General features: G+C 41.6%; 3 protein-coding genes and 5 non-coding genes across 10 annotated transcripts; 7 read left to right on the top strand and 1 right to left on the bottom strand.

Moving 5' to 3' along the window:
- Positions 1-3266: 3266 nt before the first annotated feature.
- Positions 3267-14293, bottom strand: tmem41b (transmembrane protein 41B). 2 transcript variants are annotated; one of them, XM_057840417.1, is made up of 7 exons: positions 14210-14293; positions 9001-9118; positions 8763-8891; positions 8517-8610; positions 5300-5404; positions 5069-5207; positions 3267-5006 (listed from the first exon to the last, which is right to left on the bottom strand). In XM_057840417.1, exons 2-7 carry the CDS (start codon positions 9084-9086, stop codon positions 4837-4839), a joined length of 723 nt encoding a protein of 240 aa, XP_057696400.1. In that variant the 5' UTR covers positions 9087-9118; positions 14210-14293; the 3' UTR covers positions 3267-4836. The 2 variants fall into 2 exon arrangements, with proteins under 2 accessions (XP_057696400.1, XP_057696392.1); XM_057840409.1 differs by lacking the exon at positions 14210-14293 and adding an exon at positions 10455-10683 and having other exon boundaries at positions 3279-5006.
- Positions 14294-14417: 124 nt separating this feature from the next.
- On the top strand, positions 14418-34877 carry ipo7 (importin 7). 2 transcript variants are annotated; one of them, XM_057851345.1, is made up of 25 exons: positions 14420-14923; positions 17337-17418; positions 18378-18531; positions 18621-18779; positions 18846-19002; positions 19553-19642; positions 19733-19818; positions 19898-19982; positions 20075-20209; positions 22924-23023; positions 23113-23189; positions 23300-23416; positions 27488-27577; positions 27715-27880; positions 27970-28130; positions 30583-30711; positions 31971-32037; positions 32145-32270; positions 32379-32476; positions 32557-32652; positions 32763-32983; positions 33081-33289; positions 33381-33587; positions 33660-33776; positions 33862-34877. In XM_057851345.1, exons 1-25 carry the CDS (start codon positions 14834-14836, stop codon positions 33957-33959), a joined length of 3117 nt encoding a protein of 1038 aa, XP_057707328.1. In that variant the 5' UTR covers positions 14420-14833; the 3' UTR covers positions 33960-34877. The 2 variants fall into 2 exon arrangements, with proteins under 2 accessions (XP_057707327.1, XP_057707328.1); XM_057851344.1 differs by having other exon boundaries at positions 14418-14923; positions 19553-19818.
- A 2371-nt stretch (positions 34878-37248) lies between these two features.
- Positions 37249-98296, top strand: swap70a (switching B cell complex subunit SWAP70a). The gene is made up of 12 exons (XM_057847139.1): positions 37249-37470; positions 39574-39714; positions 45904-46077; positions 46153-46377; positions 46544-46690; positions 50021-50129; positions 50202-50383; positions 89995-90102; positions 90237-90403; positions 96984-97164; positions 97241-97337; positions 97418-98296. Exons 1-12 carry the CDS (start codon positions 37375-37377, stop codon positions 97537-97539), a joined length of 1749 nt encoding a protein of 582 aa, XP_057703122.1. The 5' UTR covers positions 37249-37374; the 3' UTR covers positions 97540-98296.
- Positions 61242-61435, top strand: LOC130928356 (U2 spliceosomal RNA). The gene has a single exon (XR_009066664.1). It is a non-coding gene; the product is annotated as a U2 spliceosomal RNA (small nuclear RNA).
- On the top strand, positions 62041-62205 carry LOC130928403 (U1 spliceosomal RNA). Its single transcript, XR_009066682.1, has one exon. It is a non-coding gene; the product is annotated as a U1 spliceosomal RNA (small nuclear RNA).
- Positions 75076-75240, top strand: LOC130928344 (U1 spliceosomal RNA). Its single transcript, XR_009066658.1, has one exon. It is a non-coding gene; the product is annotated as a U1 spliceosomal RNA (small nuclear RNA).
- Positions 80384-80548, top strand: LOC130928399 (U1 spliceosomal RNA). The gene has a single exon (XR_009066681.1). It is a non-coding gene; the product is annotated as a U1 spliceosomal RNA (small nuclear RNA).
- Positions 98297-99380: 1084 nt separating the features above from the next.
- On the top strand, positions 99381-99545 carry LOC130928351 (U1 spliceosomal RNA). The gene has a single exon (XR_009066663.1). It is a non-coding gene; the product is annotated as a U1 spliceosomal RNA (small nuclear RNA).
- The last annotated feature ends 3758 nt before the right edge of the window (positions 99546-103303 follow it).

Here is a 103303-nt window from a genome sequence, read left to right as displayed (position 1 = left end):
GTTTTCTCCCACATGGCAAAAACATGTATGGTAGACTGATTGAACACTTCATATGTCCATAGATATCATTGTGTGCGGGAATGGTTGTTTTTGTCTCATTGCAGAGGTGGGTAGTAACACGTTACATTTACTCAGTTACATTTACTTGAGTAACTTTTTGAGAACAATGTATTTCTTAGAGTACTTTTACCATGTAATACTTTTTACTTTCACTTGAGTAGATTTGTGAACAGACTCTACTCTTATTCCACTACTTTGGGCTACACTAGGGTTGTTAAATTTTTCATCTTTATTCTACATATTGACTTTATTTTTGCCAGAGATGCCGACAGTGGCTGTCTTAGTTTCACCAATGAGACGTGGCAACTATAACCACATGACTCAGTTATACCAATTGGCGGCAACAATGTTTTTTTCTCCACTAGAAGGCACTTGTGCTCTTTGGATGGGAGATATTTCATAGATTTGTTCTGGTCTGAGTTAGATGATTTTTGTGTCATCTTTTTGGCCTAATAGGTCAATTAATAGGTTATTGTACATTATAATAATAACAACAGTTCATATATATGAGGTTGTGCTGGGAAAAAAAACTATTTTTAAAAAATCAGACATTGTAGGTAATTACTCAGAATGTTACTCATTACTTGTGTATTCTTTTCAACTAGTACTTTTTAACTTGTACGTGAATAGATTTTGGATGTCTAATTTTACTCTTACTTGAGTAATATTATTTAGAAGTAACGCTGCCAATGGCTAGCAACCAATTCAGGTTGTCTCATGCCCACTGCCCATAGTTAGCTGTGATAGACTCCAACACTACTTGGTAAGCCGCCCCACAAAATTTACAGGAAAAAAATAATTGTTCATATGTAAGTCGCGCTGCACTATATGCCGCAGGTGTCCACATTATATTATGGGATGTTTATATCAAAACTCATGCAGTTAATTAACCTGTAAAAATCCACAGATAAGCCGCGCTAGACAAAAGGGTAGCGGTTCATAGTCCAAAAGTTACGGTTTATATGTTGGCCTTACTCCAATCGAAAGTTTCAGAAAAATATAGTGCATAAAAGGTATATAAATAAAAACCCTGCTGTATTAAGAGTTTTGTTCAATTAAACAGTCTATGTACAAAGCAATTAACTTTATTCAAATAGGTTGTATTTGCATGTTTGGAATATTGTGCATCTAATAGTATTTAAATCAGTCCTTCTTTTCGCATACCAACAGCAGGAATGTAAGGAATTCAGAAAAAAACAATGTAAGTGAAGAAAGGAGAAATAAACAAAGAAAACTGTAAGTTGTGAACGAAGAAACGAATCAAGATAAAAAAAAATAAGGATAATCAGCAGAACAACTTCTGACAAATGGGCCAATCTCTTCAAAAAGTAAATCCACATACAGTACTGTAATTATGTTTGGTCGTTATGCCTCTGAAAAGCAACATACTGTGTTGATAATGAGGACAAGAGATTCCAAAGGCTTGCAACTAAAGTCTTCCAATAAATAGACCTGTTCCAAAAACAGCTCACAGGCCAAAGGATATTGTGATTTCATTAGAAAATTGCTGGTGTGTAGTTAACGATGATGATTAATGGTAAATTGAGCAAATGATGATTAATTGTAAATTGAGCAAATTTGTGTTATTAGAACTATGCACTGGTAAAGTTTCGCACTATCCGGTAGCCAAGAACTAGCTTGCAGTTTCAAAAAAGGTTGGTGACCCCAAGTATTGCAATTTCGATCATTACTGTTAGAGGGTGGCCATCTAGTGGTGGGGTTAGTGTCAGGTTAAAGTGGGTTAAGCAAGAATTGTGTGCTATTTGTGTACCCACTCCCAGGATAAACTAAGCTGTTTTTTCACTAAAGTTGGACAAATACTCATTCAACTTATTTTCTGTGTATCATCAATTGCTGTTTATTATAAATTCAAGGGTACAGGTTCCTAAATCCATCCATCCATCATCTACCGCTTGCTCCGGGGTCGAGTCCCGGGGGCTGCAGCTTTAACAGGGAAGCCCAGACTTCCCTCTCCCCAGCCACTTCAACCAGCTCCTCCGGTGGGATCCCACGGCGTTCCCAGGCCAGCCGAGAGACATGGTCTCTCCAGCGTGTCCTGGGTCATCCCCGGGGCCTCCCGCCGGTGGGACATGCCCGGAACACCTGTCCAGGGAGGCGTACAGGAAGCATCCGAACCAGATGCCCGAGCCTCCTCAGCTGGCTCCTTTCAACGCGGAGTAGTGGCTTGACACCGGGTCCCTCCTAGATGACCCAGCTTCTCACCCTATCTCCAAGGGAGAGCCCGGACACCCTGCGGAGGAAACATTTCGGCCACTTGTATCCGGGATCTTGTTCTTTCGGTCACGACCCACAGCTTGTGACCATAGGTCATTTAGTCGATCTACTGGTAAATCGAGAGCCTTGCCTTTCGGCTCAGCTCCTCCACCACTACGGACCGGTGCAGAGTGCACATTACTGCAGACACTGCACCGATCCACTTGTCAATCTCCCGCTCCCTCCTACCCTCACTTGTGAACAAGACCCCAAGATACTTGAACTCCTCCACTTGGGGCTGGATCTCATCCCCGACCCGGAGAAGGCACTCCACCCTTTTCCAACTGAGGACCATGGTCTCGGATTTGGAGGTGCTGATCTTAAACTGCTTCACACTCAACTGCTAAAATCTCCAGTGAGAGTTGGAGGTCACGGCTTGATGAAGCCAACAGGACCACATAATCTGCAAAAACCAGAGATGCAATGCTGAGGTCACCAAGCCGGACCCCCTCAACGCTTCGGCTGCAGCTAGAAATTCTGTATTTTTAAAATTTACTGCTGGTAAAAGGTTGCTATGGAATTTTTCTAGCGTATGTCCCTAATCCTAGTGTGTTACCTTCAAATTGTCTATAAAATAACTAAAATTAGTAGAAAAAAATCCACAATAATTGTTAGAATTATATTGTCCTGTTCATCCGCAGTATAACTGTCCACTAGGTTAAATTGTGTTAGTGTAGTGTCCCTTTCAGAAAATCCATTAATCCATGACATCACTCTTTGCGATAACATCACACCAGTTGCAGAAAAATTCAGCTGTGGTGAGCAATTTTATTTTTTACAAAATAAAAATATAATTAAAAATCAGATTTTGCAGTTCCATAAATTATGTTCAGTGTGGTTAATCATAACGTGTCCACTCTGTTATGGCAATGTTTATTTGTAATATAGATTTCTCATCAAGTATCCAAAGTCATGTTAGCTATTATGCTAGCAAAGCTAGGCTGATTTTAGCACAAAATGTCCCTTCTGGTAGTGTCCACTGCTATGTCCAAATGGCACTCTATTAAAAAATAATAATCCTTGTACTGCTGGCAATACACACTTTGAAATAGATAAGACTAAAAAAATGACAGGAAAATATGCCAATGTTACCAGATTGAGGCATAATTTATTTAAGACATTTATCACTTGGATACCCTGTATAAAATAGTTTCCTTGGCCATTAAGAAACAAATCACAAAATTGTACTGATAAGAACGTGCATGAGCACATTTACACACAACAGGTGGTTTATTTACTTGTCTTTGACAAATCATTCAAAATCCAGTTTCGGGAAGGTTATACATACAGTAGTTAGCAGAAATCAATATTGTATTAAGACATTTCATTGGCCAAAAGGAATCAAATAAAAATTTTATCAATGCTATAAAGTCGGAAGAAAAAACTTTTGTTATAAGATAAAACTGTTCTCTGCATGTATTTACTTCATTGATGTCACTTTTTACAATTCATAAGGGAAAAAAAAAAAAAAAAACACCTCTTAAAAAATGAATTTTAATTCCAAGCCTTCCCAAAACACTAGTCTTTTTGCACCAAGGCCTGGATAATCAGATTGGCACTAGGCTGGAGCATTGCAATTAATTCACAGTACATACAATCTTCCAGATTCAAATTGCTCAAGATGTTTTTCCCGTATTGACAGTGTGTCCAAAAAGCAGAGGAAGGGGTGGGGGTTAAAATAAATACATGGTAGAGGATCCGAAAACATTTAGAGGTAGAACTCATAAACAAAAAAATGCAGTTTTCTATTGTATCATGCTCACGTTTTTACTGTACTGTCCCGTACTTTTGAATCCCCCCCCCCCCCCCCCCCCCGCCTTGTACTTTTCATTGATAAGGCAAGCACTTGATATGACCCTTAAAAACTAAACTTCCTTTTCAAGACAGAGGTGACACTGTGGGAGTTATTGCTCTTTTAGAGACAGAAAGGGGGAGAAAATACCGGGACATGACACAGAGTGACCGTTTTGCTGCTACAAATAGAATGTTGATGTCATTCACAAGGGGGGGGAGATTCCACTGTGGTGGATTTTGCAGTGAAGTGGTTATTTTTAGCAAGCAGAACACTATCACCAATTAAAACGGGGCCAATTGGAGTCATATTAAAAATCATTAAGAAAAAGTTGAACATTAGAATCCAGTCATAACATCCTACCAAGTAGTGTCTTTAGGTCACTCTTAAATAAAATAATACATTATCTTAAGTAGCGACATGGAGGGAGAGAAAAGTTTCTTGTAGAACATAGTTCATCATGCTCCCTCCACTCATGTCCCTTAAGTTCACTATCAATAAGGAACAACAGAAACAAGTCACTTTTGTGCAAACCGTTCGGTCGAGGCTTGTTTGTGGTGTCACTGGCGGGAGAGAACCTACCCACCAGGACTTCAAGCAACTGTGACCGTGACAGAAATCTTGAGCGACAGCCGCACGTTCCTGAGGTGAAAATACGGCAGGTGCGGTGGATGGGGGGGTGGGTTGCAGGTGTTTAGGTCTTTTGTGGTCTACTCTAGTTTCTGCTGCAACTTTTTCTGGAAGCAGACAGGAACTATGGAGAGCACAGCTAGGACGGCGAGCACAGCAAGCGAGTTCCAGGACACTGCCTCACCGGCGGTGGTCAGTTTGTACAGTGTGGTACCCGCATTGATAGCTACAAAAGATGGTGGTGCCACACCTGTGAAAAACAAGGGCGCATGAATGAAAAAAAACTCAAGTGCTAAACCAGAAAATTATTACCCAAAAAGGTTCCAATGAAGAAAACTCCCAGGGGCACGTTGATGACAGGTGAGGTAATGTTGATGAACCAGTTAGGAAGAAAGGGAGTTATTCTCAGGAAAATGATATAATTGATCAAATGATCTCTGTGTTTGTCCACCTGGCAGTCAAACACAGAATGTAAAAAATATTAATAATGGCTTATATGTGATAAAACACATAAAGCTCACGGTAGATTTTGATCATTCTAACCTGCTGTGACCACTTTTGGGCTTTTTCTGTGAGGTATTTGTAGACCACAGGTCGACCCACCAAGTATGACAGCATGTAGCAACAGGAAGCACCCAAACCAGAACACTGCAGAGACACGAACACATTAAGACAGCTGCATATTTCACCTTGTTACAGTATAGTGACTTCTTTTGCCACATTTAAAAAGTATCATTCACAACTATTGACCATGCACAGTGGTGTGCACAGACAATTTGGGGGGCAGGTGCTCAGAGGCAAAACAAAAGGGCACCTTTTACAGCACATGTAACTGTCAGACCAGCTGCGTTGTTAGAACAATGTGAATTCAGAAAATGGATTACTTAATTTTATATATGTAATTAAAAGAAACTTATTCCAAACTGGCAAGGGTCAACAAAACATTGTAACAGTCAAAATAAAATACAGACAGCGCAAATGAGAATAATTCCAGCTTTAAAGGAGCAATCTCCATAGTGCCATGTTTTGAAGGTCCCGATAATCTCACCATAGTTTATCTCGACAATATAACCAACAACAATATGAATGGGTCTGTTTGGTGACATTCTTACACGGCACACACAATAAACAACTATTTTTATGTTATGCATTTAGCAAATAAATGATGGTCATAGCCTGCTTTAAACCTGCATTATTGTTCTATTTGTATCTGTGTGCCCATACTCAAACGAGGAACCCTACAGTTTTCTTGGAGCATATTATTCACTTTACTACACACATTCAGTCTCACTTTCTCCAGGTGACTTTCAAACATATATATGGCGAAAAACATAGACAAGACTGAATTAGCAGTTTCTGCTCTTGCACTCCTCTTTAAAAGAAACTGCTGTATTTTAAGCCAAAGGAACTGTTGTGTTTGATAGAACAATATCTCTACATGCTGCAATAGCAGATTCATCCCGCATTAAGCCTCTGAACTATTTTTTAATTTGTCCGTTTTACCCTGGAAACCCCCGTTTACAGACGTCGCGCAACCGCTTGTTTCAACCCAGCCATAAAACGAAGGTAATTAATTATATTTATTATTCAAAATGTCTGTCATTTTTAGCTTAGAATCATTAATTGATGTCTAATATTTCGTAAAAAAAAAAAAAAAAAAAACGACTGAAAAATTATTCTCTCATATTTTAAACTTAAACAAATTGCGTCACAATGAAAAAAATGGTGTCTGTAAAAAAGTCACGGATATCTACCTCATAACTATCGCTAAATTGTATTTTTTTTTGTTACTGTCGCATTTTCTCAGATATGTTAGATAAAATAATACAAATTCTTTTTTTTTTTTTTTTTAATTGCCCTTCTGTTCAAAAATTTTCTTCCTCAAAAAAATTTAGATTTTAAGCTTTCCGATGATGTATCACACATGCATATCGGACAATTTTAAAATTTGGCCAAAGTGGGGGTCTCAGAGCGGAACTTCAAGTCACCTGAGTGTTTTCCGCCATATATATTTTTTGCATGTGTTCATTTGGATTCTTATTAGTTTTTGTTCAACAGAAACATTCTCCTGAAGTAGCAGTACTAGTATTAAACAGGCAAACACATTACTAAACATGGATTTTTCCTACCGACACTGGTTATGTGCTGGTCGCCACGTTAAATCTGTTTATTGAATTATGGCTAGCGGCTAGCCTAGCTTGTTTAACAGGTGGGACTGGGCAGAAGACTAATTTATAGAGATTTACATAGAGACAAAGGCTACATCAGGTTTAGGGTGCCACACACATACTCGAGATCCGACTCATTCTGTGTTACCTCTGCCTAGTAGGGGCTGCAGGCGGGGGCGAGGAGAGGGCATGATGGTAGCTATTAATTGATTCTGCTTCAATTAATGTGCCACCTTCGTGTCCGAGCTGCGTGTGTTTGCGCGTTTGGAGGCAAGAGGGTGCTCTCACAGTGATTCTAGCTGCGGGCTTGGGAGGGCACACACACATTACTAACAATAATGATCATGACTTAATGACCTTGATAAGGGCACTTGCTCAGTTAAGAGGGCAAGGGCCAGGGCCTGAGCACCACCTGGCGTCTATGTGTGCACGCGTATGACTGTGCATCATAAAAACAGTACTGCTTGATATAAATGCTACTTCAGTCTATATAACATGAGCAGGCTCAAAACAAATTAGTTCTAAATTAAATATCCTACTCATAAGATAAATAAATCTTTACATGAACACAAATCTATATTATTAGCCTAATATCATAACTGTACAAATAATTTTGCCTAAGGCCATGTCTACACGTAGCAGGGTATTTGGCAAAAACAACTTTTTCAACGGTTTAGCGAATCATCTACACGCACATTTTGGGCATTGAAAACGAGGGTTCTTAAAAACTCTGTCCTCAGGGAAGATGTGCGAATTCTGCGTTTGTAGTGCCATTATGTGGACACTAATAACCTGATGATATAACTGTGGAAACGTCACTGACTGCGACAAACTTTGTTCCTATGTCACACATGAGACCAATGTTTACATTGCGAGTAAACATGGATACCTTTGCAGTGGGTTTAGATCTAATTATTAGACAGGTGCTTTTTGCTTCCATTTATTTACAAACTCTTGCAGTGCTGGATACCTTCGCAGTGGGTTTAGATCTAATTATTAGACAGGTGCTTTTTGCTTCCATTTATTTACAAACTCTTGCAGTGCTTCATATTGAAGAACACATGCGAAGGACGGGGGTGTTATGGACAACAATTTTTCACGCATTGCACAGACGAGAGTATTTCAGTGCATCATTTCTGTAAATAAATATAGCAAGTCAGCAATACTATATTTTTGCAACATTCTTGTAAACAAATGACTTATTAATTCACTGCCTGTCATTGAAGACAATAGACGTCCGTTCCGTTTGAACTGGGAGGAGTGCCATTAACTGTGCAAGATGCCCGCTCTAAGTCAAAATGAATTGGAAGTCTAGTGCCATCAATGGCAGCCAATGAGTTAACAAACACTAGTAGAAAATTTTGGTCTAGTGGAAAATTTTGGTAGGACCCATTTGGTTCCTTTATTAAATAGTGACATATTTTTTAAAACAATATATTGATTGTTGGCGAGTGCATTTGTTCAACGTATTGGGATACAAAATTAATTGTGATATATCACCATATAGACATATTCTCATACCCCTATTCATCAAACAAGGCTTTAATAATGAAGCTTTTGTAAGTCAAATATGATTTCTTATCAGTACTCACCAAGCAGACTAAGAAAAGAGCCAGGGGGAAAGGGTAGAGATATCCAGACAGAATGCTGAGGAAAATGGATCCGGGGATCGCAAAGGTCTGAAGGCTAATGATAGGTGTCAAGGTATTGTTATTCAAAAAACAAACATCACATTGACTAACACACGCTAAATAGATGGCTAACGTTAGAATGTACATAGGTAAAACCTGAAACCCAGGCTATAGCAATTAGTGTATGTTTATTACCCCTAAGGATACAAAACATAGGTTGCAAAGTAGGCCACCAAAACCTGGCTGTAGTAGATGTCTTTGTATTTAGACAACACAGTTCCCAAAGCTTTGGCATCCTCCATGTCTTTAGGGATTTTAATTTTCTCCATTTCATCACTGGAAGAGAAATGAACAATTAGCACAAGAACAAAAAACAACACCTCAGCCAAAAATTCATTGAACTACGGGACAAAAGTGCTTTACTTTGCTAAACAAAGCTACGTACTCTGAAAGCTCTGGGAAGTTCCTGTAGACCAGGTACATGACTGAGGCTGAACAGGTGAAGATAGTAAGGAGGAGGAGGATAGACATGCGTGTTGAGCCCAGTGTGTCATTATGTCTATCTGTGAGGAAATGACAAGAACATTTGAATCATTGTGATACCATTGAATTACATCGACATTAAATTTTCAAGGTACTTGTATAGACATTTTGATACCCAGATTGTGGAATTCACCTCCCATACAAAGATCATGAAGCAATGATGTCACCATGCAGACCAAATTTAAATTTTATACCACAGTACCGGTGTACTGCCAAAAAGTCCTACGCCCACAGTACTACTGTGCACTTACAGCTTCTTCTGTTTAGATGCATACAGGAAGAACGTACAAAAAATGTCATAAGAAAATACATATTCACAGCAATATCAAATAAGGGTGGTTAAATACACGTGACCAATGTGGTTAACAGATCAATACTCTACCACAAAAACCACAATGCTGAAGAGCAATGACGGGAAAAGACAGCAAACATTTTGAGGCAATGAATAGTTTAAAAAATGACTCAATGAAAACAAAAATACTAAATTTTTGCCACTTTCAAAAGATGGGGGTTGGTAGGACGTCACACAGGTTATGAAAGAATTCCAGAACCGGGCTGTAAACTGGATTATTTGAAACGGGGTTCCATGGGCGATTGCTGTTTTTAAACCAGCCTCCTGGGGCAATCTCTGGTACTACAGAGTTGTAAAACACTTCCAGAGGACTCACTTTCCCACAATGAATCCTGCCTGTTGATCGGCACCGATAACGATGCCAATGTACATCCTGTTTTAATAAAATATTCAAGTTAGAATTTTCTATTTTCAAAATTCTCACTTTAAAGTCTGAAACGTCAGAGTAAAAAGAGAATTCTGACTCTACTCTCATAATTCTAACTTAAGTCATAATTATGGATTTATTCTCAAAATTATGACTGAACGTCAGAATTGTGAATTTTTTCTCAGAAGCACTTTAAAGTCAGAATTGAGATTTCTGACCAACCGTTTTCTTCATGTTTCATCCGTACTAGACGTTTATTTCATTGATACTTTTTCATGTTTATTGTTCCTTTCTTCTTTAACTCCAACCCCGTTTGTATGATCAATTTTTGAATATTTAACTTAACTGAGTTGCTTTGCCATAGGCCTAAAACACAACAGAATTTCGCAATGGTCTTGGGACCGACGAATTGTCACGTGACAGTGACAAGCCACTCCAACATGACGGCGACTGGTTTTGTTCTGATGCTAAGCTAACGGAACATTTACATTGTCCTAAACCACATTCAGTTAGCTTGACAAAGCCGAATGTAAATGCTCTGCTCCAGCATTGATTTGGGCAAAGTATAAATTCCACTTGCTTTGATATCTGGCCCTTTGAACCCAGTTGTGATATAATTTCGCCCCTACAAACCTACCGGTCAATGCTATGGGATCCGTAGCCTTAGCGTTCACTTCCTCATGTGGCAAAACCAAGTCATTTGTCTCTCGCCTATCGCTCCGCTTTTTGGCCATTTTCTGAGTAAGACCAGGCCTTCTTTGAGTGTCAGTTGTTGTAAGAGCCGAATGAAAAATAGTGTTACGCTGCCGGTAGAAAGACACGTTCACTAGACGACTTGGCTTTTCCTTCTATTCCAGCGCACAGGTACAAACAATCTAAACAGCGCCTCCGCCTGGAGTGCATTGTTATTACAGTCATTACCGCGCACGCAAACTGGTTGTTGTTGACCATTTCGATTTTTTTAAATGACCAGTTTAACGTACTTGTTCGCGTTGACTTTTCTAGGCTTGTTGAACAGTCTTATCCCTACTATAATATTTTTTCCCGCGCAGTTGCAGTGGTGGAATGTCATTGTACTTAAGTACATTTTTATGTATCTGTACTTCAATTGAAGTGGTACTTTTTACTTGATTTCATTTTAGAGCGCGTATCTGTACTTTTTACTCCACTACCTTTCAAATTGTTGCCTGTGTGACACGTTACTTGTTTGTTTGTTTTTTTCTCATTGTGAATTGGTAGTTTCGTTTTTATGCCTCCGGCGTAATCGATAACCCCCTGCAACTATACTGTAATTGAGCACAAGAAGCAGCAACACGAGTACACGCAAGATTAGGCAGGTGAACAAGATATTGAACAATAAGAACCAACAGTGAGAACAACGCGCCTTCAGAAGTGTGCTGCAAACTCTAGTGCAGTAGGTGGCGGTAAGCACCTGATAGTTGCTTGCAATCCGCCATTAAGCTTAGTTTTGGAGTTTTTGAGCTTTAAGCTTCTGTTTACAGTTTAGCCAATTTTATTGCTTGTTTTTTTCCATTCTGCACAGTTTCAAATAAAACTGAGCAGTCAATGAATTTTCCGGTTCTTAGTTTGAATATTGATTCAAATCTCTGTATGTACACAGTGTAATGCGTGGCAAGGCAGTACGTGTCCATTTAAAGTAAAAAGAGAGCAGACTTCCACTTATGCACTTTTATTACACAAAATAATAAATAAAGCCAGCTCGGCCACTCTTCACTCAGGAGTACAATGCGCCACGCGGTCACAATTGACTCCTGCAAAAAGCGAGTAGCAACAGAAGAAGAACATGAACATAAATAAGGAGGCGCCACTGTGTGGTGGATGTCGTAAGCAACACAGAGGTGTATATTACATTTTTGCATCGGGAGAAAATACTTTTACTTTTTTTACTTGTAAAGTAAATTTTAAACCTAGTACTTTAAATTCTTTCTGAGATACTTGTACTTTTACTTAAGTATTTTTTGCATCCGTATCTGTAATTTTACTTAAAAAAAAAAAAGTGAGTACTTCATCCACCACTACACAGTTGTTGGTGATGGAAGGAAACTTTTCCCATGTGATTTGGGGTGAATGGCCAATTTTAACAAGTTGCAGACGAGAAATTGAGGACTTGGGAAGACCAACATAAAGTGCATTGCCGTAGTCCAGCCTTGAGCTTATAAAAGCGTGAATTGCTTTTTCAAGGTCGTGGCGACTAAGAAAAGGCTTCACTTTGGCCAAGAGGCGGAGCTGGAAAAAACTTGCTCTTACAACGGAACTAATCTGTTTTTCAAACTTGAGCCTGCTATTGAATATCACTCCGAGATGTTTAACATGTGTCTTAAAAATAGGAGCTAGAGTGCCAGATTTGGGCTCAAGGGCATTCATCATAGAAGTTGTGCGAAAAGTAATATATTCAGTTTTGCTCTCATTAAGTCCTAAGAAGTTTTGTGCAAGCCACTGCTTCACATTGGATATACACTCCATCATTTAGTGAGAGCAGTTTGTTCGTTGGGTCTCATGGGCAGATAAAGCTGTAGGTCACCAGCATAAAAATGAAAATAAATATTACGGTTGTTTTATAATTGATCCTAAAGGTAGGATATAAAGTGCAAAAAGAACAGGCCCTAAAATAGAGCCTTTTGTGAATTGGAAATCTGTCGTTGTCAATGGCTGACAATGAATTAAAACAATAACAACATTAGCCTTATTGAGGGCCATAACCAGAGTGTATTTCTGTTTTTATTAATTTAATTTTTTAATTAACTTTTGTTTAATTTCTGATGTTACTCATTCATAAAAAGTACATTAAAAATAATTATCAATAATTTAAAAAGATACTACAATTATGATTTGGACCTGTCATCCACATATTCAGAGATGACATTTATTCATTGATGTTTCTAGCTGCTTAAGCTCACGAGCGTCGCAGCGGTGCTGGAGCCTATCCAGCCAATTATGGCTAATAGGTGGGTTACACCTTGAAGCAGGGCCGGCCCAGCCTATACTCAGACTGTGCAGCTGCTTAGGGCCCCTGACCACTAGGGGGCCCCCAATCTGGCAATTGTTTAATTTATATTCTATTTTGTTTACTACAGTTTGCTTTATTTGACTGTTGTGAGTTTTGATACTTGATTACAAGCTTAAAAAATATAAGTTCGTCCTTAACTTCTTTCTTTCCTCTTTTAGAAAAAGGTTTGACGCTATCTACTGTAAGTACTGACAATCATTTGGGGTGAGAAGTTTGAAGTATGCAGTGCAACACAATCTGATTAATATACAAAATATGGACGTATGGCTTGGATTGCATGTATGGATTTCACAGTACACTGTGACGAAATGGTGGGCCAAAAATATGGGCCCCTTTGAATTATTTTGCTTAGGGCCCCCAAATGGCCTGGGCCGGCCCTGCCTTGAAGTGTTGCCAACCAGTCAGAGGGCACATATAGGCAAACAACCTTTCATAATACCAATGATAAAGTATTTGGAATGTCACATATGCCCACCATGCAAACTCTGCCAAGGCTGGAGTCCGGGATTGAACCCATGATCTTAGCACTATGAGGCAGACGTTCTAACCACTCATCGCAGTGCTGCTGCCACACTTGTGTAAGTTAAAATTGTGGCCTACAAGAATCAAAATATGATGTCCACTTATGTTCTGTATGTGGACTCCAGATCTTTATAAGAGTCTGAAAGACGTTTTTCTAAATTACCAAGTAATACTCATAGGTTAAGCATATCAAATCAATAATTCATTTTCAGTATCTGTTATTCTCACAGAGGTTATGGCAAACCTTGCTAACTGGGCAGGAGGCGGGGTTCACCTTCAATTGTTGCCAGCCAATCACAGGGCACAATATAGACAAACATCCTTTCACGTTCATAATCACACCTATAAGTATTTGGAGGTTCAAATTAGCTTACCATGGCATGCATTATTTTGGGATGTGGGACGAAGCCGGAGTACACAGAGACAAAACAAGCAGGCACTGGGAGAACATGCAAACTCCACACAAAAATGGCCGCAGCACGGGTTTTAACCCTTGATCGCAGAACAATGAGGCAGACTGCTGTGACCATGCCGCCCGAAATTAAAAAAAAAAAAAAAAATCACAAATGCAAAATACACTAACTTTAAATGTAAGAGCTTGTGCAGTTGTTATATTGGAAAACGTGAGGGACTTGGGGTTGAGAATAATTAACAAGTTATATCAAATATTACGATATATATCATCAGTTTTTCCTGATATGACAACACTAGGTTGCCTCCATAAAATAAGGTGTTTTGGGGCTATAATTTAGGATTTCTGGGGAAATTAACAGAAATTCACTGAAAGGAGTTAAATGTGAAGGAATAGGATAGGATCCCATGATAGGGTATTAATGAATTACCTTCAATTCTCGATATGATACCCTACGATAAAGTGCCACCACGCCCTCTGAGACTCCACTGTTCTTTGCGTCAAGGTCTCATCTTGTGTTTGCACAAGACACTTTACAGTAGCATCATGAAGGACATTACATCACATGCTTTGAAATGTCATTTGTCACCTCTTTTTATGTTATTGCGCATTTTCCAACAGCAGCCGACTACCCGTGATCAACAGCCGGTGGAGAAAAGCTACATTTCTTCGATTATGGGTAGCTAGCATACACAGATAAAATGTCTGCAGCTAGCCAAAAAGTAACTTTAGGTTCAGTCGCATTATTGGGGGGTTTAATTGGGAGGTTTAATCGTGGGGAAAACATGTAGAAGTTCGGTTATTTGAATATTTGGTTCGAATACCACTAAAAACTAACTAAAAACTACAAGTCCCAAAGTCGTGCAGGCCCAGCCGGAAATTGCTTGCACAGATTTGGCGCTGATCTATCCGGGTACTTCATTCGCTTCTTCCTTTCGCGCCGGGTAACCGGAGAGCCGTGCGTCCATGTGCGCAGCGCCTGGGAGCTGATAAGACATCAGAAATAGCCTCAATCCGAGCCAAGCAAGCAATCTTTGTTTCCTCCCCGCCAGCGATGGATCCCGATGTTTTGGTTTTGGTCGAGGCCCTTCGGGGCACGATGGACCCCAACCTGCGAGAGGCGGCGGAGATACAACTTAGCGAGGTAACGCTTTCCAACTTGGGCTTTTCCGTTGCTGATGATGGCGCGGTCTCACGTCGGGCCTCGGCTCACTACGTCAAGATGGTGCCATCGCGCATGTTGGACTCTTTTTGGCACCGCCGCCTTCACGATGTTAAATCTCACTTTTGAGCGATACATCACAAGTTGAAAGGTTGAAATCCAACTTGTGTCGTTGTCATCGTTCTTCTCGAGCTCGACGAACCAGCTGTGTGGCTAGCAATGCTAAGCTACCTACCTCGTCGTACTATACCACCCATCCCCAAAAGAGTCATAGCTTCAGACGCACACGTTAATTCACAGTTAACTGCGTAGTTGAAGTGTAAATATTAGAAGGAACGGTCGCCGTTTTTCGGTAGAAAGCAAAATGAGGCTAATTTAAAGAATAGTAGTTGTTGTTGGATGAGCTCTGCTACATTACATAGCTGCCGTCGCTGCCGCTGCTCACGTGTCACTGACAAGCCTAGGAGCAATGACATGTCGAATTAGCGACAAAATACTTTTTAAATGCACAAAATACAGCCGCTAGTCGCACTAATCATTGTGTTAGACGATGTATTTTCGTAACGAATTCTTTTAATGTGTTTAAAAACACGAGATTGGCCGAAGTATGGTTAACGCCAAGATGGCAACAATCCTCGGTTTGGGCAGTACTTATGCTGGGTCCTTGTTTCAAATCATGCGTTTGCTCCATACACTGTCAGTTTGTGATATAAATGTCCTTATTTAGATTTTTCCCATGTGATTGTTGGATTTTTATAACGACATTGTATTCAAACTCATTGAAATTTATGGCAAATACATTTGTTGAACTTTGTGTTAAAATAGTTTAGTATACTACTATATAACTATAATATATTGCTGACAAATGGTTTGTGTGTGGGAAGATATTTCTCTTTGGCTGCCATTGACAACGATAGATGGAAGGACAGGGATGGATAGGACGTCCATCACAGTCAATTGCGCTTGAACATGATCATTCACTGCCATCCATTCCACTACAAATGGATTGTTTTTTGACCTCACTGGCAGTCAATGAGTTAAAAGTGAGAAAAGGTTACAATATTGGTACATATTTTTTGCCATATATAAAGAAATGTAAAATACGCACATAATTTGCTTTAGTGAGCCACAAAAATTATTTGGTGGTCTGGATCTGAGCCCCAGTCTTTTGACACCTGTGATGTATGGACTTGCCTACTTCAGGTTGATGTTTGTCTCAACCTGTGAAAACCAGCACAGCTTCATTTCCTCTCTTAAGTATGACAAGTGTGGTCAATGTAAGAAAATTTTGACATAAAAACTGAAACAATACCATCTAAAAGTTAAAGGGGTGGAATTATAGGTGGTAAAATACTTGTTTATCCATCCAAAATATAATATAGGGAGTTATATTTCATATAGGTACTCCCTCTCCAGGGACGGTTATAAAGTTATTCAGGTATTAATGAATATTTAGAGTATAAAAATGACGTTATAGAGGATATTCGTTACAAAATGTAAGTGTGGAAACAAGCACACATCGCTTCTACCCTTGGATTTTTTTCAATTTTTGTCACAAGCAAAATTCAGATTTCTATACAGAAATGATAAGATTTAGAAAATACCGTTACTAAAAAATATTGTACAGTGCAATTTTTAATGTCAGATTATTTTGGCCATTATGTAATTCTGGTACACTGCAACCCTATGCTGTCCTGCTTGTGACGACAGCGAAATGTAACCTTCATTGAACTGTAAGATGTCCTAATGTAGCTTAGTTCCTTCCGTCAACTACAAGGCTCTTATGCCTTGATAATGAAATATAAATATATGGTTTCCATTCAGTATATAGTTGTGATTATTTATATGGTGTAGCCCGCAGCAGAAAATTGTCATTGTGCTGGTAGATATTCTATACTTGTCATCAAGTTGTGCAACTGGTAAAAAGCATGTTGTCTGGGGGAGGATTGGAGTCCTGCTCAAGTGCTGTTTCTAAATACAGACCTGTGCTTAGTCATAGGATGTTTTTTTTTTTTCTCTATCATGGATGGTGGCCAGGTTTGATTGAACGAGCATAATGATATGTTTGGAATGTACTACATGGGCTTCATTATGTTGGAGCATACTTTACCCGGAAGAGAAATTTAGACTGTAGCTTGGACTCATGAAATTTACCTGGCTTGTGCTACTTGCATCAGGTTAATTTATCAGTGGCTGGATGTTTTTTTGTGATTTGTGATTGGCTGGAACCTATCCAGTATGTACCCTGCCTTTGGGCGAAGTCAGCTAAATTATGGCTCTGCACACCTGGCAAACTAGTGAGGATAAGTGATAACAGAAGGCTAGATGGATGCTGTTGATAATGTTTGTCTCTTTTTGTCCCAGCGCATGACTTATTTTTATTTCTGATCTACAGGGCCACACCCGGCAGCATTTTTTATCCACTCTGCTGCGCATTACCATGACTGAACAGCTGGATTTGCCAGTCAGGCAAGCAGGTGAGTCTCGGGTGCTTTAATAGTTATTCTTTATCAACATTTTTTTATAGGGTGTAAAAGACTTACTGTGGACGATACCTAAAAAGAAACATTTGAGATGTTGAGGTTTTCATATCACCACCTGTTCAAGTGCTACTATTTAATGTGCCATGATTTTAAAAGCAAAAGCATTCTCTGGGCAAATTCTCTGCAGTCATTATATAATGCAGTGTAAAGAGTTAAAATGTGTATGAAATTGGGAATTTAGTTTAGCAAAGTAATATAAAGTGGAGCTTCTCTACACAAAATGAAGTCTGTTAGCACTTACTGGCCTCAGATTTGGTTGAAACTAAATCTTGTGTTCTATATATATATATATATATATATATATTGTCCTCCAGGAACACAATCGATCAAGTAGTTGTAAAAGATTATAGTCTTATTTGTGAGATATTTATTTTTCATGCTGAAACCAATAAAAGCATGGAAACAGCCATTCAGAGAGTAATTTTGAAGTAGTCTGCATAGCACTGCACTTCCCAGGCCATGATGTTTTCAGTAATAAATGATGTAAAATGTGGATGCAACCAATGGGAGCTGTGTTTTTTTTTTTATCCAACACTGAAGAAAAAAGCAGAAACAATATCACTGCAGTCAGTTTGAATTGTGTTGTTGTTTTAGTTTTCTTTCAGTCAGCATTATTAGGCTGAATTTTGATTGCCTTGCCAACGATGTAGACATTTATGTCAGCAGTCTGATGCCAGCCTCCCATACGACACTCCCCTTGTACCTCCCTCTCTACCACAGAGAACACACTGTATACCTAGATTGCAACCTTGCACTAGATTCAAAATGATAGCGAATGCATTTTCTTTCCATGCAGAAAATTGTGCTGTAGAAAGTATTATTTATTTTTTGACATTTGAATAAAATTAGTCATTTAGCCTCTCCTAACTTGTTAACTGTTCATTTCAACGTAGGTGTCATCTATCTTAAGAACATGATAACCCAGCACTGGGCTGGTGGAGATGATTCTTCCACAGAAACGCCTGTCAATAAAATCCCCTTTGAAGACCGACAGTTTATTCGAGACAGCATCGTGGAGGCTATCATCCACTCACCTGAGCGGATCAGGTGACTACACACATCTGCTTTTTCAGTATTCTTCATTCATAAGTTTGAATGCAGCATAAATTATTTCCGATTAAACTTTCTATATACAGAGTCCAGTTGACAACATGCATCCACCACATGATCAAGCACGACTACCCCGCCAAGTGGACGACCATCGTGGATAAGATCGGCTTCTACCTTCAGTCTGACAACCCCACAGGATGGCTTGGCATCTTGCTCTGCCTTTACCAGCTGGTGAAAAACTACGAGTGAGTCAGTGTGACGTCAGAGAAGTCCCGGTATTGAATCAGGCTGACTTGTTCATGTTAAAACAGATATAAGAAGCCTGAGGAGCGTCAGCCTCTGGTGGCTGCAATGCACATCTTCATGCCTATGTTGAAAGACCGTTTCATCCAGCTTCTCCCGGACAACTCCTCCCAATCTGTACTCATACAGAAACAGATCTTCAAAATCCTCTATGCTCTTTTCCAGGTATTTCATTTTTAAGTTGAAGAATCTAGTGGGGATACATTTTATTGTAATTAATGTATGTTACAAACCTTAAGTCACACCAGCTAAAAAATATGATGAAGATGGCAAAAAAAACGGTAGTCAGAGTAAAAATTGCATTTTTGGGTGAAAGAGGGCACACCTTGAGCCCTTTTCTCACGGCTGTCTGTGTAGGGGGGTAAAAAAGATGAGTCGTGCTTAGTCTCAAGCCCAGCCTAAGTGTAAGAGGGAAAAAAGTGTGACTTACACGCCCTGTAAATACAGTAAATAATAGCAATAGCATAGTTGTGTAAAAATCATCAGCTTGTTGGTTTCGCATCGACAAAATCTTTAGACTGATGATCGTAAACCTCTCCATGAAATACAATTTTTGTCTTCTATGATGACTATTTTTATGACCGTGGTGTAATTATTAAGATCTGCAAAAGCTCAATATAAGAGTTAAATGGTTTTGTGAGTGCTTTAAAACCATTTTCTTTGTGAGTAAAATCAGTGAGAATTTTGAAGTAACTTTTCTCTTGTGCTTACACAGTATAACCTACCCCTGGAACTCATCAACAAACAGATCCTAACTGAATGGATGGAGATTCTCAAGACAGTTGTGGATAGAGACGTACCAACGGTGAGAACTGAGACGATCATAAATTCTCTGCTACGTTATACTGTAGCATTATCCACTGACTTGATATGTCCGGTGCACGAAACAATGCAGGTTGATGACGATGAGGACCCTCCTGAGCTTCCTTGGTGGAAGTGTAAGAAATGGGCTCTTCACATTCTAGCTCGACTATTTGAGAGGTACAGATCTCATTATTTGAGGGGTAAAGATCTCATTGTAATGTTCACTTCAAACATTAAAAGTTAATTTTATTAATAGATACGGAAGCCCAGGCAACACAACCAAAGAGTACACAGAGTTTGCTGAACTTTTCCTCAAGGAATATGCCGTGGCAGCACAGCAGGTAAGGACTAGATAGCTGTGACGAATACTGCGAATCCCTGGCTAAAGGTTGGACTGCAATTTATTTTAAAGACATTTTTTATGAACCGTTAGGTGCTGTTGAAAGTCTTACATCAGTACAAGGAAAAGGAATATGTGGCTCCAAGAGTACTCCAACAGACACTCAACTACATCAACCAGGGGATAGCTCATGCTCTCACATGGAAAAACCTTAAACCACACATTCAGGTAAGCCATCAGAGGCTACAGTGGTTAAGATGATCACATTTACCCGGTTAAACGGCCTGATTGGAATGAAAATGCTTGATGTCCAGTTGTCCACACACCTATTCGGAATACTTATTTGATTCTGATTCCGAAGAAGAGGTGGTTTAAGTTGATTTATGATCCGATCGGCGTACATCAAATCACTAATTTCAAAATTCAGAACAAGCTATCATAACCGTCATTCCCTCTTATGTCTGTGACGTGTTTGCGTTATTCATGGAAGCTAGTAGAAGACAGTGCGGGTGGAAGACTAAATTCATCTGTAGCCGAGATGGGCACATTGCTGGAAACATCAAAAGATATTACGGTGGAAAAACTGTAAAAATATATGAAATAACTCCACAGAATCTTTTAATACTGTGTCCGGTATACAGTGGTAGCTCTACATACGGATATAAATCGTTCCAGGACCTGGTTTGTTGGTCAAAATGGTCAATTAATTCGTTCCACAGCCCAAAAAACTACGCTAGGTCCTTAATAAAAACAGCTGGTAGAATTACAAATGGCAATTGCACATACCAAAACAAATGAATTATACAGACAAATCCGAATAATGATGATGATAATGTGAGGAATCTGGTTCTAATGTGGTGGTTGTGTTTTGCATACTGTTCCTGAACGCACCGTGTGACTGATGAGAGAGAGAGAGGTGCGGTACAGTGGGATCTTTTTAACTCTTTTCATGTAGTTGTTGTTGGCCTCGGCTACGGTGGATATTAGCCGTGTTGCGTTGCAAAAGTTCTGAAATAAATGATTAAAAACCTGAAGAGGCTGGTGACTTCCTTGCCGATGTTACAATAACATTAAGTCGGAAATAAAAAAGCGTTTTTGTCACCTTAACTCAGGGGTGTCCAAACCGGTCCTCGAGGGCTGCTGTGGGTCCTGGTTTTTGTTCATACCGATCAAGCACAGACCTTTGTACTAAAACAAGCAGCACCTGACTGCAATCAACTGTTTACACTTGTAAAATACTAGATTGGTGAAAAGGTGAGGTCTTGTTTTGTTTGTTTGTTGGAATAGTTTGGAGACCACTGCCTTAATTTAAGAGACTGGCGAACAGATGTTGGAGGAGACCGGCCATATTGTCGAGCTATTTCACTCACACCATGCTATTATTTTTCTATCATTTCCTTCTTAATTTCAGTGGTAAGCATCACCTCTTCCCCCTTTTCATCACCTGCATTAACCTTCTTGGGACCCATGTTGATTTCTCTCACAAGAAAATCCGCCGTGCGTCTGTCTTGCGGAAAAACAATGAAATTGCAATGCTGCCATAAATCGGCGTATTTTGGGCATGTCGTCATACGTTGAGACAAATGACGTGTCAAATTTTACGTCAAAAGTGTGATGTCTCTGAGTGTCCATAAAAAAGGTGCATCCAATCCTAATTTTAATCTGAACTCTGATTGGATTAAAGAAATGTTGCCCATTTAAACATAGCTAGTGTGAAGCATTTGAATTAGTTTGGAAAATCTTTGTTAGAATCACGAAATGTGAATGTCAGTTCAGCAACAAAAAGATAAAGGATTTTGGCATGATTGTAATAGGTGCGGGAACATCTGGGTAGGATTTATGATAAAAGGCTCACAATAACGATTATTTCAAAATATGGCAATTACTTTTTGCAATGTCGCATATAATCCGTCAAAAAGTTGTCTTCCTCACTGTTTCAGTGCAACATTTATGTAAATAATTGAGTGTCTTTACTCATTGGCTGTCATTGACAACTATAGACATCCACATTTATTTAAACGGGGAGGATTGCTTTGAGTGCTCATGTTTGGAGTGCCATTGACGTGGCCAGACTTCCAATTCATTTTGAACATATAGCACCACCAATGGCAGCCAATGAGTTGACACACTATTCTATCAGAAAAATTTGGTCTATTGGAAATTTTTGGTAGAAACCTATTGGTTCATTTACTAAACAGTGACATCTTTTTAAAACGACATCACTTCTTGGTGGGAGCATATTTATAAACTATTGGGATTCAAAGTATCGCAATATATACATATCAATGCATTGTGAAACACCTAGATTATGGAAGATTTGCTTGATAATTACCGTATTGGCCCGAATATGACTGTTTTTTGCATTGAAATAAGACTGAAAAAGAGGGGGTCGTCTTAAATTCGCGGTCTAGACATTATACCCATTCACACACGCTAGATGGCGCAATGTTCGGTCATGACAGATCACAGCTACTCTCAAGTTTAACCAGTTTGCATTATTTTATTGCAATGTTTTTCCTTATTCAGATTTGTTTCAAGACTACAGTTACAGTTAGACTTTGATGGTTAATGCAGTTATTGCAATTTTGTTGTTTTATCACAATAGATTGGTTTATTTACATTTCAAAAACCAGAAGCCATTTATTTACATTTCAAAAACCAGAAGCCATTCATTTACGAATGTGATTGCACTTTAGTTTACTATTTAAATGTTCAGATATTATGATTTGACTGAGGCAAAATAACATGCGTTTTCTCTCAAATATATTGTTATAATTATTTGTTTCGAATGTACTGTAATTATTTTCTGTACAAAAATTGATTTAGTGTTCAAAAATTTTTTCAAACTTGAGCCTTGAAAAAGAGGGGGTCGTCTTATAATCAGGGCAGTCCTGTATTCAGGCCAATACGGTAATACTCAGACGTTGTTCTTTGTCCTACAGGGCATCATTCAGGATGTGGTTTTCCCCCTCATGTGCTACACAGACGCCGATGAGGAGCGTTGGAAAGAGGACCCCTATGAGTACATTCGCATGAAATTTGGTGAGCAAAGGAAACTTTAGTCTACGTCGATTCTGAAAGGATTGAGTGACTCGCCAATGAGTAATTTGTTCAATCACTGTCCACTTCAGATGTATTCGAGGACTTTATTTCTCCTACAACAGCTGCCCAGACGCTCCTCTTTACTGCCTGCAATAAACGAAAGGAGGTCCGTTTATCTGCCTTTTCATTGATCATTTAATTTCTGCCGATAGCAAAATGAAACTCTTTATAAAGCCTATTTGGCAGTCATATTGTAATATTTGTGTAACTGTGTAGGTGCTGCAAAGGACAATGGGCTTCTGCCACCAGATTCTCACTAATGAAGCCAATGATCCCAGGAAAAAAGATGGTGCCCTACACATGATAGGCTCTCTGGCGGAGATCCTGCTCAAGGTAAACTGCATTGGAAACTGCATTTTAAGTGGCTTGAATTCTAGTCATGACAACGGAAATGTAGGTGTTAAGCAAAGTATCTGCTACGTGATGCTAAAGGCATGTGCTGAAGGAAAGGTCTCATTTCCATCATTTTTTAAAAAAACTTGTTTAATGCTTAACCCTTTTTAGGGCAAGTGTGTGTCTTTGGTACTTATTAAAAAAATAAAAAAAAAACTGATGCAGACATCACATTTCGGGTCAATTAGGTCACAATAATTAACATTTGTCAGCCTACATGGCCCAAAATATGATGTCCAAATGTGGTTGCTGGGTTTTGCTTTTAATTCTGAACAATTATTAATAACTGTTGTATTTTTCCAAACATTGTTAAATATTTTTTATGAATAAATAAAAATTTAAATTAATAAAACTAAATTAAAAAAGTTTAAATGGGTAAAAAAAAAAAGTACTCTGGTTATGGCTCCCCAATAACACTGTAAAGTTTATTTTTAAGAATTAATTTTTTTCCCATATTATTGAACTCATTGCCTTCCATTGACCCAATTCATTTAAATTGGGAGAATCGGCTGGCTGTAAATGCTTGTGTGTGTGTGTTTTTTTTTTTTTTTTTTTTTTTTTAATTTAAAAAAATAATTAAATTGAAATATTAGAAATTAAAAAATAAATAACACATTGCTGGGGTATAAACACGTCTTTACTTCATGATTGCCAACAAGAGCATGACTCTCAAAACATCCCACACACACACATACTCACACAAAATGAAAGACATTATGGGCAATTGTCATGCCATCAGTTTCCACCTTCATGGTCCTAGTCTCCGCCCAATGGTGTGCACTCGTGTGGTGAATGAGGAAGTGTTGGCTTGATACAGCCACTCCAACTTACTGTGAAGAGCAGCCACGACACTGTTGAAATGTCAGTACTAAAATAAATACCATCAAATAATTTTGTAATTCTAAGCATTACAATTCATATTTCTTTAAAAAACCATGAAATAAAAATCTGAATAATTGGTATATATGCTACATATACAGTGGGGCAAATAAGTATTTAGTCAACCACTAATTATGCAAGTTCTGCAAGAGACAGAATGTGGATAAAAAAACCATAGAAAATCACATTGTTTGATTTCTAAAGAATTTATTTGGAAATCATGGTGGAAAATAAGTATTTGGTCAATACCAAAAGTTCATCTCAATACTTTGTTATGTACCCTTTGTTGGCAATAACTGAGGCCAACTGTTTTCTGTAACTCTTCACAACCTTTTCACACACTGTTGCTGGTATCTTGGCCCATTCCTCCATGCAGATCTCCTCTAGAGCAGTGATGTTTTGGGGCTGTTGTTGGGCAACACAGACTTTCAACTCCCTCCACAGATTTTCTATGGGGTTGAGATCTGGAGACTGGCTAGGCCACTCCAGGACCTTGAAGTGCTTCTTACGAAGCCACTCCTTTGTTGCCCTGGCTGTGTGTTTGGGATCATTGTCATGCTGAAAGACCCAGCCACATCTCATCTTTAATGCCCTTGCTGATGGAAGGAGATTTTCACTCAAAATCTCTCGATACATGGCCCCATTCATTCTTTCCTTTACACAGATCAGTCGTCCTGGTCCCTTTGCAGAAAAACAGCCCCAAAGCATGATGTTTCCACCCCTATGCTTGACAGTGGGTATGGTGTTCTTCGGATGCAATTCAGTATTCTTTCTCCTCCAAACACGAGAACCTGTGTTTCTACCAAAAAGTTGTATTTTGGTTTCATCTGACCATAACACACTCCCAGTCATCTTCTGGATCATCCAAATGCTCTCTAGCGAACCACAGACAGGCCGGGACGTGTACTTTCTTCAGCAGGGGGACAAGTCTGGCAGTGCAGGATTTGAGTCCCTGGCGGCGCATTGTCAGTGATAGTAGCCTTTGTTACTGTGGTTCCAGCTCTCTGTAGGTCATTCACTAGGTCCCCCCGTCTGGGATTTTTGCTCACCGTTCTTATCATTTTGACACCACGGGATGAGATCCTGCATGGAGCCCCAGATCGAGGGAGATTATCAGTGGTCTTGTATGTCTTCCATTTTCTAATAATTGTTCCCACAGTTGATTTCTATACACCAAGCATTTTACCTATTGCAGATTGTCTTCCCAGCCTGGTGCAGGTCTACAATTTTGTCTCTGGTGTCCTTCGACAGCTCTGATCTTGGCCATAGTGGAGTTTGGAGTAGGACTGACTGATGTTGTGGACAGGTGTCTTTTATACCGATAATGAGTTAACCCTTTAACACCGAACGTATCGGCAGCAACGCGTTTACGCATATCGTCTTTGAAGCTTCGTCACGCTGTAATTACGTCACCCACGTGCCACTGGTTGGTCTCATTTGAAAGTGCGGAAGTTGATGGCCACACCAGTTTTTATTTTAAGTCAATCGATCAAGAAAAACGGGAGATAACGTCATTTGAGTTTTATAGTTTTATTGCACTCATAAATATGCATTCAGACGCTGCATGGACCATGTATCTATCTCCATATTTCCATCATTTCTTGTCCTTTTTCAAAACCGAAAGCAGCACAAAAGACTACATATCCCAAGAGCCGTTCTGATGTCAAGAAGGACGAACTGAATGTGATCATTTTTAATAAATTTCCGAACGAGGCGCCAACTAATGAAAGGGAGGCATGCGACGCAAGCAAAGGCCGGTTGGTTTGAGCGAGCGACTTTGAAACGTGCAGAATGAATATAAAACTACATTTAGCGCTAGCTAATGCATTATTTCATTAACTCAAGGAGGAAGATGAGCCGTATGTCGTCTTTTTCTTTGCATGAATCGGCGTCTCAGCGAATAGAAGTGACGGCAGTGCGCAAACGGCGAAAGAGTAGGCTGTGTGACGTTGTGTGTGACGCAGCTCCGTGACCTGTTCAAGCTTTCAGTGTGCAAAAAAAAAAACAAACTAACAAAAAAAAAACTTTATTGGGTAGCATGCCTGCACATTTTGAATTGAACTACTCGTCAATATTTTTTAATATACTTTTTTTCAATGTTATATATATTTTTTCTTTACTATAATCTTTTCAATGTTTATGTAGATGTGTGTTCGAGAAACTTGATTGCATGTAGGTATATACTTTTGATAAGGTGATGGGTACAACACCTAACTTCACAAAGAGATATCCTCCAAAACCGTTTTGTGTTAGATGATATATATATTTTTTTTCTTACTATTTTGCAATGTATATAACCTGTTTTGACCATAGTATGTGTAAAGGCCAAAAACGCCTATGACCATACCTGCTGTTTGTGTTGAATTGTCAAACATAAAACTATTCAATCTTATTTTTTTTATTTTTTTTTTGAACGTTTATCCTAACAAGTGGAATAAATATGATCAACCTTCAAAACGGTTGGTCGAGCATGTTTGGTTGTCAGTGGGACGTCAACATTACAAATTTTGAAAAAAGATTTTGGGATTTTTTTGTCTTTTTGGGTCCAAAATGTGGTTTAAAATTGGTCAGTGAAGAAAACAACAGTTTGGACATGAAGTTCAAGGTGTCCTGAAAAAAGGGACCCAATTTGGCCATTGTAAACAATTTTTTCTTTGAAATATAAAGGCAACATCAAATGCATGCAAATTCGGCCAAAATAGGCTTAGGTGTTAAAGGTTTAAAGTAGGTGCCGTTAATACAGGTAACGATTAGACCTCGTTAGAAGAATTTAGACCTCTTTGACAGCCAGAAATCTTGCTTGTTTGTAAGTGACCAAATACTTATTTTCCACTCTAATTTAATTCCTTTCCTGTTTTTTTTTTTTTTTTAAATGTGATTTTTCAAAACATTTACTGTAAATATTCAAATGGACTAATATTTACCATTTAACCCTTTAGAAGCCATTGACTGTCCAAATCATTCATTTTGACTGGGAAATGGATTTGATGTCTCGTGAGGTCAATGGCAGCCAATGAGTTTAAATGATTGCCTTATAAAGCGTTTTAAGCATTGACCCAGGAAGTTGTAAATTGGAAACATGAAGTGTTTTGCTTTGGTTAACAGGATTTTTCCTTCTTCATTTTGCCATAGAAAAAGGTTTATAAGGACCAGATGGAGTTCATGCTGTACACTCACGTCTTCCCCCTGTTCAGCAGTGTACTGGGCTACATGAGAGCCAGAGTAAGCGAATGTGAACTGTGTGTTTTGTGTATTAATGGCTTTGAATGAAATCAACACAATTTTGCTCAATTTTATATGTAATGACATCTTAATGTCCCTTTTAAAACAAATTTTCTACATCCCAAACCTTATTGTAGGCCTGCTGGGTGATTCAGTATTTCTGTGAAGTGAGATTCAAAAGTGAGAAGAACCTGCAAACAGCTTTGGATATGACCCGCCTCTGTCTAATCAATGATAATGAGATGCCAGTGAAGGTTGAGGCTGCCATTGCCCTGCAAGTTCTCATCAGCAACCAGGACAAAGGTGATCTAAGACACCACTTCGACAGCTCTTGAAATATCATTTCTTCATTTCCATCCTCCTGACCTGTGTGGTATGATTCCTTCCTTCAGCCAAAGAACACATCACCCCATACATTAGGCCAGTAATGCAGGCATTGCTGCATATTGTCAGGGAGACGGAAAACGATGATCTCACCAACGTCATACAGAAGATGATCTGTGAATACAGTGAGGAGGTCACACCTATTGCAGTAGAGATGACTCAGCACCTGGTAAGCATCTTTTTCCCCCATTTATTTCATTTTTTTTTTTTGGGGGGGGGGACTATGTACAACACTTGAGTATTATGAACATATGTAGACAATCTGCTACGGCCACAATTGATGCCCAGGCACAAGAAAGTATGTGCACTGGCTAAAGCTAAGCCAGTTAGCAGCTAGCTGCTAACCTGAGCTCAAAACATTCAACTCTACAATCTTGTTTGTTGATTCCCACATCACTCACTGGGGCACATTTATAAAGCTATATTTACTCAGTCACAGATTATTTTATCAAACAGTGAAGTGTCGACTGTGGTGCAGACATTTTCAAAGCAGACAGGTTTTGTTTTTGACAAATTTTGGCTTCTACATGAGCAATTTACTAAATTCAAAGGTTTTTGCAAATTTTGTGAACAAATTGTTTTTGCTGCTCTCAGAAACCGACATTAAACAGTATTGGGTTTCATTCAAATTTAAAAGCAAAATCAAACTATTACGAAATTCATTGATTTCACAAGTGTTTAATATGTGCGCAACCTGTGACACAACACACGTCGAGTCGGTACTTAATTTCCTGGCAAACACGCACTTTTTAAATTGTTGGGACCAGATTAAGCCTGAACGATATATCGTTTAAACATCGCCATCGCGATGTGTGCGTGCGCGATAGTCCCATCGCAAGGACGTGCGATAGTTTTTTTTTTTTAAATCCACATATGCCCTGCTTTCTGCTCTGCGCAGAGCCTCAGACCCTCCCTCTCCCAGCTCTTTGAACCTCACAGTCACTGCAGCACTTGCTTATTAAAGTTAACGATGCTGGTATCGTTGATCTTGCCAAAGAAGCGGACATCACAGCGCAGCATCTTTCAATCATCGTTTAACTTGTTAAACAGTGTCTGCAAGGAAGCTGCTTTGGAATGATTGTGTGTGGAGACGTTTGAGACATATAAATTAAATGCCAGAAGTGATCATGAGGAGTTTGTAATTTCTACGTTCGGCTTCGTTCAGGCCTAGACCAGATCCAAATTTGTTTGCTAGTTGGTGAAATGTTCCCAAATTATAGATTGAAGGCAAGCTGCACTGTATTGGGTGATGTACAGCTATTTGTTCCCATATGTTTGTTCATTGTACTTGGTACATTCATTTCTATATCATTTTGTACCGGATAAGATTTGCACAGCTGTCAGCTTCTTCTCTGAAGCAAGCTCATAAACAGTTGGCACAACTGCCTAGTAAAATTCCACTTTCTTGTGAGGCATTTCATGAGTTAACATGGGGGGGCTACCTATTCGCATTGGAAATGACAAAAGTGTATGCGTTCAGCCTTTGGGGCAGTTATTCTCAAAGGCTCCTGGGTGGGGCTCTCGGGGACATTTGTCCTGGCCGGACAGCTTTTAATTATTCTTTAGGGAGGTCCCAATCACATATCTCCCCCCCGATTTTGAGAATCTGCTGATACCAAGTCCCAATCTGATACTGAAGTTTTTTTTGTTTGTTTGTTTTTCAAAAAGTTTTAAATGTGTTACTTCCCATCGTGCAGTCTTTATAATGTGAAATATTTTTAAACAATAACGTAGAAAAATGCTTGTCTTTATTAAATGCTTAATTCAGTGAGCCCACTCAAATTTGCTCATGGTGCTGAGAACAACCTCTCACTTACACAGTGAGTTGCCAAATCACACTGCCGCTAGTGTGTAAAGAGCTAAACGATGATTGACACATCTCTGCCTTTGATCGTAGCGCTACCAAGCTTTTCTGGCAAGATCAAAGCTGCAAACTTGTCAAACATCGTTAACTTTAGCTAGCAAACTTCAGTGCACTGATGACCAAGAAAAGCAGCAGGAGGGAGAGTGAGAGGCTGTACGACCATGAAGCAGAAAAAATATATATTTTTTAAATTAAAAACATGATCCTTTTCGCCCGATTTCCATCCTCTGAAAAATGGCGCGATCAGCCTGATTTCCGATCACGTCATGGATTGGGACATCCCTAATATTATATTATATTGACTATTGCTTTCTTTTTGTTCCTGAATTGTGTGTTGTCATCTTTTCATTTAAGAGAATGAAGAGAAAGAGAAAATCAACTCTTCTTCAGCGACTACGTTTGAGCATGTTCCAACACGCATAATTTTTTCTGAGAGTAAATTATGTTTCTCAAAACCTGAAAACCGAAAAATAGATATATAAAATTGTTCTTTCAATTTCATGAAGTATGTAAGAAAGGATAGCCAAATTTAATGGCCAACTAAATTTCAGGTTTTTTTGGGGAGCATCTTGTGTATTCTTTGTTATTAAGCCAATTGAACTTTTATTGGAATTCAATTTTACCAGCATCACCCTAAAAAAGGTCTAAATCAGTTGGGCCCGATGTCAACACATTTTAAAATTTTGAATCTTTGTGAACACATGAGACTGGTCCTCCATGCACGATATATCACAATTATCTCTGTTTGCTCTCGTAGGCTATGACATTCAATCAGGTCATTCAGACTGGGCCTGACGAGGAAGGTGGAGATGACAAGGCTGTGACGGCTATGGGCATCCTCAACACCATTGACACCTTGTTGAGTGTGGTGGAGGACCACAAAGAGGTAAACAGTAATGACTTTAGGAAGGGCCGCTTACATGATTACAAGCACGTTCACACTCACAGATACACACACACGGCTGGCTTATCATGGTACTACTTCCCCTGATATGCTGTCGCATTTCTGCCAACGCACTTTAGCCGCCCACCAACTCCTTGGAACGTGCTCTGTTCCCATCATGTTCTGGAACACTCACTCAGGCAGTTGCTACAAATAGTGCCGAGGCATGATGCCTGTTTTTGTACAAGCGCAGGCACACAAAAAAGCCAAAATGCTGTTAGATAGGTCAAAACCTTGACCGCCAGGGGGAAAGAAGAAATGATTGATGCTGGTCATTTATTTAAGATAGGTTTAGCTGTATTTTCCCAAGCCAAAAGACCACATGAGATTAAATTTAAAATGTCCTCACCAAAGTAACACCTTGTGCACATGTATTTTAGATTACTTGATGAGAACAATATTGTTTATCAAGTTACTCATTGCCTACCTTGGCAGCGCAAAAAACAACGCCATTTAAACAACAATGATGGGAGTACACAACTCCCATGTGGCACATTAAAACTCTTCAGCCTATAGACCCCAATCACCAACGTCACACAATCACGTGATCGATGTATTGTGTCTGAAGGCTGTCGACACAAACGCATCATGGGCCGAGATAAACAAACCGTGCTGCTTTAGAGATTGGCCCTTTTAACAATGGGCACACAGCAACTACTGAAATGACCGTTTATCTTCTCTGTTACTGCAATCAACCGCCACACCCACACGTGCCTTCACCGTTTTGATTAATCAATGTTAACGATTGTCAGGAAGGTTTTTGGGTTCGTTTACTAGGTGGTGATTCCTTAGAAAAGCAGAAAAACAGGCAGTAATAGGAGGAATGTACGTAGCGGCAATATGTAAACACGATGAGCTGACGGACAATATGGCGGCACCAGTCGGGGGTGGAGTTGTGACGTCACGTGATTGGGGTCTATAAATTTACACAGAATCTTTCTCAGTGTCTAAGCAGCAACAGGCTAAAAAAAAGTCAATTCTTGCTTTATTCTTATATGGTTTTATTGCCAACACCATTCTTGATTTCTGCATTTTCTTATATTTTGATTTTCTGTTAAATATTGTCATGTGTAAACAAGAAATTGTACGTTTCAAGCTGCATATTCTTGAACTTTTTGTATGCAACTCACAAGATAAAATGTTAGCAAGTCTGACTTGAAGTAATTTCAACTCTTGATTGGACCTCAATGGCCTTTTAACAGATCACAGAGCAGTTGGAGGGCATCTGTCTGCAGGTGATTGCGACCGTGCTGCAACAGCACGTAATGGGTAAGCTGTGGCCTGTTTTCCTGTTGAGCCACATTCTGGCTTCACCTTGATGCTTACACAAACATGTCATAAGCCCCGTTGTCATTTTTAATTTGACTTTTTACCAGAGTTTTACGAGGAGATTCTGTCATTGGCACACAGCCTCACTTGCCAGCAGGTGTCACTTCAAATGTGGCAGCTCCTTCCACTGGTTTATGAAGTCTTCCAACAGGATGGATTTGACTACTTCACAGGTTGTGACCACTCAGAATTTCCTCTTCATGCAATAGGGCTCGCCTGTCCAGTTTCTTGTTTGAAATTTGGTTACAATATTTTGTGTAAATTACAACTGTTTGTTTCAGACATGATGCCTCTGCTGCACAACTATGTAACAGTTGATACGAACACCCTCCTCTCAGACACCAAATACCTGGAAATCATGTACGACATGTGCAAGAAGGTAAAAATACTACCATCCAATACATGATCCGTAGCAACTTGTACTGTGGACAGAACATTTACATCCTTGGTCCCTTAAAGATTCTAACAGGTGATCCAGGTGAAGATCCCGAGTGCCATGCAGCCAAACTTCTGGAAGTAATCATTCTGCAGTGCAAAGGTCGAGGCATTGACCAGGTTAGCAATTGTACATTCCAAGAGTCTAGTTGAAGTCGAAAGTGTCAATAGGTTAATTTACACAAAGCATATGTAGCACCTTCAAGTAATTTTATTTTTTGCAATTTCAGGTGGTTCCCCTTTTTGTGGCTGCAGCGCTGGAGCGTTTGACCCGGGAGGTGAAGACCAGTGAGCTGAGGACTATGTGCTTGCAGGTGGCCATTGCTGCACTTTATTACAGTCCCCCTCTGCTCCTCAACACTTTGGAGAATCTGCGTTTCCCCAATAACAGCAAGCCAATCACATACGACTTCCTCACCCAGTGGCTAAGAGATGTCGACTGCTTCCTCGGGTATGAGCTCTGAATGCACTGATTCGCATAGGCATGTCATAAATGGAGTCCGGCTCAGTGTGAACCTCTCAATTTATTTTGTTTGTTTTGCAAACAGCCTCCACGACAGAAAGATGTGCATCCTGGGCCTCTGTGCTCTCATTGACCTGGAACACAGACCCCAAATTATCACAGAGTTTGGTGGTCAACTTCTTCCAGCAGCCATTTTGCTCTTCAGTGGCCTCAAGAGGGCATACGCCTGCCGAGCGGAGCACGAGAATGACGATGACGACGACGACGAGGATGGGGAGGATGACGATGATAACGGTATGACTGCCTTTGAAAGGCTTTATTGACTTATTGCAACTTTTGCACTGCCGCTCAAATGTTCAGGGTGACATTTTTCCTCTTAATTTAGCTGAATTGGGTAGTGACGAGGACGATATTGACGAGGAAGGTCAGGAGTATTTGGAGATGTTGGCCAAGCAGGCAGGAGAGGACGGAGATGACGAAGACTGGGAGGAAGACGACGCCGAGGAGACGGCGCTCGAGGGCTACACTACAGCCGTAGATGACGAAGACAACTTGGTTGATGAATATCAGATCTTTAAAGCCATACTACAGAGTAAGATGGTCACACAAACCCAAGCCAAACTATAGTTTTCGCTCTAATCTTGATTGATCGGCACTTGTGCAGGTATCCAGACACGTGACCCGGCGTGGTATCAGACGCTTACTCAAGTACTCAACGAAGACCAAGGCAAACAGCTTATCGACATTGGCACGTTGGCAGACCAGAGACGGGCAGCACATGGTAAGCATCAAGTATTTATTTTTAATAAATAATCCAATATGACAACACCTCATTTACCCCTAAACTTTCCATTTTCACCTTTCAGAATCCAGGATGATCGAAAAGCACGGCGGATACAGATTTACAGCCCCAGTGGTGCCACCTAGTTTTGACTTTGGCGGCACCGCTCCCGGAATGAATTGAGTCACCCTCTACTTTTTATTACTCTGTGACTGATTGTAGTGAAGTGAAAAAAGCTTGTGTTGTTCCCTTAAGTAGTGGTTCCAGAACTGGTTCTTCTTCTCAGTCATTCTTCAATCTTAATCAAATGGGGGAAATAGCACAAGAAGACATGGAAGAGCAACCAAAATGCAACCAATGACTGGGGAATACAAACCAAGAACTTGAGCACGATGCAAGAGGAAATGTGCTGAACAACACAGTGTTCTGGAGTCCAGTGTGGAGGGCTATAATGGTGACAACGCTCCTGTTTTTCCCACTGAAACAAAATTGGGGGATTAACCTTTAAATTGATAATGGGACTAAATAATACATTATCACTCTATCGGCCGCACGGCCGTAATAAGATTATACCTCTGGTAGCGATAATACTTGTTTTCAGCATAAACGCTCCAGTTTATGTACATACAAGCCAAGGTTATTGATTTTTCAAGTAGCCTTGAAATGCAACCAGAGGCATTTATAAGGTGTCAGCAGCTGTATTCATATGTAGCATACTGGATACTTCATAGCGCTATGTGATGCCTGATCTCTGTAAATTTATGACTAGCACTTTCATATTGTTCAGGTCTCCTAGCCTTCTGTATCGGACTGCAATTTTTTTTTTTAAATTGAAGAATATTTCAAAGCTGTAAGTTTGCTGCGATGGCTACTTGTCTTCATACAGAGCGGATCGGGGGCAACTCGGAAACCCGAGGTTTCTGCAAGAGAATGTTCTTGGTGTTCAGTATGGCTACAGGACGTGTTTCGAGCACTGAAAGTACAATTGATTACATTGTGGAAGCATGTACAATTGGACTTATCGTGAAGGTCTCAAGCATTTGGTTGGTGTATGGATGAACCATCTATATAACAACGTATTAAAAACAAAAGCTAAGGGAATGCATGTCCAGGTGTGTGTCGTTATTCTGCCATTGACTGGCATTCACTCTGACAAATGGTCAGTTTAGTATCATGACTGCAAGGTTAATGCTAATATGTATTTGAAATTATAATAGGCTAATGACAAATAACTACCCCACTGTACCTGTGTTTCTTGGGCAGCATCAACACAAATCTCCATTCTATGGTGACACAAACCCTTGATGATCGAATTTACATTTACTATGATGCTAGAAGTCCACGCATGCTTCTGTCATTGAGTTTAGCACTAGTAGATGTTCAATCCATTTTGAGCGAGAGGGTTGCGGCGGCTGAATGAATGTAATGCAATTAATTGAATTAATGTGTAAACACTTCAATGGGTTGGGCATCTAGTACCGTCAACGGCAATTAATATATAGCGCATAAAGCATCGAAGGGAGGAATAACCATGAAAAAAACTGTTGATACACAATCTTTTTCAGCTAAAAATGAGAATCCTAAGATCCTGTAGCTTTAAAATTTTCTTGATTTAAATTTGAAAATTTTCTAGTTTTGTATTCCAAGTTTTAGTTTTGTCTAGTATGTTGTTTTAAGGTTTTCAGGTACTTAACCATTTCTCCCATGCTTTTATACCGTATTTGTTAAAGGTAAATTCAGGCATCAAGAGCAGTGGCGCCACCAGGGGGTGGCCATGGCCACCCCTATAAATTGGTTGGCCACCCCGCTTGCCAGTATATTGTTAGATTGTTGTAGCCTCAGTTATGGATTTCATCCCAAATGAATGCATTTATTTTGTTTTGTTAAATGTAGAGCTGTCAAATTTATCGCGTTAAATGGGCAGTAATTATTTTTTTTTAATATATCACGTGAAAATATCGCAATTAACGCATTCGTGGTACGACTCATTCACGCATTGCCGCAAACAGCCTACAATGGCGCCGTTTTACTTATATACAGAGATAAGAGGCAGAGTCAAGTGAGTGGAGTAGATTCAAGCATTCACTGGGGCCGTGCTTTTAATTGGCAAAACCTTTGTTATCTCTCCAACAGCAACTATAAATATTGTGGGGAAGATTGACAGGAGTTGATCTTTTTCTTAACACCCTGTAGTGTACCCAACGCAGAGAAGATATAGCATTTGCAGCCACCACACACAGTCATGGTTGCACCACTTCCCATCATGCATTTGTGCAGAACAGTTAAGTCGCTACAGTATTATTTACTGAAAGCTCAACAAATACACAAGATGGCAATATTTAGTCACAATATACAAACTCGCATTTATCCTTTAAGAATTACAAGTCTTTCTATCTGTGGATCCCTTTCACAGAAAGAATGTTAATGTTAATGCCATCTTGTGGATTTATTGGTATAATAAATACAGTACTTATGTACAGTATGTTGAATGTATATATCAGTCTTGTCTTATCTTTCCATTCCAACAATAATTCACAGAAAAATATGGCGTATTTTAGAGATGGTTTGAATTGCAATAAGCTGTGATTAACTCGATAAAATTTTTAAATCGTTTGACAGCCCTAGTTAAATGTACACCTTATGCCTAATATATACTGGACTGTCTCAGGAAATTAGAATACACAATATTCTAATTTTCTGAGACAGTCCTGTATATTGTTCTATGTAAAGGACGTCAGCCAAGGTCGGCCCCCCACATTTTTACCACGCCAAATCTGGTCCCCTTTGCAAAAAGTTTGGACACCCCTGCTTTAAATGGTGGATTAATGTACAGGACTGTCACAGAAAATTAGAATATTGTGTATTCTAATTTTCTGAGACAGTCCAGTACATAACACAATAAAACAATTGTTGTGGAACTCAAAATGTTGACTGGACAGTTATGGACTATGCACAGTAAATCATTAGTAACATCAAATATTACACAATACACCAAAGTATATCAGTAGCAGTGTCCTTAAGTTTTTCTGATAGTTTTCCCCTGACCTTTTTACTGCAATAATATAATGAATACCTGAAATTATGGCTTTTAGTTTTGGCCACCCCACGATTTTAAGTGGCCCCATCTGGCCACCCCTGTGAAAAATTTCTGGAGGCGCCACTGATTAAGAGGTTAAAACGGTGGTGGTTTTCGAGATTTTTCCGTATTATCGGTTAAAAAACATTCATTTTGTTCAGTCTTAACGAAAAGATGTGATTGTTTTTCAGATTGCCCATGCCTAGTTACCAGTTTGCATAGCAGCTAACATCTAGCTGAGTAGAAACTGATATTGGCGTTGATTTGGTACCTTGTTGACGAGAGTAAAAGAATAAAATCCGAATTAAAAAAAAAAAAAAAATAGCTGTACGGTCTCTATCTAGTCTTAGCTGTTTTCATGGGTCTTCTGTATTAGAAGAAAAAAGTTAGTCTATGTCGCGAAAAACACAAGATGGCGCCATCACAAATGTTTTTTTTTTAGACCCCATCACAAATGAACTCGCAGCCACTGCCAACACACGCACTCTCGAACAGACTCAAACGGGCAACCTTGGGGAAGAAATGTGGCTTCGTGAAGACCTTTTAAAGTCAATATGGCACGCTTTCACAGCCTTGGACGTGGACCAGCGTGGGAAGGTGTCCAAGTCTCAGTTAAAGGTGTGTAAAATACTGAAATACAAATATTTGTTAACAGTATTACAAGTTTATAGTGAGCAATGAATTTTTAACTCATTGCTACTATTGACAGCGACAAGCGTCCAATTCATTTGAACTAGAAATACCTTCAGTGAATACTCGCGCTCTAGTACCACTGAAAGCGCTACATTCATTTTGACTAGCTGGTCAAAAATGAATTGGATGTCCAGCGCTGTCAATGACACCAATTATGGATTTCCTTCATTCCCCTCCCCCATGTTTTTTAAAATTGGGGCTTTACCAGGTAAATATGAACATCGTTTTACTTAAGTGTACCACCAATGTGAGACTTTAAAAGAACATTTTTGTTTTATTCGTGGATTGAAAGTAATGTAGAACTCTGAAAGCCTAAAAAAATAAAAACTCTGGACTCCTGGGGGAAACAAAAAAACAGGAAGCGTTCCTTGACATCAGCATCATCAAAACATGACACTGAATACGTTAAGACTGGGGTGCAGCAACCCGTGGCTCTAGAGACTCATGAGGCTTTTTAGCGCCGCCCTAATGGCTCCCTGAAGCTTTTTCAAAATGTTTGAAAACCGAAAAGATTGGAGAGGGAATATGGTTTCTGTAGGACAGACGTGATTCTAAGGGGCAGTTTACATGGCGACTCTTCGACACAAAGACGCAATGACTGAGTTGCGGACTCGCCTCGCGTGCATATGGTGTCGGCGAAGACGCAAAATTCTGAATCCTGCCTCGAAAGTGGAAGAATTCGATTGCGGGGGAATGAGGGGGGCTTGCTTCGCATGCATATCAAAGGCTACTGCCCCGCCAGACCCGCGACGATATCGTCAGCACTCCTACACGTCACATTGGGCGTGTGCAGCGGTGCTATTTAACATTAAAAACTGCAAATGGCGGAACCCCGGCTTTAATTTACTGTTTTAATAATATTTTTACATTTAAATATGTTGAATGTTTCCATTTTTGTGCCTTTTGGAGCAAAAGGAAAATGCCATCGCTTCGAATGGGCGGGCATGTTTTCTTCCGGGCTGAGGAACCCCGTGGGGTCAAAGTGCATCATTTGTGGTCACCTTTTAAATCTGCACTGCCCCCTAGGGCCTGGCATGAATACTACATTGTTTTCATGCGGAATTGCGACATTGTTCGAATGGAAACGAAACCATGTAAATGCATATTTGAGATTTTTCGTCTTCTCGGAGAGTCACCATGTAAACGACCCCTAATTCATTAATACTGTAATGAAGTTAAACTTGAGGCGGCATTGTACAACAGAGTAGTCACATGGTGCGTCATCTCTAGAGGATGCACTGCAGGGAAAATAAACATTTATCATGAGGGCTCATTATGTATTTGTAGCCAACTTAGTCATTTTGATAGTAGGCTAAAATGGATACATACAACATATGTTGCCTTTATTATAAGGCTTTTAATTTTTTTGCAGCTCCAGACATGTTTTTTTTCAATATGGCATCAACATTTTGGGTTGCCAACCCTTAGTTTAGACAAGTGCACGATAACATTTTCAAAACACAGAAAACAGAAATCTGCCATCTTCCATGAAATCGTGTCAGCCCACTGTTAAAAACTGTTTATAATTCATGTATTATTCATTCATTCATTTTCTGTAGACTACTGCTTATTATTATTAGTCTCATGCAAGAGCGTACAAGGCTACTATTATGTAACATTGTCAGTGGTTTAGTGGTCACTTTTTGAGATTTTGTAAACATTTTAAAACCTATTCAAACCACTCTGAATCTATTTTTGATTACTCTATTACTGTCACTAAAAGTGAGTATTCAAAAATAAGAATACTGGAAGCCAGCGCTTCTCAATTTTAAATGTCAGGTTTCTGTCATCAAATAAATGAAACCAAAATCAATCTGATCTTAAAAGCATCCAAAATATCAATTTTATTCTTTAAAAAAAAAAAAAATCCATCCCAATTGCGTTACTTTACTGCCACGGCTCAAGAAATATCCGATGCTGTGTCTTTCTGAGAACAGATGTTTCACTTGGTCAGCCATGCTGGTAAATGTCATTCCTTTTTTGCATAACATTTCTACTATTGGTGTCATATTTGGTTTGCCTCTTTAGGTGCTGTCTCATAGCTTATGCACGGTCATGAAGATCCCCCATGACCCCCTGACTCTTGAAGAACATTTCAGAGATGATGACAAAGGGCCACTCTCCAACCAGGGCTACATGCCCTACCTCAATAGATTCATTCTTGACAAGGTGGGGCACTTCTTAACCAGCAGCGTCATGTACCACCTATTGACTGCCATTGACGCTGATAGATGTCAAACACATTTGAACTTGGGGGGAATGGAAGTGATCATTCCCTGACCAAAAAATGTTAGTCTGATTTCATTTCGGACAGTGAGGGAGAAAAAAGCAAAGTGTGTCTTTACATTGTGCGTCTACGCCAGATTTCTAATTAACAGAGAGAGAAATGAGTGAACTGCCAGAGTTTCTCTGTATTTCGTACTTGGAAGCTGTTTACTGGTACTTGCTTCCCTCTGCTGGGGTCTGACTTGAATTAAAATGAGGCCTTAAGCTTACTTGCACAAACAACCACTAGGACACTTGATTGGCTACTCTTGTTCAGTGCAATACTACTGGGGAACGATTAGAAAAAAAAATCATTTGAGTTACATTTTTATGCTGATTATAACTAAAATTAGCATGGTGATTGCAAAATTTGAGTTTTAATCCTGCACGTCATTTTTTCTTAATTTCTATTTACCATGCTGTCCCTATTTGCACACAGCTTTAATGACAGTCACCAGATCCGTTGTAAAAACACATTAAAAAGTGTAAACATTGCAGTGATGCCGATTTCTTCTGTTTTTCAGTTTATGTCAGTATTTGAAAATGTTGCTAAAACAAGCACATATGTCAAGTACTACTTGTGTACAAATACCATTTTTTGGCTCCTGATACCGATTTCAACACCTGGTTGTGTGGTATCGACTGATGATGATACTGTGCTGATACTACAGTGTATCACAAAAGTGAGTACACCCCTTGCATTTCTGAAGATCATTTAAGTATACATTTTAATCGACACGCTGGAGACACTATGTCACTCGGCTGGCCTGGGAACGCCTTGGAATCCTGCCGGAGGAGCTGGCTCAAGTGGCTGGGGAGAGGGAAGTCTGGGCTTCCCTGCTAAAGCTGCTGCCCCCGCGACCCGACCCCGGACTAAGCGGAAGATAATGGATGGATGGACATTTTAATGGGACAACACTGACTAAATGACACTTTGACTAGGCCTGTCGCGATAACAAATTTTAGTGTGCGATAATTATTCTCATAAATGATTGCGATATGCGATATTATTGCGCCCCCCCCCATTTTTTTAAAACAATTTACAATAACACAGTGAGAATACAGTATATATTAATAGATCAAGTACACCCATTTTAACGCGATAAATATTTAATTTTAAATTCAAAAATACTTTTTAAGAAATCACAACTAAAAACAATAGACCATGCCTCTTAAGTAAAAAACAACAATATTGATACCGCACAGAAATACAGAATAAAATGTGTTAAAATAAAAAAAAATGCACTTAATAACTTAAGCATTTAGGCAAAGCTTCTTCAATGGTGTTCCATAGGGATGCAACGATACAGTTAAGTCATGGTTTGGTACGATTTTTGATACGGGGGACACGATTTTCGATCCGATTCAATAGAATAATGTTCTGTTAAAAAAATATATATATATATATTTTTTTTTTTTTGTGTGGTTTTTTGTTGTTGTTGTTGTTTTTTTTTTTGCTAACGAGCAAAAATTAAATTGCCATCATATAAACATGCATAATATTTATGTGCTTACTTCTTACTGATCTGAAAAAAATTTGTATAAAAGTGCTGAGAACAATCTTTCCTGTTTGTAAAGTGAGGCAGGGCACACTGTTGATTGCTACAGCTCTCTTAGTAGGTTTACTACATGAGCAAGACATCCAATTTGTGGTCCGAATCCACCTGTGTCACGTACTGAATTGACAATATTTACAACATTATCTATAGTCACTGGTATGGATTGATTTGGCCTTCTTAACTTCCATTCAGTCATGACAGTTTAGAATTCGTCGATGTAGTATATGGACTACGTGTCCCATAATCACTCTGGGCTCACGTAGCCAATGGCATGGGACGTAGCACATCTAGTTTGCCATTTCATGATATCTAGTGTGTGCGCACATTAAAAAAGTTAGCAAGCGCCGCTGAAGTCACGTCTGCTCATTACTACACAACACCATCATATGACAATCGAGTTTCATAAACAGGACGAGTTTGAAGCAGCTGTTCGTTGTCAAAGCGAGGTTGTTCGTAGCAGCCAAGTCGGTAACAATGTTTTGGCGGACTTCGTTGTAAATATCCGGCGTTGTGCCGAAAAATAGCCACCCCGCGTGAAATGTCACTCCTGAAGGGAGCGCCCACACGTCAACAACACCGGCGCGCCATAGATGGTCCACACACAGTCACTCCGGAGGACTGACGCGGCCGGTATAAGTTGAACAATAGGATATAATGGGAACGATTGGCTCCGTCGCTAATTTTTGGCGGACCTGGAACGAAGATGCATTTTGCGCAGTTGGTAACGAAGAATCCGAAATTTTAACAGCACGTCTGCCGCACGCGCGCACGCACGTGCACGCGAGGCGATAAATCACAGCGGAAAAATTACCGCCTTCATTTTTATTTATCGCGCGATAAATGGAATTATTGCATATTGCGCCAGGCTTAACTTTGACACATTGAAAAGTAGTCTGTGTGCAGCTTACAGCGGGGCAAATAAGTATTTAGTCAACCACTAATTGTGCAAGTTCTCCCACTTGAAAATATTAGAGAGGCCTGTAATTGTCAACATGGGTAAACCTCAACCATGAGAGACAGAATGTGGAAAAAACCCAGAAAATCACATTGTTTGATTTTGAAAGAATTAATTTGCAAATCATGGTGGAAAATAAGTATTTGGTCAATACCAAAAGTTCATCTCAATACTTTATGTACCCTTTGTTGGCAATAACGGAGGCCAAGCGTTTTCTGTAACTCTTCACAAGGTTTTCACACACAGTTGCTGGTATTTTGGCCCATTCCTCCATGCAGATCTCCTCTAGATCAGTGATGTTTTGGGTCTGTCGTTGGGCAACACGGACTTTCAACTCCCTCCTCACCCCGTGGCGTCAAAATGATAACAAGAATGGTGAGCAAAAATCCCAGAACCACACGGGGGGGACCTAGTGAATGACCCACAGAGAGCTGGGTCCACAGTAACAGCTAATATCAGTAACACAATGCGCCGCCAGGGACTCAAATCCTGCATTGTCAGACGTGTCCCCCTGCTGAAGAAAGTACACGTCCAGGCCCGTCTGCGGTTCGCTAGAGAGCATTTGGATGATCCAGAAGAGGACCAGGAGAATGTGTGATGGTCAGATGAAACCAAAATAGAACTTTTTGGAAGAAACACAGGTTGTTGTGTTTGGAGGAAAAAGAATACTGAATTGCACCATACCCACTGTGAAGCATGGGGGTGGAAACATCATGCTTTGGGGCTGTTTTTCTGCAAAGGGACCAGGACGACTGATCTGTGTAAAGGAAAGAATGAATAGGGGCATGTATCGAGAGATTTTGAGGAAAAATCTCCTTCCATCAGCAAGGACATTGAAGATATGACGTGGCTGGGGCTTTCAGCATGACAATGATTCCAAACACACAGCCAGGGCAACAAAGGAGAGGCTTCGTAAGAAGAATTTCAAGGTCCTGGAGTGGCCTAGCCAGTCTCCAGATCTCAACCCCATAGAAAATCTGTGGAGGGAGTTGAAAGTCTGTGTTTCCCAATGACAGCCCCAAAACATCACTGCTCTAGAGGAGATCTGCATGGAGGAATGGGCCAAAATACCAGCAACAGTGTGTGAAAAGCTTGTGAAGAGTTACAGAAAACGTTTGGCCTCCGTTATTGCCAACAAAGGGTACATAACAACAGTGTTGTTAATCTTACTGAAAAAAAGTAATTAATTATAGTTACAAATTACTTCTCCCAAAAAGTAATTGCGTTAGTAACTCAATTACCTGAATGTAAGAGTAATTAGTTACTTGGCAAAGTAATTGGTGATAATTACTTTTTTTTTTTTCCCTCAAAAAAAAATAAAATAAATTTTGGCCACACTATGTGAAGTTTTTTGTGGAGGTTTTTGGTACAATTGGCCCGAGCCCAATTCTTTACCCTAATTTACCCTTTACCCTGAATCAACTGTTAAAAGTTGTTAAAATTGCTCCCATTATTGCATTAGTTCCCTTCTCTCTACTTTCGACATATGAAAGTTTTAAAACTGTTTCATCATTTAAAGATAGATTCAAGTCAAGATTTTGCCGATTTAGAAGTATTTTAGATAAAAAGTTACTTAGGTTCGCTAGGAAGGTTCTCTACAACAGAGCCGTCCTAAAAAGCCTACTGCTTTAAGATGGCGGCTGTCTACTAACGCATTTAGTGCCATGTCTGTCATTTTGCATCTAGTTATATCTATGTACAGTACATGTGATATCTACCATGTCTACCATATCTACCATAACATGCGGGCGTAGTTTGAAGGCTATCGGGTACAACATGTATTATTGGAGCTACCTAGCATCGCGTTTGCTCGGCGTCACAACTTTCTTGCCTCCTCCCCGCTCCTGCTCTGCTCTGTCGTCTCGGTGAGTCCGTCTCCCTCAGACTTTTCGACCAATATAGTAACGCATAGTAACGCATGCCTTTCCGTCCTCAATAACGGTAACGGCGTTGCCAAGATGAGAAAAGTAATTAATTAGATTACCCACTACTGAAAAAAATAACGCCGTTAGTAACGCCGTTATATTGTAACGCCGTTATTAACAACACTGCATAACAAACTATTGAGATGAACTTTTGGCATTGACCAAATACGTATTTTTCACCATGATTTGCAAATAAATTCTTTAAAAATCAAACAATGTGATTTTCTGTTTTTTTTTCCCACATCCTGTCTCTCATGGTTGAGGTTTACCCATGTTGACAATTACAGGCCTCTCTAATATTTTGAAGTGGGAGAACTTGCACAATTAGTGGTTGACTAAATACTTATTTGCCCCACTGTATATAATAGAGTTAGTTTGTTTTCCCCTCAAAATATGGCCATTAATATCTAAACCCATGGCAACAAAAGTGAGTACACGCCTGAGTAAATACCTACATCCCTAAATGTCAAAATTTAAGTACTGCTTTTCATTTTCCCTCCAAAATGTCATATGACTCGTTACAGGAGGGCTGTCAGCATTGCTGCAGAGATTAAAGAGGTGGGGATCAGCCTGTTAGTGCTCAGACCATAAGCCGCATTCTTCATCAAATTGGTGTGCATGGCTGTCACCCCCAGGAGGAAGCCTCTTCTGAAGACAGTACACAAGAAAGCCCGCAAACAGTTTGCTGGGACGGGCGGGCTTTCAATTTGATGTAGAGTGCGGCGTATGGTCTGAACACTAACAGGCTGACCCCCCACCTCTTCAATCTCTGCAGCAATGCTGACAGCACTCCTGTAATGAGTCACATGAAATTTTGGAGGGAAAATGACAAGCAGTACTCAATTTGGACATTTAGGGATGTACATAGTTTCTATGGAGTGTACTCACTTTTGTTGCCAGGGGTTTAGATATTAATGGCTATATTTTGTGTTATTTTGAGGGGAAAATAAAGTAAGTCTATTATATAAGCTGCACACAGACTACTTTTCATTGTGTCAAAGTGTCATTTTGTCAGTGTTGTCCCATGAAAAGATATACTTAAATATCTGCAGAAATGCGAGGGGTGTACTCACTTTTGTGATACACTGTAAATTAAAAAAACTTTTAATTCTAAATTACTGCACACTCACTTGACTGTAGTAAGTAATTGCTATGGTGGCTTGGTCCAACAGTGCTTAACTTATTGGCTGCCATTGATGGCGCTAGACGTCCAGTTCATTTTAAGTGGGAGGACTGGCAGCGAATAAACGATTGTTAATGCATTGCCACCCTCCTGCTTCAAATGGATTGGACGTCTACTAGTGATAAAATTATTGGTATGAGAGTGCATCTTGGCCAGAGAAAGAACAAATGAAATATTTTTTTTTTTACCTCAGTGGTTCTCATTGACAGCGATAAGAGTCCAATTCATTTGAACTGGGATGGTTGACAGCAAATGTTGGTATTGGTATCTGTTCAACACCTAGAGTAGTTCATAAATATTTTAAGAAAATTTCATATGCTGGGGGAAAAGCAGATCAGATTTGGAATCCGCACCCAAAAATGAATTAAAAACAATCGTCTGACCTAATTAAAAAACTGTGTTTCCCAATCTATTTCACTGTTAAAACTGTAGCCTGATTGCACAAGTAAACATCTGCATTTTTAATCGCAGGTACGAGAGGATTTTGATGTGCTGGAGTTTAACAAAATGTGCTGGACGCTGTGTCATAAGAAAAATGTCTGCACCGACAACCTGCTCATCTCGAACTACGACGCTTTTAAAATCTGGTGTATTTTCAACTTCCTATCTGAAGACAAGTACCCGCTTGTGATTGTCACGGAAGAGGTAAGAGCGTTTCATTTGTATCCACATCACCCTTCTTATTGTGTTGCTGCTATTAACGTGTGTATGTGTCTTAAGTTGGAGTACTTCCTGCAAAAGCTGACAGAAGCAATGGCAAGCGGGTGGAGTGAGGAGAAGCTTTCGAATTCAGAGCTCAAGTTGCACAAGAGACGTTGTCTGACTGTGTGGGAGATGATCCAAATGGTGGGAACTGGTGTCTTCAGTAAGGGAATGGACCAGCAGAGTCTTTCTATGGGCATCAATGAGGTCTTCCAGGAGCTCATACTGGATGTGCTAAAGCAGGTTGGTGCTGAGATGTCATGAGAAAATTTAAAATATAGTAGCTCAGTTCATTAGCTGCCACTGACAGCGATAGGCGTCCAATCCATTTCCATTTAAAATGGTCAATCCTTCTAATGGCATTAAATGAGATAACGCCGACTGAATATAAATCTGTGTGTATTTAAAGGGCTACCTGATGAAGAAGGGCCATAAGAGGAAGAACTGGACGGAGCGCTGGTTTGTGTTGCGAACCACTTCGATGTCGTACTACGTTTGTGAGGATCTTGTTGATATGAAAGGGCACATCACTCTGGACAAAAACTGTTCTGTGGAGGTACATTTGTTATCAGCTCTCCACTGACTTTGTTTTGTACAATCCCTTAAAAAATGGAATCAGCAGTTCATCGATTGTGTGGGGAAAAAGCAGATCAACGACATGACCCAAAACTAAAGTCATTTCTTTTTTCAGGAAACACTATATGAAAAAAAATGCCGTAGTTACTGTAGAAACGTCAATTTTTTTCCACCCATACAGCGGGATAAAAACGTGGAACCACGCGATTCTGAGGGGAAAAAAATGGAATCACCCTCTGAAATTTATTTTCCAAAAGTAACTCCTCCATCAGATTTAAGCAGCCCATTAATCACTAATTCAAATGGAGTGATTACTCATTGGTGAGCTGTTGCACCAAGTTCACTGGCCTGAATCATGGCTCCAACATTATGCTTCATTCACACCCGCTGCGGTTTTTTCCCCCCTCATCGCCCGATGAGGTTCCATACAAAGTCAATGTAATCGTGAGTGGAAGGGGGATAAGCGTCACGTGCAACGCGATGTCGGCAGTTTGACTAGATGGGCCGCGCCCCACAAAGTCGCGTGATAAATTTTCGTGCCGCAGAGAAGATGGCTTTGTTGATCTTTCTGCGACGGATTTTTAGCAATGACCAGGGACGAGACAATGAAATATGTTTTTTAGTTATTCAGTTGCCAGAGCCGGAACCTTCCTCAGCATCCAATCAATAAAGGTCCAAAGAAAGAAAAAAATAGGACTAGGAGAACGTTCACAATATTATGAGATTAAATTCACGATATTATGAGAATGAAGTCATATTCACATTGTAATATTATGAATAGGGATGTCCCGATCTGATCACGCGATCAGAAATCAGGCCGATCGCGCCATTTTTCAGGGGACCGGAATTGTCTGAAAAGGATCGGGTTTTTAATTTAAAAAATATATTTGTTTTTCTGCCTTATGCACGTATAGCCTCTTACTCTCCCTCCTGTTGCTTTTCTTGGTCAGCAGGCAGCAGGAGTTTGTTACTTAAAGTTAACGGTGATTGACAGGTTTGTAGCTTTGATCTGATGAGTGAAGGCTCTGTAGCTTTACGATCAAAGGCACAAATGCGTTAATCGTCGTTTAGTCAATCTTCGTTGTCTAGAGCAGTGTTTTTCAACCGTTGTGCCGCGGCACACTAGTGTGCTGTGAGAGATGGTCAGGTGTGCTGCGAGAAATTATCCAATGTAGCATTTATATATATATACATACATTTTTTTTTTACGTCGTCGGGCGGAGTTGCAGTAGGAAGGAAGGACGGAGTAGGTACTAAGTTCTTGGTCATGTGCAGATGAGCGAGGTATTGCTCGTGTCGTGTTCAAGAACTGCTCAGATTTCTGGCCATCAGCTACCTTGCTGTCTGCGAGAATGTGGACCCTAGCACGTCTACTGCACATCATTTGGTTAGACTTGTTATGTGGTGATATACTCGAAAGTGTCGATTCTATTTTATCCATATGTGACGACCATCAATCCTCCAACCTGTGTTTTATTCCTACACATTGTTGAGGACAGCAAGGTGGCTAATGGCTAGAAATCCGAGCAGTTCTTGAAAGTGACACAAGCAGCTATCCAACAGCGGCATGGTGCCAAGCAAGTTAAAATGTTATCTTCAAACGAAACACCCGTCGCTTCAAAACAAGTCGATGGACTATTTTGTTCACCTTTTTGAAAACACAGAGAAATAGGCAACTTTTTTGAGAAAAACGACAAAGGTAAGTTAGAAAGCCCTCAAAGCCAGTTACCTTGTTGCTGAACTTGTTGCTAAATCCAAAAAGTCCCACACCGTGACAGAGACATTAATACTACCTGCCTGCAAAGCCATTGTCTGCGAGATGCTCGGCCCTGATGCGGTAAAGACATTGCTCAAGTCCCTGTCTTATAATTCTGAGCTTTTTCAAACGTAACTGCTATGAAAAAATAAATAAATAAAAACAGAAAGACTGAGCGCTGTTGAAGAATAAGCGTATCGGCTCAAGTTTCACACTGAGAAAGTATGCATACTGAAAAATTATTTTATACTGAAATATACTCTACAGAAAGTAATTTGGGAACATTTTTTGTTTGTGGTGTGACACGAGATTTTTTCTAATGTAAAAACGTGCCGTGACTCAAAAAAGGTTGAAAAACACAGGTCTAGGGGCTGTTCTTGGCAGTGTGAGCGTAAAAGTGTGAGTGAATTTGCGTGGACTCACGCATATGAATAATATGAATGTTATGGAGAGTGATTAAAAGTATAGCGTTAAAGATGATGGAATGAACAATTTGGGTTCGCATAGATTTTGTGCTGGCGTACCTTAAGAAAAAGTTAGTGGTGCACCCGTGCAACCAATGCAAAAAGTAAGTGTGGAGCCTTGGCAATATAGTATATTGCAATATTAATTTTTCCAATATAATCCAGGCCTAATTTATATATGTTTGTGCTTTTTAAGGGCTAAAAAGGAACAAAATCATCCAGAAATACAATGGCATTGCCAAAAGATACAATAATATAAACATTTTATACTCCGCAACACTCCTGGAAAAATCAGAAGAGCAAGTACTGTAAAAAGTACAGTACTGTGACGTTTGGAACGTTTGTTCAAATAAAAACAAAAAAAACAACTTTTATTTACGGTATGTGATCGGGACTCGGTATCGCCAGATCCTCAAAATCAGGTGACTCTGACTCGGGTGCAAAAATATACAATCGGGACATCCCTAATTACGAGATAACAGTCGTAACATTACGACATTAAAGTCATAATTTACGAGAATGAAGTAATACATTGTAATATTACAAGATTAAAATCATAATATTACGGAGAAAAACCTTTGGTGATGTAAGACTGTGTGAACACCAAACTGCTTTTAACAACGGGCCGAGGACGATTTGACTTTGGGTTGAACAGTTTAACTTCAGTCTGAACTTGATTATTTTGTTGCTCTGTAGGCATTAAAGAAATTTTTAAAACCCGAACCTTTCACCTGATTCCAAACTTCTAAAAGTGTTGCGTAGTATACAAAACATGCTTTTTTTTTTTTTTTTTTACGATATCCTTGTACATTTTTACTTTGTAGCCCTTAAAAAATAAAATTTAAACACCCGATCTTTTTCACCTGATTCTAATTTTCTGACGTGTTTGATCCCGATTTCCAATCATGTGATTTGATCAGGGACGTCCATAACCAAAATTATTTCTCCTATTTCTTCCAGCAAATGACTTCAGGTTTGTGTCAGGATCTTTTTTTCTGCACAATAAAACAACTGAGTGCACATCCACCGGTATTTGTGATTGCATAATTTGTGCCAAGTGTTGATTTGGTCCAAAAGTTGTGTCCTAAAGTCTCTTCCAGATAGAGAAAGCAAGAAATGCCTGTTCATCATCAAGTGCCCTGATAAAAGCTTCGAGATCAGTGCCTCTGATAAAAAGAAGAAGGTGGAATGGATTCAAGGTAGATGTTCATGTGCTGTCTCTGCTTATCTGATTTGACCTCAGTCAGTCTCTTTTATTTGTTACCTGGCAGCTGTTCAAAGCTGCATCCAGCTGCTGAGGCTGGGGCTGCCCTCCCCACACCGGGAGGCCCGATTGAGGCGCCGCGAGCTGCGCCAGAGGCGGCGGGAGAAGGAGGACGACCTGACCGAGAGGATGAAGCAGCTCCAGGCGGCCAACGACAGCAACCAGATGCAGCTGGACGCCATGAGGAAGGTGCCGCTTTAGTGACATGACACACTGACCAAGAAATAGAAATGAGTCACACATGAGTTGTTATGAGTGTCACGCACGTGGACACAACCTTGGTGGAAATGCTGCTCTTAAAAAAAAATGCGTACATGGTCATTGAAAACATTTTGGGTGAAATTTTCACAGTTTCCACTTGAAGTAGTTCAGGACTATCCGTAGTTAACCTCACTTATGCACACAAAGACTAAAGGGGGAAGTGAAACTTTGTATGCAAAAAGCATACTTAAGACACCTGCATTGTTGATCTTATTGGTAACATCTTTCTTTACCATGACCGTTTTTATTTGTATAAATAGCATTTAGTGTTGTTAAAGTTTTAGAGTTAACCCTTTTGTGGGTGAATGACAGTGGGGCAAATAAGTATTTAGTCACCACCACCACCAATTGTGCAAGTTCTCCTACTTGAAAAGATTAGAAAGGCCTGTAATTGTCAACATGGGTAAACCTCAACAATGAGAGACAGAATGTGGGGAAAAAAAGAAAATCACATTGTTTGATTTTGAATGTTTGAATTTATTTGCAAATCATGATGGAAAAGAAGTATTTGGTCAATACCAGAAGTTCATCTCAATACTTTGTTATGTACCCTTTGTTGGCAATAACGGAGGTCAAACATTTTCTGTAACTCTTCACTCTTCGCTTTGTGTAAAGAAATCAACTGTGGGAGCAATTATTCGAAAATTGAAGACATACAAGATCACTGATCATCTCCCCCGATCTGGGGCTCCATGCAAGATCTCACCCCGTGGCGTCAAAATGATAACAAGAACGGTGAGCAAAAATCCCAGAACCACACGGGGGGACCTAGTGAATGACCCACAGAGAGCTGGGACCACAGTAACAAAGGCTACTATCAGTAACACAATGCGCCACCAGGGACTCAAATCCTGCATTGCCAGACGTGTCCCCCTGCTAAAGCCAATACACGTCCAGTCCTGTCTGCGGTTCGCTAGAGAGCATTTGGATGATCCAGATTAGGACTGGGAGAATGTGTTATGGTCAGATGAAACCAAAATAGAACTTTTGGATAGAAACACAGGTTCTCATGTTTGGAGGACAAAGAAAACTGAATTGCATCCGAAGAACACCATACCCACTGTGAAGCATGGAGGTGGAAACATCATGCTTTGGGGCTGCTTTTCTGCAAAGGAACCAGGACGACTGATCTGTGTAAAGGAAAGAATGAATGGGGGTGTGTATCGAGAGATTTTGAGTGAAAATCTCCTTCCATCAGCAAGGGCATTGAAAATGAGACGTGGCTGGGTCTTTCAGCATGACAATGATCCTAAACACACAGCCAGGGCAACAAAGGAGTGGCTTCGTAAGAAGCATTTCAAGGTCCTTGAGTGGCCAAGCCAGTCTCCAGATCCCAACCCCATTGAAAATCTGTTAAGGGAGTTGAAAGTCAGTGTTGCCCAACGACAGCCCCAAAACATCACTGCTCTAGAGGAGATCTGCATGGAGGAATGGGCCAAAATACCAGCAACAGTGTGTGAAAAGCTTGTGAAGAGTTACAGAAAACATTTGGCCTCCGTTATTGCCAACAAAGGGTACATAACAAAGTATTGAGATGAACTTTTGGTATTGACCAAATACTTATTTTCCACCATGTTTGCAAATAAATTCTTTAAAAATCAAACAATGTAATTTTCTGTTTTTTTCCCACATTCTGTCTCTCAGGGTTGAGGTTTACCCATGTTGACGATTATAGGCCTCTCTAATATTTTCTTTCTTTCAAATGTCTTTTTATTGGTTTTACAAAAATACAGAACACCCCCCCTCCCCAAACTTTAAAAAAAATAAAAAATAAAAAAATTAATGTTTCACTCTAAGTTATCAAACACAGCCAACCATGAAGTCCAAGTCTAATCGTAAATGTTCAGAGAGCCATAGAAAGTTCTTCCGTGCCATCACTCTCAATACATAATAGTTACAGAATCAAAATACAGTGCAATACGTTCAAATGTCCAAATAGGAGCAGCATGGAAAGCGACCATACTATTGCCCATCCCCCATAGCTAAATTAACAATGTACAGTAACAGTGCATATGTCATTCCTGTACTTGTGTAGCGGTGTTATCAAAGAATGAAAGAAAAGGTCCCCATGTACTGTAAAATTTCTTTTCAGAACCGCAAAGAATATATCTAATTTTCTTGAGCCTAAGGTTCATCAGCACATCCCTTATCCAATGCGATGTTGTGGGTGGGGCAGCCTCCTTCCACCTCAAAAGAACCAAACGTCGTGCCAGAAGGGTGGTAAATGCAATAACCCTACACCCCCAAGTAGGCAGCCGCAGACCCTCCGGTAAAACTCCAAATATTGATATTAAAGGATCAGGAGTGATTCCGACCCCCAACACTAGTGAGAGGGCTTCAAAAATACCCTTCCAAAATATTTCTAAGCTCGGACATAACCAAAACATATGGATCAGTGTTGCATCCACCAGCTTACACCTATCACACAAAGGGCTGATTTCTGAAAAGATTCTGGACAATCTTACTTTAGAATAGTGTACCCGATGTACTACCTTAAATTGAATCAGAGCATGACGAGCGCACATAGATGAATTATGTTCCCTGCCCAAAACCTTAGACCACAGTCCCTCTCCGATTGGTATTTGAAGATCCCGTGCCCACAGGTCTTTGAGTCTGGATAAGGACGGAGCTGCCAAATGAGAAATTAGATTAAAAATGCGCTTAATTCCCCCTTTCTCTGTCTGATCTAAAGACATAACATCATCTAAAACTGTTGTAGGAGGTTTATTTGGGAAAAGCGGTATGATACTCTTAACAAAGCTTCTAAGTTGCAGATATCTAAAATGATGAGAATTAGGAATATTAAATCTTTGGACTAACTGTGCGAAAGAGGCAAAAATATCATCCACAAAAAGATCATTTAAATGTGTAAGACCCAGGCTGGACCACAGATGAAAGGCTTTATCAACTGTTGAGGGTACAAAAAAATGATTCGACGCCACTGGGCTAAAAAGGCAAGTACCAACTACACCGTTTTTTTTCCTAAATTGAGAAAGTATCCGAAGGGAGTGAGATAATACCGGGTTATTTCCCGATATCCCAACTGTCAAGGGCAGTGGCGCACCACACAAGGCGGCTAATGAATTTGGGAGACATGCACATGATTCCATCTGCACCCAAGTGGGACCATTCTCCTTAAGATGGTAATATGACCAATATGCCATACGATTTAAATTTGCGGCCCAGTAATACAACTGAAAGTTAGGAAGAGCCAAACCGCCCTCGCATTTAGCCCCTTGCAGGAATTCTTTACGTAAACGTGGCTGTTTATTATTCCATATATAAGAAGAAATAATTGAATCCAATTTTTTAAAATATGAAGCGGGAATGAAAATAGGCAAACATTGAAACAGGTATCAATATCTGGGCAATACCGTCATCTTGACAGCATTAACGCGTGCTGCTAGTGAGGTATGCAGTAGTGACCAATTAGCCAGATCAGTCTTAGTCCTAACCAAGAGCCTGTCAAAATTATGCCCACGGAGTCCCTTATATTGCTTGGTTACCGATATTCCCAAGTAATTAAAGCTACTAATATTCACTTTAAAAGGCAAGCTGACTTCACCAATTTCAAATTTGACAGCATCTAAAGGCATCAATTCACTCTTATGGAGATTGAGCTTGTAACCTGAGAATCTGCCGAATCGTTGTAGCAGGTCAAGAGCAGGTGGAATCGAAGTTTGAGCTTTAGATATGTAAAGGAGTAAATCGTCAACGTACCATGAAACTTTATGTTCTATGCCTCCTCTATTTATTCCTGTTATATATCGGTTAGATCTAATAGCTACTGCAAGAGGTTCAATGGCCAAAACGAAAAGCAGAGGGCTTAAAAGGCAACCTTGACGTGTCCCACGATATAAATTAAATGGCTCTGAAAGCTCATTATTAGTTAAAACTTTAGCCACAGGTCTAGAATATAATAATCTAATCCAAGATATAAATGTAGCCCCAAATCCAAACTGTTTTAGCGTCTCGAACATATAGTTCCATTCCACCCTGTCAAAAGCCTTTTCGGCATCCATAGCTATAACACATTCAGAGACGGACTGGCTAGGAGTGTAAATTATGTTAAATAACCGACGGATATTGAAAAAGGAACGTCTATTTTGAACAAAGCCTGTCTGATCATGGGTTATAATATTTGGTAAAACAGACTCCAAGCGATGTGCAAGTACTTTAGCTAGTATTTTGTAGTCTGTATTTAAAAGAGAATTAGGCCTGTAAGATCCAAGTTTCAATGGATCTTTATCTTTTTTCGCTAACAATGTAATGCAAGCTTGATTTAAAGTAGGTGGAAGGTAACCTAAGGACAGGGACTCACCATACACAGCCATCAGAATGGGAGTCAACTGCCGAGCAAATTTTAAATAAAACGCACTGGGGAAACCACCTAAACCAGGCGCTTTCCCAGTTTGGAGCCCGGCTATGGCATTCCCAACTTCTTGCTGAGTCACCGGCTTATCCAATTCTAAGACAATTTCTGGAGATATCTGTCGAGATTCCAAATCCTTAAAAAAACTTAGCATGGCCCCTGTGTCCCTGGGAGCCTCTGAAGTATATAATTCACTATAATAATCCTTAAAAGCTGTATTAATTCCCGACTGATCCGTAATAGTTTTACCATCCAATGTGATGCCGGTGATAGTAAATTTTGATGTAACACCCTTTAGTTGCCTAGCCAAAATTGAGCCCACTTTGTCCCCGTGTTCATAAAAATTACTTCTACTCTTATTCAGCAGATTCCCCACAAAGTATGACGAAACACAGTCATATTCTGATTTGAGACGAAGTCGCTCTTTATACAGAGCAGGAGAAGGAGATTGTGCATAAGTATTATCAAGGTCTGCTATTCTCCGGTCCAAGTCTAAAAGTTTTCCATCGGTTTTTCTCCATTTGGCAGCCATATAAGAAATGGTTTGGCCTCCGTAAATAGGCCTTGAGTGCCTCCCAAATAACTGAAAAAGAAACCTCAGGGGTGGTATTGATATATAAAAACAGCGTAATCTGATAAAAAAGAAAATTTACAAAAGCCTCATCTGCTATTAAAAGGACCTCCAATTGCTGCTGGTACCACCTGCTTCCGGTAAATTTAACTTCAGCGCAAGAGGTGCATGATCTGAAATAACTATAGTTTGGTATTCACAGGAGCGAATATTGGATATTAATCTATTATCAGTAAAGAAATAGTCTATTCTGCTGTATGTATGATGTACTGGACTGTCTCAGGAAATTAGAATACACAATATTCTAATTTTTTGAGACAGTCCTGTGTATATATACAGGACTGTCTCAGGAAATTAGAATACACAATATTCTAATTTCCTGAGACAGTCAGGAAATTAGAATATATATATATATATATTAGAATATAATCCTTGGCCTCTGCCCCAGGATGGACCTGTTGTCCCAGTTGGAGGGGAGCATCTGGCACCCCCACCCGGAGCGTCTTCACCTGTACCTGTGGCCTCTGAAGGGCCGGACTCTCTGTTAGAGTCCTGTACAGAGGCGGTTGTACAAACTGTACTTGATGCTCGTGCGACGTCCACGAGGGCGCTTTACAGTAACAGGCGGAGACTGTTCAATAAATGGTGTAAGGATCACGATGTGGATCCTGTGCGCTGCTCTGTGCCAATATTACTTAGCTATTTACAAGAACTTCTTGATAAGGGACTTTCTGTATCAACCTTAAAAGTGTACGTGGCTGCGATATCCACCCACCATGTTTTGGTGGATGGCCGATCAGTGGGCTCTCATTCCCTGGTGTGTCGGTTTTTGAAGGGTGCCCTTCGTCGACGGCCTCCAAGATTACCACGCGTCCCCACGTGGGACCTTCCATTAGTCCTGGAGGGTTTGTGTTCAACCCCTTTTGAGCCTTTGAATGGGGCTGACCTTAAGTGGGTCACAATAAAAACTGCGTTCCTCCTCGCAATTACTTCAGCGAAGCGAGTGAGTGAATTACATGCTTTATCGATTTCTCCGAACTGTTTAAGGTGGAATCCTGACTGTTCTGGGGTTACATTATGGCCCAATCCGAGTTTTCTACCGAAGAGACTTTCAGCCTTTCACATTAACCAGCCAGTTACCCTGGCTGTGTTTAACGATGTGAGTGAACCTGACGGACATTTGCAAAGTTTGCTATGTCCTGTTCGTATGCCATCCATCCATCCATCCATCCATCCATTATCTTCCGCTTATTCCGGGGTCGGGTCGCGGGGGCAGCAGCTTCAGCAGGGAAGCCCAAACTTCCCTCTCCCCAGCCACTTCAGCCAGCTCCTCCGGCGGGATTCCAAGACGTTTCCAGGCCAGCCGAGCGACATAGTCTCTCCAGCGTGTCCTGGGTCGACCCCGGGGCCTCCCACCGGTGGGACATGCCCGGAACACCTCTCCAGGGAGGCGTCCAGGAGGCATCCGAACCAGATGCCCGAGCCACCTCAACTGGCTCCTCTCAACGCGGAGGAGTAGCGGCTCGACACCAAGCCCCTCCCGGATGACCGAGCTTCTCACCCGATCTCTAAGGGAGAGCCTGGACACCCTGCGGAGGAAACTCATTTCGGCCGCTTGTATCCGGGATCTTGTTCTTTCGGTCACGACCCACAGTTCGTGACCATAGGTGAGGGCAGGAACGTAGATCGACCGGTAAATCGAGAGCTTCGCCTTTTGGCTCAGCTCCTTCTTCACCACAACGGACCGGTGCAGAGTCCGCATCACTGCAGACGCTGCACCGATCCGCCTGTCAATCTCCCGCTCCCTCCTACCCTCACTCGTGAACAAGACCCCAAGATACTTAAACTCCTCCACTTAGGGCAGGATCTCATCCCCGACCCGGAGAGGGCATGCCACCCTTTTCCGGCTGAGGACCATGGTCTCGGATTTGGAGGTGCTGATCTTCATCCCAACCGCTTCACACTCGGCTGCAAACCGCCCCAGTGAGAGTTGGAGGTCACGGCTTGATGAAGCCAACAGCACCACATCATCTGCAAAAAGCAGAGATGAGATGCTGAGGCCACCAAACCGGACCCCCTCAACGCTTCGGCTGCGCCTAGAAATTCTGTCCATAAAAATTATGAACAGAATCGGTGACAAAGGGCAGCCTTGGCGGAGTCCAATCCTCACTGGGAACGAATTCGACTTACTGCCGGCAATGCGGACCAGACTCTGACACTGGTCGTACAGGGACCGAACAGCCCTTACCAAGGGGCTCGGTACCCCGTACTCCCGGAGCACCCTCCACAGGACTCCCCTAGGCACACGGTCGAACGCCTTCTCCAAATCCACAAAACACATGTAGACTGGTTGAGCGAACTCCCATGCACCCTCGAGGACCCTGCCGAGGGTGTAGAGCTGGTCCACTGTTCCACGGCCGGGACGAAAACCACACTGCTCCTCCTGAATCCGAGATTCAACTTCCCGACGGACCCTCCTCTCCAGCACCCCTGAATAGACTTTACCGGGGAGGCTGAGGAGTGTGATCCCTCTATAATTGGAACACACCCTCCGGTCCCCCTTTTTAAAAAGGGGGACCACCACCCCGGTCTGCCAATCCAGAGGCACTGTCCCCGATGTCCACGCGATGTTGTAGAGGCGTGTCAGCCATGACAGCCCTACAACATCCAGAGCCTTTAGGAACTCTGGGCGGATCTCATCTACCCCCGGGGCCTTGCCACCGAGGAGCTTACCAACCACCTCAGTGACTTCAACCCCAGAGATCGAAGAGCCCACCTCAGAGTCCCCAGACTCTGCTTCCTCAAAGGAAGGCGTGTCGGTGGAATTGAGGAGGGCTTCGAAGTATTCTCCCCACCGACTCACGACGTCCCGAGTCGAGGTCAGCAGTACACCATCTTCACTATACACAGTGTTAATGGTGCACTGCTTTCCTCTCCTCAGACGCCGGATGGTGGACCAGAATTTCCTCGAAGCCGTCCGGAAGTCGTTTTCCATGGCCTCACCGAACTCCTCCCATGTCTGAGTTTTTGCCTCGGCGACCGCCGAAGCCGCAGTCCGCTTGGTCAGCCGGTACCTGTCAGCTGCCTCCGGAGTCCCACAGGCCAAAAAGGCCCGATAGGCCTCTTTCTTCAGCTTGACGGCATCCCTTACCCCAGGTGTCCACCAGCGGGTTCGGGGATTGCCGCCACGACAGGCACCAACCACCTTACGGCCACAGCTCCGATCGGCCGCCTCAACAATGGAGGTGCGGAACATGGTCCACTCGGACTCAATGTCCCCCACCTCCCCCGGGACAAGGGAGAAGTTCTGCCGGAGGTGGGTGTTGAAGCCCTTTCTGACAGGGGATTCTGCCAGACGTTCCCAGCAGACCCTCACAATACGTTTGGGCCTGCCAGGTCTGACCAGCATCTTCCCCCACCATCGGAGCCAACACACCACCAGGTGGTGATCAGTTGACAGCTCCGCCCCTCTCTTCACCCGAGTGTCCAAAACATGCGGCCGCAAGTCCGATGACACGATCACAAAGTCGATCATCGAACTGCGGCCTAGGGTGTCCTGGTGCCAAGTGCACATATGGACACCCTTATGTTTGAACATGGTGTTCGTTATGGACAATCCGTGACGAGCACAGAAGTCCAATAACAGAACACCGCTCGGGTTCTGATCGAGGGGGCCGTTCCTCCCAATCACGCCCCTCCAGGTCTCACTGTCATTGCCCACGTGAGCGTTGAAGTCCCCCAGCAGAACGAGGGAGTCCCCAGAGGGGGCACTCTCCAGCACACCCTCCAAGGACTCCAAAAAGGGTGGGTACTCTGAACTGCTGTTTGGTGCATAAGCACAAACAACAGTCAGGACCCGTCCCCCCACCCGAAGGCGGAGGGAGGCTACCCTCTCGTCTACTGGGGTAAACCCCAGCGTACAGGCACCAAGCCGGGGGGCAATAAGTATGCCCACACCTGCTCGGCGCCTCTCACCGTGGGCAACTCCAGAGTGGAAGAGGGTCCAACCCCTCTCGAGAGGACTGGTATCGGAACCCAAACTGTGTGTGGAGGAGAGTCCAACTATATCTAGTTGGAACTTCTCTGCCTCACACACCAGCTCGGGCTCCTTCCCCGCCAGAGAGGTGACATTCCATGTCCCAAGAGTTAGCTTCTGTAGCCGGGGGGTCGGACCGCCAAGGCCCCCGCCTTTGGCTGCCGCCCAAATTGCTACGCACCCGACCCCTTTGGCCCTTCCCACAGGTGGTGAGCCCATGGGAAGGCGGACCCACGTTGCCTTTTCGGGCTGTGCCCGGCCGGACCCCATGGGAAAAGGCCCGGCCACCAGACGCTCGCCTTCGAGCCCCACCCCCAGGCCTGGCTCCAGAGGAGGGCCCCGGTAACCCGCGTCCGGGCAAGGGAAACTTGGATCCTGTAATTTTCTCCATCATAAGGGGTCCTGTTCGTATGCTGAAGCACTATATTAGCGTGACTGCAAGCACTCGTAAAACAGATGCTCTTTTTGTATGTTTGGTGACAAAAATAAAGGCTGCACAGTCTCGAAGCAACGCTTGTCACATTGGGTTGTCGAAGCTATTCTTCAGGCCTATGAATCCAAAGGTCTTCAGCCTCCTAGAGTCACGTGCCATTCCACAAGGAAGATGGCAACTTCCTGGGCGGCACTGAGAGGTGTTCCTCTGAATGACATCTGTTCCGCAGCAACGTGGGCATCGTCTTGTACGTTTGCCCGCTTCTACAGAGTGAATGTGGCAGCTCCTCACCCGGTAGCTTCAGTAGTGCTGTTGGCTTCCTCTCACCGAGACTGATCCTCGGTATGTGTGGTGTTTTCGTGACATTGTTGGTATAAAGTCATCCAGGTACTAAGCACCGCCCTCTGGCGGTCAGAAGGAATGAAATAGAACGAGAGTTACTTCTGTAACTAAGGTTCTATGAATTCCGGATGACCGCCAGAGCTGCCTGTCACTCAGACTCCCTGCGAGTACATTCCGAAAAGGAACTAGTGCTGGGTGAGCGGGGCTCTTATCGACCTCTGACGTCACCCAGGTCACGTCCAATGGCGTGACTTTGTTGGTATTTTATTCTCGACTTTTGTGCTGCGCACACGTAGATATCCAGGTGCTAAGCACCGCCCTCTGGCGGTCATCCGGAATTCATAGAACCTTAGTTACAGAAGCAACTCTCGTTTTAAGGAATTGGACATTTGTTACCATCAATAGCTTGCACTGAGATAAATACAGTGATCCCTCATTTTTCGTGGTTAATAGGGACCAGAACTCGCCACGATAAGTGAAAAACCTTGGAGTACCCCTCCCCCAACAAAAAAGAAAAAATATTTTTGTGTGTTTGTTCAATGTATTCATTCAGATTTAGCATTTGAAAGAAATACATACAGGAAAACGTTTTCTCACTTTTTTCCAAAAGTATAATAAAAAAAAAACTTTTTTGTATATGTTTCAATAAATGGTTTTTAAGCACTTCAAACGTAATAATTATAAGTTTTAATCACTTTACTGTCCCATTGAATTATTTTAAAACAAGAATAAAGCAGTAGTAGAAAAATGCTTGGCTTTATTAATTGGTTCTCTGAGTGAGTCTACTCAAATCCGCTCAGAGCTGCTCACTTACACACAATGGGTTGCCACAACAACTGCTAAACAGGTTAAACGATGATTGACACATGCAGCGCCATGAAGTTTGAGTCTCTAGCAAGATCAAACCCAAACATCTGTCAATCATCGTTAACTTTAATAAGCAACTCCAGTGCACTGCTTGACCAACAAAGAGCAAGGAGAGGGATGGAGGGAGAGTGAGACTACGTGATCGGCTCGGGAAAGCTCATCTGTATTTATTTATTGATTTTTTTTAATTGGAAAAAAAAATCCGCTATGGACTGAGGGTGCGAAGTTTGAAGCGGGAAGTAGCGAGGGATCACTATATTGAAGTGATTTTTAGAACTAGGAGATGGAATAGGGGCTTGCTCTGTCCACTCCATGCATCGACCTGGTATTGCAGTACCTCCAGGGACAGTGCACCTCACTCTGCTGGTGATAACAATTTTCATCCCTTCTGATTTAAATATCATGTACAATTGCAATTTATTAAGCAATTTTTATGTTTGAGAGCTAAACTGATTTGCCTCGTTTGAAACAGTCACTTTTCCAACAGATTAAGAATAACACTGTCCCACAATATATGCTTTCACACTCCCCAAAGTTTCATTATATGAGTGTAGTCAGGTTCTGCACAGCACTAGAAGTCAGCAGCAGTGTGCATTCCTGACCGAACAAAGAATCAAAGGAAGTGAGATGGGGGTGGGGTTCCATCTTTGAGTAAGTCGTTCGTTTGAAAAGCAGCTTGAGCTTTCAGTAGCGCATGCGCATTGACAACAAATGAGCAACTGTCTCAGTTGAGCGTTTGGAAGAGCAGCAATGCATGATGGGATTATTTTCACATATCTTAAACCTCATTTAAAGATCAAGCTCTTGACCTAATGACAAAAAGTAGTACATTCACTGGTTGACGGTAGCATTGCCTTGCCCATTGTGTGTGTTTATGACTATTTTGTAAGTCAGTAGCAAATGAGCGAATGACTGAAGATGGCCTGCGGGCTGAAGACTTTGGAGCTGCAGCTGAGTGGAACTTATACTTACCTGGCAGGGAAGATACCATGGTCAAGATGGTGGTTCTTCTTGACTGAGGCTTAGCCATTGCACTCCAGGCTTTGCTGAAGTTGACGAATTCCCCAAATGTGGGAATCTCGACTGCGTAATTTCTGGTAGTGGGGGACTGCGTTCGCGCTCTCCCCTGATTTATTGGTTAAGAAAATCATGTTGATTTGTAAGAGTGAAGGGGCTCGCTGTTCCACTCCTGTAGTAATTGATATAAAGCAAATAAAAGTGCTTGATAGGTGTGTTTTATTTTTATTGTCAGATTTAGTATTGGTAAGGTATACATAGAAGACTTTGATTTTTGATGATTTTTCCCTTGTTTCCCCAAAATATAATTCTTTATTAAATTTTTTCATTGAGTGAGTCCTCTCAAATCAACTCATGCTGCTTAATTTTTTTTATAATTATTTATTTATTTATTTAAAAACCTGTCCCGTTCTAGTGTCAGTCTAAGTGTCCGGTTGGTCGGAACAGTTTTAATGTTTCACATTGAGAGTATGACATACTCCCATTGTGATCATTCAACATACCTCATTTATTATGACAAAGCAGCTAACAGGACTATGGAGGACCAGGAGTGCAAAAATTCAATAAATAAATACACAATTAAATAAATAATTAAAAGTGTCATTAAAATGCTTTTATTTCAATTTTTAATTATTTATTTCAGTTTATATTTATTTCAAATTATATTTATTTCTTTCTTTCAATTTTTATTTATTTATTTCAATTTATATTTATTTATTTCAACTTTTATTTATTTCACTTTTTATTTATTTCATTCTTGCACTCTTGTTCCTCTGGAGGTACAACCATGAAATAATTTTATCTGTCACGTTAGCTCGTCATAGTTTCTAACATCTGATTGGTTGCTCAGCAAAGCAAGTCTTAACTAGTTGATCTCAGATAATAGATTGATTTTTATGTACACCCGATACATAAGGTGGCAGTGTAGATCCGTATAATCTGAAAAATAATTGCTCCCTCAAAATCACAAAGACGACGGAGATTAGTAGCGTGGTCAGTGTAGCGGTAGTAGGCTTTGACGCATTTCGCGTGTTGTCCAAGCAAAACATACATATGTCCCAAATGTGCCCAGAGCTGCTCAGAGAAGCAGCAAATTTAATCGAGGACACTCTGAGAACTCCACCAGCAGCCCATGGTGGAGTCCAGTCTGTGGCTTCTACATCGCGCGGGCCAGCGCCTTTAAACGGGCTGATGTCTGCATACGGGAAACTCTAGTATAACTCAGAAGTGGAACGGTCCTTGGATATTTACCAGATTTTATTTTATTTTATTTTTTATCAAGTTTTGAAATAGGGCTTAGTGACAGAAATAACTAGCAGTTTTCTAAGTAGTTTTACTCTGAACTCCGACATCATTTTTACATGATAATGATTTAGTTTGGGTCTAGGGGTGCTCCAGTGTCTCTCTGAAGTGGACCCGTTATCGAATAGGTCACCGTTTTTTTCCCCATATATTTAATAAAGGGACTTGCGCCCTGAAGCCACGTCATTGCATTCTGAAGCCAGCGCATTGCATTACCGTAATGCACATAATGCAAACAATAATCCAAATGAGGGGCGGCTGGTTTGACTTCGTTTTTACGAGTGGAGGCTGGCTTTACCGCAGTTCTAAACTATCGAAAACTCTTCGATCAACATCTTGATCTGACAGAGCCGAGATAATGCCAATAACGTTAATTAATTGCTCTGTTTTGTAGGACACGTACTCAGGGTCCAAATGTCCTGCTTCAATTTGTTCTGAGAAATCTAACATGTCCCAAGAGAGCTCATGCAAAATCTCAGATAATGCCGCCATGTTGGGAAGAAATAGGACGAAGCAATCGCTTATTACTCGATCAACTCAAACCCCGCCTAGTTCACGCCCGCCCACCGAGTTTGATGAGCCAATGACAGATAAAATTATTTCATGCGGCCACACGGGGAACAAGAGTGCAAGAATGAAATAAATAAAAAGTGAAATAAATAAATGTTGAAATAAATTTTAAAAAATTGAAATAAATAAATAAATAAGAATTGAAATACATTTTGAAATAAATATAAAATGAAATAAATAAATAAAAATTGAAATAAATAAAAGTTGAAATAAAAGAATAAAAATTGAAATAAATAAAAATTGAAATAAATATGAATTGAAATAAATAAATATAAATTGAAATAAATAATTAAAAATTGAAATAAATATAAATCGAAATAAATAAATAAAAATTGAAATAGATAAATATAAATTGAAATAAATAAATAATCGAAATAAATAAATATAAATTGAAATAAATAAATAAAAATTGAAATAAATATTGAAATAAATAAATATTGAAATAAAAGCATTTTAATGACACTTTTAATTATGTATTTAATTGGGTATTTATTTATTGAACTTTTGCACTCCTGGTCCTCCATACAGGACGTGTTATGGGGGGACAGAAAAAAAGAAACACAAGAAAAGGAAAGAAAAGAAAGGTAACAACAAGAAATACATTGAACGCCTACACTACTATTAATATGTTGGTGTTATGTTGAAATTCGCCCCCCCGGCCCAGACGCACCCGGGGACAGCACCGGCCAAAACAAGTGCCGCTCAGCCGACGCTGCCTCCGCGCGCGCCGACCGGGAAGGCAGAACTCCGCGTGTCCTCTTATTTTAACCCTTTGTACTGACTCCATGTTTCAAAACCTTGAAGAACACTCACCGAAAACAGGTTGACAATTTATTCGTCAACAATGGTAAAAACAATATGATACCGCCTCAAAGGGTTAATCCTTGGTTGTTTTTGGTCCCGTGGCTATAGGCATCAGCTCACAGTGCCCTCTTTGTACAGGTGCATTGAGACCGATTTTTTCATGATCAATTAGATGGGCTACCAATCAAGTTAGTCCTGTCGCTAGGAAAAATGAGATATACATTCAGTTAAATTTGGCCCCATAAAAAATAAAGTTAATCTTTAGTTAGGAAAAATGAGAGACACACTAAGCTAAATTTGGTCCATTGAATAAAATCCTTTAAATCAGGAAAAGTGAGAACCGTACTGAGTTAAATTTTGGTCCAGTAAATTAAAATTTAAGTGCCCCCCTTTTCAACTTCCGTAACGTTAGGGTCAACCACCACCTGTAGTAAGAGGGAACTGTGCGCAGCCCTGAAGAAAAAGGAATGCAACAGCGTGTCAAACATCTCAGAACAGCTTTTAAAGTTAGAAAAAGAACAGCACTGACAAACTACTACATCTACAAACATAGCAAAGCAAAAGACATTCCCCCATTGACTAGAGAATGGTGAAAAAAACGGTACTGTACAAAAGCGGAATGTTGCAATACAGAAAAACTTGGACACAATGAACTCGAAACTCGAAATAAACGTCTTCACCCCTTACCAGTTGTTGAAAATGATGGACACAGACGCCTGTAGGCAAACTTTATTCCTCCCCAATTAAAGAAAAACTTTATTCCGCCCCATTCACCAAAAAACGAATAAATATCCTAATCAAAAAAATATATATAAAAATAATAAAAGCTATATTCTCCACCCCAAATGAAAAAAAATGGCTAAAGGCTAAAGAATAAAAAACTGGGACTTAAAAATGGCACAGATCTACCGAGTACTATGATTTAGAACCTAACGAAAAAATAGTAGTCTTTGAACAAAAATCCCAAGAACAAAAATGAATCTATGGTGATTGTGGAAATATAAAACAACCCAGTGAACTTATATGACATGTGTCGAGGAATTACAAAACCCAAATGTGACTGCAAAAGATCGAAAAAAAAGTGAGGGAAAAAATAAAACCCTACTACATAAACAATGTGTATTCCCACCACTTACCAACAACGTCAGGGGCACCTTTCCACACCACATTTCTAACAGCAACATCCGCATGTGAATTCAATAAAAGGGACAAAGGAAAGAAAATCCAAACCTTTTAGTGAAAAATAATATAAAAAGAACAAATAAACAAAAGCACTATAGCGACAGGGACCATGACACTAAACCTATTTATTTCCATGATCAGTTGTCGCTTCCTAGGAAATGGGTCAAATGGGAATGGGAAAGGGTCCTTATTTTCTCCCAGTCCAGATCCGTCATGGTTGCCCCCCCGAGTGGATCCCAGTGTAGCTGTAATCTGTTCAACTCAAAAGAATACAGAGCCGCCCACATCCTTTAAAACACTCACTAATTAAAGCATAGAACGACTTAGCCTATGTGTAGATCACCACGAGTTTAAAGTGTCTAGAATGTAATGTGATGCCTACAGGAAGGTTAATCATTAGAAAGTGAAAATAAAATAAAAGTAAAGAATCTTAATCAAATACATCTGGGACTATGTGGTGTATTTAAAATATATCACGTAATCACGTTTTAGTTTTTTGCCTCATGCTTGTCGAGACGTCTGAGGCAGGGTAATATCGCTAACATTTAAACACTCTCTCAAACTCAAAAAGACCGGAAAACATTCACCTCGACGAAACACAGCATTGTCAGCTGGGGTGAGTATATAACCGTGGGGACAGTCGTGACGGCTGTCCCTGGGCGATGAACCATTATTTTGAGAGCACCTGTTCTCACACAACCACCAGCTCACGGCTCGTGCGGTATCCGCATGTCGCAGCCCTGAGAGAATAGATGGGGTCTGGAATCAAACCTTTGATCCTCCAACCATTGGCGATCCCTTCTCCCACCCGCGCAACCGGTGCGATGGCTCCGCATGTCACACCCAGCTCCAGCTCAGCTAGCGTTCAGAGTGAATGTCTTCCCATCCTGTCAACATACACATCTGGTGTTTCAGGGGATCGATAAATAGAAATAAGGATAAACTTAGGAATAGCTGATTTGTCATACTTACTTATCATAACTGTGCCTATTTGTAACCTTACCACCTGAAACGTCCCAACAGCACCCGTCTCAAAACTCCAACATGTGATGTGGCAGATCATTATCCTTAAACCTTGAAATCTTTTGGGAAACAATGTGGTCAGGGAAAACCTTTAGATCGTTGTAATGGCCTCTGTATGCTCCTAAAATGTGTTGTGTTATTAAAGCAATGTGTCAAACTCCTTATGTCTAAATGAGATTATGAATAGTATTATGTTTATAATAATTTACTGTTTGTTGGGCCTAAGAACTGTATGTTTAGAGTTGAACAGACTGTACAAGTCAATAAAAATTTACAGTTGTCCGCATCCATATTAACTTTCAGTAATCATGTTGGTGTTATCTTGACCCACTTAACCCCCTCTAGCCATGCCCACAATTGCAATTGTAAGCATGGCTATATCACTCATAGCTACTACTCAAAGTGCATTATGAATACCCAGTATATGTTATCATTCCCAATTTACATTACCTTGTGTGATACCCCAATTATCTAGACAAAATCAAAAACTATCCCCTATGGTGGTCTAAATACCATTATTTGAGATTCTAACTCTTCTTTTTTTACCAATAAGCTTAATAAATAATATTGATCGTCAACAACCCCTAGTCACAAGGAATCATTTTGTTGAAAGATGGGAGTTATACATTCATTACTACGGTGTGTGGTTGTCTACTACAAGTTTAAACTGTTCAATGGTTATCAATGCAACAGTCAACACAAAAACATTTATATGTCTTATTATTTCCAGTTTACAAACCCCTCATGTCCAATTCAGATCCAAAACAAAGCCACTTAGCAATAGTTAAAATATTTATGTCTTGGAAATTGATGCCTTTTACTTTGTTCCTTATGTCATTCAAAATATGTATCGTTCTCCCCTTTTGTGAAACAATTAGGTCCCCAGAAAATAATTGCAAAATAACAAACCAGTGAATAGGATCAATAGAATAAATGCAAGCCAACCAGTTTTTTTTTTTTTTTTTTTTTACTTTTACATTGTCCCGTATATTAAAATTAACACATGAAGGAGATTCTCCCTCCGCATTCTTTCGGGAGTCAATGGTGGCTAGGGAAGGACTATCTTATCTATTGTTTTACCAAAACAACCAGAGACTTGGGCTTGAGATGACCCACTTTAAAACTTGCTCTCACCTAAACTTTAACCCTTTAGGCAAGGCCTCTCAAACCTAAATTAGCTTTTATAGACTCCAAATTAAACGGAACTACAAAATAAATCAAAAATCAGTTTTATGAAAGTGCAAAAGAAAAACAAAATATATTAAATGAAATTATTTCCTTCAAAGGTCAACAATGAAAAGCAAATATCCAAGTTAAAATTTAAAAAAAAAAAAAAAAGACTAATAAGACTAACAATTTATCTCATTCTGGGAACGTTATCTCCGATGTTTTTTTTTTTTTTTTTTTTTGCAAAGATGTTCTAGTTACTTTAAGGGGGTGTTACGATTGTCAATTAGCTCAAATATTTACAATTCTTATATTACCTTATTACAGGTTTTATAATCGCTCCGTATTTAGTAATTTGTCAATTAAATTTGGTCGTGGCCTTGTCTCGACAAAGTTGGCCACTTATTTCCTACTATATTTTCAGAACAGCAAAAATTAGGTCAATTATAATTGTCTTCTTATCTCAGAACTTAAATCGATAAAGATATACTGTTGTTCTTTGGATCACAAATGAATTCACGACCGCCAATTCTATCGACATGTGATCCAAAAGTGCCACTTTCCCCATATTCATCATGCTCGAATCCCCTAAAAATGAAATTAAATTTCAAGGTTGGGGGTCCCGGTGCCGGGATTGGCGATGCGGCGGCGTAGGGTTGGTCGCCAACGGGCTTACACTCATAACAGATTCACACGATTACTGGGTTCTAGATCACAGAACTGATTTGTGTACACTCTACCCCTTTCAATCACTTAGCTTATAGACACCCCCATCCCCATTCTCCTCTTTCACTGGCCAATAGGCCCCCACATGGTGTAAACCGGAAATACATCTCGCTGACGATAGCACCAGCATATTAGTAACTAGTTTAGATGTTCAATGTATTTCTAGTTGTTGTTTGTGTATGTGTTTCTTTTCCTTCTCTTGTATTTCTTTTCTTCTGTCCCCCCATAATCCCTTCCTGTTCACTGCTTTGTCATAATAAAAAGGTATTTTGAATGATCACAATGGGAGTATGTCAGACTCTCAATGTGAAACATTAAAACTGTTCAGAATCCGGGCACTTAGACTTCCATTCTCTGTGTCAAACAGCTGAACAGGACAGGTTTTAAAAAAAAAAAAAAAAAAAAAAGAAAGAAAGAAATTAAATTTCAAGCTATTCGTTATACTAGAAGCGAGCCATGTTATCAATTCCCCGTTATTAACTTTAAGGTGTTCTTTGCTTGTTCTGTTCGCATGTCTGTTATTCTAATAATTGTAAGTTTGTGGTTGAACGCATCAATTTAATATTCTTTTGTTTCTCTACATTCTTTTGTGAGTTAAAAACATCTGTTAGAAAAAGCTTTTTTAATCCATAACTTTACCAAACATCCAGGGACTTCAGCCTTCTCAGTTTCTCAACATGCATTGAAAGGAATAATCAGTTTTTCGCCATGCTCAGAAATTTTTTCAAGCTATCATTTATGTTAGATTTTTTCACGAACCCATCTCAGTCTTTGGGCCAGGCTTACAAAACTATTGCTATTCTTTTTGGTACTGGGTTTCTGGCCGGAGCTGGAATTGTCGATACCGGGTGATCAAACCGACGTTGACACGCCAGCCCCGCCGAATGAAACCAGTTTCATTGTTTTTAAGCAATTTATTTGGCTTTTGTAATTTTAAAGCATGCTATCATATTCAATCAAGCTCACGGGTTCATTTTCCGCTAATGCTGCCTCTTTTTCACTTTATTAGCTTTTCATCTTGAGTTCTATTTTAATATTCCTTTTTTTCATTAGTCTGTCAATTTGATATCACCAATAGTAAAATGTGCTTGAATGTTGGTGTTTGAATGTTGCCAGCCCTCCTTGCTTTGCCTGGCCAGCACAAAAGCAAGAGGGGCCTCCCGCCCATCGGCTCGCGCACCTCATTTTGAACACTGTGTTCCTTTTCTAATCAGATCTACTGATTAAAAATTGTTTTTTTTTTTTTTTTTTACATGTGTTCCCTCTTTGGCTCTCAATTTGATCTTAAATAGTTAAACAGGGACTGGAAAATTCCCAGCTTCCATTCTAGCCTCCCCTTATAATCAATTTTGGCAAAAACCCAGCGGATGCCGTCGAGGACCCCATGTTGCAAATAGGGGCCACCGACGGCCCGCACTCCTTATCTTGAACACAGTGTTCTTTTCTAATCAGATTGCCCAACTCCAGGCGTCATGCCAACGGCTGTCTCCCAGAACGTTAACAGGGGCACTTCCTATTTTTTCGGCTTCATTTCGAACAACACTAAGCAAAACAAAACGTCCACTTACTATAACAAGAGACTACACGACACCATAGCAACTTAACATTGAAACAACAACACTTGCAGTCCACCCCGGCTTCCCCATTTTAATTGTCACTTTTCTTGTCATGGTCAATTTTAGTGCATTTGTACAGCCATCCATCCCGGGTCCCTAACCTATATTTTCTGCTGGGCGAATGTACTCATGGCCATGTTTTTGCTACCACAGCAAATTCTTTCGAGGCCCTCTCTGCTGTTGGGCGTCACTCCAACAGCGGCCTTAACCTATCGTGTTTTGTCGGTTGTATCTGGGGCCGTCCTGAGCCACAAAAGGTGGCTCAAGACGCCATAGTGTGCCCTCCCGACGGGTCTTGCACCTATCTTTTAAGGAGGGACTACTCCCTAGGGTTCCTCCACCCAGCTCACAATCCTCCGCCTCGTCAGACGCGAGGTAGGGAACCGCCACGTTCCAGTCCCGGTGAATTTGACCCGGCCTGACGCTGCCTCGCCAGTCAATTCACTTCCTTTGGACAAGTATATGTCTATCCATATAAATATGTATGCGCAATCAATCACATACACATATATGCATACACATACTGCGGGCAACAGCCCCCGCGTCAGATCGGAAACCAACAGTCACAATGAGCTTGCAACTGCCGATCCCTCGCAATCCGACTAACACTCGGGGGGTACTCGCACACTAATCTACAATTCCATATACATGCCCATTCATATCCCATGGCATATATATTTTAGGGCTGTCAAACGATTAAAAATGTTAATCGAGTTAATTACAGCTTCCAATTAATTAATCGTATTTAATCGCACTAGAAACCATCTATAAAATATGCCAGAATTTTCTGTAAATTATTGTTGGAATGGAAAGATAAGACAAGATGGATGTATACATTCACCATACGGTACATAAGTACTGTATTTGTTTATTATAACAATAAGTCAACAAGATGGCATTATTATTAACATTCTGTTAAAGCGATCCATGGCTAGAAAGACTTGCAGTTCTTAAAAGATAAATTTTAGTACAAGTTATTGAGCTTTTATATTAAAACCCCTCTGAATGCTTTCATTTTCATTCAAATTTTCAATCGAAACACAAACTAGTAGCCCGCCATTGTTGTCCATAATTACACAAGGCTCATGGGTGCTGAAGCCCCTTAAATCAGTCGCACCCAAGCGCCAGCAGAGGGCGACAAAACTCCCAACAAACACAAGTAACAAGGCGACATTGCACTGTGCTGTCATTTTAATCTGTTTGAGCGGGGCACGCGCGCCAATTGCGTCCAATATTTTAACGTGATTAACTGACAGCCCCAATATATTTATATATGCATGCATATATGCGCATGTATATATTACGTGTGTCCCACCAAATCAAATCGGGAAACAACAACAATCCGGTGATTGTGTCGCCCAGACGCCAAACAGCATGCGGGAGGGAAGGGAAGCGCTGTTTCCCAACCTGCAGTTGGGAAGCGCGGGGGGTGGGTTGGGAGGGGGCGACTCACAACCCCTTTTCAATTGTTGTCTCTCGCAATTTAATCGGAATCCGAGGGACACCACGCTTCCTAATCCAAACGTGTCCTTTTATTGTACTTTTTTTTTTTTTTTTTTTGATGATTTTTTTTCTTCGCCCAGCCTAAACTACGCAATGGATGTTGTACTTCATGCACAAATCTATAATACTACCCCTCTAGTGTGAAGACTACTGTTACCAAACTAATTCCCCATATGACAGAATGCAACATTCACCGTTGGACAAAACACAAAATGGTTGAAGGTCGCTTCAAGTCAACTTTCACCCGCCTCGAATTTTGACCAATTGTCTTTTTACCTTTAAAAAGGGCTTCAGTTGACTCTTCCACAGCCGCTCGTCCATCCCCTCCGTCGTCTGGGTCTATCACGTCGTCAAACCATCACGTCAGGGTCACCAACTGTTGAAATTCGCCCCCCCGGCCCAGACGGGGCCGGGGACAGCACCGGCCAAAACAAGTGCCGCTCAGCCGACGCTGCCTCCGCGCGCGCCGACCGGGAAGGCAGAATTCCGCGTGTCCTCTTATTTTAACCCTTTATACTGACTCCATGTTTCAAAAGCTTGAAGAACACTCACCGAAAACAGGTTGACAATTTATTCGTCGACAATGGTAAAAACAAGGCAAAAACAGACGACGGGGGGACAATTCTGGATCCAAAACAAGGCTACATGTTTCCGGGCAGCAAAAATCTGTTATCTCAGTGTCCAGTCTTTTTAAAGTCTTTGCTAAAGCGGGCCGTGTCAAAGGTGTGTCCGAAGGTGTGTCCGGGCGTTGCTTTTGGGTCTTCCCCTCTGTGGCCGGTTTTGGGCGGCTTAGGTTCATGCGCGGATTGGGATGCCCGCTATCAACTTTGCTGTCCGGGCTGGTTGTACTTGTTTTAGGACAAAGCGCTTTGTCCTTGGAGTTTGCTGGGAGAGCTGATTGCAAGAGTTGGTGCGTCAATCTTGTGATAAGACGGCATTGTGTATCTCTTCTATTTCTTCTCATTAAACTATGGTGTGCTATTTATTTTATATTAGTAGTGTAGTCCTACTGTAAATATGAAAATGCTACTATTTCCTGATAAATTATATTACGTGTGTTAGAGTAATGCAAACAGTTAGACGGTGCCTGTACCATATGTATGTGTTAGACTATATATGTGTTAGACTAATGCAAACAATTATATTTTGTTTGCAATGACGGTACCTTTTTCCTTCAGTTATCATCAGCTAGATGTATTTCCAGTTGACACCATGTGGGGGGGGGGGGGGGCTGTTGACCAGGGAAAGAAGGGGAGTGGGGGTGGAGGAGACTAAAGGCTAAGTGATTGGGAGGGGTAGAGTGTACACCAATCAGCACTGTGATCCAAAACCCAGTAATCGTGTGAATCCCTTGTGAGTGTAAACCCGTTGGCAACCTACCCTACGCTGCCCCACCGCCAATCCAGGCACCGGGACCCCCCACCCGAGCGCGCTCAATCGCAACCAGCTGCACGTGAGCCCAACCAAACACGCAACAGCCAAGCAGGCGAGCGGAAACGCCGCGCGGGCGCCAACCCAGGGCGACAGCCCCCACCCAGCCAGCCCGGGGAGGGAGGGCGGGGTGGGGGGGGCAGCGCAGCCCATCCCTCCTCCTGCAGCCCAGCAAAGGAGCCATTGTCACCCCACCCGGGATCCAGGGTGGTCCCCCAGGCCACCCACGCTCCCATCAACCAGCCTTTAGGGATGGGAAGAGGGGATGCACCACCAACCCCACGCCCACCCCCACCCCTGTCCGCCCACCCAGCCCACGAGCCGCCGCCACAGCCCCCCAACCGGCACAGCACGCCACGGGACCCCCAGTGGCCCAACAAGCCCAGGGCAGGGTCCCTCGCCAGAGCAGGCAACATCCAGCCGATACACAGTCGTCTAGCCAGCGACCCGCGACAGAGCGCAGGGCGGATACCCAGGGAGAGAAGCGAGGGTAAGGCGGAGGCAGGAGAGCACTGAGGAGCCGCCGCTAGGCGACGCGAGATCGGAGCCCCGACCTCCCCCCACTCCCGTAGCGAGCAGCCCATCCAGAGGCGAGGCCATGCCCCGGTAGCCACGTCATAGAGAAAATGTGTGGGACCCACCTACCACCCTATTACTGTGGCTGCCAGGTTCCCGGCTGGCAGCCATTACCAGCACCGTGATGGGATTGTGTGGGGAAGGTAGTGCAATGTATGCATTAAAATAAGAGAGCTTGGCTTGGGGCAGTGGGACCGCTGCATGGAATTTCTGCCCAGCCGCCCGTCCTACCGCCCGTTGCTGCAGCTCTCCCATGGAGTATGAAGTGTGTTGTGCGTTAAAAAGGGTGCAGGAATGGCAGGGCCTGCCGCGAAACCCCCGACCCACCCCCCGGCCCGGAGGGTTGCGCGGAATGACACCAGGGAGCACCTCCTCTGTACCCGGTACAAGGAGATACGGCTTTTACACTCTCCAAAGTTTCATTATATGAGTGTAGTCAAGTTCTGCACAGCAATAGAAGTCAGCAGCAGTGTGCATTCCTGACCAAACAATGAATCAAAGGAAGTGAGATGGGGGATGGGGTTCCATCTTTGAATAAGTCGTTCGTTTGAAAAGCATCTTGAGCTTTCAGTAGCGCATGCACATTGACAACAAATGAGCAACTGTCTCAGTTGAGCATTTCGAAGAGCAGCAATGCATGATGGGATTATTTTCACATATCTTAAACCCCTTTTAAAGATCAATCTCTTGATGTAATGACGAAAAGTTGTACATTCACTGGTTGACTGTAGCATTGCCTTGCCCATTGTGTGTGTTTATGGCTATTTTGTAAGTCAGTAGCAAATGAGCAAATGACTGAAGATGGCCTGTGGGCTAAAGACTCTGGAGCTGCAGCTGAGTGTAAGCAGCGACGGGAGCTTTTTGGAAAAAGAGGGCTGTTGCCGCATGGCACTGTGACTGTGAACGATCTGTTGTGGGACAGGATGGAACGATAAGAGCTTTGGCGGACTTTTTCGTTGCCTCCGGGCTGAGATGGACATAGAGGTCATTACGTGATCTGGCCACATTGGGTAAGGCAGCAATGTGCCAATAGGCATCGAGTCTGCCGGAAATCAACGGAAGAAGAAGAAGAAGTGTAAGTCATACTTACCTGGCAGGAAAGATACAATGGTCAAGATGGTTGTTCTTCTTGACTGAGGCTTAGCCATGGCACTCCAGGCTTTGCTGAAGTTAACGAATTCCTCAAATGTGGGAATCTCGTCTGCAAAGTTTCTGGTAGTGGGGGACTGCGTTCGCGCTATCCCCTGATGCACTGGTGAAATGAAATGTACAGAGCTCCCTTAATTTTTGAGGGTAATGCGGACTGACCCCCCACCCCCTTAATATAAAATATATAAAAATAAAATAAATAAAAATATGTAATCATAACTAATTCGGCCATTTTTATTTGCCATGAAGAAGCATTAACCCTAAACAGTAAAACACGCCCAATTTGGTACCCTGCACAGGTCAGGCCCATGAATGAAAACTCACCATTTTGATTTGTGCAAATTTTGTTGAGTCTTTAAGCATGTTCAGAGCTTCAAATTGGCCATTTTCATTTGCCCTGAAGAAAGAAGCCCTAACCCTGAACCCGACTTTGGTACTCCGCCCAGGTCAAGCCCATGAATGAAAACTCACCATTTTGATAACTTAACATCTTATATATCTCATGAAGAGTCTCAACAATTTTGAGGAGGATCCAAGTAACTGCCTCGGTGCAATGGTCTCAAACGTGCACCATGGTTTTCGACAAAGATGGCATGTTTTTCAATATTCAATCCAAAATATCGGATTTCTTGATGGGTTTGGAATATGGGTGCAAGAGACTTTTTAAAGCATTTTTCCACAAGGTATCAACTACTCAAATTTCATCGCTTTACGTTGCAAAACCTGAATGGAGAGGCCTTTTTTAAAAATTCCAGGGGGCGCCACTGCGCCATTTTTTGACATTTTTTCACAACATTGCCAAATTATCTAAATTTTCGCAAAGCCGCATGTTTGTGCAAATTTTGGTGAGTTTTTGAGCATGTTAAGACCTCCGAATTGGCCATTTTCATTTGCCATGAAAAAAGAATAATAACTAGCCTTGCAAGCAGGACTCATCGGGCCCTCGGGAGTCCTGTGTTGATTTCTCTAATTTGTTTTCGGTTATTTTTTGGGGGGGGTCATTAGGTTTTTTTTCCCTTCGAGGAGGAGTCGGTCTTGTAAAAAAGGCCATTTCCTGTTCCCAGCAGGGGGCGCTAGGCCTAATGGGTGATATTTCAATGAAGTTGAGTTCAGGCTGGGATACATCACGTACATGCCAAATATGAAAAAGATTGAACGTTGTATGGGTGAGTTATTAGTCATTTTCTGAATTTGGTGTTTTGTCAAAAAAATGTCTGACTTTGGCACCCCATCGACTTTGGCACGATGAAAAATACATCGTATCTTTTTTTCTCCTACAGATGAAGTAGCAGTGTGTGAAGCAACAGCCTTAATGAGTCAAAGCAGTTCTTCACTGCTGTCATCAGATGAACCAATTTATCCCTAATATATTTCATTGAAAAGTACATAGTATTTTCTTCTCCCACAGAACAAGTAGTTTTATCCCTAATATATGTAATTGAAAAGTACATAGTATTTTTTTCTCCCACAGAAGAAGTAGCTGAGTGTGAACCTAACCCTAAACGCTAACCCTAACACAAAAAAAACGCCCCGCACGGGTCAGCCTGTGAATGAAAACTCACCATTTTGATATGTGCAAATTTTAGTGAGATTTCGAGTATGTTCAGAACTTCAAATTGGCCATTTTCATTTGCCCTGAAGAAGCCCTAACCCTAAACCCTAACCCTAAATCCCCAAATAAACCCGACTTTGGTACTCCGCCCAGGTCAGGCCCGTGAATGAAAACTCACCATTTTGATAACATCTCATATGTCTCATGAAGAGTCTCACCAATTTTGAGGAGGATCCAACTAACTGCCTCGGCGCAATGGTCTCAAACGTGCACTCTGGTTTCCGACAAAAATGGCCTGTTTTTCAATATTCAATCCAAAATACTCGATTTCCTGTTGTGTTTGGAATATGGGTGCAAGAGACTTTTTGAAGCATTTTGGCCCAAGGTATCGACTCCCCAAATTTCATCGCTCTACGTTGAAAAAACCTAAATGGAGAGGCCTTTTTTAAAAAATTCCAGGGGGCGCCACTGCGCCATTTTTTGACATTTTTTCACAACGTTGTCAAATTATCGATATTTTCGCGAATCAGCATGTTTGTGCAAATTTTGGTGAGTTTTTGAGCATGTTAAGACCTCCAAATGGGCCATTTTCATTTGCCGTGAAGAAAGAATAATAATAATCCTTTGCAGAACAATAGGGCCTTCGCACCTGTTGGTGCTCGGGCCCTAAATATGTTGGTGCTATCATCAGCTAGATGTATTTCCGGTTGACACCATGTGGGGGGGCCTGTTGATGAGGGAAAGAAGGGAAGTGGGGGTGGGGGAGACTATTGGCTAAGTGATTGGGGGGGGGTAGAGTGTAAACCAATCAGCACTGTGATCCAGAACCCAGTAACCGTGTGAATCCCTTGTGAGTGTAAGCCCGTTGGCAACCGACCCTACGCTGCCCTACCGCCAATCTATATGAGTGTAGTCAGGTTCTGCACACAATAGACCCTACTCACATGACATCACAACCACGCCTCCGCACCATATTGTCCTTCTACTCGTCGTGTTGATGCATTACCGCTACGTAAATTCCTCCTATTATGGCGTGTTTTTCTGCTCGTTAACATTGATAATCAAAATGGTGAAGGCATGTGTGGCGGTTGGTTGCAATAACAGAAAAGATAGACGGAGAGACTTGAAGTTCTACCGTATTCCGAGAGACCCGTAGAGGAGAGCGAGATGGACTGCTGCAATTCGACGAGAAAACTGGGCTCCAAACGATTACCACAGATTATGTAGTAGTCATTTTATATCTGGTAAGATGCATTTAATATATATTTAGAGGGTTTGGGGCTGACAACCACAATTAAGATCATTGCGAGGCTAATCGCCGACAACATACAGTTTCAAATTCAAGATGCTTATTTCTTCCACCATCATTACATTTTGAATAATATTTAGCTGGTACTAGGCCTGAACGATATTGGAAAAAACTATTGCTGCGATTTTTTTGGGGTTTGTGATATTATAATGCGATATTAAAAAAAAAGATATCTTTTTTTTAAAGAAATTTTTATTAGATGATTTGAATAGCTGTTTGGAAAGACTTTGGATGACTCTCAATGACCAGTGTACAGTGATCCCTTGTTTTTCGCGGTTAATGGGGACCAGAACCCGCCGTGATAAGTGAAAAACCGCGAAGTTGCGGACCCCGCGCCCCAAATTTTTATTTTTTTTGTGTGTGTGTGCTCAATGTATTTATTCAGATTTAGCATTGGAAAGAGATACATATAAGGCATGTATTTCTTCTCACCTTTTCCCCAAAGTATGATTTAAAATAAAAATATATACTGTATATATATATATATATATATATATATGTATATATATATTAATAAATTATTTTAAGCACTTCAAATGTTATTTTATATTATGATCAGTTTTAAACATAACTGTTAAACCAAATCATTTTTGAACAACAATAAAGTACTGTAGTCGAAAAATGCTTGGCTTTATTAAATACTTCTGTTTATCTACCTTAGCTGTGACTCTTGTTGGACATGTAGAAATTACAAATTCCTCATGATCACTTCTGGCATTTAATTTCTATGTCTCAAACGTCTCCACACACGCACACACATTAATTCCAAAGCGGCTTCCTTGCAGAAACGGTTTTACAAGTTTAACGATGATTGACAGCTGCTGCGCTGTGATGTCCGCTTCTTTGGCAAGATCAAAGATACCAGCATCGTTAACTTTAATAAGCAAGTGCTGCAGTGACTGTGAGGTTCAAAGAGCGTGTGAGGCTCTGCACAGAGCAGAAAGCAGGGCTTATGTGGATTAAAAAAAATAAAAACTATCGCGCGTCCTTGCGATGGGACTATCGCGCACGCACACATCGCGATGGCGATGTTTAAACGATATATCGTTCAGGCTTAGCTGGTACCAAGTGAAAGAAGCTGGCCTCGTCTACGGATCATCAGTTAAACAGGTGTGTCCAAACTTTTTGCAAAGGGGGCCAGATTTGGTGTGGTAAAAATGCGGGGGGCTACCTTGGCTGATTTATATAGAACAATATATTTAAACAAATTTTAGCAAGCCCTTCTGTGTGTCACATTTGCTTTATTATTATTTTTAATTAATAATTTCAACAGTCTCGTCTTTGTGGCTTTCTCTTTCGACACTCGGACTCTTGCGAAATACTGCTGCTGTGAAAAAATAAACTAGCTTCAAGTTGCTATAATTTCTCGCTGCGTATCTTCCCTGTAATGTTGTCGTACATGTCAGCGTGTCTTGTTCGGTAATATCATTATCGCGTCACATCGAACTTTTTGAAAACAGAGACTGTCTCTTTGCAAACGAGGCAGACACAGTTGTTGTGTGTTTTATTGAAGAAATAGTCCAATATCCACCTATCCTTGAAGCGTCGGCCATCGCAGTCAACTTTTTTTTTTTTTTTATGATTGTCGCCATTTTAGAAATCACACAGGGTAATGTTGCTTAGAGTGCTGCTCTTAAAGTTTTTCAAACTTTTGTGAGAATAGGCTGATTTTGTGTGGACAAGATAGTTGTAGATATCAGGGTAGCAGATGTCAGGCAGAGAGGGCGAAAACAGCGGGTCTAAAAATATCGATTTAGGCATCAAATATGGATCTGGCGAATGGATGTACTGAAGCTTTTCCACATAACGCCTTTTATGCAACGCATCCAATGAGTTTACAGCGTCTGAAAGCACCGGGTCTTCTATGAATTGCTCTATAAACTGAACGACTAATTGAAACCATTGAGAACAGGGCTAAACAGAGACGGACAATATGGCGGCCGGATACAGCGATACGTCATTCTGTGACGTTGGTGAGTAGGGTCTATAGAAGTCATCAGCAGTGTGCATTCCTGACCAAACAATGAATCAAAGGAAGTGAGATGGGGGATGGGGTTCCATCTTTGAATAAGTTGTTCATTTGAAAAGCAGCTTGAGCTTTCAGTAGCGCATGCACATTGACAACAAATGAGCAACTGTCTCAGTTGAGCATTTGGAAGAGCAGCAATGCATGATGGGATTATTTTTACATATCTTAAACCTCATTTAAAGATCAATCTCTTGATGTAATGACGAAAAGTTGTACATTCACCGGTTGACTGTAGTATTGCTTTGCCCATTGTGTGTGTTTTTGGCTATTTTGTAAGTCAGTAGCAAATGAGCAAATGAGTGAAGATGGCCTGCGGGCTAAAGACTTTGGAGCTGCAGCGCTGTAGAACTCATACTTACCTGGCAGGGAAGATACCATGGTCAAGATGGTGGTTCTTCTTGACTGAGGCTTAGCCATTGCACTCCAGGCTTTGCTGAAGTTGACGAATTCCCCAAATGCGGGAATCTCGACTGCATAATTTCTGGTAGTGGGGGACTGCGTTCGCGCTCTCCCCTGATGCATTGGTGAAGTAATTTATAATTTACAAATTTACAGAGCTCCCTTGTGTTTTGAGGGAAGTGGTGATGTCCCCACCCCTTAATAATTCACATAAAATAAGTTTAAAATAATGTTTGGTTGGTATGTTCATGTTGACAGATTTAGTATTGGAAAGAGATACATATGACAGATTTTTGATGATTTTTCCCTTTTTTGTCCCCAAAATATAATTCTTTATTAAATTTTTCATTGAGGGAGTCCTCTCAAATCAACTCATGCTGCTTTAGACCAGCACAGGACACAACACAACGAGTTGCCATAGCGACTGCAGCTAATGTTTATAGACCCCAATCACCAACGTCACACAATCACGTGATCGCGGTATTGTGCCGCCATATTGTCCGTCATTGTGTCGTATTGTCAATGATCGTAGTTTGTAAATGTGGATTAACTTGCAAATTATGAAAGCCCCGGTGCTTTCAGACGCTGTAAACTCATTGGATGAGTTGCATAAAAGCCGTTATTTGGAAAAGCTTCGGTCGATCCAGTCGCCAGATCCATATTTGATGCCCAAACCGATGTTTCCTCCCGTCCAGTCCGGTCCCGTGCGTCAGAGCTCGTCCAGAGACCACAAAATTTCCAATCATACTCCAGTTTATGTCACGATGAGGAGTCGGGTTCCCAAAATCGGCACCGGCCCGAATATAAACAGACATTTGTTCAGCTGAGCGTCACCGTTGTCACGATTGTAAAATGAAATTTGGTCCGGTGTATGCCGAAAAATAGCTGCCCCGCGTGAAATGTTCCCCCTGCCGGGAGTGCTGATTTATAACGCTTTATTGATGTGAAAACATCAAATGTTTTCATGGACGCATTACAGTAATAGATTTACGACTGTAAGATCAATTTTAAATAATTAAATTACACAAAATATTAGTAATGTATTTTAGTAACAAATCGTGGACTGGGCCACATAACCATCTTTGAACAGAAATGTATTAGTCTACAGGTTTTCACGACCATATCCCAATGACAATCACACAGGTATACATTAGTTCAAGCAGGGTAAAATAACACATATTCACGGTACAAGAAAGTCGTTTCCGTGTGGGCGCTCCCATCAGGGGGGACATTTCACGCAGGGCGGCTATTTTTCGGCACAACACCTGTTGTTCCGCTTAACTTCTTGCTGCACGAATGTGGCAACGAGCTTCGTAGTCTCCGTCTGATGATGTCTGCGATTGTGTTGGCATCATATTGATGTTTTCGCCGCGGTCTAATGGCTGTCGACACAAACGCATCATGGACCGAGATAAACAAACCGTGCTGCTTTTGAGATGACCCCTTTTACAAATGGGCACACAGCAACTACTAAAATGACCGTTTATCTTCTCTGTTACTACAACCAATGGCCACACATCCCTTCACCATTTGGATTAATCAATGTTAACGATAGTCAGGAAGGTTTTTGGGTTTGTTTACTAGGCGGTGATTCCTTAGACAAGCAGAAAAACACGCAGTAATAGGAGGAATGTACGTAGCGGTAATATGTAAACACGATGAGCTGACGGACAATATGGCGGCACCAGTCAGGGGGGCGGAGTTGTGACGTCACGTGATTGGGGTCTGTAAAGCTAAACGAGGCGGCGGCCTTTGAAAGGTAGTTGTCTGGACACTTCAGAGCAGCTCCCTTGTCACTCATCGTTTATTTTAACAAGGTACAGCTGCCTGGTGAGAAAGAAACGCTTCAGGAGGGAGAGTGAGGCCATATCCACATGTAGCAGCCCATAGCAAAAATTTGTTGCTCATCTGTTGCTTAATCTCGTCTTGTGAGACGAATTTGAGCATCTCAAATTCATCTCATTCTCTGCTCATTTGTTTCTGCATTTGTGCTCCTAAGGCAGTGCTTCTCAATTATTTTCTGCTACACCCCCCCCCCAAGGAAGACATAAATGTTTCGCGCCCCCCCCAAACTCTGCCGCCACTGTAAATAGTATCAATTGTCTATAATATTATTAATATAAGTATGCCTCTGCCTCACATTGTATCCTTTTTTTTTCTATTAGACAAAATAACAGAGATGAACTTATAAAGTATAACTTTATTAACATTGTTTTGTTTGTAACAGAAAAGACTTAACACGCATCAATTTGCCTGAATTAAAAAAAAAAGTCACATCCAAACTTTAAAAATACACTCAAGGTACATTTTTGACCATTTGATACTGAAAAATAAAATCAGTAAATAATAACAAATTCAAATTGATTAGAAACATTAGAAACTCATGAGGACAATATGCCAAAAAATTTGACCGAAAAAACAAAACTGAATAGAAGAAAAAAAAAAGTGTCTTTGGACAGAAGGACAGTTTTTATTTTCGCTGCTCCCAGTATCACCTCCAGTTTGCAATGATGTGGGGTTATTTTTGCACTGAGCATGCTAACAGTGCTCACTGGTTTACTGATGTAACACTGACAAAGCGGGACGATTGTTGGCAATATTCGGCACGTTTTCGCTGAAAAACAACCAAGCGGTTTATCAATGAGATTGGGGTCTAATGTCTTTAAGTGGCGTCTTAATTGATTTGGCTTCCGGCTGTCCGCTATAATCATTTTTAGACACAGTAAACAGTGGTCTTTCCTCGTCTACCACTGTATTAAATGTCAAAGCCAAGCCTGAAAAAAGCGCACTCTCGGCGGGCGAGTGAGAACTGTAGGTGAGGGCGGTCGTCGTGACAATCCCAAGCCGAAAATGGCACTTCTTGGGCGGACACGTGAGAACCGGAGAAGACAGTGGGTCGCTGTGTGAGTCCGGCCGGAAAACGGCTTTCGAAAACGGCGCACAGCTCTCCAGCTCTTCGTGAGTCTCTTCCGTGTGCTGAGTGCTCTTGCTTACTTCAAAAATACTGCGCGCACTTTGAAAATGAGAGCGCCACTGCCACCCACTGAGTGGATGTGCAAGTACACTTTATTCTAGTACGGCAAAAAAAAAAAAAAAAAAAGCATGTTCCCCGAGGTCACACGGCATCGCTCTGCGCCCCCCGGGGGGGCGCGCCCCACTATTTGAGAAGTACTGTCCTAAGGGTACCCTTAGGAGCAAGGAATGAGTCTAAATGAGCAAAGACGTCATTGAGACAAAGGAGATGGATTCGAGAAAACCAGATTTGAGCAATATTTGAGAAGTAAAAGAAATATAAGAGTTCTCAAAATTGTCTCAATCATGTCTTGGTTTCTTTGTAGTGGAATTCAAGAGAATGGAATGAGATAAACCTGAGACTTATATGAGATATATCCGAGACATATGAACCTTAAAAAAAATCTCATCCATGTCACACTTGATTCTCTTAAAGGTGGGTTATCAGAGCCATATTTGAGGCATGTGAGAAAACATTAAGAATGTAATTCAATATGAATGATAAATTAAGAATAACTCAATGAAAAGTAATGTTTACTATTACAAAGTATATGCATTTTTAAAAAAAATCACAACAAAATACAATCATCTAAAATTTAAGAACAAAATCAACATTTGAAAAAAAGAGTGCCATTTCAACCGTGTGAAAGCTTTATTTAAAATATTTAGAACAGCTCACAATTACTTCATACATTCATTAAAGCAACACTAGGTAACTTTTCAAAGTTAATAAAATATTTTCGTAACATTTTTGATGATATGTCAACTGACAACTAGTTGAATGCCACCTCTTAGATCTTGAAGGGGCCTGTATCACTTTCACCGTTACTAATTAACTGACTTTCCCCTTTCCCCATTCATTATAAATACGGAAGTCGATGCTAACACTTTGCATGCTTTCTGCAAAGATGGCAGAGCAACAAGAGAGAAAAAGCTTTGTCTGAGGAGAAAAAATAAAGGGCTGCTACCAGGAATTACAGAGCAATGAGTTCGGGTGGGGTGGACCACACGGATTCATTACCTTATTACTTTTCATCCTTCACACAGCTGCTGAAAACATGTTTTATCCAGCTGCAGGTGACCATCGTGATTTTACGACACTATGCGGGTGTGCGCTGGTTCTCATGGTAAACGCAGTCTTTCTTAAGGCAAAGCACAGCTTTTGTCCAATAGCGTTGCTAAAATGTACTAAAACTAAAAAGTCACCAAGTGTTGCTTTAAATCTGTTGGCTGCCATTGACAGCGCTTAAACCTCCACTCCATCTGAACTGGAAGCGCTGGCAGCGAATGAACGTATTCACCGTCACCCTCCTCGTTAAAATGGAGTGGATGTTTACTAGTGAGAGATTGAAATTCAGAGACGAAAAATAAAAACAGCTAAAAGATTGGACACTTAAATGACACTGAAAGGGTTAAAATGTGTTTGGAATGAAATACAGGTAGACCCCAGGTTACAACCGACATGACTTACCGATTTCGACTTTATGACGTCTGCTTCTTTTTTTTTTTTTTTGGATGTTGACTTTTTGTGATGCATGCTTTTATTTTGGCGCAGGAAGCATAGAACAGGAAGCGAGCGTATGTACAGATGCGCCAGCTCACCCCGCACACGCAGCAGCCGAGTGACAAAAGTGACAACCTGCGCACACATTTGTTGCTTGTGAAGCACCCACAGGCGACGGCTGTATATAACCCCTTTTGTACTGCTTATTATGAGTTTTCAATTACGGTCGAATACTTGGGGTGGGATTGTTATGTTGTTTTTGATGATGTGCGGATGCTGATACATGCTAATCATTTGTTATTGCTGTATCAGCAGCTACTTGTAAACGCATATTTGAATTGCTGTTATTGAAGATGAGACTGATTTAATTTTAATTTCATTCTGTAAGTGTTGATGTCATGAGCAGCTGAATAAAGTCAGCAAACCACACGGAAATCTGTCATCGAACTTAGCTCACTGTCTAGCTAGAACTTGGCTCCAAAATCTTGGCGAGGACAGTACATTGACCTATAATCTGTTTTTGGATATTTTTTTAGAGAGTGTTTTGAGGTACTTAAAGGGTTAATGCCGACTTATGTGGAAATCCTGTGTTGGGCAATTCCTTACTTACTACGTGGCGAAACGTCCTACACCACGGGTGTCAAACAGATTCCACAAAGGGCCGCAGTGGGTCCTGGTCTTTGTCCCAACAGATCCAGCACAGACAGTTCAACCAATGAGGTTTCCGCTAGAATAAGCAGCACCTGACTGCAATCAACTGATTACACTTGTAAAACACCAGATTGGTGAAAAGGTACTCATCTTGTTTGGCTGGAATGAAATCCAGTACCCACTGCGGCCCTTTGAGGACCGGTTTGACACCTGTGTCCTACACAATGCTTAGCGGGCTTGCGCAAGCATTCGCAAATCGGCGAGTACTCACTGTTTTTGTTTTTATCGAGTTTAGTACCTTTTCATGGCCCCAAAAGTACTTTTTGCCTGTATTACCCTCTCATACTTTTAACTATTGTTTTTTTGTGTTGGCTTTCAAGCAGTTGACCACATTAGTCACGTAGCGTATTTAAACTGTCCCTATTTAATATAACTACATTTAAGTATTTTCTTAAGGCATTTTTTTAGTACGTTCTGCCTGTATGCATCTAAACAACAAAGTTGAGCGCGCACGGTAGTACTTTGGGTGTCAAATTCGACTGAAGTAGATGTTTTACCGATGTAGATTTTGGCAGAACACCGGAGCTACGGTGCCAACAAAGGAACGGAACTTGTTCGTAAATCAGGGACTGCCTGTAGGTAAACCTCAACTGGAGAGAACTTGGAGCTCATTTTTGAATTTTATCTTTTCATGCATAACCTAGCAAATATCAAGTTATTAGCCGTGGTTAAATATGCACCATTAACACTGACATTAGCAATTTCTTAGCATTACCACGAAATGAAAAGTCATGCAAACGTGTGTTCAATAATGTTATTTCATAGGTTTTGTTAGCATTTTACTGGCGAGGAAACGAAAACTTAGTCCCGTGATTAGCTAGGAGGTTGACGTTAGCCGTTAGCCAATGATAGATACAGTATATGGTAAAATAGTTCGCCTTAGGGCCACAGAATTAAGTTAGTTAACTCTTCTTCACAAAATAATCGATAAGGCGCTCACCTGTTTAAGTCTCTTTCAGCATGATGTCGAAAACTGCTTCAGTGGTGGCCAGAAGGACACTTTAGTTGTATTTTCCTGTGACAGTAACTTTTCGCTCGTCACAGTGCAGCTGTGATGGTCACGTTCTTCTTCGTGGCATCTTGCAATTACTGCCACCTGCTGCCATACTATCTTGGAAATCATTCCATTTAACACGCGTTATTTTGTTTTTAAATAAAATATTCTTAGTATTGTCTTATTTTTACAATTTCCGTGTTTGTTGTTCGATTGATTTTAGACTCTAACTGCCTAATATCTTGTTTTAAATGTAATTCACTTGGTGACGGAAGCGCTCGCACGTCACTCGTACAAACAGCTTTTTCTTACCATTCGATGGACACGGAAACGACTTTCTTTTACCGTGAATATGTATTTTTTTACTCTGCTTGAACTAATAAATGTCATACCTGTGTGATTGTCATCGGGATATGGTCGTGAAAACCTGTAGACTAATATATTTCTGTTCAAAGATGGTTATGTGGCCCAGTCCACTATTTGTTACCAAAATACATTACTAGTATTTTGTGTAATTTATTTATTTAAAACTGATTTTACAGTCGTAAATCCATTACTGTAATGCGTCCATGAAAACGTGTGACGTTTTCACCTCAATAAAGCCTCATAAATAAGCGCTCCCGTCAGGGGGGACACTTCACGCCGGGGGGGGGGGGACATTTTTCAGCACAACACCTGTATAATGTTGCTTTCAAGTGCTCTGGGAAAGATGAACGTTGCCACTTGTTAATTGGTACGATCCCGTCCTGTTTGTGTGTTGCCTGGCACGGCCAGACTGTTCTCCCTGTATTTTTCAAACACTGCGAAAATAGCTGGAACAGCGGTGAGTCTGGTGTACCAGGCTATTTTGTGTGGTTTTGCAGTCGTAGGAAAAAGGAAAAACAAACAAACAAAAAAAGAAAACGGCAGACTTTGGTTTGCAAAACTGTGTTACCTATTAATTAAATTACTACAAGAAGAGGATGAGTCTCAATGCAAGTTTTTGTTTGTAATTTCCAATAAACTAGAAAAAGTAGAATTTTATAATTTTATAACTGTCACTGCGTTATCAGGCAGGCGTCATAAATAATAAATTGACGGTTTAAAAAAATAATAAATAACAGTCTTCTTCATTTTCCGCCATTTTTAAAGTTTGAAGGGTGTTCTTATCTCGGAAACTCGGGTATCATAGCGGTAATATATTCCCAGTTTTCCATTAGAAAGTACGACTAGAGAGTTGTTCACGCTACTCTGTGTAAATGAACCAGATATGTATTAAATTATTTGCCCGATTATATTCTCGGAATTTTGCACGAGATTAATTAAGATGTGATTGAACATGTCAGAGCAGACATTACACTTTTACAATGAAAGAATCTCAAGAACTTAAAATGAGCTATTACTAATTGGAAGAAGTTCAAATTTAGCACTATTTTTAACTGGCATATGTCTGTTAAGGGCTGCTTAGCATGATCAGGAAATGAGGCAGCTTTGAGACAAGTTTAAGAAATAAAATACTTTGCTCATCCATACCTTTTACTGAGCCATTACTGAGATACTGAGTGCAAGTAAGGGAGATCAAATTGAGACGCGTTTGAGATCAACACAAGATCTCATAGTTGTCTCTTGGTGAGACCTTGAAAGGAGACAGCTGTAAGACATTATTGAGAAATCGTGCCACTGGAATTATTTCTCAAAACCTTCTCACGAAATGCTCACTGTGAGACTTATTTCTCACGAGACAAATTTGAGAAAACCGAGAAAACCACTCTGGTCTCAATCGTTGCTCGATTGATACTGATTCACTTCTCAGAGATGTAAATGAGACATGAACGAGTTCTCATTGTCAATTTTGCTTTGCTATGGGAGGGTATTTGGCAAAAAGAAGATATTTTTCTATGGTTTGACCTATCATCCAAACGCGCACGCAGATTTAAACCAGGGTTCTTAAAAACGACGGGGAAGGTGAAGATTTGCGAATTCTGCGTTTGTGGCTCCATCATGTGGACACTGATAACCGAAGATTTACGTCACAGGCTGCGACAAATTTTGTCCTCACGTCACACATGAGACCAATTTTTACATTTTGACTATATTAAATAGGCGCTTTTTTGCTTCCATTTTTTTTTTTACAAACTCTTGCTGTGCTTCTTATTGAATAATGGGTATTTTGGACAATTATTTTATTGTTTTGAATGTACTAAAAATGAATGAAAGCGGTTGGCTATGGAAGTTTTTTTTTTCTTTCTACACAAACATGCAGATGTGGACGCAATTATTTTCCCTGACGTATTAGGGCAGAATCCTTCTTTTAAAAAAAAAAAAAAAAAAAAAAAAAATCCCTGCTACGTGTGGACATGGCCTGAGAGGCTGTACTTAATCGGATGGGACATTTCGATGTTGGGCTGTGAGTCACGTCATCAATCGATATTAATATCTCAAGCCCCCATTTACTTAAAAATGGACCCAAAGGGGTGGTATTTGTTTGGGCTATGTTTGTGCCAGTTGTTGAGACACCCCTCTGTTATTGAGAGAGTTGGTACGTTCCGTCAGCCGGGGTAGTTAGATAGAGAAAAGCTGCGAGTGACACTATCACTTCAAATTAATATCTGAATATCTATAAAAAGATAGCATCACAAACAAACTTTTTTACAGCACAAAGTGTGTTGGCCTGTGAGTGCTTTGTGACGGTGGAGGGGCTCAGTGGCACATGCTGCACATTCGGTAAAGAAACGAGAGTGCGTCAAGTCTCAAAACACAATTAGCTACAATCGAGAGAAACAAAAAGCAGAAATAGAAGCTCGATTTTTTTGCTAGTCAATTTTAACAAAGCAAATGTCTCTAGGATGATTATGAAAGTCTCGTCTCAACTCAGAACAACGGAGTGAAAATCGAAAAATGCTTCCCGCGGATGCTAATAGGACAAGATCACTCATTCGCTCATTTTGTTGTCAATCACAAATGGAATCAGCCTCAGACAGATCATCCAATCATCATGCAGAGAAGCAGAGGGTCCCCGGGCTGCCAAGCCACTCCCACTGCCCATAAACCCACAATTAGGCAATGATATGTACACACAACAGCATACTTCCCTACAATCTTAGAGCAATCGCCTTTGTTGTACATGTTCATCTTGGAATTCCGATTGTTTTTTATTTTACAAACAATTTTGCAAAAATCCTTCATTTGTCCTTAGCAACGAGCATGTTAGTGGGGCCACACCAGTACCAAATATGGCACAGAAACACACGAAGGAACGATTGATTGTAAATTTCAACTTTAAATATTGTCTCGAATGTATTTCATTTCTCTTTTAAAATTCATCCTGAAGCAGTGTCATTGAACCTCTTGATTGATTGACAGAAAATGGAAGCGGTCGCAGCTGAAGCGGCGACAGAAGAAGAGAGGATGAAAAAAACCCAGTTGGATCTGCAGGATCGCTTCAGACTGGACCTAGAGAGAGAGAAAATGGTGAGCAAACAGAGCCGGTTTACTTCTATCCGCCCGCCATTGCGCTTTTCTTCCTGGAAGAACAAACGAGCAAGATGATGTTGACTCATCGACGCGGACTGCATTCATGAGTTCTTGTGCGTTTGTTTATGCAGGTGCGTCTGCAGATGGAAGAGCAGGTGGCCCAAAAGTCTAACGAACTGGAGCAGAATCTGCTGCGCATCCGCCAGATGGAGGACATGTACCGTCAACTGGAGGCGGCCTTGGAGGACGAGAGGAAGGCCAAGCAGGATGAAGAAGCCGCGCGCAATCTGCAAGCTAGGTCTCACAATGCGGGGCTGCCACGATTAATCGATTTTCAAATTCTACAGCAACTATTTGTGTACTTGATTAATCGTTAGGAGATATTGTTGAACTAAAAATTGTTTGCATCCCCTTTTTTGAATCTCTTACTAATAAATACTCTCTCATTTGATTTTTACATTTTTTTCCATTTATTTAATACAGCAAAGGGAAAAAACAGTACATGGAGAAAACAAAAGTGAAAATATTTCTATTTAACTGTTATTTATTGTATGGCTTAATTCTCGTAATATCATGATTTTAATCTCGTAATATTACGATGTTTCGTAGTTTCTAGTAATGTCATGATTTTAATCTCAGTTAATCGTTTGAAAAATATATGGTATTTTATTTATTTTAAATTATATTTTTTGATAAACAACCAAAGAAAAATGGTGAATGTTCCTTTCTTTTTTTAAATAGATTTTTCAGAGGAAAAAGTTTAGATTTATGTAGTCTTTATAAACAATGGAGTATTAGGGCCAAAGACAGAAAGAGAAAAAAATAGGACTACGAGATTGAAGTCGTAGTATCAGTACGTAAAAAAAATGTCGTACCGTTATTACTAGAATATAGTCGTAGTATCAGTACGACAAAAATAGTCGACATACTAGTATACAGTGGGGCAAATAAGTATTTAGTCAACCACTAATTGTGCAAGTTCTCCCACTTGAAAATATTACAGAGGCCTGTAATTGTCAACATGGTTAAACCTCAACCATGAGAGACAGAATGTGGGGGAAAAAAAAACAGAAAATCACATTGTTTGATTTTTAAATAATTTATTTGCAAATCATGGTGAAAAATAAGTATTTGGTCATTACCAAAAGTTCATCTCAATACTTTGTTATGTACCCTTTGTTGGCAATAACGGAGGCCAAACGTTTTCTGTAACTCTTCACAAGCTTTTCACACACTGTTGCTGGTATTTTGGCCCATTCCTCCATGCAGATCTCCTCAAGATCAGTGATGTTTTGGGTCTGTTGTTGGGCAACACGGACTTTCAACTCCCTCCGCAGATTTTCTATGGGGTTGAGACCTGGAGACTGGCTAGGCCACTCCAGGACCTTGAAATGCTTCTTACAAAGCCACTCCTTTGTTGCCCTGGCTGTGTGTTTGGTATCATTGTCATGCTGAAAGTCCCAGCCACGTCTCATCTTCAATGCCCTTGCTGATGGAAGTAGATTTTCACTCAGAATCTCTCGATACATGGCCCCATTCATTCTTTCCTTTACACAGATCAGTCATCCTGGTCCCTTAGCAGAAAAACAGCCCCAAAGCATGATGTTTCCACCCCCATGCTTCACAGTGGGTATGGTGCAATTCAGTATTTTTCCCTCCAAACAAGAGAACCTGTGTTTCTACCAAAAAGTTCTATTTTGGTTTCATCTGACCATAACACATTCTCCCAGTCCTCTTCTGGATCATCCAAATGCTCTCTAGCAAACCGCAGACGGGCCTGGACGTGTCCTTTCTTCAGCAGGGGGACACGTCTGGCAGTGCAGGATTTGAGTCACTGGCGGCGCATTGTGTTACTGATAGTAGTCTTTGTTACTGTGGTCCCAGCTCTCTGTAGGTCATTCACTAGGTCCCCGTGTGTGGTTCTGGGATTTTTGCTCCCCGTTCTGTCAGGAATGAACGGGCAGGCAGGCAGGTTGTTATGGACCCAAATGCAGGGAAAACGAAAAAGGCAGCGAGGCAGGTGGCAGAGAACTCAAAAGGGCTTTAATGATAACTAACAAAAGGCACAAAGTACAAAACAAAGGCTGTGGTGATCAAAAAACTATCAACAAATAACTTAGGTCACTAACAAAGGCTGAATATCAAAAACTTACTGAGACGAACACGAGGGCTAGGACTGGACTTCAACTTTGACGCAGGCACAGACATTGACATAGACAATGACGCAGCAAGGAGTGAACAGAAAATGGGAGCATATATACACAAGCAGACAAGGGATAACGAGACAAGGAACAGCTGGGTAACACAGGTGGATGCAGATTGCCGAATACACTGGGAAAACACACACAGGTGAGAGCAATGGGTAATCACAGGACAAGTCACACAAGGAGAAACCAAACACAAAACCTAACAGTACCCCCCCCTCAAGGGACGGATCCCAGACGTCCCGAGGAAACAAAAAGTCAGAAGGTTGCTCGGAGGAGGGAGCAACACCAGCCCGTCACGGCCAGTCAGGCGGGCGTCCAGGACGCCAGACGTGGGCCGATCGCACGGGTCGATCGGGAGGGCGCCCGGGGCGCCAGACATTGGGCGACCGCACAGGCAGATCAGGCGGGCGTCCCCGACGAGGTAGTGCTCGGTTGTCCATACCGCCACGTTTTGGCAGGAAACGGGGAGCAGCATCATCGGGGCGAGGGTCCGGAACAGAGTCGGAGTCGTCGTGCGGACCAGGAACAGAGTCGGAGTCGTCGTGCGGACCAGGAACAGAGTCGGAGTCGTCGTGCGGACCAGGAACAGAGTCGGAGTCGTCGTGCGGACCAGGAACAGAGTCGGAGTCGTCGTGCGGACCAGGAACAGAGTCGGAGTCGGAGTCGTCGTCGTCGTCTGCTGGCGGGACAGCAGCGGTGTCGTCTGCTGGCGGGACAGCAGCGGTGTCGTCTGCTGGCGGGACAGCAGCGGTGTCGTCTGCTGGCGGGACAGCAGCGGTGTCGTCTGCTGGCGGGACAGCAGCGGTGTCGTCTGCTGGCGGGACAGCAGCGGTGTCGTCTGCTGGCGGGACAGCAGCGGAGTCGTCTGCTGGCGGGACAGCAGCGGAGTCGTCTGCTGGCGGGACAGCAGCGGAGTCGTCTGCTGGCGGGACAGCAGCGGAGTCGTCTGCTGGCGGGACAGCAGCGGAGTCGTCTGCTGGCGGGACAGCAGCGGAGTCGTCTGCTGGCGGGACAGCAGCGGAGTCGCAGGAGACTGCTGGCGGGACAGCAGCGGAGTCGCAGGAGACTGCTGGCGGAGCAGCAGCGGAGTCGCAGGAGACTGCTGGCGGAGCAGCAGCGGAGTCGCAGGAGACTGCTGGCGGAGCAGCAGCGGCGTCGCAGGAGGCTGCTGGCGGAACAGCAGCGGCGTCGCAGGAGGCTGCTGGCGGAACAGCAGCGGCGTCGCAGGAGGCTGCTGGCGGAACAGCAGCGGCGTCGCAGGAGGCTGCTGGCGGAACAGCAGCGGCGTCGCAGGAGGCTGCTGGCGGAACAGCAGCGGCGTCGCAGGAGGCTGCTGGCGGAACAGCAGCGGCGTCGCAGGAGGCTGCTGGCGGAACAGCAGCGGCGTCGCAGGAGGCTGCTGGCGGAACAGCAGCGGCGTCGCAGGAGGCTGCTGGCGGAACAGCAGCGGCGTCGCAGGAGGCTGCTGGCGGAACAGCAGCGGCGTCGCAGGAGGCTGCTGGCGGAACAGCAGCGGCGTCGCAGGAGGCTGCTGGCGGAACAGCAGCGGCGTCGCAGGAGGCTGCTGGCGGAACAGCAGCGGCGTCGCAGGAGGCTGCTGGCGGAACAGCAGCGGCGTCGCAGGAGGCTGCTGGCGGAACAGCAGCGGCGTCGCAGGAGTCTGCTGGCGGAACAGCAGCGGAGTCGCAGGAGTCTGCTGGCGGAACAGCAGCGGAGTCGCAGGAGTCTGCTGGCGGAACAGCAGCGGAGTCGTCGGGCACTGGAACGAAGGTCAGACGGCGAGGCGCCGGGACAGGGACTAGGCGACGAGGCGCCGGGACGGGCACTGGACTGCGTGGAATCAGCGCAGGCACTGGAACGGAGGCCAGACGGCGAGGTGCCGGGACAAGGACTAGGCGACGAGGCGCCGGGACGGGCACCTCGGGCAGCTTGGGCGCCGGGACGGGCACTGGACTGCGGGGAGCCGGCGCGGGAGGAGCTGGACTGCGGGGAGCCGGCGCGGGAGGAACTGGACTGCGGGGAGCCGGCGCGGGAGGAACTTGACTGCGGGGAGCCGGCGCGGGAGGAACTTGACTGCGGGGAGCCGGCGCGGGAGGAACTTGACTGCGGGGAGCCGGCGCGGGAGGAACTTGACTGCGTGGAGCCGGCGCGGGAGGAACTTGACTGCGTGGAGCCGGCGCGGGAGGAACTTGACTGCGTGGAGCCGGCGCGGGAGGAACTTGACTGCGTGGAGCCGGCGCGGGAGGAACTTGACTGCGTGGAGCCGGCGCGGGAGGAACTTGACTGCGTGGAGCCGGCGCGGGAGGAACTTGACTGCGTGGAGCCGGCGCGGGAGGAACTTGACTGCGTGGAGCCGGCGCGGGAGGAACTTGACTGCGTGGAGCCGGCGCGGGAGGAACTTGACTGCGTGGAGCCGGCGCGGGAGGAACTTGACTGCGGGGAGCCGGCGCGGGAGGAACTTGACTGCGGGGAGCCGGCGTTGGCGGAACTTGACTGCGGGGAGCCGGCGTTGGCGGAACTTGACTGCGGGGAGCCGGCGTTGGCGGAACTTGACTGCGGGGAGCCGGCGTTGGCGGAACTTGACTGCGGGGAGCCGGCGTTGGCGGAACTTGACTGCGGGGAGCCGGCGCGGGAGCTTCGGGAACCCACGACGTCAGCACCGCCGCCCGCCGTCGGCGTTGACGGCCACGCCGAGGCTTTTGCTGAGGGCCTTCAGGTGGCAGGGGCGGCAGAATAGCCCCATTAGGCCGCAGTGAGCCTGGGCGTCCCCGCAGACCACCCCGGGGGGGTCCCCGATAGATGGCCCACCGGGATCCCAGGTAGGAGTCTTTGGCCAAGATTTCAGAACGGGATATAAAGTGCGACGGGTGGAAAGAAAAATTACCAGGGGAAACGGAGGGCGTGAAATCAAAATCCAGGTCGGAGTCGGAATCAGAATGGAAATCATATGAATCGTGATCTTCAAAATCAGAAAAATCTGAATCTAAAAAAACGTGGCGAGGCAGAATATAATCAGGGGAACATGCGGATGGTCGTCGGCGTGTACGCCGGTGCTGGATTTTTCCCGCTGGGTCCACTAGTGGCTGCGTCATTCTGTCAGGAATGAACGGGCAGGCAGGCAGGTTGTTATGGACCCAAATGCAGGGAAAACGAAAAAGGCAGCGAGGCAGGTGGCAGAGAACTCAAAAGGGCTTTAATGATAACTAACAAAAGGCACAAAGTACAAAACAAAGGCTGTGGTGATCAAAAAACTATCAACAAATAACTTAGGTCACTAACAAAGGCTGAATATCAAAAACTTACTGAGACGAACACGAGGGCTAGGACTGGACTTCAACTTTGACGCAGGCACAGACATTGACATAGACAATGACGCAGCAAGGAGTGAACAGAAAATGGGAGCATATATACACAAGCAGACAAGGGATAACGAGACAAGGAACAGCTGGGTAACACAGGTGGATGCAGATTGCCGAATACACTGGGAAAACACACACAGGTGAGAGCAATGGGTAATCACAGGACAAGTCACACAAGGAGAAACCAAACACAAAACCTAACACGTTCTTCTTATCATTTATACGCCACGGGGTGAGGAGGGAGTTGAAAATCCGTGTTGCCCAACGACAGCCCCAAAACATCACTGCTCTAGAGGAGATCTGCATGGAGGAATGGGCCAAAATACCAGCAACAGTGTGTGAAAAGCTTGTGAAGAGCTATAGAAAACATTTGGCCTCTGTTATTGCCAACAAAGTGTACATAACAAAGTATTGAGATGAACTTTTGGTATAGACCAAATACTTATTTTCCACCATGATTTGCAAATAAGTTCTTTAAAAATCAAACAATGTGATTTTCTGTTTTTTTCCCACTTTCTGTCTCATGGTTGAGGTTTACCCATGTTGACAATTACAGGCCTTTCTAATATTTTCAAGTGGCAGAACTTGCACAATTAGTGGTTGACTAAATACTTATTTGCCCCACTGTATATGTATAGCTGCAGTGTGGCTAATGTAGCTAAATTAGCTGCTACGTACTTTAAGTAGTGCGTCGCTGCCTCTGTTAAAATCAACAATATTTAGAGCATCTTGTGAGGCTTTGTTTTAGAATCTGTTGCACAAATAAAGAAATCCTTAATCTTTTGGTTCATCGTCAAATTATAATCAAATGAAGGATTTATACCAGTACTTCGTCGTGGCTCATAGTCCTATTTACGAAAAGTACATAGCTAAATTAGCTGCACAGTATCCTTACGTATATTAACGACTTTAAACTCATACTGTTACCAGGACTTTATTCTCATTCTAATAGTAATTAATCTTCGTACTCATGGTGCGGCGTTTTTCCTCGTACTACTACTAATACTATGATTTCTCATAATAATGCCATGACTGTATTTGCTGAAAAAAAAATCTTTAAAAAAGTATTTTAAAATATTTAAATAAAGGAACAAGCAAATAAATCTTTTTTATTTTTTTAAAATGTATTTTGTATTGAACGAATATTCATTCGCCTCTCCCAGTCAAAACAGATTAGACGTCGAGTGATGTTAATGGCATCCAATGTGTTGAATGAGTGCCCTGTATGAGTTAAAAATAATTTTTAAAAAATCATAATTTGTGCAGAAAAGGAAGAAACCTGGTATATTGACAAAGTGTCGTCTGTACGCAGGCTGCTAGAGGAGGAAACTGCCAGGAGGGCAGAACTGGAGCACCTGCACTTCCAGCAGATGCAGGACCGTAAGGGGGAGCCGGCAGCTGAACACCCTGCCCAGGAGCAAGAGCTGCGGGCCGCCGTGGCACGGCTGGAAAAGGCTGAGACCGAGCGGCATGGAGCTCTCCGCAAGTATGAGGTCAGTGTCAGGTTTTGCCTGTCACGTTTACTATCTATTTTTCTCCTCCAAATCTTCTCTTGAATTCGATTTACAGGAAGTGTCAAGGAACCTGGAGCGAGCGGCTAACAAGACCAAGAAGTGGAAAGACCAAGTGGCCAAGCACGAAGGACTGGTGCGCCTCATCCAGCCAGGTAGCGAGTGATTTAAAAAGGAAAAAAAAAAAGACAAATTGGCTATTTGATTGGTTTTTGGTGATTGATCCTTGCTTTAGGTCACAAGAGTCCACACAGGGTAAGCAACTGGGGCGCGGCTTCCGTTAGCGAGGTGGAGCTGGAGCTGCGCAAGAAGTTGTGGCAGGAGAGCAAAAACCCACCAACACCTTCGAGTCCATGAAGGAACAACAAACAAGGTCCTAAACTCATTCACTGCCATTTACCTGCCAGTGAATGATTGTGTTTCGCGCCATTGATGGTGATAGACGTCACTGGCGTCAATTGCTCGTGGATGAAATTAATGATTCATAATAATGGATTGACTAATTTTTGACAAGGGCCTAAATATGATAATCATTTTACTAATCCATGACGCAGAGTGTCCACTAGATAGCAGCAAAAACACGTTTTAGGCGGTCATCGGTTCATGACAGCAACGTCATCCGAATTTTTAATTCAATTTGAGTATTTAGTCAACTACACAAACAGAATTACTGCAGAAAAAGCTGTAAGGTAAAAATGTTTCCATGTTGAGCTTTTTTAGTATCCTTGATATCTATTTTAATGGCATTAAAGGGGTTAAAGAATCCTGATGTCTTGTATGTATGCAAAGTATTAATATCTCAGAGAATAAAAATGTGGCGCCTCATGCATGTCCAACTTTCACAAATCTCTGGAGTATTCCAAAGCGGAGAACATCTCCAGTTGCCCCCCCCCCCCCCCCCCCCAACCCAGAAGAAAAATCACCCGGAACAAATTCATTTGGACTCATTTCCAACATCTCCTAGTCCAAAGTGATTGGGAACATTCTTCAGAAATGGGAAAAAAAGGAAAAAGTCTGACAGATGCGTCTTTGACCCCACGGCCTCGTACACACGTTGTAAATCTTTAAGGTTTTTGTATGATTTTTATTGCATTAAAAAATATCTGGTTTTGCAGGTGCGTATGTTGTTTGTATCCAAAGTGGCCATTGAAAGAATTTGAAATTTACTTTGAACACAAGACCTACCATGATGACGGAATTAAGGAAAACAAATCTGAAATAAAAGCAGCACTTGCCGGGCTACTAGAAGCCAATTTACAGCAGGCGGTGCTTAGGATCTTTTTTAGCGTTTTCTTCATACAGGGTATGCACAATGGCAGTACACACGTTTGCAGGATAGTGTACTACTACTTCTACTTGGCTACTATAATGACAGCCTTCTATTTCACCTACAGTGTGTGTTGTAGTTTTTGTATTAAAAAAACATAAAAGCACCCGTGTATTATTATAATGCAAATCCCTGCAGCTAGACGGCGCAATGACACACGAACATATTTTAAAACTAAAAGATCCAAAAAGCCTTGGTTTAACACCCCCTTTTCACAACACTAATTTAGATTGCAGATTAATATCCAACAGCGCTCTGCACGGGGGCAGCTCAACAGCAACAAAAAATAATAATAATATGGCTACAATGCAAGCATGTCTTACCTATTTGAAGACACCAAAAGTAGATTTCCTTTCTGGACTCCACAGTCTAAATCTGCAGCAAACATGTCTGCGCTGGGTAATGTTATAGAACTATCATCATAATCATCTTCATTTTCGACCTCGAATTGAATTTTAGAAAATGTTGCTGTTTTTGTAAAGAAAAAACTGCTTATTTTCCTTTTTGCGCCATGTTGACGCCGCCTCTGTCAACATTTAACTTTTCCGATTCAAAAGCAAAGTGTCACGTGGTGACCATGTTATTAACAGAAAAAAACTATTTCAACATATATATTTAACCCCCAAAGTTTAATTCGGTATTGTTTCAATATGTTTTATTTATTTCTAACAACAACTACCAAAAAAAATCTACCAAAACACTTCTCCATAACACACGGGGGTGCTGCAGCATCCTCAGAGTACCGGTTTAAGGTAGCTTTGCCTTGCCTAGTGTGTGTGATTATGACTATTTTGTAAGTCAGTAGCAAATGGCCAATGACTGAAGATGGCCTGCGGCCTAAAGACTTTGGCGCTGCAGCACTGTGCAACTCATACTTACCTGGCAGGGAAGATACCATGGTCTAGATGGTGGATCTTCATAACTGAGGCTTAACCACTGCATTCCCGGTTGAACTAATGTTGACAAGTTGTCCAAATGCGGGAATCTTTACTGTGTAATTTCTAGTAGTAGAGGTCTGCGCTTGCGCTCTCCCCTGATCTACTGGTGAAATAAACTTAATTGTAATGTGATTTCTTATTAATTGACTGTAATGTAATGTGATTTCTTATCAATTGACTGCAATGTAATGTGATTCCTTGTTAATTGACTGTAATGAGAACTGCCCCCCCCACCCCTGTGAAAATTTACATTAAAAATAACAAATATAATAAAGGGTATTCAACTTAATCAGATTTAGTGCTGGAAAGATACAGCTAAGAAATGATAATTCACTTTTTTCCCCAAAGTATACAGGTCCCTTTCAATAAATTAGCATATTATGATAATGTTCATTATTTTCTGTAATGTGCTGATAAACATTAGACTTTCATATATTTTACATTCATTACACACAACTGAAGTAGTTCAAGCCTTTTACTGTTTTAATATTGATGATTTTGGCAAAAAAGTCAAGAAAAACCAAAAAACCCTATCTAAAAAAATTAGCATATCATGAAAAGGTACTCCAAAAGAAGCTACTAACCTAATCATCTGAATCAACGAATTAACTCAAAACCCCTGAGGAAATTCCTGAGGCTATTAAAAGCTCCCAGCCTGGTTCATTACTCAAAACCGCCATCGTGGGCAAGACTGCTGACCTGTCTGTTGTCCAGAAGGCCATCATTGACACCCTCAAGCAAGAGGCTAAGACACAGAAAGAAATTTCTGAGCGAATAGGCTTTTCCCAGAGTGCTGTATCAAGGCATCTCAGTGGGAAGGAAAAAGTGTGGCAGGAAACGCTGCACAACCAGAAGAGGGGACCAAACCCTGAGAAAGATTGTTGAGAAGGGCCGATTCCAGATCTTGGGGAACCTGCAGAAACAGTGGACTGAGTCTGGAGTAGAAACATCCAGAGCCACCGTGCACAGGCGTGTGCTGGAAATGGTCGGATGAGATATGCAAATTTTTTTTAGATAGGGATTTTTGTTTTTCCTTGACTTTTTTTTGCCAAAATCATCATTATTAAAGCAATAAAGGGCTTGAACTACTTCAGTTGTTTGTAATGAATCTACAATATATGAAAGTCTAATGTTTATCAGTACATTACAGAAAACAATGAACTTTATCACAATATGCTAGTTTATTGAGAAGGACTAGTATATACAGTGGGGCAAATCAGTATTTAGTCAACCACTAATTGTGCAAGTTCTCCCACTTGAAAATATTAGAGAGGCCTGTAATTGTCAACATGGGTAAACCTCAACCATGAGAGACAGAATGTGGAAAAAAAAACAGAAAATGACATTGTTTGATTTTTAAAGAATTTATTTGCAAATCATGGTGGAAAATAAGTATTTGGTCAATACCAAAAGTTCATCTCAATACTTTGTTATGTACCCTTTGTTGGTAATAACGGAGGCCAAATGTTTTCTGTAACTCTTCACAAGCTTTTCACACACTGTTGCTGGTATTTTGACCCATTCCTCCATGCAGATCTCCTCTAGAGCAGTGATGTTTTGGGGCTGTCGTTGGGCAACACGGACTTTCAACTCCCTCCACAGATTTTCTATGGGGTTGAGATCTGGAGACTGGCTAGGCCACTACAGGACCTTAAAATGCTTCTTACGAAGCCACTCCTTTGTTGCCCTGGCAGTGTGTTTGGGATCATTGTCATGCTGAAAGACCCAGCCACATCTCATCTTCAATGCCCTTGCGGATGGAAGGAGATTTTCACTCAAAATCTCTTGATACATGGCCCCATTCATTCTTTTCTTTACACAGATCTGTGGTCCTGGTCCCTTTGCAGAAAAACAGCCCCAAAGCATGATGTTTCCACCCCGTGCTTCACAGTGCGTATGGTGTTCTTCGGATGCAATTCAGTTTTCTTTGCCCTCGAAACACAAGAACCTGTGTTTCCACCAAAACGTTCTATTTTGGTTTCATCTGACCATAACACATTCTCCCAGTCCTCTTCTGGATCATCCAAATGCCCTCGAGCGAACCGCAGATGGGACTGGACGTGTATTGGCTTCAACAGGGGGACACGTCTGGCAGTGCAGGATTTGAGTCCCTGGTGGCGCATTGTGTTACTGATAGTAGCCTTTGTTACTGTGGTCCCAGTTCTCTGTAGGTCATTCACTAGGTCTCCCTGTGTGGTTCTGGAATTTTTGCTCACCGTTCTTATCATTTTGACGCCAAAGGGTGAGGTCTTGCATGGAGCCCCAGATCGAGGAAGATTATCAGTGATCTTGTATGTCTTCCATTTTCTAATAATTGTTCCCACAGTTGATTTCTTTACACCAAGCGGTTTACCTATTGCAAATTCAGTCTTCCCAGCCTGGTGCAGGTCTACAGTTTTGTTTCTGGTGTCCTTCAACAGCTCTTTGGTCTTGGCCATAGTGGAGTTTGGAGTGTGACTGACTGAAGTTGTGAACAGGTGTCTTTTATACCCATAATGAGTTGTAATGAGAAAACAGGTGCCATTAATACAGGTAACAAGTGGAGCCTCGTTAGACCTCGTTAGAAGAAGTTAGACCTCTTTGACAGCTAGAAATCTTGCTTGTTTGTAGGTGGCCAAATACTTATATTCCACTCTAATTTGTAAATAAATTCTTTAAAAATCAAATAATGTTATTTTCTGTTTTTTTTCCCACCACATTCTGTCTCTCATGGTTGAGGTTTATCCACGTTGACAATTACAGGCCTCTCTAATGCTTTCAAGTCGGAGAACTTGAACAATTGGTGGTTGACTAAATACTTATTTGCCCCACTGTATATACAGTGGTATGAAAAAGTATCTGAACCTTTTGGAATTTCTCACATTTCCTGATTAAAATCACCATTAAATGTGATCTGATCTTTGTCAAAATCACACAGATGAAAAAATCGTCTTTTAACTTAAAACCACCCAAACATTTATAGGTTTTCATATTTTAAAGAGGATAGCATGCAAACAATGACAAAGGGGGGGGGGGGGGGGGGAACAACTAAGTGAACCATCTGATTTAATATTTTGTGCCCCCCCCCCCCACCTTTGGCAGCAATAACTTCAACCAGACGCTTGCTGTAGCTGCAGATCAGTCTGGCACATCGATCAAGACTAATCTTGGCCCATTCTTCGCTACAAAACTACTGTAGTACAGTCAGACTCCTGGGATTTATGGCATGAATCGCTGTCTTTAGGTCATGCCACATCATCTCAATGGGGTTCAAGTCTGGACTTTAACTTGGCCACTTCAGAGCGTGTATTTTGTTCTTCTGAAACCATTCTGAAGTTGATTTACTTCTGTGTTTTGGATCATTGTCTTGTTGCAGCATCCATCCTCTTTTTAGCTTCAACCGTCTGACAGATGGCCTCAGGTTTCCTTCAAAACATTCTGATAAACTTTTGAATTCATTTTTCCATTAATGATTGCAAATTGTCCAGGCCCAGAGGTAGCAAAACAGCCCCAAACCATGATGCTCCCTCCACCATGCTTCACGGTGGGGATGAGGTGTTGATGTTGGTGAGCTTTTCCATTTCTCCTCTACACATCACGTTGTGTGTTACTCCCAAACAAACTTTGGTTTCATCAGTCCACAAAATATTTTGCCAAAGCTTCTGTGGAGTGTCCAAGAGTCTTCCCATGAACACCATTCTTGGCCATAGTTTTACATATAGTTGATGTGTGCACAGAGATATTGGCATGTCCCAGTGATTTCTTTAAGTATTTAGCTGACACTTTAGGGTTCTTTTTTTACCTCTCGGACTATTCTGCGCTGAACTCTTGGCGCCATCTTTGGTGGACGGCCACTCCTTGGGAGAGAAGCAACAGT

Source organism: Corythoichthys intestinalis, chromosome 1 (assembly GCF_030265065.1).
Source record: "Corythoichthys intestinalis isolate RoL2023-P3 chromosome 1, ASM3026506v1, whole genome shotgun sequence".
In the NCBI taxonomy this organism is placed as follows: domain Eukaryota; kingdom Metazoa; phylum Chordata; class Actinopteri; order Syngnathiformes; family Syngnathidae; genus Corythoichthys; species Corythoichthys intestinalis.
The sequence above is the reverse complement of the archived record's forward strand: the minus strand, read 5'-3'. Positions and strand labels throughout refer to the sequence as shown.

What these genes read in the sequence shown, in the direction of transcription:
- tmem41b (XM_057840409.1), bottom strand. Translation starts at nt 10,551, where the DNA reads ATGGCCAAAAAGCGGAGCGATAGGCGAGAGACAAATGACTTGGTTTTG. An exon ending in AACTTCCCAGAGCTTTCAGA is followed by an intron (nt 8,892 to 9,000) that starts GTACGTAGCTTT and finishes TTTCTCTTCCAG; the next exon opens with TGATGAAATGGAGAAAATTA. An exon ending in TACTTTGCAACCTATGTTTT is followed by an intron (nt 8,611 to 8,762) that starts GTATCCTTAGGG and finishes ACCTATCATTAG; the next exon opens with CCTTCAGACCTTTGCGATCC.
- ipo7 (XM_057851344.1), top strand. Translation starts at nt 14,834, where the DNA reads ATGGATCCCGATGTTTTGGTTTTGGTCGAGGCCCTTCGGGGCACGATG. An exon ending in ACCTTAAACCACACATTCAG is followed by an intron (nt 20,210 to 22,923) that starts GTAAGCCATCAG and finishes TTTGTCCTACAG; the next exon opens with GGCATCATTCAGGATGTGGT. An exon ending in CATCAGCAACCAGGACAAAG is followed by an intron (nt 27,881 to 27,969) that starts GTGATCTAAGAC and finishes TCCTTCCTTCAG; the next exon opens with CCAAAGAACACATCACCCCA.
- swap70a (XM_057847139.1), top strand. Translation starts at nt 37,375, where the DNA reads ATGTGGCTTCGTGAAGACCTTTTAAAGTCAATATGGCACGCTTTCACA. An exon ending in TACTGGATGTGCTAAAGCAG is followed by an intron (nt 46,378 to 46,543) that starts GTTGGTGCTGAG and finishes GTGTATTTAAAG; the next exon opens with GGCTACCTGATGAAGAAGGG. An exon ending in GGTGCGCCTCATCCAGCCAG is followed by an intron (nt 97,338 to 97,417) that starts GTAGCGAGTGAT and finishes TCCTTGCTTTAG; the next exon opens with GTCACAAGAGTCCACACAGG.